The 144,179-nt window shown below is 46.8% G+C and overlaps 2 protein-coding genes across 2 annotated transcripts; one reads left to right on the top strand and one right to left on the bottom strand.

The window, feature by feature from the left end:
- The first annotated feature begins 28,528 nt into the window (after positions 1-28,528).
- Positions 28,529-32,435, top strand: LOC144146638 (uncharacterized). The gene is made up of 3 exons (XM_077678576.1): positions 28,529-28,543; positions 31,611-31,869; positions 32,187-32,435. The coding sequence occupies exons 1-3, from the start codon at positions 28,529-28,531 to the stop codon at positions 32,402-32,404; spliced, it is 492 nt and encodes a 163-aa protein (XP_077534702.1). The 3' UTR covers positions 32,405-32,435.
- Positions 32,436-52,011: 19,576 nt separating this feature from the next.
- Positions 52,012-127,293, bottom strand: LOC144146637 (luciferin 4-monooxygenase-like). Its single transcript, XM_077678575.1, has 11 exons — positions 127,210-127,293; positions 124,756-124,905; positions 115,025-115,229; positions 93,677-93,783; positions 82,647-82,858; positions 80,493-80,661; positions 74,770-74,941; positions 71,468-71,568; positions 64,178-64,322; positions 58,031-58,288; positions 52,012-52,148 (listed from the first exon to the last, which is right to left on the bottom strand). The coding sequence occupies exons 2-11, from the start codon at positions 124,885-124,887 to the stop codon at positions 52,012-52,014; spliced, it is 1,638 nt and encodes a 545-aa protein (XP_077534701.1). The 5' UTR covers positions 124,888-124,905; positions 127,210-127,293.
- Positions 127,294-144,179: the final 16,886 nt, after the last annotated feature.

Here is a 144,179-nt window from a genome sequence, read left to right as displayed (position 1 = left end):
GAAGGCTTGTTTTGCCGCTTATCGCTCGGTTCTTGCACTGGGGGACACTGCACATGCGATTGCTTCTCGCTGCATGCGACATCGCCGCCGTCGTACTGCCAGAGCGGGCCCCTACGGCGGAGCGGTCGTTCAGCGATCAACTTCTCGAGGTTTCGGAAAAAAACCGCATGGCGTCGCTAGCGTCTCCGGAAAGAGCAAATCCTCCTTGTCGATTTCTGCTACGCTGCTGCTGCTGATGATAATGATTGCTATTGGTTTCCCCTTTTAAGCGGGGTGATGACATGTCATCTTACCAAAAAGGACTAATATAACCATGTTTTACAATCTTGGTTTAATACTAACGCTGCTTAGATCAGGCACTAAAGCTTATTACGCCCGAAATACTTTTTCCCCTGTGGCAGGTGGTAACTGTCCTAGGCAATATTCCCCTCTCTGCTTTTCATCCACCAGCATTCTAATCTTTTTTTCGTCCCCTCGACAGCCTTGAAGATAACTTCCTCTCTGATACCCTTAAATCCTAGGGCTTCTGGCAGCCCAATATTCCCTTCATGTAAATTTAGATGCATACCCTCACATTCTAACACTATGTGCCGGATAGTTTCTGTTTCTTTTCCGCAGACCACGCATACCCCATCCTTCTGTGAATACTACCCCAAAAAACTCTTAGTTCACAGGCAACCTGCTCTAGCCTAAAAAGCAAAGCACTGCCCTGGGAATTATCGCAGAAATTTTCCTTTCTGACGTTCAATATCTCAGAACCCGTACATCTCTAACGACGTTTTAGCTTCCATTTTTTCCCTCCATTTATTCGTTTCAATCTACCTTGCCTCTTTTTTGGTTACCTTGGCTCTTTTGGATTCTCCACTGTTCTTTCCGTATTTTATCGTTAGCCTTCTGGTCTTTCTTAACCACTGCGTGTCCACGCTTTTCAAGTATAGGTACCTAAAAACCTTAGCAGCCCACCTTCGTTGATTCATTGCCATCAACCTCATCTCAAAGCATATTTTACTCTGTGCTTCTCTAACTTCAAACGACGCCCAGCCCACATCTCCCTTAACTGCTTCGTTATTTGTTTTTCCATGCGCGCCTAAGGCCAAACGTTCTACCGTTCTCTGGTTTACTTCAAGGCATGATAGAACGTCTGATTTTAAGCAGAGTACAGCATTCGCAAATGTGAGACCCAGAACCGTTCCTCCTTTCCACATTCCTCTTATAACTTCATATCTGTTACACCCCCACAGAGCTCTATGCTTCATTATAGCTGCGTGTCGCTTTCCCTTAACGTTAAGTTGTTCCTCGTGAGTCCTTAAGTAGTTATCCCCTTCGTTTATCCACACCCCCAAATATTTATATTCCTTCACTCTAGGTAATTCGCCTTGCTGGATAGACACTACAGCAGTGGTAGCGTCATTGAAAACCATTATTCCTGATTTTTCTGCACTGAAATCTAACCCGAGGTTGGTGGCTTCCTGGCCGCTAATATTTATTAACCGCTGCATATCGGTTTGGTTATCAGCTAAAAGAACAATATCGTCTGCATATAACATTCCCGGAATATGCTGTTGTACCACTTCGCCTTGCAGCATATGGGTTAGGCTAAACCCTACTTGACTTACTTCCACTTTTTTTTCTAACCCAGCCATGTAAATCATGAACAGTATTGGGCTCAAAGGGCATCCCTGTTTCAGTCCCCGATGGTTGATGACCTGCTGGGCGCATTTCTGTCCTTCCTAGGTAAGGTGCACTCCATTGTCTTTATAGATTGCTATAAGGAACTGTACTAACTCGTCATCTAATCCCTGGAGTTTTAGCGTTCTCCACAGCCGTTCTCTGTTTACGTTGTCATATGCCCCTTTAATGTCCAAGAACGCAATCCATAGTGGGCTATTATCTGCTTTCGCAATTTCAATGCATTGCGTTATCACGAACAAATTGTCATCCAGTCGCCTGTATTGTCTACATCCATTCTGCGGTTACCCAAGTTTTTCATTTTCTTCCACCCATGCTTGAATTTCCGATTTTATCGCCTGCATTACGAATCTATACACCACTGACGTTACTGTGAGTGGTCTTTATGAATCAATACTGGCTTTGTCTCCTATGCCTTTATATATTAAATTCATCCTACTTTCTAACCAGTCCTCTGATATTTGTTTGGTTTCTATCACCTTATCTATTGCCCTAATAAACGATTCCTTACTTTTAGGTCCAAGCAGGTTTATCAGTTGCATTGGTATTCCGTCCGGGCCCACTGCTGTCTGGGGGGAAACCTTTTGTTCTGCTTTTTTGCAATCAAGGTTGCTCAAACATATTTCCCTTTCCGCAGTCTTTTTTGGCGCTGATGTTATCAGTGCTGCTTTCCCTTCCACTATTGTCCTAAACTTCTCACTAATCACTCGATGAATATGCGCCAACGCGTTCTCTGCTTCTAAACCTTCACCCTCCTCATCAATCAGGAATTTCTGATGGTTATCGTTTTTTGAGCTTAGTAATTTTACATGGTTCCAAAACTTCTTGGATGCACTTTTGTCCTTCTTCCGTATTTCTGCCATCCATTGTTCGCTTTTCTGCTTGATCTTTGCTTGCACCATTTTCTGCACTTCTAGTTTTTTCCCACGGGAGATATCCTATTTCTCGTTCACTACCTCCGGTTCCATACCAGTTCTTTTTGCTTTTCTATGTTCTCTAGACGCCTTTCTTCGCTGGTCAATAGCTTCTTTTATTTCCTTATTCCACCAGCTTCTCGGCTTTCTCTTCCCTTTCTATCGGTTTCATTGCTTTGCTTCATTCATCTTGCCCTTTATGAACGCAATCATTTCGTCGTAATCCCAATATTTGCCTGGGTATTTATTAATTTCATCTTCCAATCTATCAGCGTTGATCTTTAACTGCTCATTATTCAAATAAGTTCCTCCTATTGTACCTATTTCTACATTTGTCCGGGTGGCGACTCCAAAGTGCAAGCTAAACCGCTTGTCGTCGCTTCCTAAGCTGTCTGTTCCATTTTCATCTATCCTCCTTTCCCGCAGCCTTCCGTATACTGTCTCGGATACTAAACTGTAGCCTATGCTGGACTGTCTGTTACCGCTTTCCCACATTATTTGTCCGTCACACTTGCTTTCCGTGTTTACTATTACAAGCTGGTTTTTCTGACATATATCTATCACTAGAGAACCGTTGTGGTCTGTGTATCCATCCAAACCTTCTATATGGGCATTCATATCTCCAACTATGATTATTTCGCCCGAACCTTTAAACTCGTTTATATATCTTCTCAAACAGTTTACCATTTCCTCATTTTTCCCCCTAGAACTACTTCCGGTCCACAGATACACTACTGCTAACCATATATTTTTCCCCACTATGGTGCCTCTAACCCATAGATGCTCTTTACAGCTTTCATGCACTCTCTGCCAGTCGGTCCTTTGTTTAATGAGCATGCCAACACCTCCCCTTTTCTTCATTCCTGTGGTCCTGTTGCAACCTTCCCAGACATAATTGTCTATGATAGGTGGGGCTTCTAGGTCCCGGAGGTGAGTCTCGGCTAAAGCGTACACGTCTATTCCTTCCCGTTCAAGTTGCTTTTGAATTTCCACCCACTGATCTGGCTTTCTGCCTCCCTGCATATTTATGTAGCTGATTAAATATTTATTGCATTTGTTTTTCGCTTTCCGCTTACGCGGTCTGTTTTTGTCTGTTACAAAATTGTTTGCTGCATTGTTTCCACCTAAATGGCTTCCGTCAATGCTCTCAGTTACGTCTGTAGGTTCTCCGTTTAGCTCTAGGCCTGGCTGCCTCCCAGCGTTGAGTGTGCATGTGTCCCTTGCTTCCCCTTTGTCTCCTAGTTTACCTTCCTTAGCTGCGCGGGGCCCCCTAAAAAAGCTACCGCTCACACCCCTAAGCGCCGCCTCACCTTGTTTCCTAACCTGGGGCTGAAGTGAATCCCGTCCCACTGAAAAACTTGCCTATGTCCGATGCTTCCCACTACCCTGTTCACGTCTATCACTTCAAGCCCAAGTTCCCTGCCGCACCTCACGATCTCGCTGTTAGCAGCGAGTACTGCCCGTTCGGTGTGTACGCCCTGCTTCATCACCTCCGGCACGGTGCAGACAGCAATGAGCACATTTGGGGCTGTCGCCCGCAGGTCGTTTACCCCCTTCGCTATCTCCTGGCCAAGTTTTCATACCTCTCCCTTTAGAACATCGTTAAGCCCCGTGGCAATCACCACAATGTTTTTTTCTTTACTAGACAAGGCCAGCTGCCCCTTTGCTGCAGTCATCACCGTCTGTATCGTTTGACCTGGGAAACACCCCACCTTCACACGCTTATCCCCCTTTACCCTTTCCACTGTGGCAGCGCCTGTCCTCTTCATGTTAGAGACACCCGCAATGATTACCACGCTATCATCTGCCACGTGCCGCTCTTTACTGGTACCCGGGTTATCGACTGGTTTTGCTGTCCTATCTTGCACCACGTGGGAGTAGCTGTTGCCTTTCGTTGCTTACACCCCCGGTGTCACCACGGTGCATGCCTCCGCTTCGCTGCATGTGCCGAGGTGTTCGTCATTTGTTGGCGAAATGACGCTCCTTTCTAGCTTCCTCTCTACTGCTTCTAACTTTCACTCAACGGCCCTCCGTTCATCTCGTTCGTTACTTAGCGCTGCCTCCAGTTCTGCAACCCGCTTAGCTAACCCCGAGTTATCCGCTTCTATGCGCTCTAGCCGCGACACCACTACGCATAACCGACACGTACCTGCCTCTTCGTCTGCCTCGCCGCCATCCCGCTGAAACTCCTCTGCGTCTACGTGCCGCGGAAAGCTACCACACTGTACCAGGTTTCAACGCGTCATCTCGGCTTAAAAACACGACACAACGAGGAAGAACCGTGCAGGTATATAGTCAGCTTCGGCTGTCCTCCGCTGTCTCTGCCGTTTCGCTGTCCTTCATTGTAGAAGCACGCTTACTGGGGATGGATTGGCTTCACTGCGCTACAGCGAGGTTCACCGACCCTCCGGCATATTCAGTGAGCGGCCGCTGGCAAGTCGTCGTCGCAATTCCTCCGCTCAGTAAAACTAAGCCACGGCACGTTTTCTGCCAGGAAGCACGTGACTTTAGTTTGTTAGTTTGTAGACTGTAGCAAGCTTAGTAAAGACCATGTAGTAAAATACCTTCGCACAAGCGTAGATGCGACGCTTCGCTGGATGTTGTATTAGAAGAAAATGTACGGCCCGTAAATTCTACAGAAGAGTCAGTGAAGTTAAAACAGGTACTAAGAAATGAAAATCTAGCTAAGCTTTCATTGTAGAGAGTAAAACCAAGGTACGGGAAGCACCTTTTTTCGCTCGGTGAACTCGCGCACCAATGAGCAGCGCGCCCACACATTCGAGATTGCACTTCGTGCCTGAGGAAGGCAGACGCTAGAGATAGGGTATTCGGTGGGGTTCTATGTCACTACAACGGGCAGTCGCATTACGGCGAAGAGTGCATTACGGCTGAGCGTCGCAACCTGGCGGAGAGTCTCAGCAGGGCGAAAAGTGCGTTACGGCTGAATGTCGCGACACTGTGGAATGGGGACACTTTCAGCCGTTCAAATTATCTGCAGGTAGTTTCATTCAGCATTGTTGCAGCTGTGCATTACGTACTCAAGCCTGCATATATATGTTGGCACCTCTTTCCTACATTTAAATTGTTTTCCGGCACTTGTTTTAGTTTTTACGGCTGAAGCTAGTGGTACACCTAAATATGCGATTAATTTTTAAATACGTAATATTTCTACAGGCATTGGAAGTAGCCAAAAATATTCCTGTGCTCAAAAAAGGTCTCACGGGGTTCATGGTTATTTGTCACCTCATATCTTTTGTTGTTTTCTCAGATAAGGTTTTAAAATAACTACTAAGGCCAGTCTTTCCCGCCATCTCAAAAAATCCGCTTGCTGCCCCTTTCTCAGTTTGGTTTTCGTGCTGTCCTATTTACCAACATTATGACTGGGTGCCTAACAGACAGAATAAATTTCTCATTGACCGCGCTGACGTTGCTGCTGCCGTTTTCATAGATTTATCGACAGCATTTGACACCAGGAACCATGAAGTTCTTTTCATTTAGCTTGAGCGTTATGGGTAACAGGTCCTGCCATTACTTCGATACGAAGCCGTCTGCTAATCAGGCAACAGACCGTTTTAATTTCTGCAGCAACATCATACCCAGTCACAGTTATTAGAAAAGATCCACAAGGCTCAACCTTGGGCCCATTGCTCTTTTTAATTTTCACAAATGATCTTCCTCTGCTTTACTTCCTCAATGCGTACTCAATGTGTGTGGCACCACCGTCTTTAACTGCCCTCAAAATACCTGCGTCGTGATCCATATGCTCTAGGATGACCTGTTTTATTTCCAACGATTGTGTTTCCTTAAAAAATTATTTCAACGTAGCTAAAACTTGCTTTTTGCATTTCAGTTCCCTCAAGAAAATTTTAGGTAGTGTCTATTATCTTGGCAACCGGTAGAATTACCGTCAGAAATTTCTCATGGCAGTCGCTTCCTATTGGCTAAGCACGGTACGCGGAGATTCAATCTGATAAATATCCCCTAAAAAGGGGTGCCTGCAGTTTCCCCTGTAGCGCTGTGGTATAGTGCTCGTTTTCGAACTTGAAGGCTTAGGTTCGAGTCCTATGTTTTTTTTTCGCTTTCGAAATTTTTCGGTCATATTGATTTTGTTTGTGCATTTTTTACTGTGGTTTTTACTATATCAAAAGATAGACGCACAGGACGTCTAGAATTGGTTGAATTATGTTTAATACAGGTTGTGTTTTGTGGCGTTGGGCTGGGTTAGATTAGGTTTGTTGCAGTTTGGCATGATTTGGGTACGTTATGACGCGTTCGGTTAGGTTACGTAAGGTTAGGTAAGGTTATGTTACCTTAGATTACGTTGGGACGTAATATTATGCAGCAAATTTTCGGCCAGTCAGATTTTATAGAAACTGCCGTGAGAATTTACCGGAGGTAATTCTCACGGCTGCCGTGAAATTAGACGCAGCCAAAATTTTATCCATGCACTACCTTTAGCTTTCAGGTGTAGTAACTTTAGGTTCGTGTGTGAAGGTGGTTGGTGTCGTCGTGGAGGGTGGTGAAGAACCCGATGATGAGACGAGGTCAGTAGGTGATGAAGAAAACAAGTCTATTTACACTTATTTACAGGGCAGACGATGAAGCATAACATAAGACAAGGAAAATTGGATGAAAATTAAAAAGCGCCGCAGCGCCCAAAAGGGGGTATCGCGGCGCAATCCCTGATGGCGGCCCGGAGGCCAAAAGGGTGCCGAACCGCCGCACGGGTGGCGAGAAATTCGTGGGGCTCTGGCGCCCAGAAACCGCAACGGGAGCAAGTCTTGGTGCGACCACTCTGGGCCGCAGTTCCGAACAAACTCGTCGAAGCATGCGCGAGCAGGGCGCGAGCAGTGCCGCCTCCCCCCACAGCAGCGCACATGCCAATAAGGATTTTGACCTCCGCTCTCCCCCTGGCCATCCCCGAAGGTCAGGATGAAAGGAAAGCCTCCCCCGACACCCGCGTAAAAAAAGCCGGCGAGGCCCAACAAAGGGTTGCGACTGGCTGGCGTCGGCGGAGGCCGCCCTAACATTCCGCCACCGGATGGGGAGACCCAACAAGGCCACGAGAAGGGAGGGGGGTCATCGTCAAGACGGGTTCATCGGCGCTGCAATCATTACAGCTCCCCTATCAAAAGCCTGTGTCAGGACTGCTTGGACTACTACAGGCTCTAAAACAAAGTGTTTACAGCGCAGATAACCCAAACAAAAACAAACAAAACGCGAAGAATATCCCTTGAGGGCTCCATGCATGCAAGCGCGATTTCCGCATGCCAGCAAAGCACAAAGTGAAAGGCTACACGAAGAGAAAAACAAATGCTGCATACCACGCCCGGGGCACATCATGCAAACCAGAAAAATACGCGCGTACGGGATACAACGACAAAGACAAAATTAAGACTGACTCGCGAAAACAAGGAAAAGAACAAGAGAAAACAAAAATGCCACGCAAAAAGAAATAAAACACGAAGGATGCATAACACTGCAGGGGAACATCATACACCCTGCAAAATACCCGCGTGTGGGATACTGTATACAACAACAAAGGCAACAGTTAGGCTCACTCGCCAGAACAAAGGGAGGAACAAGCGAACACGGCAGCCACATGACAACGCAATTGCAAAACAACACAAGGTGAAAAGTTACTCTCACACTTAAGCATAGGACGAAAAAAAACAGCAGCGGAATGAAAACCGTATAGGAGCGTTCAATCAGTCCACCGCCGTCCATTCCCTTTTTCACCTATAACACTCGACTTAATCAAGCGCAGCTTCGGGGTGAGAGTCCACACTTCGGTTGTTGCACCAACCGCGGTTTTTGGCGTTCGTCGCCGAGGCGTCAGGTGATCCGCCTCTGCAACCCGTGCGGGAGGTCCCCAATGCCAGAGCCACGTACATGACCAGTATCCGAAGCTTTAAGCCGGTTCCCTTTTCCTGTCCGCGGTTGACCCTGTTCCCTCCAGTCCAAGCCAAATTGTTCTCCGCCACATTTTCGCCGGCCCCTGTTCTTCCCTGTGACCCCTGCTGATTCGCTGCGCCCGCAAGCAGCGGGTTCTACCCGTTCGGCGCTTCGGAGCTGCACCCAAACTTGGAAGGCCCCAACAGCCCGTCGAGCGCAACGTTCGAGCCGTTGTAAGAGCCCTTTGGCGAATTGTCAACGCAAGTGAGCCCTGGCGGACACTGCTGTGGGCGCGTATCGGCCTGTGCGGACAGCGGCTCAGTTCTGTACGAGTCCATGTCGCCCGCAAAGGCCGCACCCCTTTGCGTCAGCCCTCTGCCTCCCGCCGCTGTGCCTGCCGTATTTCCGCCCCCGCAAATGTCCGCGGGAGCGTCTTCCACCAGCAAAAAGTTTTGGCCGGCCTGGTCACGGTACGGCAGAGATTTTGTTGAACCCAAGTAAGCATTGGCAATCTGACCGCCCGCCTCTACTCCTGTAGCCATGACGCTCAGCGGAGACGCCTTCCATTTGCCCGGCTCATCTGCTTTTCCTAGAAAGTAGACCACCCTTTCCACGGTGTGTGCCGTCGAGACGAGTGTACCTGTCGTACCTCTCGCCTGAAGGGCCGACTCCGCTGCCCCTAGCTGTATAGCCGCCGTGCCAACGGCCATAGGCTTTGGCGCCGGACGAATAGCGGGGTCCGCAGTCACCCCTTCATGGGAAGCTTCTGCCAGCGAATCAGGTTTAGCTGACCTACTCAGCTGATCAGGGGTGGTGACCTTTCTTAACACCGCAAATGCCTTGACGGTGTCGAGACTCAGTTTGAACGGCATAGCGGTGACTCTCGGCCCCACTAGCCCGCCGCCCACCTTGCGTGGTCGTTTTTTGGAGATGCCAGACACCGCCGCAGTGACCACACGAGGTCTTTCTCCCGGCTCCGGAACCACTACCTCAACCCACTGTTTCCTCTGCGGGGATGGATCACGTTCACGATCGAGGTAACGATAACGGCGGCAGTCGGCGAACGAATGCGTGATTTGCCCGCAATTACAGCACGGCAGTACTACGTCGTTATTTCCCGTACGCGCCCGGTATTCGGTTTCGGCCAACCTTACAAGCCGCTCGAGCTCTCGCGTTTTTGCGCGTTCCGCTTCGAGCACTTTGTCCCTAGCCATGATGGGCTCTGGCAATGAGGATATCTCACCAAAAAAAAAGAAAAGGTGCAGAGACGGACCACTCACCGTCGATGATCCAGCCGTCCCGTTGCACCACGCACGTGTGTCCCATTCATCTCCCGCGGGGATCGGCAGGTCCTGAAGTGTAGTCTTCCCGGCAGGAAAACTAATCCCTCCGTTGTCTCGTAGGCGGCACGCAGCCGCCCTGCTTCATCGTTGTCTTTACGTGTAGACGACTTTTTTTTCTACTCTCGCGGTCACCTTTGGGTCACACTTCATTCACGAGTTCGTCACTTGAAGCGACGAAGATATCCACGATCCTGTCGGCTGCGCCAGTAAAGTTTAGTTCGTTGGTGAAGGTGGTTTGGTGTCGTCGTGGAGGGTGGTGAAGGACCCGATGACGAGACGAGGCCAGCAGGTGATGAAGAAAAAGAAGTCTATTTACACATATTTACAAGAGACGACAAAACATGGCACAAGACAAAACGAAAACTGGGTTAAAATTAAAAGGCGCCGCAGCGCGCAAAGGGGGGTATTGCGGCGCGATCCCTGATGGGGCCCGGAGGCCAAAAAAAAGGTGCCGAACCGCCGCACGGTTGGCGAGAAATTCGTGGGGCTCTGGCGCCCAGAAACCGCAACGGGAGCAAGTCTTGGTGCGACCGCTCTGGGCCGCAGCTCCGAACAAACTCCTCGAAGCATGCGCGAGCAGGGCGCGAGCAGTGCCGCCTCCCCCCCACAGCAGCGCACATGCCAATAAGGATTTTGACCTCCAGTCCCCCCCTGGCCATCCCCGAAGGTCAGGATGAAAGGAAAGCCTCCCCCGACGCCGCGTAAAAGCCGTCGGCGAGGCCCAACAAAGGGTTGCGACTGGCTGGCGTCGGCGGAGGCCGCCCCAACATTCTGCCACCGGATGGGGAGACCCAACAAGGCCACGAGAAGGGAGGGGGGTCATCGTCAAGACGGGTTCATCGGCGCTGCAATCATTACAGGTGACAAGGCAGAATTTCGCCGCCGTAGTTTTGTTGTTTTTTTGGCGGAGGGGGGAAGGGAAGGGTGTTATTGTCGATTGTTCCTTAAATTATATTCGCTCGTACTTTCCATATCAAAGAAAGTTTGATGGGGCATCGTAGTTTAATTACAGTTACCCGCACTTCAACTCGTAAACACTCATCACCCTGTATTAGGTTTTTGTCTAGAATCGCATAAGTTACTGCATTTCTTCCTAGGCCGGTACCTAGGATACCCACATCGACAGTTCAGAACACTGCAGAAACAAGTGCAACGCATTAATACGTTCTCCCACCTTCAAACATAATCTGCCCATTGTGATATGAGATTCGTGTTTTTCCTCTGCATCAAAGTTCTGGCTACATCATCGGTATCCTAATTCAATGCCTAATTTGCTACTTTTATGTACACATACCAACTACGGCAAACATGTGAGTAAATTCTTTGCCATTTCGTTCGAGAATTAGACAATTCTATATTTACATCTTGTAATTCACTTGCGTTTTTAAATAAACACTGAGACCTTTCTTGGCAAACACTTCATGTTTCATTGAATTGTAAATGCAGTATTACGTGTTCGTTTCGTGAATATGGCATTCATAACCCATTTGTGAATGGATTGTCATTGTATTATTGTCCTTTTTAGTGTTTTTGCTTCTTAGTGTCATATTTATTTTTGTTTTTGTTTTATCCATTTTACTCTTTTTTCTGTTGAGTGTTTATTTACTGTTTTTAAAATTTGTGTTCTAGTGATGCAAGCTATTTTCGCATTCTTTCGCAAGTGAGTGATTAACAAATGGCGGAGAATGGGCAAAAAATGGACAGATGAAACCCTGAAGTTTAACTGCGCGAAAGACGGATACAAGAAAGGACACGGGCGAGCGCAGTCTCACAACTGAAGTTTTATTGAAAAAAACAGAACATATATAAGCGCCGTCACATGACGCTTCATATGACGTTGTGGGTAACGGATCAGCCAAGGCCACTCCAAGAACAACAAAAACAAAAAACAAAAAAGGCACGTGTTCCAAATACACTGGTCATCCGGCTTAGGCCTATTTCATTTGCATGTTCCACACAGATAGGCATACTCTTTATCACTAAGTACAACCGACGTATGGCTCGCGCATGCGCTACCAAATCTCTTAATATGAAAGGACTGTATAATCTCCCTTTTCAGCTTGCTTTTTTCCCTCACTAGTACAACAGTATCGGCAAACACAGGGTCACATGAATCGCAATCGCGGCAATCGTGGCAGTGCGTGGCTAAGGGCGTCTTTCCACCGAGGGACAACTTATGTGCACGGAGACTCTTGTTCACACAGCGTCCGCTCTGACCTATGTAATTTTTCCCACACGTAAGATGCAACATGTAGACAACCGCTACTCTATATGGTACGTAGTGCGAGTCGTGCATTACAACGCACTTGCATTACAACGCATTACAAGTCGTGCATTACAAGTCGTGCATTACAACGCACGTCCACAGTGTTACCCTCTCTTTTTCTCCGCATATATGTGTTCTGTGTTTTTAATAAAACTTCACTTGTGAGACTGCGCTCGTCCGTGTCATTTATTGTATCCGTCTTTCGCGCAGTTACATTTCGAATATGAACCCCTTCCAACTCGCCCAGCTCTCTTATTTTAAAACACTGAAGCATTCGATCTTTCAAACGGTTAGTCTTATCGCTCTTGCTAAATCTTTGACGGGCATTTGTCGGCGATTCAGGAGAATCTGCATGAGCCTTTCTTGTGCAACGACTGCTCTTTTAGATGCGGAGCATCTTATAGCGGTGGCCTGTCCCACGTCGGCGTCGTCGGTGTCCACACACACACTGCGCATGCGCAACTCTCCTCCTTCCCTCTCTCCAACAGCTGCGCGTTACTTTCTCCGCTCTCTCTTTCTCTCTACCAGCTGCGGGCGCTTCGCATGCGTTCGCTTCTCACAACGCGCATGCTCGGCGCTTGCGCATCTCTCCTCATCTAGTCTCCCCTCCTTCAAGTGTGAATATAAGCAGCGGTAGCGCGCTGCGTGCGTCAGTGCAGCGGTTGGTTAGGTTGACATCAGTTGACTCCGTTGTCTTCAGATGCAGTGGGATGGAAGCAGCAGCCCCGTCTGCGAGTGGGCTGACGCAAACTCATACTAGCATCAGTACAAATGCACACAGCAACGTTACTTCCAATCAAGACAAAGCTGCGAAGCGAAAGGCACGCGACGCTGAACGTAAACGTTTGAAGCGAGTGGCAGACCGTGAACTACGACAACGAGAAGCCGCTTCGAAACGACAACGTCGAGCAGCAGTACCTGAGCGAGCAGCAGTACTCGCTCCGGATCACCCCATGGTTCCCCTCGGGAAGATGGTGTAATTTTTTTTCCTTTGGCGGATTCTGGCGTTGGCTGCCTCTCCCACAATGTGTATATTTGACAAAAGCAATGTAAATACACTGAAGAACACAACTAGGGAATATTGCGCGCGGGGTTAGAGTTGATAACATAGTGGCTATCATTTTTAAACAAAAACGTGGAATATATATGCTTGAAAGCTATCTATTAAAAAACAAGAAATAAAACAAGAGCCCGAAAACACTGAAAATTCTTGAAAGAGACGTCAGCATATGCATGCAGGCTTTTTGCACGTAACGCACAGCTTCGACACTGCTGAAAGAAACTAGCTGCAGATCATTTGAACGGCTGAAAGTGTCCCCCTTCCGCCAAGTCGCGACATTGAGCCATAACACACTTTTCGCCGTAGTGAGACTTTCCGCGGTAATGCGACGCTCAGCCGTAATGGACTTTCCGCCGCAGTGATACTCTCCGCCGTGTTGCGACGCTCACCCGTTATGCACTCTTCGCCATAACGCGACTGTCCACCGTGGTGGGACGATGTCCCTCTACATAGTTGGTTCCATCTCACTACAGCGGACAGTCGCGTTACGGCAAAGAGTGCATTACGGCTGAGCGTCGCAACACGGCGGAGAGTATCACTACGACGGAAAGTGCGTTACGGATGAACGTCGCATCGCTGCGGAAGGGGGACAGTTTCAGCCGTTGAAATTATCTGCAGCTAGTTCCATGCAACATTGTTGCAGCTGTGCGTTACGATCAAGAGCCTGCATATTTATGTTGCCGCGTCTTTCCCGCATTTTCATTGTTTTCAGGGACTTGTTTTATTATTTTCGTGTTTCGCTTGTTTATTTTTTACAGCTGAAGTTGGTGGTATGGCTAAATGCGCTTTGCGGCTGGAAGTTGCTGTACCACATCACCAAGAGCCAACCGGAAAAGTAGAAGAACCAAGAAAAGCAACGCCAACCTGTTGTGCCCTTGTTACACAGCGGAAGTAAGCGGAGTTACGTTTAACCGCGATTACTAAACATTAACTGCGGTTACCGCAAACTGCGGTTTTGGCTGTTACACGCAAAAGTCCTGGTGTGTCCACAGCGGTGAATTGGTTGTGAGCGTAACAAAAATAAACAAAGTTTTGCCCTTGTGACAAAAAATGAGAGAGAAGCAGTGTAGACAAAATGAAATATCTTTAAGACACTTGCTTCAGACACAAACAAGGCGCACTCGAGCGTGGCAGCGGTGGGTTTCCCCAAAAGCTTCCAACCGTGTTTGTTTTCTCGGTGTTAGGAACTTCAGGCTTAGCATCGCGGTGGATATTTTACCGCCGCTATCTCTACAACTGCGAAGTACAATACATAGTACAATTTTTCACCGCACTAACATCCACTTTTTTGCGTGCCAAAGTTCTTTTCTGTGATCAGATTGACTGCAAAGAGCGGCGACAAGCTGTTGCGGCCGCCTTCTGTGCCGGTTCGAGCCGCTTTCAGTGCTGTTCGGGCAGGCGTGCCGGCGGGTTTGCAGGCACGGCCAACGTGCGCGAGGATCGTTTCCGAAGGCAGAAAACGTTTCATGATTGCCTTCTTTATCCTTTTTTTTGCGAACGACGAGCGGAGTTTGCAAATTAAGCACGGCCTTGGCCGTAGTGTGTCGGGTGCTTGGGGAAACACGCCGCTGCTCACGGGCAGTCGCGCGGAGTCCGAGAGCGACACAAAGAACGCAAGCGCATCTGGGGGGCAGCTTTGGGGCGCCCGTTTTTTTTGAGGTATTGGAGTGCACGGGCCCGGGGCAGCCCAAGCCCGTCCCGCGGGCCGGGCTCGGGCCGGATAGCACGCACTTTCTTGGGCCCGGGCTTGCACCAAATGTTTGTCTGGCCGTGCCGGTCCGATCCGGCCCGGACAGTTCCTCAGGCCAGGCTATCCTGTGCCGCAAATTCTAAATTGGTGGAAAGAGAAAGTTTTCTTGATATTTCAGGTAAAGTGAAAACAAAAAAGGGAAGTGCGAATTCGTTACTGCGCCGGTAAATGATATGATAAAATGACGATTGAACCTAGAAAGCCATCACATCAATAAAAGAAACGTCTGGGTCCCATCAGCTTAGTGGGAGAGAGCGGGCCAGAAAAAGAAAGGAAGTCCAGCCACAGACTACAAATTGATTATACGTTCTCTCTCGTTTTCAAACTAAAACAAAGAACAAACGTGACATGGATTTCGCAGTGTGGCCAGAGTCTGAAGAAGCAATTGTCTAACCAGAGCCCATTATTGTTTCGCGCCAGAATTTTTTAGAGCCATGACTAAAGGCAAGAAAGAACAGAAGCACAGATAAAATCATGCTGCCAACGAGAGAGAAAGACAAAAATCAAATTGGGAAACTGGGCGCATTGTCTGATCAAATTTCAGCAAGGAAAGGAGGAACGAAAGGTCCAATATCTGTTGAAGAATTGCAATAACAAAAAAGTCCACTTACTCGAAATCAATTAAGGTATCCTCGGGCGTCCGTTTTTTTTTTTTTTGAAGACTGGCAAATGAAGTTACACGACTACGAAAAATACAGCTTCTACGTGGGGATAACTTGTAAAAAGTTCGGTTCATGTTTAAAGGAAATTTACATCTAAAGTAGTCGCATCCGCTTTGTGCTTACGCTGTTTAGGTTAGCAGCAAACTTCTTTAAGTTCCTGTTAATGTCCTGTCGGACTAGGGATGATATTTAACAACACTCTGTCGGGCTCGGGCTCAGATTGTTAAAATTTGTCGGGCTCGGGCCGGGCTGAATTCTTATAAGTTTCTCGGGCCCGGCCGAGGCCTGGGCTTAAGTCGGGCCTAGAAATTGCGGCCCATGCACTGCTCTAATTTGAGGGCCTTCGTCTCCTTCGAACGCCAGCTGCCTTTTTTTGCCTCCGCTGAGGTGCCGCCACTTGCGTCCGAAATGACTATTGCGATTTTTAACACTGCGGGTTCGGCAACTGCGGTTAGCGTGACCGAACTGAGGTGGCCAAGCTCAGTTTCCGTTTTCCATGGTTAGCAGGCTAACCGCAGTTTTGTCTGTCGCGTAACACAGCAAACTGCGGTTTTGTCTAACCGCGGTTAACTGCGTCCGTGTAAGTAGGGTATCAGAGAAACCCGAAACCCCAGCCAAACCGAGGAGCACCTGCGGGCGCGCAGCCAGACCGCCTCTCCCTCATATCGATTGCCCGCCGCGGCAGCCGCTTTTCGGATGGAGGCAAAATGCGGAAGGCCCGTGTGGTTAAGATTTCGTTGCCCGAAAAAATCCCCAGGTGCTGATAATTATTCCGGAGCTGTAGCTAAGGCGTTCGTCATAGCCCATGTGTAGTGTCGTCACGTTACACCCCGAAATCAATCAATTCAAAGCTTGTGCGTAATACCCTGCCACACGGGCACCATCATTAGCGAATGAGCTCAACCCTGATCGGGCGCTGCTACACGGCAGTTTAAATCGCGGTGGAGCCCGATCCGGCTCGAACTCAATTCTGGTTACTCGAGCGCGATTGAAGCTTCCAAGCGCAATCGGAGGAAAGGGGTCTTACTCTCGTCCCACTGAGTAATGGCACAGAAGGGGACAGCTTCAACTAGGGCCTCCCGGCCGCGGCGGCCGCTTTTCTGGTGGAGGCGAAAAGCAAAAACGCCCGTGTGTGCGAGATTTCGGCGCACGTTAAAGATCCCCAGGTGGTCAAAATTAATCCAGAGCCCTCCACTACGGCGCGCCTCATCGCCTGCGTTGCGTCGGCGCGTTAAACCACACAATCAATCAATCAATCAATCAATCAATCAATCAATCAATCAATCAATCAATCAATCAATCAATCAATCAATCAATCAATCAATCAATCAATCAATCAATCAATAAACTAGGGCCACAAATTGTATCAAATAACTTTGCCCAAGTAAGCATGAAGTAACATTTATAATGTTCCGTATTACTACGACGTGAATTAACACGCAAAGAAATAAAACAAGTGTCCTAACACAATAAAAATGCTGGAAAGACACATCAATATTTAAATTTAGGCTCTTGCACGTAACGCACAGCTGCGACAATGTTGCATGAATGTAGCTGCAGATTATTTGAATGGCTGAACGACCTAAACTGCCCCCCTTCCGCCGTGTGGCGACGTTCAGCCATAACGCACATTTCACCGTAGTGAGACTCTCCGCCGTGTTGCGACACTCAGCCCTGATGCACTTTTCGCCGTAGGGAGACTCTCAGCCGTAATGCACTCTTCGCCGTAACACGACTATCCGCCGTAGTGGCACGATGCCTTATTTAACTCGCTTATTCAATTTCGTCATTCGATTTGGTGTACTTTTCAAAAAAGGCCTACGCTTTAAACACTACCACAAATGGAGCTTAATCATCGTAACTACAGTTGCACGGTGTAAACATCTCTCTCATGAGGAAGCTGTTTGCTAGTCCAGAAATGACAGGTCCGGGTTCGTCCCTGGTTCGTCCTGCGGCAACCCGTAGTCATCTGTGGATGTCGGGAACGCAGCCCCGCTGACCGGGTATCTGTAGTCGTCTTCATATTCGCATGAAGATTCTTCCGGCTGTTCGGCTTCATCTTCTCTTTGTGCAAGGTAAGTGTCGTCGAGCACAGAAGGCGGCGTCACTTGGACGGGTTCGCAGCATCTGCGAGGTAAAAGAAAAATTGTTATACACGGTTTGCAGAGCAGCGGCTTGGGCGCACCTTCTTGAACGATGTGACGTCACTCGAGTTTGCTGTCCTTCTCAGGCGCGTTTCTCGCCGTGGCCCTTAATGGGCCCTGTCGTGGTGCCAAGCCACGGAGTGGCTTTTAAGGGAGCATTATATAAGTTATATTGGACTGTCGCTGCGGGTGAGGACTTAGCGGGTAGATATTGTGTGTCAACGTTCAGAGACTACTTAGTCCCAACCTATGCCCCATATTGCTTGTTAAAACGCTATTATGACTGGCCCTCATCGTCATACTCGTTTTCACACGTGTCAAAGCTTTTTGACGGCAATTTTTCCTTTTTATGCTTACACAGGAACCATGTAAATTAGAAATGGCAACCGTAGGTTGCCACTCTTTATTATGCGGCTTCGGCATGACGTCAGAACCCCCATAGTTTTGTCACTTCTGAAGGCTGACAGGGCAATAATAACAAATGGGGTTATACAGAAACAAAGCAAGATCCCTTCCAGAAGGAATTGCTTCCCATGTTCACACTTAGCCAGCTAAGGTATGCACTCTCTTTTTTTGCACGGGTCAAATGGAAGCCCCACTTCTCCTACTGACCCCCCTGCACCCAGTTGCGGTTTGGCACTTGGCGGTGTCGGCTTCATGCAATTCATCCCTCCACCTCAAAACGATGATGACTCTTCAAATAAATTAAACGGCTGTGATCTGCTGGTAGTTACACTGTTACCTCATGAGTATGTACGGATTCATTTGCAACCGGAGTTGGAAATGACGTAGAAGTTGCAGCCTCCGACGCTAGGCGATTGCCGCTACAGCTTAGTTCCGGTTGCGCCAACGAGCAGAATACGCACCTGCAGTGCGAAGAAACACACGCAAACCTTGATGAAGCCAGGATTTTGCTTTCGTCACGAGTAGGAAGGATGGGTTAGCTGCAGCGCCGAGCGGCGAAGTTCCGGGGACGCTGGGGTGCGATGTGAGGCGTTTGGTGCACTTTAAGTACCGAGGGACGAGATATTCTACGCCATGGCAAAGCTGATATGCGCTTGCGAAAACTAGAAAAGAATGTGGGATTCACCGCTAAGGTCTACAGGGCTAACTCGCTTCGTCGCTAATGACGCACGCAACGCGTAACCACAACAGGATACATTCTTTAGAACCGACGCGCAGAGTCAAATTGGTCTGGAGTTAACTGCAGTTGCCAGCAGCCTTGCGTTGCGGTCTGAAAGAGTCCCTCTTCCCGAAGAGCTTTGAACAAAATTCTTCCGTTGTAAAATGGCGAACCAGCGATGCCTGGTCTCTCTGTTGCGCTAAGTGCAGAAAGCAGCGCATTGTGAAAGGCCATGTTCCCATGTACGGAAACTTTCCATGACTCATAGACTTTAGCACTTCCACGAATGTTCTGTTCCATTTCGCGACGACCAAAATAAGATCCCACTGCATCGAGAATGTGACATGATGACTCGATTGCGTGCTTCACGCATTCTGCGAACGGCGCACAGCAAGCTGACAATGGCAGTCTACGGCGAAACCGAAACTGGAAAAGGCCAGCAGCGTTGAGTGTGGCGCTAGCGAACTTTGGGTAAGGGGGGCCAACTACTCGTTCTAAACAACGGCCTCCGCGATCGGCTGCCGGCGGGGCACCGCCGGTAGCTGATCGCGGAGGCCACGTTAAAACGGTCTACACTCAAACCTTCCATTGTCTCCGAAGGCAAAGCGTTACAAGATAACCTTTTCACTCCCGGAGCATAGTGTAGATGGCTCGCCGATAGGGCGCAATTACACAGCTTTCTTCGCGCGCAGCTGCGTTCTTACGCGGGCAGCAGTGCAGCCAACTCTAGGGAAATAACCCTTGATCGAGTGGACTTTATTCGCAGTTAGGGAAAAAGGGAAATATTTCAACATCTAAGGACTTTTTCGCTTCCACTTGGTCTTGTGCCTAAATTCGTGTAGTAGTGCCATTTATTAATTTTAGCATTTATCACTTTTTAGATACCTATGCAGTTTAGTTTGTAGATGAAGCACAGATATCTATTTCAGATACATGTGCATTGACAAGAGCTATCGTCCCTACTTTTGACATTGTTGGTGCTAATTTAAAAAGAACATGATTGAGTAAATCTTGCTCTCTGGAATATCGGATGCACTGCGCATCGCCTGCGCTTGTTCCTAGAATTGTTTTTCTATATACTTGCATGCTATTGCAAGTTCATTGTTTCGTAGTGCAAATTGTTTTGTGTTTTACGTTGAACTGCGGTGTTCTTGATTATGTTATTTTTATTATTTCACATGTCTTCGTCTTATATGCAATGCGCTGTTATATATACTGTTTGTTGAAATCTTTTATTGTTGTGTGCGCGCAGTGTGATTGCTTTTCCTTTCTTGGTGATTTGCATACGTCTTCTTCAATATTGAATGTCGCCCCCTCCACTCCCCCGTAATGAACTCTATGGCCTGATGAAATAAATCGCTTAAAGCATTAAAAATTGTACGGCAACATTTTTTTCAGTTTCATCGAAGATACTCGAACCAATACTTTCAGGCGGATACATAATTATGTCTTAAAAGTATACTCTCTAGTCGTTTCTTAAAGCACAAAGACATTGTCACAGAAATACATCTAATAACCGCATTCAGCAAAAGAGAATCAAGGGAATTATTTGGTCCTAGCTAGGGGAAAAGTGGCTTCGCAGGTTAGCAGCAGCGAAGGGCGGGCGCGTTTGAGGGACGCCTTTGTCATCTTCTTCAGCGACGGTTGTTTTTGGCCTTTTCTGGCGTGCTGTGCGTCCATTGCGCACTTCCTTCGCACGGCGTGATCGACTTGTTCGACAGCAGCTCCTCGTTAACCCGGACCCAAAAGAAATAAGTGATCGCATGGCAAAGATACGTTAAGGATTGGTTTGCAGGGGGGGGGGGGGGAAACAAAACGTAGAGACCACATACAGCCACCAGCCGGCCAGAGAAACGCTACCTTTTGCGCACTGCTTGTCATGAATTGGACTCCGTTTTCTAAATTGGTGAATGCCATTTCGGTTGTGTTTTAGCAAGTATTACAAAAAGCTGAAGGAGCATCTGGATCGGAAAAATAGCGATTATAAAAGCTCCCTCAGCTTTCTCGGAATTCTCAAAGTTACTAAAGTAACTAGTTTAAACCGGTATCAGTGGGAATCCACTACGCTCACATGCCGAATTGTTTCGGTGTCCACGCTTGTGTCGCGCGATGGGGTTGCCCCTTGCTAGCACATCAAATTGGCTAAGGTCCTCTGTCTCACCCTTCGAAAGACGCTCCTCTACGTTTCATTTCCGCCGACGCACGGCCTGGCTACAGGGCTAGGGTGCTGCTACTTGAGCGGCACAGGCAGCGCCTCCTGGCAGCCGCGGCGGCATATTTTGCTCGTACGGGGCCGGCGTGGTCAGCCGCCCCCAGCGGCGGAGGTATCACAGAACGGCGCCTTTACGGGCGAAAAATAAGCAATTCTGCCTACTTTTATGTTTGCCGATGGCTCAACAGTTACAAAAACGTCTGGAACATCGCCGACGAATAAATTATGTTTGTTTTAATGCGAATGTCATTAAGGAGACTTAGGAGAGCGCAGGCTTCGCTCCGAGAAACCATCTGATCACCCCAACGACGGTGTCTAGCATTTCTTCGTCAACAGCGTCTGTCGGAGCATATGTTCGCTCTACAGTTTTGTGGCTGCCCTCGCACGCAGGAACGTCACCAAAACCGAATTTCACATCACGAATTTGTGTGGGCACCTTTTTCGGGTGACGTGTACACTAGTTTCCATGTTCGACAGCTTCAATAGCGCTCGTCGTGCTAACATTTAAATAAGCGTTTTATTTGCTGCTGTGTGTCCTGCGTTGGACGCACAGCTCCCACGCACACGGCAACTTTGTGAACAATGTCTGCTCGGCTGTCGTCGCTACTGATGTAAAATCGCCGTCGCCGTGTGTTAGCTCCAGCCGTGGCAGACAGCCTTCTAGCAGCTTTACGAAACAAAAAGCGCTTTGGGTTTGCCGACGAGCACAGAAACGAAGCAAGGGATTATGTACGGGAAATATCAATAAAATTAGAGACATGTAGCGAATTGTACGTGTGTATGGATTCCTATGCCGCTGCTGTTCAACTTGAGGCTTTTATTGCGGCCAGATTGGTGCTTGTCTGATTTTTTCGTAATTTTGTTTGCTTTTCTGGTTTGTGTTATTTTGGAATCAATAAACAGGTGAGTGAAACGGATGGGTTTTCTTTTTGTTCTCTTAGTTCATTTCTAGCTGTATTGGTATTTTTAGTTTTTCTTATACATATAACATACATTTACGTTATTAAACGACAAACGTTTTAATAATTATGCCCTTTTGTGCGAATGCAAGGCATTTGAGATTTGGTGCGTATAAATAATTTTTTGTGTTGTTTGGGTTGCATTTTCGGGTTCTTTATAATTTTGTTTTATTAATCGTGTGATTGTTGTGAATAGGCAGACTTCTCGATAAAGCATGTTCAATTTTATTCTTTTTTCCGGTATGTATTTTTAACTTCACTGGACAAATGGTCTACAGTTACACTATTAAGACGCACTAACTTCGATCTCCCATTGTGCGTTATTGTGCAAATGTCATGACATTACAAAGATTGGGCTCTGGGGTATTACCAAAAACATGCTGACGGAATAAAATTTACATCCCAGCCGCACTTGCATTTTAAACTATTCATTTGAATCACACGATGTTCGAGTGCTATATAGAGGGCCCTGTTTCTGCCTCAATTTCTGCGTTGATGCCGAAGACATGGTTGCTGGCGTCTGGTTTCTTTTTTTTTTCGCAGGTGAATTAGCCTTCATTTCTCAGTATTTCTCAGGGATTCCTATTTATTCGAAGCCGCAGAACAGTTCACGCACGGTTCGCTTCGCGTAGTCACGCTGACCCTGCACACGGGATACGCGGACCGGCGAAGCACGGTACGAGCAAAAGATGCGGCGCGGATTGACAGGGGGCGCCGCCAGTCAAATTCAGTGGCGCCACCATACCAGTTCATGAGGCCTACAGCGGCCGTGGCACCCGCCGCACTAATCCGGCCTTAGCTGACGCTCCTGCGTTCGGGAGTCCGCCCCCGCGAGTTCCAGGTTACGGCTGGCAAAATCTCTAGCTTTGCTCCTTGTAGAGCCACGTGTGTGAGTTAAAGTGACGTCGCATGGGAAATTCTTGTAGGTGTCGTGTAAAGCTTTGCTTCCCAACCACCTTCACAGCGTAGATTGGAGCCTTATTTATCTACCGTAAAATTTAGCAAACAAGATTGGAACAACCAGCGTGTCTTTGTTTCTCGCTCTTAGATTAACCGCGTCTAGGAAACGAAAGATAAACTTCAGCAGCACGCGGCTTTCTGCAGCTAGTATAAACTTTAGTAATGTACTGATTCTCATGGTGTGATGACACTTCGATTCTTATGGGGAATGAAGGATCTTTCAGTGAACAAAAAAACTCAGAAATGTATTTTATTGCTGCCATTGGTATGCAAATCCATTCATCTACTAGAATAGGAAGAATCTGAGCTAGCTGGATCATAATTGATAAAATACTCGTCAGCCTAAATTTAATTGGGGACGCAGACAATGACGAGAGACGAAGCAGAAGCGCTGACATTACCAACAGAACTTTTATTATGCCTCGCCTTGTACATTTATGCCCTGGAGTCACGTGGTCTCGGAGCAACAGTGCGCAGAAATAGTTTTTCTTTACCGGTTAGCGCAACCGACGCAGTACTGACACAATCGTCGGCGCCCTCTTCAATTTCCATAGCATCGATGATTTCGCGCGAAAGCCTATCGTTGTTGTTATGCATGGTAATGACACCGTGGAAGTCACCTTCACACTTGGGGCAATCTCGGAGGTGCATGGCCAAATGTCCTGCCGAGACGTTCTTTGTTGAGGCCTTGTGCTATCGAACTCGGTAGTTCATACAAAGGCCTGTCTGGCCAATATACGTTTTACCGCACGATAACGGTAGCTTGTACACAACCCCCTGCACACATGCTGCGTACTTGGTACGGTGGTTGGTTGTGAACTGGCTCGCTATTATTGGCTGGTAACCGCGGTGGCACATAGCATACCCTTTGTTTGGGGGTGAGCACACAACTGTCACCCCTTCTCTGGCCGCTATCTTCCTAATGTGTGTTATTCCGTGCAGATAGAGCAAAACCGCAAGCTTGCTCCTGTCAATGTCATCTCTTGAACACTAGGGGACTTTTCTTTTTGTGTGGTTTTTAAGCAATGACTCGCAGATCGACACCAGGACCTCACTTCAACAGCCTTCATTACACAGCATCGAGATTTGGTCCGTGAAGCTCCTCTCCATTTCTTGGCAGCATGACCAGCTTAAAGCCGAGTTCAGGGCACTGTTCGCCAAACTGCGCTTGACATTCTTCGAATGCGCAGAATCAACGGGCAGAAAATCCTTCCATTCCAGCGGTGCGTATCTCAAGCACGTGAGATCGGTCCTGAAGTGCAGTATTAGGTCTTGAAACCTTATTCTTTGTTCGACTGCCATCTCGTGAGTGAAAGTCAGTGCTGCGCATGCACCTTTGAATGCGTCCAAAACCCTTTCGACGGATTCTTCTTGGTCCGCTGCTTGGCTCTGCGTGCACAAAACTAAAAATTCGTCGACATTCCGTTAGATCACGAGCGCTCTCACTTCACCAAGCATATCGGTGGCCTTCCGCCCGAAGAAGACGAGAAACATATCGCCCAAATGTGGCGCAGCTAATGAGCCAATGCAAATTCCACTGCGTTGCGTGTAGTGGTTATCTTCGAACGACGCAATTGTGGCTTCAAGGTATGCAGCTAGAAGCTCAAGGAAGGTGTCGACAGACACACCTGCGGAATTGTGTAATGCCATGGCCCCGTCCTCTTCGATTGCAGTCTTCAAAACAGGTAGCAGTTCGTCGTGCGGTATGGAGTAATACATGTCCTCAATGTCTATTGAGAACCCTGATGTGAAGCTTGACCCATGATGCTCCAGAAAGTCGCATACAGGCGCTGAATTCGGTATCTTGAATAGGTCCGGCAGCTTCACTCTTGCAAGCTGTCTTCCTAGACAGCTTGCCTAGCGCTTGTATGCCAGTTTCTGGATGATCATGGGTCAGGCGTCACCTCAGGGTTCTCAATAGACATAGTAACGATGATTTGTGGTTCGTTTCCCAGAAGTCCGGTGTCGATCAGGAACCCAATCGCCCGGGCTCCGGTTGATTTTGCAGGAGTTTGGCAGGGCGAGGGTGTTCAAGTTCTTGGAGATGGCGATCGGATTGCTGAACTCGAAGCATTGAGGTTGATTAAATGAAACGAGGAGTTTATATACAGCTATTTAGAGTAGGAAAACTGGGTGCATGAGTAATAAAAGAAATACTTCAAACTTCAGCTAGACGCTAGCTTCGAGTGCGCACAAATCACTCGAGCTAATCAACTTCGTCTAACTATCCTGTCCCTGAGCGCACACAAACCGTTCGAGAAACGACGGCCGAGACTCTGTCTCGCCGCAATATCCGTCTAGTTGCCCGGTACCGCGCTGTACCCTAAACCTCCAACGCGATCTTAACTTCTAACATAGGGGGCTCACAAATTCCAACCTAGCTTTGACGGTTGAGACTCCTTATCCCGCCGGGAACTGCCCAGCTCGGCGCTCAGACAAGAACGATTTCGAACGGCCAAGTTCTATGTTCGGCCTTATAACACCTCGAGATCACACTCTCTCGGGAACGCCCCCTGTAGCGTTCGTACACGCGTAGGGGAGTGCCCGAAATCACGTAGACAGCTGTCACTAAGCACGCAACGGAATATTCAATAAGGCGCCGCCATCTTTGAGTCAACGGCAGATTCGTGGACGAGCGGTGCGCGCGACCCAGCGGGGTAAGAGCGAAAGGCGGCGACAGTGCACTGTGCCGGCCGGCCGGGGCGCGTTAACAATGGTGTCTCGTTCGGCGCGCGTTAACAATGGTGTCTCGCGCGGCGCCCGCTTCGACGCCGGTAATCCCACCACCTCCGCGCGTCACGCCAACGGTTCCCGGAATCCGGCGGCGCAGACTGCTTTCTCAATAGGGAATTATCCCTTTGGTATGCGGTGGGCCAGACAATCCGTCTCCCGTGCGCGCCGTGACGAATTGGCAACGGCTGCAGCGTAGAGTCCACCGTGCTGGGCCCCCAGACAGAGTGGCGGGTTCTCACGCGCAGCCCTGGCGCCTGGCCGCTGATCGCATAAGTGGACCTTACAGGCATTAGGACATGTATTATTCCATACCGCACGATGAACTGCTACCTGTTTTGATGACTGCAACCGAAAATGACCGGGCCGTGGCATTCCAAAATTCACCAGGTGTGTCTGTCGACACCTTACTTGAGCTTCTAGTTGCATACCTTGGAGCCACAATTGTGTCGTTCGAAGATAACCACTACACGCAACGCAGTGGAAGTTGCATTGGCTCATTAGCTGCGCCACATTTGGGCGACATTTTTCTCGTCTTCTTCGGGCGGAAGGCCACCGATATGCTTGGTGAAGTGAGAACGCTCGTGATCTAACGGAATGTCAACGAATTTTTAGTTTTGTGCACGCAGAGCCAAGCAGCGGACCAAGAAGAATCCGTCGAAAGGGTTTTGGACGCATTCAAAGGCGCATGCGCAGCACTCTTTTTCACTCACGAGATGGCAGTCAAAGAAAGAATAAGGTTTCTAGACCTAATAGTGCACTTCAGGACCGATCTCACGTGCTGGAGATACGCACCGCGGGAAGGGAATGGTTTTCTTCCCTTTGACTCTACGCATTCGAAGAATGTCAAACGCGGTTTGGCGAACCGTGCCTTGAACTCGGCTTTTACCCGGTCATGCTGCCACGAATTGGAGAGGAGCTTCACGGACGAAATCTCGAAGCTGGGCAATGCAGGCTATCCAAATGAGGTCCTGGTGTCGATCTGCGAGTCATTGCTTAAAAACAACAAAAAAAGAAAAGTCCCCTAGTGTCCGAGAGAGGACATTGACAGGAGCAAGCTTGCGGTTTTGCTCTATCTGCACGGAATAACACACATTAGGAAGATAGCGGCCAGAGAAGGGGTGACAGTTGTGTGCTCACCCCCAAACAAAGGGTATGCTATGTGCCACCGCGGTTACCAGCCAATAATAGCGAGCCAGTTCATAACCAACCACCGTACCAAGTACGCAGCATGTGTGCAGGGGGTTGTGTACAAGCTATCATCGTGTGGGAAAAGCTACATTGGCCAGACCGGCCTTTGTATGAACGACTGAGTTCGAGAGGACAAAGCCTCAACAAAGAATGTCACCTCAGGACATTTGGCCATGCACGTCCGAGATTGCCCCAAGTGTGAAGGTGACTTCCATGGTGTCATTACCATGCATAACAACAACGATAGGCTGGCGCGCGAAATCATCGACGGTATGGAAATTAAAGAGGGCGCCGACGATTGTGTCAGTACTGCGTCGGTTGCGCAAACCAATAAAGAAAAACTTTCTGCGCACTGTTTCTGCGAGACCACGTGGCTAGAGGGTATAAATGTACAAGGCGAGGCGTAATAAACATTCAGTTGGTAGTGTCAGCGCTTGCGCTTTGTCTCTCGTCGTTGCCTGCGTCCCCAATTAAATTTAGGCTGACCAGTATTTATTCAACTTTCTTCTACTCATGATCACGGCCAAAAAAAGGAAAGAATGGTTGCATAATGTTATATAATTATGTTTCAATACTGCGGGTTTTTCTGTAGTGTGCCCTGTTTTGAATGTAATTGTATAATTTGCTGCCCATACTAATAACCTAGATTGTTGTCTAGTACGCCTGATATTAGGTGTACTCTAATTTGAATGCGTTGCGTTTTGCTTCATGAGCGAGAGAAACTAGGTTGGATAATTTTTGCACTTTAAGTTGCAAAGAGAAACGTGCAAGAACTGTCACAAAGCACCCCATTAGCCTCAGGTAATGGCTGGGGAGCCGCGGGACGCCGCAGTGATGAGAACAGGCCCTCCGACGAATGCCTCATTAGCCCAGGTTAGCAAAGACACGGCAACGACCTAATAAATTCCGCCGTTGCCAGAAAGACTGAAGGCCACCTGAGCAAGTCTCCATCCGCGGCAACAAGAAAGCTTTTTTTTTTATCCGATTAGAGCAACAAACTAAGACCGGAAGAAAGCGATATGTTTGCGATGAGCTCAAGGTCATACTTTATTTCGGCTACCTCACCATCCCCAATCGCGACGCCTACCTTGCCTTATAGATTATCGATAAAACATTGTGAGCCATACCACTGTGTTCAGGTAGGTGAGAATTATCTTTCTAGCTCACGACATCGAGGTGTGTGTAAATTTTATTTCTCTGGAGCTTCAACGACGGTTGCTCATGAGAGAGAGTACTGCGCGTCGGTCATGCTTGGTACCAAGACTACAGCGCGAGTGAATGAGCAGAAGACTGCAGGGCAAGACAAAACACAGAAAAAACACAGATGCTAGTTAGAACTCTTCGAAAGTGAACAGAATTCATGGCTGAGCTTGAAATATTGCATAATGTGGTCCATGTGCAAAACCTCTAAACTCGCCAAACCGCCAAGTAAAAATTTCTACCCCGACCGAAACGAGAGCCTCCATTTGGTCTCTTTGTCGCCCTAGTTGGGAACCCTTTCGCACAGCCGCCGTGCAATCAATGGGAAGACTAAGCGCCCGGGCGCCGGTAAAGCAGCCGTTACACAGTCGCCTTGCACATGGTTCCCTTGCACTGAAGCACAAGCGGATACGGCACAACCACCGCTTTGATGCGTAAGACGCAGGTGAGTCGCCATATTACCCTCACCAAGACACGCGGTACCATGGCGGGGGTGCTCTGAGCGAGCGAAGCTATACGAAAAGAGCAGCTTACGTTCCAGCTGATGAAGGTACCTTGCGGCACCATGATGGCCTTTAAAGGTGCAGCATTGTAGAGACTTCGTTCTTATTATTCCAACATAACGGATCGCATGCTTGTATTTCAGAAAGTTTCCGAACTATTCCAAACAGCTGCAAATACAGACCGATTCATGATTTCTGCATTAGCGGCGTTTTAATTTGCTCTTTTCATTATTATGTAGCGTAGACGGTTATATTCACAGTTGACAGGTCAGACATTTATCTTCATTAGTGTTGTCGCAATCCTACCCGAATTACCAGAATTCAAATAAAACGTTCTAACCGACGTAGGTTGCTTTAAAGAAACTGATGCCACGGGTTGTGAAAAACAACGCCGGGAAAGGGTTCAAAATCGCAACCGAAAAAGCATACAGCCTAACTTCAGAAGGATCAACATTTGGGCGAGTTGGTACTGGTTATGTATCATCTTGACGAAACAGCGTAAAAAACGGGGACACTAGGAGAGAAAGACAACAGGACCTGTTGTCTTTCTGTCGTCCTGTTGTCTTTCTCTCCTAGTGTCCCCGTTTTTTACGCTGTTTCGTCAAGATGATACAGCCTAGCTTCAACTTGGAAATTTGTTACATCCAACTATGGTAATGTGTAAGTATTCTTTGCTAAGTTGTCCAAAATACCAACGGTATATTGCCTTGTATTTTGAAACATTGCTTCTTTGGCGAGGTTTGCGCGTTGATCTGGTGTGCAGGATAAAAGAATAATTATTTGCGCGAGAAAAAAACATTAGAGCTAAAATAAAGCTGCCCAGACTCCCCAAATCAAAAAGTTATATCGTACGCACCGCCCTTGCTTCATTACAGCAAATGACACATGAAAGAAACAAACAGACAAACGGAAGAAATCCCCGAACAATCGCAACAGGCTAACCGGTTACAACTTCTCAAACGAAACATTTGGAACTTCATTTACACATTTAATTATTGCACTGCTTTAAATAAACGGCATCTGCAGAACGCGTAGGAGAACATAAATAATGTACCCAATAAATACGGTATATCTTTAAGCAACCCTACCCGGTAAGGAAAATATGACCGCTCATCTGCTCCTTTCGTCACAAATGTCGACGAAAGACGTAAGTCGTCTGGCGCCCCTGCCAAGCAAATGCCTCCCTTCTCTTTGCCGCTCACCTCTCATCCTGCTCCTCTCCCGTCTCTCACACGCTAGAGGTTTGCTCGAGTAAATTTAAATTTACCTCGTCGCTCGCCGCCCGCTCAATACCATTGTTCGCTCTGATATTTTGAATATATGCAGCCAAACTACAAAAAAAAAGTGCTTTGTTGGTGCCTCTCCCCATTGTAGGTGCTGGCATGTGCCTTGCCAAATTAGTGTAAAAAAAAACGGGCAAAATATTCCTGCTGGCTCAAGGCCAATACTTGGGCTGCATGCAACTTTATGCGCCAGTCATAAGACGACACTCTGGCATCCTGATGGCGGCTTGCGCGCGATGAGCTATGTAGTAGGCCTGCTACCGCTAAGCGCATGCGCGCTGTTTCTGCGCGGCGCTGTTAGCATACTCTGGCAGTAGCTGCAGCCACGCGTTCCTGTGTTCCCGATAAGTGCGATCGCCGGAGTACTCGTGGACGCACTTTACGTCCACGCACTTTACTTCACAGCCCAAAAACAGACCAGTGACGTCAAGAAGAGGGACGATAAACAAGCTCTCACTTCAAACGAGTTTTAATAAAAAGAAAAAAAAACACTCATGAATATACATATACCTTTTATCGCAACGCCATAGAAGATACCCTAACTGCAAAACAGCCACGTGCACAAACCCGATTGAAACCCACTGTCGGCAGACATTGAAGCAAAGAAAAAAGACGAAATTATCTGTCATGGGAAAATTCCCAATTGATGGCCTAAATAAGTAATCTCATTGGTTGACAATAGGATGGACGCTACACTTATGCAATTATCCCCATTTGCTTCCTATTACACCTGCCTCGATTATCTCTCTGATAAGTGCATGACAATGACGTCTGACATCAAGATAGCTGTTCTTTAGAAGAACCTATTGTTGAGCCAGTTGGTGCATCTTGGTGAATAAACCCGGGCTTTGCGCGAGACAGACAGCACATACATGAAGGACTTTCGTTTGCGCTTGTCCAGTATTTGCCGTAAGTGTTGCATTTCTCGCGAAAAGCCCATGTTTGTTCACCAAGATGCACCAACTACGTAACAATAGGTTATTCTAAACAACACCTGTCTTCTCATGCACTTACCCGAGAGATTATCGAGGCAGCTGGAGCGGCAGCCGAAGCGCACTAAAAAATGCAAATGGAGGCTTTTGACCGCGTCGTCCTACGTGTCTTTGCAAGGGTTATCCACCGTGCACGAATAAATGTATAGAAAACGCACAGTCACAACCATTCAACTTATTACAGAAGTAAAAACCTGTAGCTCGATGCGGAACACATTTGAAAAGTATAACACTGTGTGCGAAGCTAATTTTAAACAGATGGTTTTACCACTCGCGCCAGTTATTTTTAGCAGTAGAATTCATCAGTAAATATGTGCCCCAGTGCACCCTATTTTCATTTTTTATTTATTTGTGGATTGGTGTTCAGAGGCGCTATCCCGGGCGCCGACAACTGCACGTGCGCTTGGTTGACCTTGACGGCACGAGCGTTCGCTTCAAGGTAAGAGGGCCGGTACCAGGTGTTCGCTGGGTTTGTTCCTGGAACAAGAAGCTTTGTCATAAAGGCGGGACACTTTTGTCGCCCGACTGCTTGTTTTCTAAGAAAAGGGGGGTGGGGCGATAAGCTATGCCCCACCAATCACGTTTCTCTCAGTGGAAAGGGAATGAGGTAAGGTCAAAAAGCGAAAAAGCAAGTCACTCAGTGAGTTCAGTCGTTTCTCTTCTAGCTGTCGTGTAAGCGGTGTTTGTTCGCTGCCCTGTTTGAGGTTGAGTATCCCTCTGTATCGTTCTTTTAGATGGAAGCGAATGCTGAGTCTGTTTTCTCTGCAGCCAGGGAGAAGATCCAGGTCCTGGATGGCAGCCGTCGAGACCCGGGGATTCGGCGGCGCCATCTGTTGCGGAACCTGTGGAGGGACTGGGCCCGGCCTGCCAGTAGCGGCTGCTGTGATGCGCCCACTGGGAGCGGCAACGGGGATTCCGTCAAAGTGGAAAACGTGCCTGCAGTGGAGCTGGGAAGCACTTACCCACAGAAGCGCTCTGGAGACCCCGAAAATGGTGAGTGCTGCGCCATGGCGACTTTGCTGCTTTCGCATGCACTTGCGTTCTCTCGCTAAGCGCATTGAGTAGCTTCGAGGGCTTCACGACGTAGGCTGACATTGGGCCTCTTCGATTTTCCACTTCTGGCTCCCCGCGGGCTGCCCGCGGGTAGTCCGAGGATTCTTCGAAGCCATAGGGATACACGGGGAAATCGAATGTTGGACTGCTTCTCGGGGAGTCCGCGGTGAGCCCGAGACTGTAAATCGAAGAGGCCCATTGTTCGTGGTGTGTTGCAAGTTATTTTACAAGGATTTTTTTTTGCCTTTATCTCGCAGATGCTGCGAACCCGTCCAAGCGACGCCGCCTTCTGTGCTCGACGAGCCCTTACCGTGCTGCTGAAGATAAAGCCGATGAGCCGGAAGAGCTTTCCTGCGACGATGAAGACGACGACAGCTACCCGGTCATGGGGGCACCATTCCCGACATCCACAGATGACTACGGGTTGCCGCAGGACGAACCAGTGACGGACCCGGATCTGTCATTTCTGGACTAGCGAACAGCTACCTCAGGAGAGAGATGTTACACAATGCAAGGCTGGCGAAGTTTGTTAAGCTCTACATGTAGAAGTGTACAAGAACATAACGTGTTTAGAGCGTAGGCATCTTTGCATAGTACACCAACTCGAACAGCAGATTTAATTAAATCTGTTGAGTAATCTGCCATTTTAACGTATGAATTTTTTTTCCTTTTGTGGGGTGAATGTACATAATGGGAAGAAACAATTCCAAAATATAATACGTAGAAACGAAAACTTACCTAGTTTGGCAATGAATAGGCAAATCAGACATTTATAATGCGAGTAAGTATAAATACACCACAAAAAATGAAATAACAACATGAGAATGGTGTTTGTACTGCAGTGATTTAAGCATAATAAATCTAGAAAACGAAATGTAAAACCTAAATGAATTACGAAATACTAGACCGTCTACTGTATCGATCCTCATCAATTTAAAATGAAAAAGAGCAATGCAAAAGGCATTGTTTGCATTAACAAAAATGATAAAAATTGAAAAACAATGGTACCCTGCATCTTCCCGCGAAATACAAACAGAACCAATCGAAAAATACAATGAAAGTAACAAGCAATAGTACTAACATTTCTCGAATCGAGTAACTTCCAAGCCATGAAAGTATGCAATAAATAAGAAGGGCGAAATTTGTCTGAAGGGTCCCAACGGGTGGTATTGAGCGAATGAGGTCCCATACGCGTAACTTTGTTAGAATTCAGTCGAATATAATTCATATTTAAAAGGTTTGGGATAGTTTCGATAAAACGAGACTTTCACCGGTTTTCTGTAACCATACGCATACGTACATGGCCTTGAATAGACAGCTGACAGGAATTCGGTAAAGTTTACAACTTCCCTTGGAACTATCCAGTCATGACGTAGAAATAATACCGGCGTTATGATATATCCCTGATAGCATCCAATTCATTATATCAGCTGATTTCAATACGGTATATACATTAGGTCGACAGCTCTAGAATATTTGGACACTATGTCTGAATGAGGACGGGCGATTCGTTACCGACGTGACTCTGTGCATGTAAACAGATGCCAGTAGGATAAACCGAAAGGATTTTCTGATTTCGGTGAAAACCAAAAACACCCATTTGTACGAGATTTCAGCCCATGTTCAAGATCCCCACGTGGGAAAAAAGTATCTGGGGCACTCCACTACGGCGCGCCTAATCGCCTGCGCTGCGTGGGCGTGTCAGACCTACAATACATCAATCATGATAAACTGAAAAAATTGGAGCGGGGCCGAAGAAAGGCCCCGCTGAAAATTTTTCGGTTTATCATGATTGATTGTAGGTCTGACGCAGCCACGCAGCGCATAAACCGAAACATTTGCAGCAGGGCCAGAGAAAGACCCGGCGGAATAAACTTCAAAGCAAGACATTTCCCCGTATGCAGAGTGTTGATTCAGACAGAAATTTTAGTTTTCGCGGCCTTGGGGTCAAATGTGAGGACCCGAGCCGTGTAAGCCCCGATGGTAGTTGGGGCGGCATTTTCCTGCTGAAGTATTCAGTACAAAACCCACCCCTTCTTAACGCCACAATTCCGTATCTGAGACTTGCCGCCGCCACATTTTGCCCCTGTTTTCTTGTTCATCCTGGGTTCAGTACAAACTTTCCGTCCATCCGGCCGGAAGTAGTAGCGGGCTCGTGAAAGTAGCAGTGTGCTGGAAATGAGTGCGAAGACAGAATTGTAGTATTGAAGGGTAGCGTTTCATGTTTCATTTGTGCCATTGTTTGGCGGCACGCACTTGAGAAAAGCCAAATTACGCAAACGGCCCCTCAATGAAAAAAATAAACGCTTGTCGTGGTGGGTTTTGAGAATGTGTGCCTCGCGTTTTGAAGCTGACGTCCACCAAATTGCAGCATTCCGACATCGTCAATGCAGTTCGGGTTTCGGACATCAACGTTCACTGAGGTTGCGTAGGAGAAAGGTTAGAGTTTTAACCATCAATCTTTTGACGACGTCTTGCAAAACAAATAAGAAATGAGAATTAGCTTTTTCAACAATTTAATCACCCGACTGCGAAGTTGGTAACTGCGACTGCTGCATGTCTTCTAGATATTTTTGGTCCTGTGCTGACCAAATGGCAGGTAGGGCTTGAAGACCGACTGGAAAGAAGGAAGGCCTGAGTAGCCTGGTGGGTAGGTCAACTGAAACGCATTCAATTGTGCGCCCTCAACGGCGTAATCCGGATATCCTCTCCGTTCAGCATCGGCAACATGATTTCCACAACCTGACGCATCATCTTGGGTAGATTTCTGGCCTGGAAAAATGAGATGTCGGGGCAGCTTGCACGAACCAGGATCATGTGTTTAAATAAATACAAGGAACCAAAACATTTAAAGTAGTGAATGAAACGTTATTTGTTCCGTTAGAGCAGATTGCGACCAGGCAAAATGGATTTGCTGATTCAGGGTAAAAAACTCTCTGAAGAATTTAAGTGCACGCGCGTGAAAGAAAGGGAGTACGAGGGGCGTTAAGCCATGAAAGGACAGTAAACGTCAGGTTCTCAGCAAAGGAGCCATGGTTACGTGCTGATGACGTACTTGGCCAGCCATACAACAAAGAATACTATACTCGGTTACAATTCAAAAACGGCACCAGCTCATGTAGTGTATCACTCCGCCAAAGCACCGGACCCGTGACATCAGCGCACGCGCGTTTTGAAAGGGGTTTGCTGTGAATGCGTGATATTGTCTGCCTTGTCTCACGCAGTTTGTTTATCATTACTGGAGTCGTTTATAAGCGTATTAAGTACACAAAATCATGGGAACGGCTCACGCCATGTTTAAAATATTCTTAGTAACACCCTACTTGCGCCACGCGGAGAAACATCCAGCTACGGTGATAAGGCACAGCGGCAACTTCCGGTGCCGTTCTTAAGTTGTCACCGAGTATGCCGAATTTTGGAATAGCGGCTAGCGCACGCTACGCTAGTGTCAGCGGTTGCGGGGACCCTACTACGCATGCGCTCATTCGTTCCGGTGACGGTGGCCTCCTGTTGGCGTGCCCACGCACTTCCTGTAGTTATGGGCGGCCCGCCTGCCATTGCCGGGACACACATGTGCAGGCGGGTCGGGATACCCGCCGCCGCTAGCGTAGCGTGTGTTAGCCGCTATGCTTAAATTATCTACAATCGTAGCAGGTGACGCTTTGATACGAGGAACGACGATACGTGTAAAAGCGGAAATGTGATGGTCGCCGCGGTGTCGGTGACGCAGAAGATGAAGATGGAAGAAATTGGTCGTTATGGCGGGGAAAAGGGAAGATAGCGTCCAGTAATTACCTGGCGTGAAGCCGTAACTTTGACAGGCAGAAGAGAATAAAGTAAATGAAAGGAAAAAAATACCCTAAGTGAAAGAAACTAGACACAGAGAAGCGAGCTTGCTGAAGCTAGATAATGTAAACGATCTCGGTGTGGAATATTTCTGCTGTTGTAATGATGGAGCAACGGGTGCTGCGGAAGCAGCGTATCGATGGGGGCAATTTGTTAAAAAAATTGTCTCCAATCGATGCTGTGAACGGGGTTGGAAAGAAAAGCTTGAAACGACGCCCACGGCAATTTTCCATGCGACTTCACTTGAATTTAAACGTATGGCTCTACGAAGAGTGAAATGAGAGATTCTGCCGGCCGTTACCTGGTATTTGTAGGGGCGCCGTCCCGAACGCAGCAGCGTCGGCCATGGTCGGGATGGAGCCGCGGACGCCGCCGCTGTAGCTCGGTCGTGAGTAGGCGGAAAGAAAACCGAGCCATCCTGATGTGGTAGCTCGGGGCTGAGCCACCGTGTGACACAAGCGCAGACACCGAAACAATTCGGCATGTGAGCTTAGTGATTCCCATGTGTCTTTTAAACAGGCTATTTTACAAGTTTGTGAATTTCGCAAAAGCGGAGGAAACATCATTAACTGCTATTTATCAGAACCAGCTGCTCCTTTCACCTTTTTATTACTTCTTAAAACACAACCGAAATAGAATTAACCAATTTAGAAAACGGAGTCCCCTTCGTGACATGCAGTGCGCAAAAGGTAGCGTTTCTTTACGCGCCAGATATCTCTATAAGGTCTGTACATTTCAACGCGATAGCGGTATTAGGCTTATTTTTCGATTCCCCCGAGGCTCCTAGCCGTCCGCTATCTGCCGTGCTCATCAGGCGTCTTCGGAAATACGTCAACGCTGCCTCCCGGAAGCTACAAATGAGGCAGCGAAATTCGATAGCTCCGCTGAATCTGTATTGTGGCGCTACGGCATCAGAAGTTAGGAAAGGAGGACGATGATACAACGTCAGATACAAAAGAAAGGACCCGCGTTTCACCAGGCGCCTCGTCTGTGCGACGAAGTTAGTTATATACCTAGTCGGTGGTAGCATGCACGGCAGACACGGTCTCCAGTCAAGACCGCACCTTACGCCACCACACCAAAGCGTGTTTCCACCAAGAGATCAAAAATATATTTTTCCGGTAATTCATGCACCGGTGCTACCCGTGGGCTGCGATTCATGACGTAGGAGAAGCCTCTGAAAGAATTTCGACCACTTTAGGCTCTTTAACGTGTGCCGAAATCTCGACACAATGGTGTTTTTTTTTCAGGTTAAATCAGAAAAGCGGCCGCCGCATCCGGGAATTGCGACAGCGTCCTCGGGCTCAGCAGCGCAACGCCTTTCCCACTGAGCCACCGCGCTGTGTTTTCTACTGGGACTTATGCGGGCACCAACAGCGGGTGACCTAACAAAAACAGGTGACAAAGGATTAACGCAGGTCCCTCATCAATAAAAAAAGCATAGTATATAAGCCGAGAATAGCTAAAATAAAGCTGACTATAAAGCGTCTAATCACATAAATTTTGAAAACTCTTTTCAATATCCCCACGGGCATGTCTCCGCTGGAAGCTCGGTTTCGTAAACGACAGATGGCGCCACGCGGCCAAGTTAAACATCCTCCTCAAAGTAGGTAAGAGTATCCCTCCCGGAAACCCCCACGTACGAATGCTCGGCGGGGTTCTAGACAACGGAGTTGTTTCAGACTCACAATTGCCAAAAAACAGGAAATTCTTAACCAATTATTGCCCACAAATAAACCGTTTAACCAAGAGAAGAACCGGAAAGAGAAAGAAGAATATGTAAGACGCATGCAACCAATGATCATGGCTAGAATATTGCGGAGTCTACTGAACCACAAATTTACTCGCACCAAAGAAAGCGAAAGAAACACCATCATAAAGACAGCATATAGGCTAGTTATCAACCTCGGAATTTTGACCGTGAGACGAACTAACAAAGGGCGGATCATCAGGGTAACGGAATGCCCTTGCATAAAGGGGTCTAGAAGAAAGGGACGGCCGTTTACTTGATGGAGGGATAAAATAACAATATTTGCATAAAAGAATGGACACGGGAAGTGCAGGACAACAGTATGTTGGTGATAATGACGATGAATAGGACCTCAACTTGGGTTTTCCTACGCATTTTAAGAAAATAAAAAACTACTCTCCTTGCACCCAAAATGTTGATCTAAAAAGAAAATCGGATGGGCCATCGTACCCCCTTTGAAAAGAAACCGGCACCCCCAGACAGCAAAAAAGGACAGCCCTCCCCCCCCACCCCAACGCCTTTTCAGGAAACCCACTGCGCACCCTGATAGACATGGCACTTATACAGCGACTACACATAAAAACTCACTCTACCAAAAATATGAATACAATCCTGCACAAACCCGCCGTGGTGGTTCAGTGGATAAGGTGTTGCGCTGCTCAGCACTTCGACTCGTGTTTGATACCAGACCACGGCGGCCGGTCTTTTAATGGAGGCGAAAAGCAAAAGCAAAGACGCCCGTGTGTACGAGATTTCGACGCACGTAAAGATCCCTAGGTGGTAAAAAATAATCTGGAGCTCTCCACTACGGTGGGCGTCATTACCAGCGTTGCGACCGCGCGTCAAACTCTACAATCAATCAATCAATCAATCAATCAATCAATCAATCAATCAATCAATCAATCAATCAATCAATCAATCAATCAATCAATCGATCAATCAACCTAACAATCAATCAATCAATCAATCAATCAATCAATCAATCAGCAATCCTACCCAAGAAGGTGCGGTATGGAAGGCTCAAGTTTATTCGGTTAAAGTTCCAGTATCATGAGACCAGAGTATAAACCCACACCGGGGTGTAGGAAAGCACGAGGGCCGAATTGTCTTAGTGAACTACAATGAGCAACCGTTGTGACTGCATGAGCCTACAACATGAAGGAAGAAAGAAGTTGAAGTTAGGGCCATCCTCTCGGTAATACGAATAGCGGAAGTATTAAACAGAAGTGTAAAATTATTACAGACTCACAAATGACATTATACAGTTTTCCGGAGGCAGAATACCAAGCGCTTTGGCAAGATATTCCCATAATGCAGAGAGTTAAAACATCACCTGTACAGCCGGATCCAATGGCGATAACATGGGCCCGAGAATCAGGGAGTGCCCGTGGAGTGCTGCCGAGCAGCACCGAGGCCAGGATGTTTTGTTTTGCGTCATCATCTGAAGAACTGATGGTGATGGGTCGATGGCGCTGATGATTATTCCGCAACAATTCTATTAGACGTGAATCAAGAGAGAGAGAGAGAGAGAGAGAGAGAGAGAGAGAGAACAACCTTATTTAACCAAACAAAATTGCGGCGACTACGTGCCGGATGGGGTGGTTCCCCCTTCACGGGACCCATATGCTTCCTCGGATACCTGGCCCCTGGAGATGAGGACGAGCTGGTCATCCAAGGCTGGAGTAAAGATGGTTGTGGTTTGTTTCCCCGAAGTCCGGTGTCGATCAGGAACCCAATCGCCCGCGCTCCGGTTGATTTGGCAGGAGGCTGGCAGGGCGATGGTGTTGAAGTTCTTAGAGATGGCGGTCGAATCGACGAACTCGAGTCGTTGAGGTTTAATAAGTGAAACGAAGGTTTATATACAGCTATTTACAGCAGGACAACTGGGTACATGAGAAATAAAAGAAAAAAATTCAAATTTCAGGTAAACGCCAGCTCCAAGTGCGCACAAATCACCTGAGCTTCTCAACTTCGTCTAACTCTCTTATCCTCGGAGCGTACACAAACCGCTCGAGAAACGACGGCCGAGACTGTGTCTCGCGCCGCAAGATCCGCCCAGTTGCCCGGTACGGCGCTGTACCCTAAACCTCTGACGCGATCTTAACCTCTAGCCTAGGGGGCTCTCAAATCCCAACTTAGCTTTAATGGTCGAGACTCGTTGTCCCGCCAGGAACTGCCCAGCTCGGCGCTCAGACAAGAACGATTTCTAACGGCCAAGTTCAGTCTTCCTTATAACACCTCGAGATCACACCCTCTCGGGAACGCCCCTGTAGCGTTCGCACACGCGTAAGGGAGTGCCCGCATTCACGTAGACAGCTGTCACTCAGCGCGCTGCGGAATATTCAATGAGGTGCCACCATCTTTGGGTCAACGGCACGCTCGCGGACGAGCAGGTGCGTGCGACCCCGCGGGGTGAGAGCGAAAGGCGGCGAAAGTGCAGTGTGCCGCCCGGGGCGCGTAAACAATGGTGTCTCGCGCGGCGCGCACTTCGACGCCGGTAATTTCACCACCTCCGCCCGTCACGCCGATGGTTCTCGGAATCCGACGGCGCCGTCTGCTTTCTCAATTGGGGATTATCCCTGTGGCATTCGGTGGGCCAGACAATCCGTCTCTCGGGCGCGCCGTGACGAAGTGGCGACGGCTGCGGCGTAGAGTAAACAGTGCTGAGCCCCCAGGCAGAGTGGCGGGTTCTCAAACGCAGCCCTGGCGTCTGGGCACTGATCTCATAAGTGGACCTTACAGCGTTCCTGGTTAGCAAGGTCTCCCATCGCTCCTTAAGGAGTGTGGGACTGGTGGTGGAGGGTTGGGTAAGGGGTCGGGGGATGGTCTCGGTGAACTCGCACTCTCTGATGACGTGCCTGTGCGTTCCCAATTGCCCACAGAAGCTACACTCTTTTTCGTATCTCTCGGGGTACATTCCTCTTTGGAGATAGGGGAGCGGGAGGGATCCTTCAGAGCAGTTTAAACCTTCGGGTTGCAAAGAAATGATTATTGTATACCACCTCAGCCTTTGTTAAATTAGCCGTTGGTGAAACCTGTATTTGGTGTGGAGACTCGTAAAGTGGTCCCATTGTAGTTAGCGAAGATGCCTTATTGCAAGACTAAGCTCTTTATTCCGACAAGAATGACTACAACACCGGAGTGTGCGCACACCGTCACTGATTTCCGCGGGTTGTGCGTCGTTAAAACTCCGTCGGCCTCTTTATTGTGACCTGATGCTAGGCAGAGTCCTTCAATGCTTTACTGGTCACGAAACTTCGGCGGTAGTTTCATATAGGGACCGCACGCGCCACTACAGGCGCCACCGCCGCACGAAGGTCATCCAGCCGCCGCTTTCGCGGCGTATTGGTATGTATTGGCCTGCTCTTGGCGTGCAAACGCTCGCTGCTTTTGGTGTCTGTGCGCTGATTAAGTGTGTTATTTTCGTAGTAGTTAGCAATGAATAGTCAAGTCATCACCTGCGTTCAATGGGGTTTTATTTTTCGTAGTAAATTACCGTAGACTTCGGCCGCGAACGGCAACGGCTTCTGCGTGCTCTGGCACAAGCGCTGCGCCGTCGTGTTTTCCGATTTTTATATCTCTATTTCTTCTTTTCTTAAAGCAAATGTTGTAAATACCACACATACGGTAGCTGCGCAGTCACGTACTGCTGCGGGCCTATTGATAATACAATAAAAAAAACTGAAAGAAACCAAGTACGCGTCGTTCAGACTACGCTTAATGAATCCGTTGATTGCCCTGGAATGCACAGAACACTAAAAGAGATAGACCTATAGTATTGTCGTTTCAATTGGTGGGTACATACTTGAGAACATCTAAAACCCTGCAGAAACGCGAAGGATCAAAACACGAAGAGATATATGTTGCACCATGTGTCTTTCCGCTTCCACGCTTTGCAATTTCCAAAAACAGGAAGCGAAAAAAGAACAATAAAACTGATTTTATCACACGCAACAAAAATTCAATGTTACGAAGGGAGACAAAAGAGCGTGGTCCAGCCTACAAAAATTTATTTTTTCGCGGTGCGATGTGGAGCACACGGAGGAAACAGAATATTGCCACGTAGCCAAGAACGACGCAAAGCTCCTCTGAACGCAGCGAGCTAGCGAGCTCCTGTTCTAAAGAAGACTAGAATGAAACACAAACGTCGAAGAAGCAGTCCGCAGTGTGACGTGCACAGATGAACGTCAATAAAGTGAGTGGCGCGGCGTTTGCTATGCATGCATTATTCTCGGAACGTTATTAATTTCAGATCCATGGAAATGGGATCGAGATCATTGTCGAAGAAACAAAAAATCAAGTTGGCGACAAGGTGGCACCCTTTTCATATCAAACAATACTGCCCGACGGGACGTACGACAAAGAGAGGAAACGGGCGCTCCGGTTGAAACGCCAGACAAACCGGAATCGGCCACGCGCGGTTACAAAACAAACAAGACGAACCCTATGGGATAATTCGCGGAAATATGAAAAGCAAAAGCACAAAGACGTCCCAACGCTTTTTTACACGCGAGCCTGAGCGCAAGGTAATACAAGTTTGAAAACAGGTAATGAAGCACCGCTACAACCTGACTGATATGACAAAAATCCTGCTTTAAGTTAGCCTTGTACAATTCTACGTCCACAATGCTCTCAAAAGGGTACATTGCTTTTTTCATTCTCCCACACAGTGCATTTCCACGCACTGTCACACACTTATAATCAAAGCTGAAATCTCCCGTTTCTTGCCTTGGGATGGCGCGCCTCCATTGCTCTCGCAGCTGCCCGTCGCTCGGTCAACAGAACAAGGAAACATTTTCTGTGGTATCGTTGTACAAGGAACGACATCCCGGGACGCAACACATGTTAGGCATCATCGTTGCACTACTTAAGTCGCATCACAAGAGCGCGAGATGCACGTTACATGTGTTTTCCCGCACAAAACAAACAACTCGCGCGGCTCCGCCGTTCGGGCCAGCGCAACGCCGCCCGAGGAGTGACCTCAGTGAGAGGGTAGCGCCACCGCGCGGCGGCCAAACGCAGCATATGAAGCTCTCCCATTCAGTTACGGAGCAGTTTCGTGACCAGTAAAGCATTGAAGGACTCTGGTAAAAGTAAAACACTGTATTTACGGTAGAGCGCGAGAACTCCCGGCAAAAGCCCCCCAAAACGGCCTTATAGGTCTTGTCCCAGCACTTTTGCTATGAAACGGATGTTGCAACGGTGAAACCAGCTGAAATGTATAGGTTAGGGCAGCAGCAGAAAAATACTCTTCTGGCGATATTGAACTTTCTCAGTCATCCAAAATAGAGGCAATATACGGCATAGAAGGGCAAAATTGGAGGATCTAACAGGGTTTTTATACAGTATGGTTTGATTGATTTAAAAATGAGCCAATGTGTCTATTACCGTCAACATTCGAAATCATGTGTATTTGCGACTTTTTAAACGCTAAATTTCAGGCAATATATTTAAACTATTTTCTACGCAGCTTGGTTTGTGACGTGTAATGCTTTGCTCACAAACACTGAATGAAAGAACTAAAAAAGCATGACAGTGCAGTCGTACTGTTATCACCGCTTTAATAAACAGCCCTTAAATTTCTATTGTTGGCAACAGGTGTAAGCACATAGTGCAAAATAAAACTCTTATGTGGCGTTGTCGACTTCGACTAGTTTGTGTTCGACAGCTGTTAACATGTTTTTTAGCCTGGGCCTTTATCAAGTGCCTATGTATTTTCTTCACATTCCTCGTGGCTGCAGGGCTATTGAAGGCGCGTCTAAGTTTCCCGTGGGTCGGACATATTGATTGAACAGCATTACTTGCTCTCATAAGCTGTTGCAAAACATTTTGCCAATTGTGAGTATTCCGCTACTCGAACTTTGTGTATAATTATAAACAGGCACTGAAGAAGTTGTAAGACTATTGCCTGCATTTGGGACTAGTTGGTACCTGGGTAAATTCGAAAACATTGCGCTAATTTATCTACATAAAGGACAGTACACACAACAAAGTCGCCTAAAAGCTCACTGCACGAAAGTGGGTGAAAGAATTGTAAGAACAGCTAAACTATCGAGAGCGAATAATTTTGTGGGTATGTTAGACATGTTTTAGGTTGGTCCGTAGATTTTGATGATTTTTGGCTTCAATATTTGGTTGAGTTTTATAATGCAGATTTATACTAGGAGCCATTACTATTGATTTGCTGTCGTCCGCTATGAAGACACACTAGCACGACCGCATGTGCAAACATGACAAAATGACAAAATGATTACGTTGTTTGGCATGCGTATATGCGAAAAACTGCTTGCGCAATAAAAATTAAATTTTAATCCTAGGACAGCGAGCGAATATAGTGGGATACACGGTAACGTCTTTTCGATAGCTTCGCCTTAATAATTCTATTGTGACACCAAATACACTTTGAACGCAATTTATGGATATGTAAATATTGCTTCAGAGATACTGCTGATTACGTGTTTAGAGACGCAAGAATGACAAGTTCCAAGGAATGACAAGATAAAAAGTGTGGCATCATTGTAAGCTTAGGTATCTTATGTGAGTAGCAAAATGTATGGCGTAGACGTGCTGGCATGAAGGGGTTTAGGGCGCATATAGCGCGTCACCATACACGTAAAGATGGCACTACCTGTTGAAGAAAATGGCGTTTGAACTAGATCTTCTCCAGAACTTCTATCAGGGCGAAGTGGTGAATACTAGAAGACGTCATCTGTGCACCCTTCACGTTAAATAGTTTAAAATATCTCTTTATGCAAAGCCATGAATGGGTCACGGTCCTTAAACCCTAAATCGAGCTGATTGGTTAGGACGGAGGATCGGGAGTTTGGTCTTCACCAGGTACCATAGCTCAGGCTTGGAGTCGTCATAGTATATGCGCTGAAATTTGGTAACACTGATCACATCAATAACTTCGTCAATTTACTTCACTAGGGAGCGAAGTAAATCTGCCCTCGTGTAAATACGAACATTCAAATAATAAATATGTTGCCAAGACATGCGATTTCTTTCCATTCAAGCGCGCAATGCTTCTTCCGATGGCGAGAGATAAGCCGAGCAGCTAGCTCTCGACACTTTCCGCGATGCTGTCGGCGTCAGAAGCACCAACATAAGAATGCAAGGAATCATTAGTTCTTCCGGGTCGGCACGGAGACATGGTAACCGGTAATCCTCACAGCATTGCATGGTTCGATGTTGTTTCCACATCATCGAACGGGGTCGGCGGGAAAGCTTACTCACTTGGCCTGCAGGTCAATTGTCGCACCGTTTTGAGTCAAAACGTCCATGAGTAAATACACTTCGGGAGAGCAGTGGAAGAGCATGATTACGCTGCTGGTTACGTGGCTTCATTCATGGTAACGCACGATGTGGACGTTTTACTATGGCGAAAGCCATTACCCCTTGATTCGACGGAGGAGTGTACAGTCCCAACTGGTCGCAACGTTTTTCATACCGGATGTAAAGAAAATGATCTGCTCATCACTGAGCAGTGGGCTACCATGTTTATTAACGACATTACGTGACCAGTACATAACTATATGTTAAGCTGTTGGCTTCTCATTTGGGGTGGCACTAGGCACTTTATTATCTCTGGTGCGCGTTAATGGTGCATTGCCGCTCGTCGTCTTGGTCGGCGAGCTATGAGACGTCAGGTTGGCTTTACCGCATGTGGCTATTGATGTGTTCAGGCTTCACGGAAGGAGTACGCATGGGCATCAGCCAATGAGGGTGTCATGGGTGTTGGTCTTCTGTGCGTCGTTGCATCGCTGTTTGTTTCAGTGTTTGATTTGCATAGATCAACTTGACTGCGAGAAGCTGCTGCTTTCACTCTCTGCGCATTGCTAGGAAGACCTTTCCTTTCCTATTCGTACGCGTAGGGCTATAGGTAAGGGCAGAAGCACACCCGTCGTCGACTATAATAGAACACGTATCTGTCGATCTCGCTCGGGTTATCTCCGGGCAATAGGAGGGGGGCGTCGTTAGTAAAACCTCTCATATCGTGGCTATTGCGAGTGTAGTCAATGTAGATGTAACTGGCAAATCTGCAGCAGTGTTACAGCGGACACCTATCAGAATTTCGGCACACGTTGGCCGGGCAGGCGACTCTCTTCAGGGTGCAACCAGTTTCTCGGCGGAAGAAGACCAAACAACGGGTGAATCCTCCACTAAGTCGCGCAAGGCTTGAACCATAGCGAAGCTGGGGGATTTCGTTCCATATAAGCACTGAACGATACCCCTCCACGGATTAAATAGGGTTTGAAATTTTTATTTACATGTTCTGTCGCCGCTTTTCACTATGGTAGTGGTAGTCATCGCTACGTCCTTTTATAAGGTCGTTTTCCTCATGCATGACTCGCGCACATGGATTGTTTGTCCGCAGACTTTCACATATCTGATATAGTGGGACACGTCAACTGAAACTAGATCCGTTGGCAGCCCGCTTTATGAGTAGTCTCGTGATGCACCCTTGAGGTACGCATGCGCTTGAAGTGGTTTCTTGGTATTTTATGCAAGCGCCACGAGCAAGCCTGGACGGAACGGGGCACTCCTCGTTGGGCGCATGCTCACGGGCACAGTAAACGCCTGAAGTAACTAATTTTCGATGATTTCTCTTGACGCTGCTCACGGCGGACGTACCTAAGAGCAGCCACAGTAGAAGCAGGCCGACCCCGCCACAGCGAAGCAAAATTATGAAGCAATACACCGTTGTAAGGCAGCAGATAACTCGCTATGAAAACGAAACATGGAACTGGAAGCTTCGATCAACAACTTGACCAAAAAAATCGCCGAGATAGGCAAGGTACTGCGTATATCGAAACTTGCTGCTGCGGACCCCACCCCGCAACGACGCCATCCCCGACTCAAGCGCCAACCACACAGCCAGTCACAGAGCCAAGGCCGCAAATTGTGCCCGAGGAGGAAATGATAACCACCGAACTCCACGACGAAATGGCGACCGAGCCCGCACCCAAGAAACGGGCGCTCGAGTCGCGAAAATCCTGCAAAGAAGAGGAACAGTTAGAAGTAGCGCTTGAGGCCAAGCTAGAAGACCTATTTGGCGAAAGGTTCAACAAGCTGGAGGAGCGCATCATCACGTCGTTCAAAAAATGAAAGGAAAGTTCGAGTTCGTCGAGTAGACCTTATGACATATCGTAAGCCACCAGACCTTTGCACCAATGGTTGTGAACCGCGCTAAGAGCCAAGAACAACAGCAACCTTTCATCTTAACGCAATCGTGGCCGCCAACCCAACAGCAGCAGTAAAGCCGCGGTAGCATCTGACGATCTGGCAGTGGAATTTCCACAGCTTTTATCACAAAAAGGCGGTAATGCAACAGCACATAACGACGGTAAGCAGGAAACCATCCGTGATCATGCTTTAAGAGACGGTTTTGACTGCCCTGTCTCTCCCCGTCTACAACGCACACGTTAGCCCCACCCATGGCCGTGGCGTGTGCACTTTCGTCAGCAAAGGTCTCACGTTTATGAGACGCTTTAACAAGCAAAAACACAAGACGACTCATTACACATTTGCAGATGTTATACCGAGCAAGCAACGCAAGGGCAGCCTGTTTCCACTCAACGTCTACAGCAACCCCAAGCACATACGTCAAAATGTCCGCTCGCTCCACTACCTGGCTAGTACAAGCGCCATAAGCAGCGTGCTCTTGATCGGTGGCGACTTTAACGCGCGGCACACAGCGTGGGGCTGTAAAGCACCCTGCTGTAAAGCACCATGGACAACAACTATGTACCCATCACAGATCCCGCCAATCCCACCAGGAATGGCAACCCTGTGGCAAGGGACACTACACCAGGCCTCACTTTTGTCAAACACAACCGTATGGGCAACATCGCAAGACAAACACCGGAGTGGATCTTGGCAGTGGCCACTACATTCTCGCGATTACGATACCCGGCCAAATTGGTGGTACCACCGTGCAAAACATATGGGCCGTATGGTGCGGGTTCCGACAGAACAAACAAAATGATTGTCCGGTCATCCGAGACAGGTGAATGGACCGCCGAGCTTTGCAAAGCCATAAGATCAGCCACCAAAACCTTAGAAACCAACGAAAACGTTGTAAGCCTGGATAGCGGCCTTGCCCCCCTCATCGACGCCAAACACTCCTTCGTGGAGCACTGGTAGAAACAGCGACTGAACCGTAAACTGCGGAAGACAGTGACCGAGCTTAATCGGGCCATCGAGATGCACTGCTGTACTGTCCAGACAGCAGTTGAACTAGATCTGTTGGAAGGCCGACGGACAAATAAATTGCGGCAGAACGTAGAGCCTCCTAAGTCACCTACTTGCCGAGGCTAAAACTAAGTCGCACTAACGGGACCACCTCGGCAGACTCAAGCACTAGGGGGTGCAGCAGCAAGGCAAGCAAGCCGTTCTCGAGAAGCTGGAGGACAAATACCTACCTACTACTCTCACGGACGCCACCTACCGTACGGAGGGTTACCCAACGCGTGACTAGACGGGGATGTGACGACGGCGGAGGTGCGAGCTGCGCTGCACGAGATAAACAACCTATCAGCAGACGGCCTGTACCTCTTTACAAACAAGATGCCGAAAGACCTAGACGACGCATGGATAGAGGCCCTTACTCAATTCTACAAGGAGTGCTGGTGATCTGGCAGGCTGCTTTGCCAGTGGAAATGTGCCCAGATCCCCCTGATCCGGAAACTGTGCAAGCCGCCAGGCACGAGCAACCTCCGTCCCGCCTCGCTCACGTCCTCTGTGAGCAAGGTGCTGGAGCACGTGGTCACTTGCCGATGGAAAGACTACCTCGAAAAGAAACGCTTATATCCAGACATGATAGGGTTTCGACGCAAACTGAGCACGCAAGACGCCATGCAACTGACAAGGAAGGCAGGACTGTTAAAGGGGCAATCCTTTGCCTGGACCTCCAGAGTGGGTTCGACAAGGCGGTCTCGTCAAAATTCCCCAAGTTGAACATGGGCGATACCAGCTCTAACTACGTCAAGGACTTCCTTAAAGGAGGTACGGTATAACTCTACAACTTCACGCAGGGAACCTACAGCTCAAAGAGAAGATGCTCGGCAGCACAGGCATGCCTCAAGGATTGGTCGTCTCGCCGTTCCTGTTAAATCTCGTCATGAGTGGGGTCGCGTAAGCGCTTGCGCGAACGGGGGTCCGGTATACCATATAGCCTCACGACATCACGCTGCGGGTCGCATTGGCACAGGCCTGGTCTGATAACATGATAAAGAAGGAACGTGATGTCTGGAACATGATAAAGAAGTACGACGAAAGAGAAATTAACAAGATAATTGGTATTTTCAGTGTCCCGTGGTAACTTGCGGCAAGAGAGGGGTCCAAAAAAGGTATGCCGATGCACGCAAAAGGCGAACATCTGCCCATACATATTCGTTTTAGGAATCAGAGTTACGTGTTTGAAACATGAGAGTACTATACTTGGCTTGTGTTGGTGGGAGGCAAGGGTCGCGCCCAAAAGCACCAAGACATGCAGTTGCGAGAAAACCTGAGTGTACTTTCGTATAAAAAGAGCAGAAAAAAGCCGGAAATAGGAAAAGAAGACAGAACAAAAAAGGACAGGGTCAAACAAGTCATGAAAGCACATATAACACAAGCATGTGCACGCGTATGACGCGCACCGGGCAGTACACATCTGGTCAGCACATGGTACCAGTTCAGGGAACGCCGAGGCGCTCAGCAACAAATATTAGAAAAAAACAATACAGAACAAAAAGGGGAGAGGAAAGCAATCACACACGCTCGCGTGCACAAATTGATTACTAGGTGAAAGTATCAAAGCTAACAATGGTACCGCAGTCTTCTACCCAGAACATAATGTCCAGGCTTGCTGGCCAAATTTGGTTTAGTGAAGCCACCGTGGTAAAAAACGCGGTGCTAGCAGGAAACTATAACCGTCTAGGGGGGGTAACCAACTGATGAGATAATATTATTGATGGAAAGAAATGAACAGGCATAACACTATCCTGAGAAATGCAGCTGAAATTTTATTTGTAGGAAAGACACGTCAATTTCCTACAACTTTCATTGATGCCAAACGAAGCTGACATAAACTTATAGATGAGGTAGGACCCACGACCTTCGCGACCGTGATACGTTTTAAAACCAAATTCAAAAAGTGCGGCCTTCAGTTGTTCAAAGTAATGACCAGGATTGTTAACATTCTTTGGTAGAGGCATAGAAGGGAAGATTTTTGCATGAGAGCTGTGAAAGTTCGATCTCAAACGAAAGGGTGTTTTAGTCTGGCCAGTCTATTGTTTGCCACAGAGGGTGCATTCCAGCAGGTATAAGACGCTGGCGGAATCACAGTTAAAGTTCCCTTTCACATTAACATAATAGTTTGAAGCTCTCCTGACGGCGCGCTGTGTGGTGTTTTTTTGTGGGCAAGCAGTAGTCTGTGGTCGGCTGCTGCCGGATTTGGTGAGAACGTCGCCAAAGCTTTTGCCGCGTCTATAAACTACGCGTGGCGGATCGGGAAATATTTTTTTAGGCTTTAACATTGAACAAGGATACTGTGATGTTTCTTTAGTACGGATGCAACCTTCGAAGAGGCCTAATGGGTGAAAACGAGGTTTGTTTGTGGATTGTGTTTTAAAGTTTTTTTTACGGAGAATTTCGGTGCGGTTCAATTGGTTAGCTCTGGTAATCGCGTCATCGATCACCTGCACTGGGTATTTTTGATTAAAGACAGCGGTTTTAAGTTCTCTGCAAGTAGAACCGAAACCCGCTTGTCTCCTGCAGATTCGCATAAAACAGTGAGATTGGGTATAAGGTATTGCAGTCTTGCAGTGCCTGACATGGCTGCTGTGGAATTGCAAATACTGGCGCGTGTCCGTACGTTTCCTAAAGAGGTTAGTCTGAAGCCTGCCCTGAGAAACTGTGAGTGTGACATCCCGGAAATTTATGCTGTGCCTAGAGTAGGAATCAGAGAGGGAGATAGTAGGATGCGCAAGGCTAAAAGACTCAATAAACATAAGAAGTTCCATTTCACCGTAATGCCATATTATGAATATATCTTCTATATACCTTTTGTAGTGCACGGGCTTCAAAGTTGGGTTTCTTTCCCCTCTTCCACTTCTCTTATTCTTTTGCTGAGCGCCACCATGATCCCATTGAACAAACTCCCCTTCCATTGCCCTGCCTCGCCCTTTCTACATTATCTGTATATATAACCCTGAAACCAACTTATTTTTTACTCTGAAGAAAGGAAGTCCTCTTTCGGAAACGTCAGAAAACTTTTGTGTTTATTCTTAACCTTTTCTCGTGTGTCTACCTGGGTCTCTATCTACTTACCTTATATATATATAAATATATATACATATATATAAATATATATCATATATATATTATTGTTACGTGGTGGCAAGACAAAGAACATGAACGATGCGATGGGCGAAAGATGTATTCTCACTATTTGAAGATGTCTGCCGTGAGGCAGAACCAGCTCTGGCTGCGCCCCTGCCCAGCTTCTTCGGAAGTTGCACCACGTTTTCGTGTTCGCATCCTCGTCGTCCTGTTGTTACACAACCATGCCGTCGAAGGAGACCGTCCCGGTCGAGGCCTTAGTAGGTCAACGAGTGTAGTGAGTATGAACGATGACATAATAATACACAGTGAAGATGTCATTGCCACCACGGATAAGCATGATGAGCTTGGTGAGCACTGGTCCCGGAACAGCCATGCCCGCCGACGTCATGAAGCAACGTGTAAAGCCCTTGAGAAGACGCGCCGCCAGGGGGTCGGCATCATAGTCTTGCCTGCTCGCGGCTTTTCACGTCTCGGCTGATTTAGGATCGTCGTAGGCTGGGGGCATGGGCTGGGGAACAGATGTCGTGATGGCTCTCTAGGGCTCGTGCATGCCGACGGAGGCTCAGAGCCTGGAGAAGATCTCTTCAGGAGCCAAGACGATGCGATACGGGGGAAGGGGCAGCATGAAGATGATCGTACCGCACACTGCACCAAATGTTACGTGGTAGCAGGACAAAGGACGTGAACGATGAGATGGGCGAATAATGTATTCTCACCATTTACAAGATGTCGGTGATGCGACAGAACAATCGCTGGCTGCGCGCCTGCCCAGCTTCTTTTTCGGACGTTGCACCACGTTTCGCTGTTCACATCCTTGTCGTCGTATTGTAACAACCTATATATATATATATATATATATATATATATATATATATATATATATATATATATATATATATATATATATATATATATATTGTGTGTGTGTTTCTTTGTTCTTGCTACTTGAACATTATAGTTCTTAAGCTTCCTTCAATGCACGCAGTTATTTTGGAAGAAGTGAATGAATACCTCAGTTAAAATAGCCACGCCAACACCTGGGTTCACTCAGGAGCATCTAACGCACGTAGAGGAATCAAAATGTCTTGTTTACGTAGTATATGGTTACAGTAACAGAAGCCAAAATATTGCCAAATTGTGTAGTCGCTTTATTTACTTCAACCGTACGTTTTTTCAGATGTTTGCATATAGGCGTCTCTGAGGGCCCGACGAAGGTTCTTGCCTGTTTCTGTCGTCGGAAGCCGCTGAAGGAACTCAATACCACCATGAAGCTGTCGGTGAAATGGTTGAGAACCTGCAAAAGTGTGGATTACATTTGTGCGTTCTTACACATCTTTTTTCTATCAGGTCGACGTTTTCGGTTCTCTTCTTGTTTTTGAAAAATTGTTTTGGACACTACAAAAGTATAAATATAAAACATGTGTATGAATAACAGGAGAAGTTTTAACGCAAGGTTTAAATTTGTACCTGTGTAAGCAAGCTACAATGTGTAACGCAACCTCAACCACATCTCATAATTATTAATCTGCAGTGGTCTAGGACCAGGCTAAAACAAGACCTTGTCTCTCCAAAACGCTAGCCCCCCGTCTCCAAGGCTCCTACTTTTTACTATCTTTCCCTTCAAGACCAAACTCTGCCAACCGAAGAGTGGACTTCGTGTTACCCCATCTTTTAACATCTTGTATGCAGTTCTTACTCAATGTACGAAGCCCGCCACGCCCCCAATCCCGTCTTTTTTATCGGCTCTTGGTAAAAAAGGTCTGAAGTTGTATCCGTTACTGAGGTAAAGCCACCCAGATATTTTCACGTGCAGTCTAGTTACAGTCTCTTGTCTGCACATTCGCTATGTTATTGGTGTTCAATTATTTGTTGGCCTTTCCATCAGATACTCCTGTTTCACAGTGACGTTCATTCAAAATGAAGTGCGTAAGGACTACGCTAGTTGCTAAATTTAAGACATGGTCCTTCGTTAAATTGTGGCTTTTTGAAGACGATAGTCTTTCTTGGGGTGCTATACCACAGAAATTTTGGTCTGTCTGTCTGTCTCTCTGTGACTCGATTCAGCCACCCGGCCAAACTGAAATCAAATCTGCGGAATAGTCTTGTACTATCACAGCCAAATCTTAACGTTTAATACCGGTGTCAGTGTTCATACCTGTCAACATTGTTGAACAAGAACCTAGACATTACGTACATACAAGGCACAAACTATAATACAGAAATACATAGGTGATATTTGCAGTGTTACTTTATTTAAAAAATCATGGATGATTGGTTGTTGTTATAGCAAATGAAATACTACATCAACACCAGAAAACCGTCGCCTGCTGTTGCCAGCGCTACCTCCTAGCCGCATTTGAGAAATCAACTGGCATAGCAAGAAAAGGTTCATCTAAAGGGCAACCACGTCCCTCTTGTAACGCTCGTGCAGTAGAGAATCGTGGTTCTATAAATGTTGTAATAGGTTGCCTCAATTCACACGCGTCTCCACCTTACGGCAACGCTAGCATCGAGGCACCGGGCCTGGAGAAGTTGGACGCGGTAAATGTAAATTACCTTGAGCAAAACTCTAACCCTTTATCTTGGGAGGAACGAGAGCACAGCATGAGGTAAGATGAAAAATGGAGGGAAGCATTTACTTGACAGCGGCGCTAGTCGACTATCGTTTTTCGGCGACATTTCCAACAAAAGGAGTAGATGCGCGGTCCTTTTTTTCTTCCTAGCGTTGGAACCACGGTCAGCGTTTTAGTGGAAAAACATATGTATGCTGTTTACCGCCTATTTTTTCAGCTTCTAAAAGCCAGTATCATTATCTCCACTTCATCAAAAACATGCTCAATGAATGGGACCGACGTCTTGATTACCGAGACCCTGCAACACTTTTTTCAACGTTTTTGAAGTCTGAAATGCTTGCAGAACGAAGTAAACCAACTCTTTCAGTACATAAAAAGTACCATATCCAGAAATTATGGCTATGTGGCCATCAGATAACTTTTACACTTGCTCAAAAACGTTTTTTTCCTTTTCTCGGTCTTGGCGTTCTTCGACGGCTGCAATTACGTCCTCACAGTGATGTAGAACTACTCGCCGGATTTTCCTCACTCGCAGTGAGGGTTCGATTCCCGGCGGCGGCGGCCGCTTTTCTGATGGAGGCGAAAAGCGAAAATGCCCGCGTGTACGAGATTTCGGCGTGCGGTAAAGACCCCCAGGTGGTCAAAATTATCCGGAGCCCTCCATTACGGTGCGCCTGATCGCCTGCGTTGCGTCGGCGCTTTAAATTCTAAAATCAAGAAGCAGGCTATTGTCCAGTCCATCGTACATGTCGTCCCGGATCGACCATTAGCACAAAGTTCACGTTCCATCGGGTCGCAGAAACCTGTTTCAGAATTCCTTTGTGCCCAGCACTTGTGCAAGTTGGAATCGCCTTCCTCGGTGAGTAGCTGAAATCGGCAATGAGATTGCTTTTCGCTCAGCCATAACCAACCTGTTTTCATAACAAGCTGTTATTTGTAATGTTTATTGTTGTTTTGCTGGTTTTGTCTGTATTATTTTGTAACGCCCTCGGGCCCTGAAGATAACACAAATAAAAAAATAAATAAATCAGCCAACCCTACGTTGCAGCAATAAAGGCACCCGATGGCCACTATAAAGAGAAACCCACAAAAGCAAAGAAGAAACGAAAGACGTATCTTCTGCGACGAGCAAATTACGCAGTGCCGCTCCGTCCTGGCGATGCGTATAGCTTTCGCAGAGCTTCTGGATTGGATGGAAAGGGCAAAGAAGTTTATTCGAAGTGCTTCACAGTCCCTTACGGTGCATGAACTGATGAAACACGTTAATTTACCAATAAGTCAATTTACATGTTTTCATAATGTAGGGACGCAGCCCCTACGTGCGCCCGCGGAGGGTGATTACACTCCGGTGAGTGCCGGTAGAACACCGATAGTGGCTTCAGTGTGTCATGTGCCCGTGCGCGCGTGTGCGATGAACAGTGAGCCGCAATGAACACGTGTAGTGCAACAGAACCGGGAGCAGGCGCACAACCAACAGAGTGGCTTAAAAGCGGCGCTCACAGGAGCAGCTGGACAGTGCGCACTGGGGGACACGCGAGAGCAGCTGCGGCCGCGGGCGGCGGTGAGCCACGACCATGACGCCCGGACCGCGAGGAGCAACCAGCGTCCGCGGCGGACGCTCTTCACCGGCCGTCGGCACAAGTGACTGAAGACGTCGTCGTGAGTGTACAGCACCATGCTGTAGCTTTCTGGACAAGCAGGGTGTCAACCACCGCGATGTTGTCTTTACGCGCTTTCGGCGCTTGCTTGCTGTGCTCTCTTTTTATTGCCTACCAACCTGCTTTGTTTGTTTTTTTCTGTTTTGGTTTTCCCGGAATAAACCGGAGATTTGTTCTGATGCGGATCGGCGTTACTTCGTCGGGCAGGTTCGGGCTCGCGAACATTTTACGCTCGAAGGGGGATCCTTCAATACAAACCTACATACGGATATAGGAAAGATGCGTATGAACGAGGGGCAATTTTATTTCTGTGATTGTTTACAGGTGCAATGGAGCCGGCGTGTTTACGGTATAGATGTTGAAGAACAACTTAAAAATACGTGTTCTATCTAGAGGGTCACCCGCGTGCAATGCCGACGGCAAACGCAGCAGGCTGCGATCTGGATGCTGTTGCATAGGCCGTTTTAGCAACTCCAGATGGTTTTGAATTGAAAATACTGTATTATCATTTATTAATGTACAGCGTAACATGCCTGAATGTGTGATGATAACTTGTATGTTCCTATATTTCAAACATAAAAGCCATACTGATGCATATACCCATCCGCCATAGGCAAGGATTATGTCTGCAATTTGTTTTTGATGCCTTTTTCTTTTCAAAACTTTTGTGCATATCATTTGTAAAACCGTGCTTGCTAAGCCTAGCTTTGAGAGATTGCATGCGGACATGCCAATCCGATCCACAAAGAGGAAGAAAAGGTGATGGCACTTCATAAGGCCTGATGTCACGCCTTGAGGTTTAGCGCCGTCGACCAATATCCGCAGCACGGCTCATAATAACTATGGCCGTCATTAAAATTCGCTAAGTTGGCCTGAAGGTGAACTAATGTTAAGCCTAAAATATTGACGTTCGGCCAGACCTACTGCTTCAGGGTTTAATTTCGTCAAGTTGTACATATTTGAAGCACGCACTTCTTCACTTTATTGTGTCACAATCCTTTAGTAATGCTTGACGTCCAGAGTCCAAAAGCTGTGACGTTCCGCCTAGCCCCCGTCGCATACCCTGTTGTTGTTGCAATAATTCTATTAACGTCGATGGTTGCACGGCATAACGTCTGGTGACTTAACTAAATGCATAAGCCAAAACACTGTCACTGACCAAATGAATGTTTATAAAGAGACACGCCCGAATGAATGACTGATTCACTGTTTCGTCAACACCCGGCGAAAACTGATATGCGTAGAGACTTGAAATATTTGGAGTACGTTCGTGTCATGATTTAGGGGCATAATACAGCGTGGTGTTTCAAAATTGTACTCATATGAGAAAAAAAAGCGGAAATTGTGTTTTCGAAAATTCATCATTGCCTCGCTCACCCATTCACATATCGAAGTGCGTCTTGCTTATATGTGTAGCCCTATGAAATATCTGAAAATTAGTTTTGCGGTTTTCCCTTAACCGATATTGTAGGGGTGATTCTAAATTTAGAAAAAAAATGGGTGCTGCGAAAAAATCACCCAATAAATGTTTCACTGATTGATTTATCCAATTTGTTTTTGGTAAAAAATATTCCTAATACAAATACACAAAACCAAGTTTAAGGAGTTTGTCGTGCGACGTGAGCACCTTCTTGGTACAATGCGTTTCGAAAGAGCTCCAATAAAATACAAGTTTCAGCGTTTCCCTATTACCACACGCCTCCCGTTGAAGCACATGTAATGACAGCGCATGGGAGTTTGTAAGTATGCACATTTTCACGGTGAACTACCTACCTATGCCCAGAAATAACTGAACAGTTGTAACGCACAATAGTGCCATTCGTAAAGTGGCCCACCCGGGCATTGCCGGTACTACGGAAAATAAAAAAATAAAAATGTCGTTTCGGGAGCGCGGAAGTTTGTTTGCACACTATTATTGATGAAGGAGTTGCGAACGACGAAGCCATTCATCTCCCCCAAATTAATTTTTTTTCACTACGTCACAGCTTTGTGTCTGATAATTCTTGCGAAGGGGTACCCACCTTTAATGGGGCAGAAACTGCATTGGCGTATTATATATGAATATAAGTCAAGGAAAAATGTTACGCTTGAACTTCCTCACATACAAGACAGTCATTTATTAGTCCAGCAATTTTGTACAGAGGCACTCAGCCGTGCATCACCAAAGTAGTTTATTGGCCAATGAGTTAAAGCGATTAGAAAGCGCTTTAGGTCGATATTGCGTGGTTATGCCGCAAAAGCCTCGGCGCCCATTTTGACTGACATCACTATAGGGAGCTAGTTAGTTTGGTGTCTATTGGAGGTAGAATAGCAAGCCCTGAAAATTACTGTTTTTGCTACTTATCTCAACACTTAGCTTAAATTTCAGTATCAAGGTCAGTGCCCTTGATTATCGCTACAAGACTGACAAATTTTGTATATTTATGCAAATATATTTCTACAGTTCATTGTTACTTCGCCTTTCATTGAAAACAGTCTATGAACGAATGTCAGAAGCAACTTGTTATCCGCCACTGTCGAGTGTAAGGGTTGCCTTATTAAATGCAAACCGCTACAGCTGGCATCTGATGCGGGCTGTAGTGGTGAGGTCGGATGGGATTTTGACCAACCGGAGGTCCTTAGCGCGCATCAAGATAGCGACACGCTAATTTATTTTGCTTTTCGCCACCATGGGAAAATCAGCCACCGCGGCCGAGATCCAACCCACGTCCTTGGGATCCGCAGCGCAACACCTAACCACTGAGCCACGCTGCGCGTAGAACTTTAAATTTACTCAAACTTTTCTTTGTTGTGTAGTCGGCACTTAATAATCGACCAAAAAAACTTCGCACCTCTTTTATAGCACGCTTCTTGATTGTGTCACAAAACTTCTTAAAACGAACCGTTATTTGCTTAGAGAGCAAACGCTCTCCGCAAGGCAAGAGGTGCATGCACTACTTGGTCACCTTTTACAAACTCCTTTATCCGCAGAGCCACCGCGTTGTCTGGGTGGACCCCGTCTCGTAAGACGATGAACGCACGTGCCGCCTCGCCCAGATCAGCGTGAGGCACTCCAGCAACCACGGCCTCGCACACATCCGGATGCTGAAGGATAACTTCTTCAAGCACTGAAGGCGCCACCTGCTGGTCCTTGCACTTGAACTGGTCTTTTATACGGCCGAGAACGTATATGTCGCCTCTCTCTGTGTAGCAGCCGGTGTCACCTGCGGTACATCAACGCGCTTGATCTTCCCTTCGCCGGGGTTACCAAGATAAGGTGTCGGTTCTTGAATGGCTCTACACCTTGAACTACAATGCACAAAACATTTTTGAGGTAAACAAGCAGTCTTTTTCAGTAAACCGATTCTATTCCACCATACGATGACACCGTAAGTACGCTGTGGGGTATGATAGTATTTTATTGAGAAAAATATTCTGCTGTTTATGGCGAAGGGGTGCGTATTTGGTGCAACCATGGAGAAAAAATTGTGAACGCTATTTTGCATTGACAAGATCTCCACTTCTAAAGAATTTCATTGTATTTCTTTTACTCTCCTGTGGACGGGGATGGTGCTTTCACCACCGGCGGTTATGTTAGGATCTCTTGTACCTTGGCGAAGGATCTCTACGATACATTCCAGAGTAGCCAGCTGTTAAGCCATGGCGAGCCGTTCCTCTACGGTCACCATTCACGGCGCTGATTACAAACCAGGTCAGTATACCACAGGAAGACGGGGACGCTAGGAGCTCTTCGGGGCCGCGCTGCACTCGGTATTCAGAAATACATTTGATTTTACGGTCCTGAACAGTTTCTCTGCTGCCATTTCCCAATATTACTTGCCTTCTCGGCAGAGGGCAGATACACAATTTGGCACCAGGAAAAGTTTAGAAATAATGTTTATTTCTGGAACCAGGGTGTCTGCATGAGCTTCCCTGGTTGTTTTGATTATTGAAGCGGTGTTTATTACCCTTAGGTCCCTTTCTCTCCTAAACCTACCCATACGTTACCTTGGTTGCTCCGACTATTAATATCTAACATTTGGGTGTGGGATTTAAAATACTTTTATTGAAATCTTTGGTCCCAGCCTATTATCGTAAATCTGTTACAGTAATGTGTGTCGATCAAAAGTTATCTGTTTTGTGTGCTATAATAGAAAAAATACAGCCTCAAGAAGGTTACACGTATAAAATTCCAATAAAGAAATACCTGGTGCATGCAGCTCTGTGCTTTCTAAGTACCTTTTGTAAAATGACACCAATACAACTGTTGTATTGATCTCCAAGTACCACTTAGGATGCGACAAACACTAATTGGGCCTAATTCGTGTCCCCCCAGAAGCAAGGAATATACTTGCTGTGATTCGGAGTTTCATGTCGAACTCTCGAAGATCTTTTTCTGTGTGAATATCTAGTTGTGTATGTGCACTGTTCTTTAACTTACGTGTGAGCAGCCCGACTCTCCGCAGTGTTGCCCTAAGCAGCGTCTACGCACATTGTTTTAAGTCCTGTTGCATGCAGTTCCGGTCTATGTAGGTCGGATGCAGGACGCGGTCCTTACCATGCTTCTTTTTTAACCGGCTTTACTATATGGTTTCTTTCAGTGTAGTGGAAAGTAAACATATCTTTATATCAGTAAAACCCTGCAAGAGCTAACTGCATTATGTATGAGCCGAAAAATAACGCCAGTGGAACTTTTAGCTAACATCTGTAGATTAATCACGGCAGATGCGTTAGTGCTGAACATGTTGTCGATATTCCTTCCTACGCAAGAATGAAGAGTGTTGTCGAACGGTTTCTACATTCATAATAGTTTTGGAAACGCGAATGTGGTCGTTGTTTAGGACTCTAAAATTCTGATCTGCCTATTCTCTCAATAGTGAGTCCGCAAACATGATGCGGTAAGCCCCACTAATAGCACAGCAAAATTATTTTCTCATTTTAGAGTTGTACTGGTAAATCAGACAGGGTATTAAGTTAGATTGTACTCTGCCTAGAGTAATAACTTTGAGCAACAGGAAGTGCTGAGGAAATAGCCGCCGTGGGCAGGCGAAACAGCTGACGATGAACCGATGGCGTCATTATTCTTGTCAGTTTATAGAAGCAAGAGGCTAGCATGGCGGCATCAAAATTGTGGTTTGGCGGGCTAGTGCGTATGAGCGTTCCCAAGAGTGCTCACAGTTATTTATATGAATGGTAGACACCGCCAAAGTAATGGAATCCTAAAAGAGACCATGCAGACAAAAACACAGGCTTGGTTTCTTCGAACCAAAGTTTCGTTCGAATTTTGGTTCGAGTAAGGAAGTTGGTTTGTGTGGGTTTTAAATGTGTTTCTTGTAGGCACATGATACTTGGCTGGTGTTTATGAAGGATTTTATAGACGTTATCGAGGTTCCTCACTAGGCTACTACAGTTCCATTGGACAATGTTGTGAACTGCCATAAAAGTCCACAAAAAAAACTGATGCTTCTAGTAGAGTAGTTCTATTATTGAAGTGGTCTTTTATGTGCGTATTACGTGTTATGTGTAGGTGCTGTTACCCTGCGAAGTGGCTTTTTTTGGTGCTCAACAGAGTACCGTCTCTCCTTGGACGTGTGTGATGCTGGTGAGGATGGCGTTAAATCCATTTCATCATCTGATACCTTTGGAGTTTCCATTGGGTCACGTTTCTTCGCACGGGCGCCCCGAGGGACGCTTGGTGGCCGAGGCTCATGTGCATGCCGCGGCAGCGCGGGTGACGCAGCAGCAGCCGGTGCTCCCATGTCAGTGTTCGCAGTACCTCCACAGCCACAGACGAGCTTTGGAACAGGCACAGGATAGGCGACGCCACCTCCGAGTGTGTTTGTCGCCACTGTTACTGCTGACTCCGCAGGTACTGTGGTGGCGTGGGCTGCCCAGGGCAGCACGGTGGGAGGTGCTGGCGGGAACAAGTCAGCAGTGCTGTACTGGGTTCCCACCGAAACCTCACGCCGCCCAACCTCCCGGCGAGCAGCGTCGGCGTAGCTTCCTCAAGGAAGCATTGCATGTCTTTTCCGAGCTTCGGGGTATGAGATGGTTTTAGTTACTTTGAGATTTATTATTTCCTTCTCGTCTTTGAACTTCTTACATGACCGAGAGTAAGCGGCGTGAGGCCCATCACGGTTACAACATTGGAACTGTGCGGTGCGGCAATCGCCCGTCTTGTGATCGTGCTCTGAGCATTTTGGACTTCTTTCTTGGCCTCGATAGTTGTTAATACTATGCCCGTACCATTGACACTTAAAGCTGCAGCGCGGATTTGTGATGTATGGTCTCGTCTGGCAGTGAAGGAAACCTGCTTTTACGGACTCTGGTAGGGTGCTACGGTGAAACATCAGAATTATATGTTTGGTTCTTATCTCTTTTTCATCGCGCCTCATTATGATACGTCTGACTGCCGTAACACCTTGCTCACGCTGGCCTTCGAGGATATCATCATTACTTTCATTGAGAAGTTCAACTGACAAGATAACTCCTTGGCAGCTATTCAGAATACGTTTGGGTGTCACAGTGATCGGTAGATCTTAAATGCTTGTTTGCTTTAGTATGTTACAAGACTGTTCTTTACTCTTGACTTCAATCAGCATGTCACCAGAAGTTAGCTGTTTTGCCTAGTAGTTTTTTCCAACAACACTTTCCATAAATTTTGCGATCAGGAACACGGGCTTGGTGGTGATTGGTGTTTCTTTGTCCACTGATTGCATGACCAAAAATCCTGGGAAGTTCTCCGGGTTTGCAAACACAAGGTTTGAAACTGGCTCGAAGATGGCTTCGGTGCGGGTCCTCTTCGGGCCCAGTCACGTATAGAAAAGCATTTAGAAAATACCATGCGGAGTAGTAGTTAGCAGGGAACTGGGGGGCTTTCTTCTCTAGCCTTACCCTGATAACAATAGAGGTCCCGGAGCTCTCCGCCCGCTAAACGGACATTGAGCCCATCGGCCCGAGCTTGAACAATGCTCCTACGGCCACCGTTAGAGGCTTCTATCCCTCCACCTTTCGATTCATTGCCACGGTTGGTCACAGCGTGAGTGTGGGGGCTCGGGGTCCGCAGTGTCGCCAGTACCGTCACCACGATTGTTCAAGGGGCCCCGTGCGGGGGAAGTAATATCGTCGTATCAAGTTCATTTGGGGAATGTTTCACAATCATGAGATATACGCCGGCTCCGGGATGTACGAAAGCAGGAGGCATTACACTGTAGTAGTTGACCACTCTTGCAATCTTTGTCACTGCATGTCCCTCCTACATACAAAAACAAAAAGATGGAAGTTTGAGACATCCTCTCTGCAATCCGACAAGGGCAGTATCGAAGAAAAGCGTGAACATCATTATATATCCTGAAAGGTCATTATAGTGTTTCCTGCAGACAGAATACCTAAGTGCTTCGATGGTATATTCCCAGCCACAGTGAAAAATTAACAACGTCTTCTGGATAGCCGGATACATTGGTGAGGCAGAAAACGACCCATTGACCAAGAGGCGCATAAACTCGCATACTGCGCTTCTTGCGACGACGGTTACCACACTGCCCTCGTCAAAAAACGTAAAGCAAAAATCGTTGTCCTATGCCCGGGAATGCGATCTCTCCCCTTGCTATAACAAGGTCACAACGCCAACGAAGCACAAACTCTGTGAATGAAAACTAACACAAGCATATTCGAACCTATGTGCGTGGACGTGTTGGGTGGGAACATCAGACATTAACTAAACACTCTGCATAATGCGAGGAAACACGCACCCTCTTGCACGCAACATAGCTATGTGCAAGGATATGATCAGGGGAGATCAACATGAACATTACATGTTCCACTGCTTCGAAACATCAAAGGTAGCTTTGACCAGCCCCTTGCCTTAAAAATTAGCGCGAAATAATTGAAAGGACAAGGGAAGAAGCTTCTGCATCATGTGCCCTAGCTTTCAGTTTACACCACTGTAAAGTTTGCCATCTCGTTAGCACATGTTGCTCAACCCAAACTATTTATTCTTGAACAAAGATCTTTACTCTGTCTCTCTCTCTCTCTCTCTCTCTCTCTCTCTTCGCAAAAATCACAATTGTTCAGCGCGGCCTAGAAATTACAGATTTACCATTCGCAAACGCTCACACTGACACCTCCCGCTCAAACTGACCACCATTTCGCCTCCGCAACCTTTCAGGCTCACTTTTTAAGCCACAGAAGCGCAGACAGCCTTTGTCTTTCCTGAGCCACAGTGATTTAGATGCCCTCGTCGCTAGTTTTTTTCTCTGCGATCGTGAAGCACAAGTCAGAGATGCAGCCAGTGCGGACAAAACCGCTTCGTAGTAGTTGAAGTACCGCTGCCGTGCCTTACATCCTAGGATACAAGCGTAGATGTCTGCCCACTTTTTTTCTGGCTTAGTAAGAGCGAGCCTCTTCGAGAGAATTGCTTTAGGATGCTCGCGGGACTGCCGCCACGTGGTATTTTTATACTTTGCAGGGTTTCTATATGAGTCTCAATAAATGAGTACGCAATTATTTTGTCACTGAAAATACCGCCGTTAGATGCCCCTCGTGGGTGCCTACAAGTACCTCATTGACACTAAAGATACTGCTATGACACTGTAATAGCATGTAATGTGAGACACTGTAATGTAATGAGAACGTGTCGACTTAGATAAGTAATTACAAATATTTCGATCTCATTTGCCGACAAAATACTGAACGATACTGAAACATTATGCACTAAGTATTATTCAAGCATCATCATTGCTTTTTTTCAAAATTAGAGTGCGTGATATCTGGGGCAGCTTGCTAATCTGTAGTGTGCATGTTCTGGCGCATGGCTCGTCTCTTCGCCCATTTATTGTGGTTAGCTCTAAATGGGGTAATAACGACCTCCCGAACCAGCTGGTAGTACCGGACGGGCACTGGAATCTTTTCGCCATGTGTGAACCTGTTTTAAAACAGCTTACCATTGCAGCCGTTTACGCTTAAATAGGCTGCAAAAATACACATCTTCAATGGTGGCCTTAATGCTTTCTCTCGTGGGAGCTTGTGTAGTAATCTGCCTTTAGGTCAAGGAAAAATAAATTTGTAAAAGCCTAAAACAATTTCACTCGTACCCAGAAAATGTAATGGCCCACCTGTTCTCAGAAACCCACTGTCATCATATATGGAACTAGCAGGTCGTGACATTCCGTGGTATCCCTTGAAGCACATCGGTCCGCGAATGCAAATTTCCCCGCACTCGCCAGGACCAAGATTCTTGCATGTTTCCAAGTCAACAACCTGGACGAGCAGATGACCGCAAAAATGCATCTTAGTAGACAGCATTGCATAACAGCCTGTTCGGCCTCATTACACCATGCAAAGGTGGTTAACAAGCGGCGTCTCAAAACGGGCGGCCACGCTGTTTATGGTGAGGTTTGTCACTCAGGTATATGAAAGCGTTTGTGTCGTGTGTACAAACTAAGGTGTCGCGTTATGCGCCCCTCAATGCCGATCAATGATGCTACGGACGCATTTGTAATAGGAATACCACATTGGTATTTAAATGCCACCCATGCGGCTTTCCAGTACCGTCATCAATTGACATGTGATAAGTTGCTCCAACGGTGATGCTTGCAATCGACGTCTTGGGCTCGACGTTCGGCAGTGTTAGCAGCACGGCAACGCCAGGAGCACTCTTGGCGCTGTAGCCGCGCAATTCCTCGTATCTGACGTTCGCTGTCCCCTTTTTCTCTCACACATGGCGCGTGGAACTTCTTTAGGCTGGTGCTCCGTCACACCACGATGCAAAGTACTCAGACCTTCATTTTACTTTTCTTGTCAAAAACGCTCCGCGTGGGCACTCCTCGATGACTCCGCAAGAGTGAATATACAGAAACAGGTGCTACTAGTCAGAGACCCAGATACATCCTTTGAATTTTTTTCTAGCTCCATTTTGTTCTTTTTTTCCCGTATGTGCACAGGTTTTTTCAGGCGGTCCTTCCAGGCACGTGCGACTGTTTCGCCAAGGCATATAAAACTTCACGGCAAAGCACCCGAACAAGCCATAAAATATTAAAACAAACGTCAGCGTCAATCTCTTTGTTACATGTCGCTTGTTTTGCAGCAGGACATTCACTTACCACTTCAGGAGGCAGGAGTTTTACAACGAACTGTAGATGCTGTCTGCACACGTATTGCATCAGTTGTTCGAGGTAGGGCTGACCCGGTGCACGAGAGGCGCCACAGTGCGCTAAAATAGCTTGACCTTTTGTGCGACGACATACCAACCATAGAAGAACCGACAGAACACTTCGAAATGACAGAAGAAATGACAGAACACTTCGTGCGCCAGCTAGGCAGAGCCCTTCTGACGCGACGTAGAGCCAATGCCAACAACCCCATACAATGCCAACACGTCCACGTGAGCCTTCGCTCTACAGAATGCCTCGCGCTATGGGAAGCCCCTTGCTTCAAATAGCACATGCGGCTTTGGCAGTTTTAGTCCACTTGAAGCAGGCAAGCATTGAAACAAGCATAAACCCCGACTAGTACAAACACACAAACGTCTGGGTGCGTGGACACCATCACGCTTAAAATGTACGAGGTCAAAGCAGGCTTTACCGACAGGCGTTCACTTGAGGAAATAAAGAAAACATACCGAAACCTATCTGAAAACAGAAAATAGCTCCTTACAAAAGGTAGTTTCCTTGAAACACCTTTTGTTGTTTCAAGAAGACTGACCAGTTTGGTCAGTTTTAGGCCACTTTTAGCAGACATTCTTCCGTTTCTGCTCTGTTTACTATAGAAAAGTACACGCTTGTTGCGGGAATTTCAGGAACAAAAATTCTGAGTCACCCTCTCTTACGGAAGTGGATGAACAGCTGAGGCAGTTCGGAATACAAGGATTTAATACAAATGCACGGTTTGCATACAACAGCGTTTAACAGCACAAAAGTGATTTTCAAGCGAACCCCTTGGCTTACATTGCGCATGGCTTTGAAAGATGTCCGCCGGGGCCGATGACGGTCGTTGTAACCAGACCATTCTATGGCAGGAAGCCGCCCGTTCTACGCCTTTCATCTCCAGTTCTACTTGCGAGCCTTCTATTAAATTTTCTGCTACCCCCTGCCGTAGCTTAGTGGCCAAGGCGTAGTGCTGCTGAACCTAAGTACGCGGGTTCCACCAAGCCGCGATAGTGCTTTTCCCGAGGAGGTGAAGAGGGAAAACGCCGTTGTGTCGAGATTTCGGCGCACGTTAAGGACCCATGCAGGTGGTCAAAATATTCCGGAGCCCTCCACTGCGGCGCGTCTCATACCTCAGGTGTAGCTTCCGCGCGTAAAAATATTGTGGTACCTCTGGTGCTTGGACTACAGCTGCATTGCCCAAATAACTGCCTTCTGGGTGAACAAGCAGACGTGATGACTTCTTGTAATTTTCTGGCTTCACTGCACGCACGCCAATGGAATGTGCCGCTCTTTGCCTTGACTGGCGCGTGAACCGCTGTGTTATCCTAATTTTCTTCATGGCCATTTTTAAATACAATAGTTTCTTGGGTTACTGTAATGTGTAAATTCAGGTCGGTCTGTCGGTATTTTTGCCTGTGTCTCGGTGTTGCTCCCTCGACTATGCCGTCACGCCAAAATAGCACTATTATTTCAGGGAGACGTTTATATAGGCGAAACATTTTAAGTTTAATAAGTTTCGAAATATGCCTAATATTGGTCAGCACTGTTCCCCCAACATAGTATTATGTATTTTGAGGAAAAACACCAACATATGACTCGTGTTTGCAGTGTCCAGAACAATGTCAATAGATAACTGGTGTTTGTAGTCGAGCTACAAGTGCTCAAGCCTCGTGCCCTGGGTCGAGCGCATAGTCACAGCAATGCCAACAGATGGCGCGCAGCATTGCGACCGCGACAAAATTGTCCTGCGCAAACCTCCAATCGGTGGACCGAGACAGGAGGGTAGCAGCATGAGAGGTGTGCGGATGAGGAAGAAGAGGCAGTTACTTGGCAGGGTTGGCAGAAGGCTATCCTCCTTCGATGGCATTTTCAGCCAGGCGAACAGATGCAAGGGCAATTTTTCTCTTGTTTTCTTGTATTGGTAGGAACGTGATTTACACGTCGCGTTCACTCTCTTCACTTTGTAATCGTTGCTGCCCACGAAGTTACTCAGAACAGGCGAACTAACCGGAGGTAAACAGCTTCCGTTTCAAAAGCAGTGCCAATACAAGAGTCCTGAACATGCAAGCCCACTAGAGTCCAGTGGTAAAGAACGAATGAATAAAACGATTCTTTAACAACAGGTGTTGGGCGCCCGCCCGGTTGAGTGGACCCTAAGTCCGTGATGCTCTGGCGGCGGATGGCTGCGCGGTGCCTGTTCAGCAGGTCAAGTTGGCCAACCGCACCGTCCAGTGTTGAATAGAAGGACTGGTGATTGGTCGTAGACTGATGATGATGATGATGATGATGATGATGGTTGGGTTTTTATGGCGCAAGGCCGACTAAGGGCAAAGAGCGCCAGAGAAAAGGTTATTTAATGAAGTGAAGTGGTTGCCACAAAAAGGTAGGTAAAAAAAAACGTGTCAGCCGAACATAGTAAAATCAGTTAAAGAAAATGGTGGTGGCTGGTGCATAGGGTCGGATTTGATTATGCGTGAAAAGAAATGAGGTTTAAAAACTTAATCACTGACAAATACTCAAATACACGTTTCACAGAAACCATGACATCGTGCCTAAAAACAGCGATGGATGTAGGGGGATATGTTGTCTGTAGAGTTCTCTGAAGTGTTTTTGTCGTGTTGTGTAAAATGCTTTACAGGTTATTAGTATGTGCACTACGGATAGGGCCTCTCCGCGCCTGCTGCACTGGGGTCTAGGGGATCCCGTCAGCAGATACGAGTGAGTTGCATGCGTGTGCCCTATCCGTAGCCTAGCTAAGGCAACTTCTGTGTTTCTGTTGTGTGAGTCAGCTTTGTACCGTCCCAAGTGTGGCTTTATTACATGTAGCTTGTTATCTGTCTGCTCATTCCAGTGTGTTTGCCATGTTCTACGCAAGTGTTGCCCTATGTGTGGCTTGAGGTCTGTATATGGTACGGTTGTAATATCTACAGCGTTCCTGAGTGCAGCAGCAGCGGCCCTCTCGTCTGCCAACTAGTTCCCAGCGATCCCAGCGTGTCCTGGGACCCAGCAGAGGAGCAGGTGATGCTTCTGCGCATACACCGTCATGATAGTGTTGAATACAAGATTAACTATGTGGTTTTTGGGGGGTGTATGCGATGATAGTGCGCGAACAACACTCAAAGAATCTGTGTAGATGATGGAATGGGGAATTTGATTTTCAAGAATGTGTCGTACAATCAGTAAAATTCCATACGCTTCTGCTGAAAAAATTGTCATGTGCACGCTCATGGTTCTGCCTGCATTGAAATTTGGACTATGAGCAGCGCACCACACCATAGTGGAGGTTTTAGAAGCGTCACTGCAGAATTCTGCACGTGGGTATTTAAACTGCAAAAAAAGAAAGCGCTGCAGTATTACAGGTCGCGGTACCCGATTTTTGTAAAGTTTTATAAAAGAAAGGTCACAGGAGACAGGGCGAACTTGCCAAGGCGGTAAAATGATTAATAAGGATGACCTGTACACATCTAAAAACGAAGCGCTGAGATCTGAGGCTCGCTCCCTCACTCGAAGTGAAAAGGACAGAGGAATGGAATGGCGATTTACAAACAGCACAGAGGTGGATGTATCGTTAAAGACAGGATAAAAAGGATGGTTATTCAGCGATAAAAATTTAAAAGCTAAAGTGTGTCCATGTACGTTCGCTGGTTCTCAAGGCTCCACTTATTACATTCGACATACAGACTCTCGACAGGGCTAGTGCAAAAAGCACCCGACGCAAGCCGTAACGCCAAGTGTAGCACTGGGTCAAGCATTCGCAACGCTGTTTTAGTCGCCGACCCATATACCCCACTGCCATAGTCTGAACGAGAACCAACAACAGCATTATAGAGCCGTAGTAGGAGTTCTTTGTCAGCCCCATAGGATTGGTGGGAGAGAAACTTATGGATATTCATTGTTTTCATACATTTATGATTAAGTTTCTTGATATGTGGGATGAATGTGAGTTAGCGGTCAAACACAGCACCTAAAAACTCGTGCTCCTTGTTCACAGGAAGCGACAAGCCATTAAGAGTAATGTCTGGGTCCATATAAACCCCGAGCTTCCTAGAGAACACAACGCAGGAGCTTTTTACAAGATTCAATTTAAAACCATTCTTGTCTGCCCACCTCGAAAGTTTCTTGACGCCGAGCTGGACTTGGCGTTCGCATCTTGACATATTACATGATTTAACAGATAGCTGCACGTCATCTACATACATGGAGTAAGAAATTTTAGGCGGCAATGCCTTCCCAAGGGAGTTCATTTTTACTATGAAGAGAGTGCAGCTTAGAACTCCGTCTTGCAGCACGCCATTTTCTTGCACGTGTACCTTTGACAGTGCAGAACCTACTCTGACGCGAAAGGTCCTCTCCGACAAATAACTAGCAAAGGTGTTAAATATATTACCAGAAACACCGAATGACTTCAGGTCAATAAGGATCCCATAACGCCAAGCGGTGTCATAGGCCTTTTCTAGGTCGAAAAACACAATTAAACAGAACTGTTTGTGAATAAAGGCATCCTTAATATATGACTCTAGTGCCAGAAGTTGATCGTTTGTGGATCTCCCTGCCTTGAAGCCTGCCTGACAGCTCTCGAGAAGATCGTTGTAACCCAAAAAGTACACAAGCCTCCGGTTTCTCATGTTGTCGAGAAGCTTGCACAGGTAGCTGGTCAGGGCATAGGGTCGATAGCTAACGGGAGAAGAAGGGTCCTTCACTTCTTTCAAGAATGCCACAACTATGGCATCCCTCCAAGACTTTGGAATGTGCCCCGAAAGCCATATCTTGTTGAAAAGGTGAAGAAGTGTTACAAGAGTGTCTGTGTGTAAGTTTTGTATCATTGTATATGTAATGTTGTCTGGGCCTGGAGCTGAGGGTTTACACGTGCTCAGAGAACCCCTCAGCTCATTAAGTATGAACTCAGAGTTATAAGAAGTGGCTGACCTGTCAGTGTCATGCAAAGGCTTCTTTTCGGCCACGAGTTTGTGTTTAATGAAAGTGTTTGTGTAGTGTGCTGAACTGGAAACGTGTTGGAAGTGTTGTGCGAGTGTGTCAGCCTGGTTTTCGAGTGTATCCCTGTTGTGCTGACCAGAGGCAGGCTGTGTGTTTGTTGTCCCTTGAGTTTGCGTGTTCGTTATCATACTTTCCGGGTGTCTGTGTAGCAGTAATTTAATGTTATGAATGTACGCCAACTATCGCGTTTTGCCTCACGGCGCACACGTTTTCCAAACGCATTGGCCCGTTTGAACAAGAGGAGGTTACGCGACGTGGGGTACCGACGAAGGATACCCCACGCCTTGTTCTGGGCCTCTCGCGCCCGCCTGCTGTCCTCATTCCACCACGGTCTCCGCTGGTTGCGCGGGGCAACAGAGGCGTGGGGTATGGACTTTTCGGCGGCGTCGAGGATGTGCGCCGTGAGTAGTTGGGTTGCCTTCTCAACGTGTAGTTGTTTTATGGACGTGTAGTGTAGTTTAGATGAATCTGTAAATGTATTCCAGTTTGCTTTTGCTTCATTAAACCTGTTCTGAGAAGATGGACTGCTCGGGCCCTTACCTATATATGTTAGTGAGGTGAGGAGGTGGTCACTACCGTATGGATCAGTGCCCACACCCCACAGAACACTAGAAAAAAAAATGAAATTTTGCAGCTCAGTGCAACAAAAGCGAAACCCTTTCTAATGAATTGGTGTGCGTTGTTTTTTGTTGTATGCCTAGTGCAGTTTATGCAAGTCACATGTTCAGAGAGAATACGACAATGTGCTGGAATGCAAAGCGCGACGAATGGTGAGTGAAACGCGCGAAGACCCATAAAGGCTTTATTTAGAGCGGTATTTTAGCGAATGTTTTAATAGTGTTCAGACAGGGAAGTGCGAATATTTTGACACTTTATTCAATCTATTAAAGAGCAAAAAGTGACCCGTATGAAGAACGTCACATCCTGTACGAGTTGTGTTATGCGCTCATTACTTCGATCATAGGCGTTATAGGCAAACTCAAATTAAAAAGCTCTTTTTTGCAACCTCGCTACTTATATTGAGCCTGAGAAAAAGTAACTGGAAACATATGACAAGTCTGTTTTTCAAGGTTTTAGTTTTTGGGAATTTGCATTTTCACACCGTTGCTAGCGGGCATACGCATACACAATAAATAAACAAGCACTCTGAGTGCGATAATTAGGCAATAGCCGAAATGGTATTTATGCCGGCTAGCGGTATAATATGCGCTCTGTAACATCATACATCGTACGGACCTGGGTGTTTTGAGTTCGAAACTTTACCTTTATTTCTGTCATGGGCATTGGTGCACCAACGCTCTTCACATCTTTAGTTGATTCCCTTGGGAATGTGACCAGACAGGAACTCTCAGTTAACCCGTACGCTGTAAAGTGAAAGCATTGCTTTCGAATCAACGAACCGGGCAGAGATTGAATCTCAGGACATAAACTAATAAAAATTCGGAGGAAATAAATGCTGAACTTTTTACTAGGCTCTTGAAATATAATCCTGTCGGTCTGCTTGCAACACTGATATCTGTCTTTTTCTCGGAATATGAACAATGGCATTAGTGAAATGACCTACGCCCTTTGCATACAAAAACTTTTACGCGCTTTTTTTTTACATCTTTTTCTCATGAGCAGACGTAGGATTGCCATTGATGTCGTTTACACGTGTTCCCACCTTTTTGTGAAATGGTCTCAAGCTAGGTGGTTTTTCTTAGATGCCTCGATATTGAAAAAGACAACCTGACGCGCCAAATCTTTGCTCAAAAACACGGCATCAAGGGCTCTTCCGGAGAACACGTCCAAGCCATGCTGTTCTGTTCTACATCACCCGTTTTATTGCCCTAAATTCAAGGAAACACTCAAGGCTTGATGCACTAATCCCAAAAGTCTAGATGGAAGCCCGTGGTCTACTTGCACAGACCTCTAACGAAGAACACCAAAAAGGACTTCATAACATGGTTTTCGAAATTATCAAGACACAACGCGACTTTAAGTCCCAATCCCTCCCCGTGGCTCAGGCTAGCAGGATAGATGTACAAGACATCGGCTAAGTTCGTGAAGTTATCGCGCTCAACATCCACAATTGTCTCACTGTTGCACCATTATACACCCACCCCTTACGACAAGAGCAGTAGAGAAACTTGAGTGCACCGCCTCAAAAATCCTACGAAAATCACCCGCGGGTAACATATAAAATCAAACTGCACAAAAATAACAATCAGGCAGCAATATATATAAGCACCTCTTCACGGGCACTGTCTGAAGAGCAAGTTCATTCTCTCAAAAATAATTGATTAATGTAATGTGATCTGCACAGCACCACCTGCATTTGGGTTGCAACAGCTTTACGATTGCTTGCTTTGCATTCCGATCCTGAATTGATATTTTGTACTCGTCCCTTATGCATTCTTCTGCTGTGCTATATTCTTTGATGCGCGCCAAGTTACGTATAAATTATTCTAGTACCAACTTGCACATCTTTCCGCTTTGATTGACCGCACGTTATCTACGTGAATATTGCAAAGCACCTAAGCTCATTACACACCACTGTAAGCTATGTTGGACTTGCTAGGAGATGTGGAGGAACCACTTGAAGAAACAGGTTCTTGTGACCCAAGCACTGGAATCAGTGCGTACGTGCGGCGGTTAGCACATGGGAGAGTGATCATACTTCCTTACCTCTGCCTCATGCTCCGTAAATCAGAATTACTAGTAGTAAGCCTCTAGATAAAGGAGTTCATAAGCGCGACTCGCCCTAATATTGCTATAAAACTCACTGCATAGATTTTTTGATGGAATACTCATCATTGAAATGACTCAGAAACGCGAAAAAAGGATAACAAAAACAATTAGATATGCGTGCCTCGAGCTTCAAGTACATACTTGTAATCTGGTTGGAGAAAAGACCGGATTTCAATAACGAACGGCCGCAAGCCATTGAAGCGAATCCCGCGAGACCCCGTCTGCGGCCGTGGGACTGACTGCGTGTCCTAGTTTAGCTGTACGTATGCTCTTTCCCTCGCACTAAGCAATAGGGTCTTGCTGGATCGACATACCCAACGGAACTGCTGCAGCCGGTTATTCGTAACGCCTTTTTTGAGCGCGCTTAATTACCTGTGAAATTTTTGATCAGTGTGCGTTGATCGGATGTTTTTTTGTTATTTATAATCTGAACCCAATACATTTTTAATTTAAACCAGGCCGGAGTATGTAGTGGTTAACACTCCAGTCACATATTGCGGCTATGTGTGAAAAAAAAACGTGCTTAAAAGACAACAAATAAGCACCAATACCCTGTGTGAAGGTGCATCACGAGCGGACGTGTACATAATGATACCTGGCCACTGTACGGCCGCGAAGCCGCGAGATAGCTTGCCTAATGCAGTGCATCACGTCACGAGCCATGGACATGCGAAGACAGACATTTGATTTTTCTATTTTTATGTGTATTTCATTATTTTGCTTGTACCCGGACTTGGCTATAGCGCCATCTATGGACGCCAGATCGACGGCATGGGAAGAGTCGACACCGTAGCCGTGAAGAGCGTCCCAATGACACACACGCGATGAGAGGCGATAGTGGTCAGTAGTTATGAGACGAGTGCCGACGACGCAGATATGGGGCGTGAAGAGGGTACACCTTAGCAATCTTGAGCTGTTTGGAACGTACAAGGTTTTTTGGTCTACGGTCATGCCATATGCACGCATCGTCCTCAACGACATTACCGTACAACTGCTCCGTTGTAGGAAAACAAAACCACAGCCGGTTAACGCGCTCTTAATTAGCAGAACATTCTGCAGTTAGCTCGAATTTGTCGCTCACAGTGACCGCATAAAAAGGCTTGGGACATGAGTGGCCGTACTGGCCCGGGTTGTTTGTTCTGCTTGCGAAAAGCCTACCCACTCGTGCGAGCAAAAGAAGATGCATGGAGTAAAATAGTCCGTGGAGACGGTGTCTCAGCAGCAGGTGTGCTTTTGTGCCCCTGTAAAGACTTTATGTTGGTGCTTACTTGGAATCATACTTCTAGAGACAAATTATATAGTCATGAATAGCCTAAGCTGGACAATAAATTGTGCAGCTTAGAGATATTTCAGTTTGTTTATGGACATCAGAAAATACGCGAACAAGAACAAAATACAAGCCCTCCTGTTCCACGAACGGATATATCTCGGAGTGCAATATTGGTCTTTGACTCTCTTGGCTTTTTGTCGTTTTAACTTTGGCTGTTCATCACTGTACATGCTCCCTGTACATGGCTCACCAGCAAGTGTTATGTTTACGTTACATAAAATCTTTCTGCAGAAATATAAATTCATACTTTTGTTAATATTAGGTATATTCCCACACTATGGACACAATTACCCGCTGGGGTATGCGCGAACTAACGCGAAAGTTGGCAGGGCCATCTGTAGGCTGAATCACCCTCTTTGAACGAAAAGGTCCTAATGCTGTTGCCTCCTTAGCCGGTGCGCTGCTTGCCCATAAACAGAGCTGCTGTTCCTGCAAGACTGTCTCTCGGTCACCAAAATATTGTGTAAAGCAACCACCCGTATTCATAAATTTTAATGTCACTTACTATGAAGAATGGTGGTGTACTTGAACTTAGCAGCAAGGTGCTGCAAAATGACACCAGCCGTTGAGCTGCCAGCACTGAGGATAGCGCGAAATCTTCTCAGATCGATTTCCGATAGCAAGGGATTCTCCAGCAAGGGGCCTACGTAGGTGGGATATACCGCACAAATGATGTCCTGTAAAACGAACATGCCCAGCATCACCTTACAACCACATAGTTAAGGCAGTCTTGAGGGCAGTGGACCACCTTGACATCACCACAGTCAACGCTGCGACACTCGCAGACGTACTTCAGGACCAAGCCAAGCTCCCTCGCAATGCTGGATGCCAGGTTCGTCTCCATAACCAGTCCAACTTTATTGTTCTGAGCACCCCTAATGAAAACCGAGCCCAACGCTTCCTGGAGCACCCTGCCCTAAACTGGAAAGACCCTGTGTCCATACTTGCTAACCACATCTTCCCACCAAGCGCCACAGCGTTTGGCACTCTAGTCAGAGTGCCTTCCGAGGAAGACGCCGACACCATCCTCCAAAGCATCATACAGTACAATCCCTCGCTACAGATCATCGGCGCCAGAAGACCTCATGGCTCCACGATAGTGCAGATCTTATTTGAAGGTGCCAAAGTGCCGTAACCGAGCCGCAACCAATAGATCCTGCCCGTTTAGAGGAAGCAAGAGGCCTGCTACGGCAGTCGGCGACCCGGACGCCGCAACGATGTCTGCCCGCACCCAACCACCACCGACCACTGCACCACCCACGGCTCCACATCACCACAACCCAACCATTCCTGCACCGCATCCTGCATCTAATGCAGGGCGGCCCTCCTCAACGGAGTTGGTGGTTGTCGCAATTGATTCTTGCCTTGGTGGAAGACTAGCACACCTGCCATGACTCGACAGCACCTGGATGCCATTTTGCCCCATGGGCACTCACCGATGTCGACCACTCTACCTGACCACCACCTGCACCACACTTCCGCCACAACACATGCTAACATCAGCCGTGTCGGCCCTCTTTCCTAGAGCAAATTGGCTCAAGGACGTCCCCGACGACCACACGTCTGAGCCCCCAGCTGAGCCCCCAGAGCATCCCAGTGACCCAACCCTCCCCTCTCACAAACTGGCACACCTCACCCAGCACCACCTATGATCACGTCATTCTTTAAATGAAAGTCCTGCAGGAAACAGTCATTCGCCTCCAAAGAAAACGCCCACATAGTGCAAGAAAACCAAAGGCAGCGCCAACGTCTCACCATCTCCCCCGGAATCCCCTCCACCCCCACCGCAGCGCCCTAACCTACTCAGTTATCCACTCCTCTTAATCACACCAAACTGCACCCCCCCTGAAATGCAAAGCGGTAAGCGATACTCAGCCAGCCTCTACGGACGCCCCCTTACAACGCATTAACTCCGCACTGAATGTCACTCTATGTTCGCGTCACTTCAGGGCCAATTGACGGCACTAGAACTATCCACACGCAAGAATTAGATTCGGAAATGCTAGAATGGATGCGCTCATTCGCTCAGAACCCACTGCCCTCCACAAACCTAACTCCTGTGGACGCCCCCATACCTAGAGATGCCGACAATGACCTTTAAAGACGTTATAGCCTGCCAATGAAACTGCCGCAGCTTCAAGCCGAAGCGGGCATCACTTCTAGCTTTCATCACCACTGTCTCACACGCCTACAGTTATTGCACTTCCGGAGCCTGGCCCAAGTGTTAAAGTGTTGCATTACAAAGCTTACCGACACTACGATATTCTTCTGCTGGCAACTCTATTACACCGTAATTAGAGTGTAGAGCACCGCATCCCGACTTTCGACCTTACAGAAATATTCATGACCATCATACCCAAACGTATAGGACACAGACAACTTAACGTACTTAACATTTAAAGCTCTCCCCGTAACACGAAACACACATTACATGACATCTTCGAATCGGCTCTCCAACACGCCGGCCACCAACCCCTCCTGATTATGGGTGATTTTAGTGCCCCGCATATTGCGTGGGGCAACTCGCGCACAACTCGCAAAGGGCGCCTGCTGTGGGAGACGATCCAACAACTCCACCTCACCACTCACAGCGACCCCGACCACGCTACGTGCATAGGAAACAGTATAAAGCCCGACACAGTCCCCGATATCACTTGCCCACTTCGTCTCGGTCCTGACACTTGGCACCCCCTTCCACATAACTTGGGAAGGGACCACTTCATCACCGAGTTGTAAAGCACGATACACATCTCTTCCCACGAGCACGCACAGCACACGCATATAACGGACTGGGATGCTATTCTCTTATAAAGTCAAGATATCGCTCCACCTGACCATGACAAAGACACTGACCTCGAGCAGGTGGTCGCCAACCTGTTGCAAGCTAAACAACACGCGAAACTCGTAGACCCAAAAATTGCCTCCGCCTACGTGGACTACAAAATAATGCATCAATGGGATGCTTACAGAAGCCTCGAGCGACGGTGGCGCAAACGCAAGCACCGCCGAGTCCTGCGCCGCCGACTCGAACTCATCCGCCCTAAAATTACACGACACGCAAAATACCTTACGCGAGCCAACTGACACCAATTCTGTGACGAAATGCGGGTACCCTCAACAGGCGCAACACCTGGGCTCTCTCAAGTCACCTGCTTGACCCTTCCAAATCCAAATCCATCCAGTCCTTACATACCACACAGCTTCTCCACAAGCAGGATGGCACGAAACAAGATATCATATCTCGCCTTAAAGCCCTATACATAGGGACCTCTAATTCCTCCGAGCCACTCATTACACGCTACGCCGGAGCTCCCTACTCCACCCTGGATGCTGAAATTTCTCACGAGAAAATCATACAGGCCATCCTTTCCCTGCGCCGCCAAACCGCCCCAGGCGCGTACGCCATCACTAACGAGCTTCGTCGACATCTTCACGATACGTGAATTGATCTTATCACCACTTTGTTTACTACCACTGGGAGCACGGCACTCTTCCAGCTCCTGGAAACACGCAAATATCTCTCTAATTCCGAACCCCAGCCAAGCTCTTGCTTTTGAATAACTCCACCCTATTTCGCTCACACCCTGCGTAGGCAAACTCTTAGAGCATGTTGTCAAACCCGTCTTACTGCCTACCTTGCTACTCCCAGCTACTCCCACCAACCAGCTACTCCCACCAACCAGCTACTCCCACCCACTATGATTGGTTTTCGTCCTGGCGTTCCTACCCTGGATGCTATTCGCCAGATTCATGCTGACTTCCTCGCCCAGCCATCTAAATCCGCAACGCTACCATTCTCGCACCTGATCTACATAAAGTTTTTGATCATGTCTCCCACCACGCCATCCTCGACTCCGTCAACCGCCCCAATCTTGGCAGTCACATACACCCCTACATAACAAACTTCCGTTCTAACCGCACCGCTACACTGCGCCTTCGCTCACTCCTCTCCACAACTTTCCCTATGCCCCCTCGCGGCACGCCGCAGGGCGCCGTCCTTTCCCCGCCCCTCTTTAACCGAGCTATGACGCCTCTCGCTCGCACTCATGAACACACTCCCAACTTCCGATGTGTGATCTATGCTGACGACATCGCACTATGTGTTCCCAGCGGTAGTGATGCCATGATCGAAAAGACCCTCAATCAAGGAGCCTGTATCGTACACAAGAGTTACTATATTACCTCCCCGGCAATCCCGGTCCCCCTCCTTCAAGGTGCAGCTGAATCCATACAGGTCTCGCTCGATGGCACTATTATTCCCAATTTCACACAAGTCCACATCCTTAGCTTGATCCTGCACTCAAATCGCCGCAGCACGCACACCATCGCACAGCTTCACACGTACACAACGCATATCATTGGCCTCAGTAGTTGTATCACGACAGGTAAAAATGACCTCGTTGAATCTGAGTGCCATCACCTCCTTTAGAGCTTCATCATCTCTCGCTTCTGATACCTCATAGCTTACGCCACCCTCATCCTCACTCAGCACCAGTCCTTGGACGCTCTTAAAGACGCAGCTATCGTGCAGCGCTTCTTTGGTTACACACGCCCCTACCGAACCACTTCTAGCCCTAGGTCTTCGCAACACGGTGACGGAGCCAGTCAAAGCGCACCGCACTCCCCAAATCACTCGCCTATCCCAAACGCCCACCGGCCGCTGCATTTAACAAGCGCATCTCAACCCACCCATTCTACTCGATCCTATGGCTACCATCTCTCTCTTAAACCGCTTCAGCATCCACATTAAACCCCTTCCTCGCAATAATAATATCACCTTCCACTTTGGTCGCCGTTTAGCCCGTGCCTGGGACCATCTCAAATGCTACCCGCCTTCCCGCAACGTCCTATATGTACCCGCGGCTGAGTATCCGAGCAGGCCCTCTCTTGCCATTGGGGTCATAGGAGCACATGGCGCCTACCCGCAAGCTTCAGCCACGGTGCTCACCTCGCCTTCAGTCTCCGCGGAGGATGCGGCAATTGTCCTCGCTCTTACCGAAACACCCACCCCTCCGTTATATTAACCGATTTGGAACCCGCAATTTCAAATTAACTCAGGGGCACCATTTCATCACTGGTCCTCCCAATTCTTCGCACTCGACATCCTTCCGAACCCGTGACGCTGCTGTAAACCCCGGCCCACACTGGCATAGGTGGTAATGAGGCTACGCACCACCAATACCGAGCTTTGACACACCGGGCAGGCGCTTCTTTTACTCTTAAACACGCCGTTGCCGAGATGACTCATTCGGTAGTGCTCACATACCGGGACATCATCCAATATAACCGCCTCCTTCGCAAACAACTTCCCCCTTCCCACCCCTCGCTCAGAGCTGAGGCTGCCCCCATGTGGCACCATCTTGAGACCCATTCGTTTCCTCACCGCACTCTATTAGTGCATACGTACCCTCACCTCTTTTCCTCTCCCAACTGTCCCTTGTGTGACGCGCCAGACACGCTCTATCACTCGCTCTGCGAATGTCCGCGCGACACTTTCCCCCGTCTACCCTTCCGCCCCCTCTGGGAACAGGCTCTGAGGTGCTCCGACCACGACATATATATATAGATATATATATATATATATATATATATATATATATATATATATATATATATATATATATATATATATATATATATATATATATATATATATATATCTATATATATATATGTATATATATATATATACATATTTACGGTAAAAAATGACATTTCAGATGGTCCGGAAGAAATATCAAAAAGTAGAGTCCGATGAAGACTCGACCTCCAGTCGAAACGTTAGTAAACATGTTTGTTTTTGTTTTTTGAGTCGTGCGTCGGACTCTACTTTTTACAAATTATATATATATATATATACATATATATATAGATAAATAGATAGATGGATGGCTAGATAGATAGGTATTGGCACTTAACAGTAGGTGTACTGCTAAAATGGATAGAGAAGAACCCCATCCTAAACGGCACGGCTGGTTCCACAAACAGTTACTAAGGCTATCCAAAAGTTTTTTTTCATTTGAGTTACATCGCAGTCGTCCCCTAATTAAGCATGCGGGGTTGACATAGCTCAACGTACCCGCAATAATAACTGGTTTGCACTAACTATTGCAGAATTGTTTTGGAGGGATCCCTCACACCATGGACAGAAAAAAACAACGCAGAGACGCCTAAATTGGTGTGTGCCCAGATATAGATATCACCCATATTGTGTGCCATGACTCGCACCTTGTGTCCAAATGCAGCTGTCAGTGCAACGCCGAGATCAAATGGCGCGAGTACGACTGCCTTCGCACCCAGCGACAGCATCAGGCAGAGGGTCCAGAACCCACCAATGTGCATAAATGGCGTGTAGGCAAGGAGTGTCTTGCTCTCAGTCACTGCACTGTTGCCGTGCCTGCATCAAAAACGTTTGAGACGAGTGCAGCGGAAAAGCTCCTTACGGGGACCTACAGTCTCTCGAACGCTTAGAGACATAACACTCCAGCACATGAAAAGAAGACACGCAATGTTCTTGACAGAAATCTTTGTGTTTATTTGATTTTAAAGCTTTTAAATGGGGCGCAACTTAACTAAAGCACCTGAATTTGAAGACGTAGCGAACGTAGTGCTGATATGTTGTGCCGGCCCCGGCGGGATGTCATCTCACTGTATAGTAGGGGGATGAACCTGCTTAAAATACTGACTTTCATGCTGCCCAAACAAAAGCCAGTTTCATTAGCGTGCTGCTTATGTTTTCGGAATATTTGTAACTTTTCGAGCTCGACAATGCCACCTGAGTAGCTGAACTTACATTTTTGCCATGCCATTTCTCTTGCATTTTGCCATTTCTTTTCCAATTACGCTCTTGTATTTACAATTCATAATTAATCCGGTGTTCTCTGAGTTCTCTTGCCCTCAAGAGAAACATTGTAGTTACATACGCTTCTATTCCGAAAACGAAATCGGGAGAAAGAAATCTTTCAGTTATTCAGTGTAGGAAATCGCGGTATATTTGTAATAAAAAGTGGACAAAAAACCTGACTCCCCGGATCCAAAAATTATTATTTTAAGTGCAAACACTACTTTTCTATGAGTGAAACTTAAGCGCAAAATTTTCACAGGGACGATAAAGGGAACGACACAGGTGAAAATTTTGCGCTTAAGTTTCACTCATGGAAATTGCGAACCAACTAGCTCGTCTCTCCATTTTGCTACTTTTCTGCACGAAGATTCGCTAATTAGCAATGTGGGATCAAAAAGGTCGCCCAAAAATGACCCCTTAATCAAACTCAAATGACATACGACAAAAAGTCACCGAATTTTCCCCGTTACCCTTGTTTTCTCCTCAGAAAGTGTGCGTTTGCCCTAGAAAATTTCGTGTAAACAAGGTATGAGAAGCCTCCATTCTTAGTCTGACATTTTTCTAAGGTCACATCCTAAATTACATGAAAAGAAAAGGTACGGCGTGCTTTCTTGTAATTTTTGTCTCCTTCTCTGGAAGCTTCATTTGCCCTAGCTTAAACGAAAAGGGCACTTCCAGCGCAAAGCCCAGAGCGCCTGGTAAGCTTATAAAGTTTCAAACACAAAACGCACTTGGTAGAAACATTGGGCGAAATAAGAAATCGGAATCATAAACGCTCCGCTGCAACTTCCCTGCATTTATGAAATAAAGGCATTCTGAACAATTTTTATGATTTTATTTAAACTTGGTAAATAATGAAGCGCGTGATCATCGCTTTTTACAATTGTTTGAAAATAAAATTTTTAAAAATACCGTTGACTTCTCTATTATACCTGAAGGATCGGTAATTTGGGGTCAACAAAAGAAACGTGTGTCAGGCTAATACTTTCGTATGGCTCACGGTTATGTGGAGGACAGGCAAGTGCCTTATAACACAATCATTTTCGTTATTGGTGTGGATGAAAAAGTAGCGTTAGGAAAATAACGTTAAAGGTGTTCTAGGTTACTGTCCTGATATGCTCGATAAGCACGCATTTGATTTTACTGGAATAAATGGAATGCTTAGTGTACCCTGACAGAGATGGTACTTGTGCCCGCCCTTTCGTGCTTCATTTTTGGCCGGTTTGATCATTTCATAGACTAGTTTACGTTATTAATGAGTTGCAGATTCTTCCAAACAAAACTATGGTAAGCTTGCTGTACTACGTTCGGTGGATTCTCTTCTTGCGCCAGGTTTTTGTATGACTGTTTTGTTGCCCAACTTTTAGAGGGGCATTTATCACTGAGAAAAATGGCCTCTGTATGGCACGTACATTGCCAGGCACAAGGTAAACGTTTTTTGTAGTCACAGCGGAATAAACTACCCTTGAAGGCTGACATTTGGCATAACCTAATGACCGGTTGCACTGTATTGGGTGTCTTGTTGTTCTGTTACTTACGAAAAGCATACCAGCGACGAGATGAAGTTCTTGTGCGACAGCTGTACTCCCTTGGGTTCACCTGTCGAACCACTGGTGTAGAAAATAGCCAGCAGTCTATCCTCGTTGCTCCCCACACAATCGGGAACCTCTGGATATGGTGACGGTTGAGCAATGCGCTTGAGAGTTGTAAAAGTCACCATTGTTTCGCACTCGCCGAAGGAGACCAGAACCTGCAGGATGTGCATCTACAATGTCCTATAACTGCGGTGTACAGCTTACCGTATACCAGTGAAATGACAATTTACGCCAATTGATACCAAGGACAGTATTTATTAATCTGTTGAAGGCACAGTTATACCGCGAAGCAGTTGATTGAATTGCCGCAGCGCCAAAACCTGTCAGTTCAGAGCAAAAGTGCAAAATTGCAAATTGCAGAGCAGTGTTGCAAAAGAAAAATTGCGGCAGGCTCATATTAGTGACTTGAAAACTGCCCAAACAGAGAGGCTGGCGGCCTCACATAAATTATTCTTCCCCGCACGGGGCACCTTGAGCAATCTTGGTGACGGTACTGGCGATACCGCGGACCCCGAGCCCCCAAACATACGCTGGATTCAACCGTGGCAATGTGTTTATAGGTGGAGGGTTAGAAACCATGAACGGTGGCCGTCAGAGCCAAGGTCAAGCTCCGGCAGATGGGCTCCCTGTCTGTTCACCAGGCAGGGAGCTCCGGGACCTCTTTGGCTACCAGGGTAAGGTCAAAGAAGAAAGTACCCCCGTCTCCCTGCTTTCCAATGTATCATATGGCATTTTCCATATTCCCCAAACGTGATCGGCCCCCGAAAAGGGGCTGCACCGAAGTTTCGTTCCCACCACTTCCCAACTTGAGTATTCCAAAACCGAACAACTACTCTCGCTTCTTAGTAATAAAATCAGTTGACCAGTTGAACCCTCTTGCTTCAAAGTCAGTATTTCTCGTCTCCAAATTTCTTGAAGGTGTCATCGGCGAATCATATAAAGCCAAAAAACAAAGAACCGGTGAAATCCTTGTTGAAGTCAGTAGCCAGGATCAGGCTGATAAACTACTTGCACAAACCCGCATCGCCGATCTGGCCATCCGAGTCACGCCCCACCGCAGCCTAAACAGCTCCCAGGGCGTGATTTCCGAATATGACCTACTCAATAAATCTGAAGCTGACCTGCTGGAGGGCCTTCGTAGTCAGGGCGTAACAGCGGTCAGGCGCATAACCATCCGCAGAGACGATAAACAAATACCGACAAAGCACCTCATCCTAACCTTCTACAAGGCGACCCTTCCTGAATTCATCAACGCAGGTTACATCCGTTGTTCAGTCCGGCCTTACATCCCGAACCCACGGCGCTGCTTCAAGTGCCAACGGTTCGGGCACGGCACAAACACCTGTCGCGGCCGACTTACCTGCGCAAAATGCGCCCAGCACGATCACCCGGCCGAAAACTGCAACGTGCAACAACTTCTTTGTGTAAACTGCCAGGGTCCACATGCGGCCTACTCCAGAAATTGCGAAAAGTTTCACTTAGAAAAGAAAATCATTAACATCAAGGTCACTGAAAACATCACTTTCCCAGAGGCGCGGAAGAGGTTCGCCTCTTTTCCTCTGGGGAGGTACGCCGACGCAGCTCGCCGGGGGGCGGAGCGGCGTCTGGTTTCGGCGGGGACCCAGTACCGCGAGTCGGACTTGGTCCCGCCCCCCCCCCCCTGGGTTGCCTCTGGCAGCCCAACCCGCCTCCGCACTGCTCGCTGAGCCAGCAGCGGCTGTGGTGGCATCCACGTCCGGTGGGGATGCTGCTGCACCCACTGTTTCCCCCTCTCTACCGGCCCGAAGCACACGTGAGGGCCCGGACGAGATGGAGACGGAGGCAGTCGCAGCGACCCCCTCCCCCGCCTCACTGCCTGTGCCATCTGTGGTGCTCCCCACGCCTTCGGCACTGGCAGCACAGGCAAAGAACACCCGAAAGGGTACCACGTCAAGGGGGCCCAGTCCGCTGGGCACCCCCTTGCCTTCAGATGATGACATGGACGTCGAGCCCTTCCGGCTTTCATCGCAGCGGAAGGAACGGGCTGCGACGTCCAGGTCAGTAGAGAAGGCCAGAAAACCCCTTCCAAGAGTCCAAGCCCCGAAAGACCCTACATAAATAGTCACACTCCAGTAGCTCTGAACACATAATAATGGGAAGAGAAAATATTGTTCAATGGAACTGCAGAGGCCTTCTGAATAATCTTGACGACGTTAATGAGATTCTGCATGCCAATCAGCCAAGTATAATGTGTGTCCAGGAAACACATCTGAATTCCAAACACACAAATGTCTTGAATAGTTACATGGTATACAGGAAAGACAGGGATGGCTGCACACACTCTTCTGGCGGTGTTGCCATAATCACCCGCAAATCCTTAGCATGCCACCCTGTCACCTTGAACACCGTCCTTGAGGCTGTAGCAATACGCTTAATAATATTTAATAGGTTGATAACGGTATGCTCCATATACATTCCTCCTGATGTTGCACTTACGAGCTCCGACTTTGAGGCGCTGGTTGACCAGCTGCCCGAACCATACACCCTTACAGGCGACCTTAATGCTCACAACTCTCTTTGGGGCTCTTCCAGAACGGATGCCCGAGGTCGCCTGATAGAGAAATTCCTGACATCTTCTGGAGCATGCCTTTTCAACAATAAACAGCCTACATATCATAACATAGGACACAACACATACTCATGTCTTGACTTGGCTATTGGCTCCGCAGTTCTCTTTCCTCTTCTCGAGTGGGGTGTGGGAACTGACCCATATGGTAGTGACCACTTCCCCACCTCACTTAGATATATAGGTAAAGGCCCAAGCAGTTCATCTTCCCATAATAGGTTCAATGAAGCACGAGCTAACTGGAACACATTTACAGAGTCATCGAAACTACACCACACATCTATAGCACACCTACACGTAGATGAAGCCGCACAACTCCTCACGGCACACATCCTCGACGCCGCCGAAAAGTCCATTCCCGACGGCTCTGGTGCCCCGCGCAACCAGCGGAGGCCGTGGTGGAATGAGGACTGTAGGCGGGCGCGAGAGGCCCAGAACAAGGCGTGGGGTGTCCTTCGTCGGAACCCCACGTCGGGTAACCTCATTTTGTTCAAACGGGCCAAGGCGTTAGGAAAACGTGTGCGCCGTGAGGCAAAACGAGAGAGTTGGCGCTCATTCATACCATGTATAAACTCATACACAGACACACGCAAGGTATGGACACGTATACGCAAACTAAAGGGACAACATACACACAGCCTGCCCCTGGTCAGTACAACAGGGGACACACTGGAAGACCAGGCTGACACACTCGCACAACCCTTCCAACACGTGTCCAGTTCAGCACACTACACGAACACTTTCCTGAAGTATAAAGCCTCTTGTGAAAAGAAGTCCCTACTCGACAACAACAAATCACAGACTTCTTACAACTCCCTGTTTTCACTACATGAGCTGAGGGCTGCTCTGAGCACGTGTAAACCCTCAGCTCCAGGCCCAGAAAACATTACATATACAATGATACAGAACTTACACACAGACACTCTTGTAACACTTCTTCACCTTTTCAACAAGATATGGCTTTCGGGGCACAATCCAAAGTCTTGGAGGGATGCCATAGTTGTAGCATTTTTGAAAGAAGGGAAGGACCCTTCTTCTCCCGCTAGCTATCGACCCATTGCCCTGACCAGCTGCCTGTGCAAGCTTCTCGAGAAGATGATAAACCGGAGGCTTGTGTTCTTTTTGGAGTACAACGGTCTTCTTGAGAGCTGCCAGGCAGGCTTCAGGGCAGAGAGATCCACAAACGATCAACTTGTGGCACTAGAGTCATACATTAAGGATGCCTTCATTCACAAACAATTCTGTCTTACGGTGTTTTTTGACATAGAGAAGGCCTATGACACCGCATGGCGTTATGGCATACTTACTGACCTTAAGTCGTTCGGTGTCTCTGGTAACATGTTAAATACCGTTATTAGTTTTTGTCAGAGAGAACCTTTCGCGTCAGAATTGGTTCTGCACTGTCAAAGGTACACGTGCAGGAAAATGGCGTGCCGCAAGGTGGAGTTCTAAGCTGCACTCTCTTCATAGTAAAGATGAACTCCCTTGGGAAGGCACTGCCGCCTACAATTTCTTACTCTATGTATGTAGATGACGTGCAGATATCGTTTAAATCTTGTAATATGTCAATATGCGAACGTCAAGTCCAGCTCGGCGTCAAGAAACTTGCCAGCTGGGCAGAAAAGAATGGTTTTAAATTGAATCCTGCAAAAAGCTCCTGCGTTGTGTTCTCTAGGAAGCGCGGGATCCTTCCAGACCCAGACATTACACTTAATGGCGTGTCGCTTCCTGTGAACAAGGAGCACAAGTTTTTAGGTGTTGTGTTTGACCAGAAACTCACATTCATTCCACACATCAAGAAACTTAAACACAAATGTCTTAATACAATGAATATCCTGAAGGTTCTCTCCCCCAATTCGTATGGTTCCGACAAAGAACTCCTACTACGGCTCTATACTGCTTTGGTTGGGTCTCGTTTGGACTATGGCAGTGTGGTATATGGGTCAGCGAGTAAAACAGCATTGCGAATGCGTGACCCAGTACTACACTTGGGGCTACGGCTTGCGTCGGGTGCTTTTCGCACTAGCCCTGTCGAGAGTCTATATGTTGAATGTAATAAGTGGAGCCTTGAGAACCAGCGAACGTACATGGACTTACTTTATGCTTTTAAAATTTCATCTCAGAATAACCACCCTTTTTATCCTGTCCTTAACGATACATCCAGATCTGTGCTGTTTGTAAATCGTCCTTCCGTTACTCCGCCTTTTTCACTTCGAGCGAGAGAGCGAGCCTCAGATCTGAGTGCTTCGTTTTTAGACGTGTACAGGTCATCCTCTTTAAACATTTTACCGCCTTGGCAAGTTCGCCCTGTGTCCTGTGACCTTTCTTTTATAAAGCTTGACAAAAATCGGGTACCGCGAGCTGCAATACTGCAGCACTTTCTTTCTCTGCAGTTCAAATACCCACGTGCTGAATTCTACAGTGACGCTTTTAAAACCTTCACTATGGTGTCGTGCGCTGCTCAAATTTCAATGCAGCCAGAACCATGAGCGTGCACACAACAATTTTTTCAGCAGAAGCGTACGGAATTTTACTGATTGTACGACATATTCTTGAAAATCAAATTCCCAATTCTATCATCTACACAGATTCTTTGAGTGTTGTTCGCGCATTGTCATCGCATACACCCCCCAAAAACCACATAGTTAATCTTGTATTCAACACTATCATGTCGGTGTATGCGGAGAAGCATCGGCTGCTCCTCTGCTGGGTCCCAGGACACGCTGGGATCGCTGGGAACGAGTTGGCAGACGAGAGGGTCGGTGCTGCTGCACTCAGGAACAATGTAGACATAACAAGCGTACCATATACAGACCTCAAGCCACATATAAGACAACATCTGCGCAGAACATGGCAAACACACTGGAACGAACAGACAGACAACAAACTACATGTAATAAAGCCACACTTGGGACGGTACACAGCTGACTCACACAACAGAAACACAGAAGTCGCTTTGGCTAGGCTACGGATGGGGCACACGCATGCAACTCACTCGTATCTGCTGACGGGATCTCCTAGACCCCAGTGCGGCAGGTGCGGAGAGGCCCTGTCCGTAGTGCACATACTAATAACATGCAAGGCACTTCACACCACACGACGCAAACACTTTCCAGAAATCTACAGACAACAAATCCCACTCCACCCATCGCACTTCTTATGCGATGAACCAATGTTTACTATCAAACGTGTTTTTAATTATCTATCAGAAGTTAAATTTCTGAATCTCATATCGTATCATGCATAATCACAACCTGGCCCTCTACACCAGCCATCCTCATTGTCTTTATTTGTTTTTACTTCTGGTGCTATTCACTTCTAGTATTGACTTTATTATGTGGAAGCTAACCATCTTTGTTTTGGCGCTCTTTGCCCCAGTTGGCCTTGCGCCATTAAAATGCAACCATCATCATCATCATAAATTATTCTTGGTGCCGCTCAGTTTACGCGTGGTTATACGTAGAGACTCGACCGAGTCTTCTGCATCATAATCATTACAGAATCGGCGACGTTTTTTGGGTGGCAAAGTCCTTAGTCTCTAAAGATTAATGAACACTCGGTCATTAAAGTATGTACAATGCGGCCCCCCGCATTTACGGTGAAGGTCTAAGAGCAGCCGGGGGCACAGCGGGAGTGCCGTTTGCTCAAACTTTTTGAACTCGTCCGGTGGCAACTGTTTGGCTTGTGGGGTCTGGTGTGGGGCAGGCAATTTCAGAAGTTGATTACTGGTATTGTGACTCGGCTTTTTGGCTTCTGTTATTTTTGAACTAATTCACCTCTTTGCACCATCAAAACAGAACCACTCGTCGCAACAAGCGATAAAGCGAGCCAACCCACGAAAAATTTCCAATTCCGTGCTTGTAGCAGTTGTATCGCGCGTCCCCGCGACGCATTTCTGAAGCCATTCTTATACAAGTTGTATCTCGCCTACCTCCGACAGGTGGCGATACGACTTCCGCCCCAGCACGGTGAGGCAAAGATTAAGGTAAAGCTGCTGTGTCGGCGCCCGCGATGGCATCAGTTAGGTGAGATATTTATGCGCCCGCTCTACTGTCCAGCTACCAGCTTCAACAGCATCGGATTTGAAACCTTAAAAGGTGACATTAGAAATGTTATGGGAGACAGGGACATGAATAGTTCCCCGGGACACCCTATCTGAAGTGCAGGCATGCAACTTTACATGGCATCATTTTCTGAGGCGCGAGTGCAGCTGTAAACAATAGATCATATAGCCATAAAAATACTGAAACAAGGACATTGCTTAGCCTTGGCGCACGTGAACTTTAGAATAGAAGATGTAGTGCAGAGTATACGCGAACAGATAGACAGCAATGAGCAAACGTGGCTGAAAGATTGCACTTCTGCAAAGATTTGACGGTGGCAAATGGGAATCCCTTCTAACTGAAGGAACTAGTGCGTGCAGAAATAATGAACAGTGCTCTAGGAAGGCAGGACTTGAAAATGTGGGCACTTCATTATTTGGAAGGGCAGATATCAATGTTGGACCCAGAGGACCTAATGTCTGTGCGGGCGATGATTCTGTGAAGTGATATTGTCTGTGAACCTTAACCATCAGCAACCTAACAACGTGTGGGCTTGAGCTAGGCGGTAGGTTATAGGCATAACTTTTAGGCGCGGAAAAAATGTATAACTAGAACAAGGACAGTCGCCAGTCTTTGTCTTCGCGTCCTTCATCTTATGTTTTCCTCTTGAAAGCGTTTGCCATTACCAAGACCCCTGATCCAACATCCAGCAAATGAATTTCAAAACACTAAGAGCAACTTCATATTCGCAAACTGAAACCTCGTAACCTAATTGCAGAACAGCGCAAAAGAGGTGGGTGGTTGCAACAAAACGAACGATCTGTGCGTCTTGGGTTGTCCCGGTCTTTTCGGTACCCTCTTTTGCACTGGAACCATAGTGACAAGCCCGGCTGTCGTTGGTTCCTCAAGTTCGCGACAGAGTAACAGAGTGGTGAAATGTTGCCAGCTGGCGCAATGCAGTCAAGCAGCAGATAACTGGACGAAACCATAGAATAGGCAAATCCATGGAATTAGTTATTTAAAAACAGGGGTGTGTAACCCATCAGTTGTACACGACGTTAACAATGATAAAGACGACCTAAGGGGTAAATGTTCTTTGTATATCAGGATCTGCTTACCGCATAAGATAACGCACCACATCGACAACCCTAACTTTGTTGATATCTGTACATCGGATTAGGAAAACTCGTCTTTTAAATGCAGAGCATTTATTTAACTCACAATGTCACCCGTCCGTTGGCGATCGGCGTCCGCAGCCAGCCAGCACGTGCACCCCTCCCCCGCTCCTCCGCACTCTCAAGAACAGGTGCGCGCGCGCATGCGCGTGCTCCGGCGCTGAAAGAGGCGTTGCAGCAGCAGGTGCTACCTCCTCTCCCTCTACTGCGCGCGCTACGAATATAAAGCGGGTATCGGCGCGGCTCACTCCATTCTACTCCTGCGCTCTGTTCTGCTTACTCTCGAGTTTGGTCGTCGTGGAAGGGTCCTCCATAGACCTCGTCTTTGCGTCGACGACGTCGACCTCCTTGTGCGTCCAACCCCTACTCCCGGACCCCTTGACCATCCACTTCAGCGACCACAAGGCGGTCGTCCTCCGTGTGCACTGAAGCGACTACTACTACTACTACTACTACTACTACAACGATTCCAAGGAATTCCTCCCCCGAGTGCCCACGGAGAGGGACCCGACTAAATCCAGAGGAATTCCCCACCGTCAACGCGCGGAAGCAACACGCCTCCCCGACTGCCCCCCGAGAGGGATAATAAGAAAGAAAAGAAAGAAAATAATAATAATAAAGATCCAACCGATTGCCCCGCAGAGAGGGTGGGGTGCAAACGATGGTAATAAATAACACGTTATGGACTTACGTCTCTCCTCTCTCGTCTCTCTCTCTCTCTCGTCTCGCAACCCAACTACCCAACCCCTACGACAACAACAACTACAACTAGCACCGCCAACTACCACAACCTACGCCACGTGACCACCCCCAATGTTCTGCATTTACTCGTGTCCGTCGCGCGGGGGCATGCGACGGAGGTTTTTTTTTCGTCCATTCTATCCATATCTCTAATGGACGCGAGGTCCACTACCCTGAGGACGTGAAGCATTTACTTGGGTATCTCTGAGCCTACCTTCTCTATCTACGGCATGAAAACGAACCCTTTTTTCGTATATTAGTTACCGATTACGTGGCAGAAAGAAGGGTGACTCGTTACAAGGTAACGGTTAGAGCGGACATTGAACAGCGCATTACCATTGCGTCAAAATGTAGAAGGTTGCCTGCTTCTGTGATGAAATGTCTCTAAATACATGCGTCATATTCGTTTACTCCCTGAGACAGATTGTTCTTTTAGAATTCCGTGTATACGAACATTCCAAACACCGTTTCTCGTTTAAGTCTCAGTTGCGTATTTCTATGCAGCAAAGAGACGCTTTTTCAACACATCGTAACCACTGAAGTATACAGCACTGTACTGCACAAGGAGCCTCTACCACCATGGGAATGTAAGAATATTATAACCATGCTATGTTCATGCTATATATATATCAATATTATAATAATGATTACAATATTAAAATTCTCATGAACTAGGAATCTCTGTATAGGTCACTCGAAAGGATAAACTTGTTGAATTCATTCATCTCACGTGAAACGTGCGCCCAGCTTGTTCGGTCTCTGCACAGGAGAGCAGCGTGCACCCTTGATAATTTTTGTATTGTGTGATGCAGCTGTATTGGAAATAACACTCCGAATTTGCTGTGTCGTTGACACAGTTGTGCACAGTTGCATAACCACACAGTGCCCTCCCTGTCAATCGTCTAGTTGCATGCTTTTTCATAAATTTTGTACGCCTGATCAGCCTGATAGGGAAAAAAAAGTTGTCAAGTGTGCGCGGACAAAACAACGCAGGAAGGTTCTATTGCGAATAGGTAAAATGAGACGGAGTATCATCTTGATTTACGGAGGGAGCAGGGGGAACCCGCTCTCGTTTTCAAGCAGTGGAGGTGCTGCACACAGCGTAGTGAAGCGCATTTTTGTTCTCGCCCTTAGTTTACGGGTCAAGATTGTATAGCCCATTGCTTCAAATTATGCCTTCAGCTAAATACAGTGGAATCTCCATGACACGATTCTGGGTGATACGAATTTCGGGATGATACGAATTTCTGAGAAGTTCCGGCGAAATTGCATTGTTAGCAATGGGAAAAATTTCGGCTGTTCCGAACGGACCTGCGCGGCCCGGCGGATGATACGAACGAGCCGGCGAGGGGCCCGACTGCCGAACGAGCAAGTGACAGCTCTCTCTCCCCTCTTTGTCGCTCTTTCTCTAGAAACGGCCGGGCTGTTATTTCCTGCTTGCTGGCACCGCCGCAAAACCCCGCACGCTTCTCGCGGCGTGTCCGGCTGCGGCCGCAAAGTGGCGCGGCCGCTCGAGCGACCACTCCTAACCGCTCTTTAAAATGCCGCTCAAGGCAGACGCTAAGTTGCTTGTGCGGTAAAGGAGCTGATTATGCATGCGAAAACAGTACTATAAAACATCATCCACGGCGCTAGTGAAAGCGCCCATGAAATATCTGCCGGGGTGCTAAGCCTAACCATCTCCGGCGGAGCTAAGCCGGCTGTCTCGAGCGCTTCGCAAGTCGTCAGGCTCCTCCATCCTGCCGCGCGCGTCGTGCGTCATTTTCTGGTTGAGGTAGGAGCTACCGTGGGCGCGAAATCGTCGATACAGGCGTGAAAATACAGTGCGCGCAAAGCCGAGGTTCGCGAATCGCGTGCAAAAACGCACCATGCGGTTCACGCTTGACTTGCGGCATGTAGCGAGCTTGGGCACCGCGAGTGAGGTGACGAGCGCGAAGCGTTACGTGCTCCAGAAAGGACTGCTTTGCGACACGGGGGTAAAAAAATGCAGAAGAAAATCACGATTTTCTTCAGGCGAAAGTAAAAAAAGAAATACCCGAAAACTTTTTTCAGCGCTAAATTTTTTGGTCTGTATTGGTTCATACGAATTTCGGATGATACGAATATTTTTCGCGCTCCCGCGAGATTCGTATCATCGAGATTTTATTGTAGTCAATTAGCGTACAATGGTGAATCCATGCTTTCTTTTCCTGCTAAAATAAAAACTCGTGCTTATATGTTTAGCTAGTTCGCTCGTTTAGCCGTCACGTTACAGAGCATAGAACAATAATGCTTTCAACACGTATTGCTCAGTATGCGAAATGACCGTTCCACTGAGGTATAACCCCGCAAATCAGCGCAATTGCCTCGTAAAGCTGATTTTCATCTTTATTGCTTTCTCTTATACAATGTTGGGCGTCGTTTTCTCACCTTTACACAAGTCAGTCTCGCGGAGGCTGCCTTCGCTTTTTCCGCATTTTTCAAATCACAAAAGACGACACTCGGTTGCGACTGTTGAAGAAGCTGGCGTACTTCTCCTAATTGGAAAAGAGTTCAAGAAGCAAAAAATGGGTGAAGCTTCATTGGATTAATCATAAATATGAATGAATTCTTTTTGCCTTAGAATCTTCTGGCTATGTGGGAACGCTGTTCATTCGTGGAGATAATTGGGAGAATTAGCTCTGCAATAAGAATTGACCACAAAGGGCAAAAAATTCCACACAGAACGCCGCTACCTAATCGCTACAATATTGTTTTATTTAAGCAGTTTTGTTACTGTGAGAGCCTAATGACACTTGTGTTGACGTAAATTTCACCCAATACAGCAAGTATACAACATTCAAACCAATAAATTATGTTAACAGAATAACACTTTTATAAAGTCTGGCTTGGTATGTTAGGAATGCATATTAGCTGAATTTAATAACGAGTCATCGCCCTTGATTTGTCGTGTAGCTAGCTACCTTGGTTTGCTCTATATATAAAGCTTGTTTGAGGGATATTGCAAATGCGTCTTGGTACGTGCGTTTAGTTCAAGAGGCGGTTACCAATGTGGCGTTTTATGCTTGTGAAGAATGATTTGTGAACAACTGTGACGCTTGTAGCTCGCAGTTCGTGGGCTGTGGCCGTACACATTCTTGTTTTCTTAAACTATATGTATACATGCCGAGTTAATTTTCAGGAAAATGAGGATGCGTAGTTAAAGTGCTACAGATAAACATATGTTTGGAGGTCTTAGCAACAACTCGCCGTCATGCTACTGAAAGTTCTAAATTGGCATACGAATAAAACCGTACCGAGTGTGCTAACACCATAGAATGCAAAACTGAAACACTTGTGAAACGAACAAGCGTGTTTGTATTATGCGCTTGGCCTGAACTCCAACGGAGAGTAAGAAGATTGGGCGACTAGTAAAATCACTCCTACTCAACCCATTCTAATTCGCAATTTTACTCACGTGTACTCAAACATATATGTACCCACGAGAGCTCACATTGAATGCGTGCTCCGTCAAACTCAATTCACTGGGGCTGAATTTGTACTCGTGCTTCAATTGTGGTCACTTTTATTCAAGCGTGATGTACTCATTTTCACTCAGTCAGTATGCACCGATTTGCGCTCTGCTCACACGTACTCAGTTGGAATCGTACTTCATCCCTCTTTACCTGTACTCAACATATCTTTAATCTACACACTCGTACTTGCGTTTAGTGCACAGTTATATTCGAATTCATTCCGCACTCACTTCTACTTGTACACCATATATACGTACTTCATTTGGAGTTGAATCTGTACTGATTCTTACTCCCTTTCTGTGTATTCACTTCTGCTCCTGCGCACTCTGCACTCCCTCTGCTACACTTATCTTTCGACACGTGTGCTGATACTCCGAAAGATTCCAACTCGTTTACAGCGGCGCTAATTCAATTGTACGTGATTGTTGTGCCCAGTACGTGGCTTGCCTTGAGTAAAGAACATGTAGACTGTAGAGTTCGTGTAATGCGAATAATCGGCAGAGGTTACTAAGCGTTGAACGTTTCTGCAGCTTTTTTAATGTCGATATAAATCCGGATATATTCGGGGTAACAACTTCTCTTCGGGGTAAGCGAGCTACTGGACGTAACACGATGGAATGCATTGGTTATGCGAAGGCTGTATAAAACGCCAGGTTATATCTTTAGTATCAATAGTACACATCCTACGTTTTCTTCTAACTAGTGCATCATTTCACAGCGCTGGGACCGGCCTCGCCGAAAAAACCCGGCTAAACCTCTTCCACTATTCCCTGGTTTTGTTAGAAGCTTAACTCCCTACAACAATTCTGTACTCATGTGGCAGCATTTCACTGCGCGTAATGGTATGAGCGATTATGCGGGAGGTCAAATTCAGAACGAAAACAGACAGCGGCCATGCCACTCGACACTGCAGCCGGTTATACCTGCGTTCAGTGCATATAGTTCATTACTTCTCGCATGTGGAATGTGACGGGAGTCGTTTTCATTATCTTTAAAAATCATTCTGGTTATCAATTACTGCAGTGACGACAAATGTATTACGCGAGAAAAGCAGGCGACGACACCTAATAGGCGCAATGGGCTTGCAAAGCGCGCGCCCCCGTTGAGAGCCGGGCCCGTCACTTTGGCTGATTAATACCACATATGAGCTATTGGCGTTCTCAACCTATTAGGGAGTATAGGTGTTAATTGGACAATTATGCGGAGCTAGTGTCTCAGCTTTGGTTTAATTTGAAGTAACGTGCGCCAGTTAAGAGGCTCTCTTATTGACCCGTTTTTGGTCGGGTTTCGCTTTCACACTTGGGATGTTGCGTTGTGACAAAGGAAGGGCTGACGCTCCGGCACACGCGCACCACTTGCGCATTGGAGCCAGGTTTTACAGCGCTACTCAGAGATCATCCGAATTTGCCTCTTTCTAGCAGGCCTTCTCCCAAGGCATTTCCTTGTCCTTTCTCTCCGTAGACCACAACCAGCCGTGCGAGGAGCGTCCCACTATAAAAAGTGAAGGCAATAGGTGACACAGCATGGCTGCCACTGAGATCCCCACACATGGCTCTACAAGGGGCTTCTTAACAGAGAGCGAGAGACAGAAAACAGGTCCTTATTTGGTGCCTTGAGGTGTATTTTTCACCGCAAAACGCTTTACCTCCACATTCTACATTCATTCCGCGCGAGCGTTCTCTAGGGTGTGCACCAGCTTAGCAATTGCCGTGTACAGTCAGGGACAAATGAACAGCGAACACGAAGATATGTACCAGAACACGCAAAACGAGAGAATACTGCTTGTAGACTTTAAACAACGGCAATCTATAGGTTTATTTGGAACGACACATTTTGCACCCTTCGTTCCTGTCACAAAGCGGCGCGACAAATAGACTTGTACGGAAAAAAATTGTCTATTTGTGTGTTCTGGTTCATATTTTCCTGTTCGAGTTTCATTTGGCCATGACTCTACCGCAATTGGTTTATGCAGAAAGGGTACAACCAGAAGGTTTTATAAATAAAAGCACGTATAGCGCGAGGCGTTACATCGGACCACTTTAACGGGGGAGAGGTAGTGAACGTAGGTGTCCAACTACGTATCCAGCTAACTTCGCTGCTTTTCGAGCTATCGACTTCAAAAATTTGAATTATATGTACAATAGATGTCTACCAACCACGCGCAAAATTTCATTACAAATACCTGATATCTTTGAAAATAAAAATTGCGAGTGTTGAGATTTTTTTTTCAGAGCTTCAAAAACATGTGCAGAATTGTTTTAGAGCCTCAGGGCTGAAACATTCTCTATGTGTGGCAAATGCCTCAGGCTTTCTTCGGAACCAAAATAATAATGGTGGCCATAATTTTTTTTTAATTTATAGATAGCACAAACACAAATTTTATTGATTTATGAGAAAGGTATGAATAAAAAAATAAATTTTGGTGAGAACGTGCTTATTCTGGGTCGGAATGAGTATTCAGCATTGATTAAGAACTCACACAAAACATTTGGGAAACTCGAATAGTTGAACAGAAAATGTTGATTTTCTCAGCAAAATTGGTGTTTTGAGATATCGCACTCGAACGTTGTTGTTTCATTTTTTCAAATTTTCGCTTCTTGACAGGATTCTGAGAAAAGCTTGGCTATGCTACCAGCACAGTGGACTTCAGGCTTAAAGGATGGCTCTAATATGTCAAAAAGGAAATCAATTACATGCACAAAAACAGAATATTAGGCGACAGACCTGGCGTAAACAAACGTTTCGCAATGCATACGCAAGGCTATTCCAAGTAACGCAGTGCCATGTGGCCTAAAGTGAACTACAGAAAAATTCAACTAACTATGCGCTATTTTTAAGTATTTAAAAAACTAAACGTTATCACACGTTTTTTTAAGAAAAACAACGATGTAAACACCACTGTGCATCACACGAAACTTGCAGTGACCAGGGTCACTTGGGCCATGTTTGGCACCATTTTTAAATGACTTCTGGTACGTATCTGAGGACACCACTTCGTGGAAACGTTCTCGAGAAGGGTTAGAATATTTCAGGAGCATAATAAAAAAATTCACATCTTAGTAGGTTTTGCTATCCTTTCCCCTTTAATCTGGTCAGACGAGAGCTGTGAACGTCGACGCTGGTACAACGCAGGTGGTGAGAGCGGCAGGACACATCCAAAATAAGGAGCCCAGAAGCACCGACAAGTGTCACTCTCCCGCTGCGTGGCAGCCGGAGCGAGCAACGACGCAACGCTTAGGAAGAAAGGTTCAAGCGATTCAAATCCTTCAAGGAGATCGCAAAGTTCTGCGTCTCAAAGGCAAGATTAGTATTCCCTTCAACTGTGCGAGCAGGAAGCAAGGAGTCTTTTCCCATCAGCTTGACATTCAGGTTTTCTTTTCAAGAACCCATGCAAAGGGTCGTCGAGCTTATTGTTGCGCAAATGTGTGCTACCCAGTTACAACCCAAAAAGTTTCTCTCGGAACCAACCCTTTTCCAAATCTGTCAGATTTTCAATTTTTCGCGTAACAGGGCCCATCAATAAGAATAAGCAGGATACTTTCGCAGCAGTAGCTGAAATCCTGTTGCCTTTTTCTCTTGCTTTCACGCCTGCACTCATGGAGCAGCTGGGTTATACCGTGAATAGCCAGAACACAGCGGTGGTTGGGTGGCTTTCGCTAGTGTACATTTTCTGCTCACTTCAATGGCCTGTGCACGCCAGACAGGCCCGACATCGTGGCCACGTTTCATCCTTTCTGTTTTCCGCTGGGCAAAAACCGCTCCGCAATCATACCACCTGTAGCGTGAAATTGCCCAGTATTTTCGCTCCTAGCAAAATAACGGAATCACCCTCCCCTCTTGCCTCACAATGTCAGGTGTCTTGTAAGTCCTATAAAATTGAAAAGTTGATTAGATGTCTCTGCAGCCGAGCTCTATATGTGTCGGTTTCCCTAATAAAATGTTCGTCCACCTGAGTCGCGTCAACAAAAAATCGCATGCACTGGCTTCACAGCCACGTGCTGGCTCAAATGCTAGTGCAACGCGCTCTGTAGTTGTCAATTTATGTAGACATCTTCAAAAATAAAGTCAAAAATTATAGCCGCTATGACAACTCCATCGTTACATCAAGTTTCAGTCACTTCGCATATTTAGTTAATTTCGGTGAATGAGAGTAAAGTAGTAAATCTAGACAATTTTCATCTGCTGTCAATACATAGCTGCATGCCGCTGGAGTATGGTTAGAGAAAACAGTCTCTGTTGTGAGATCACCACCCGCACACGGCCCAGGGCCTTGGTTTCTCTGGCTATCCAGTCGGCCCGGTCAAGAGGCTGCCTGGACCTAGGGATGCTTCAGCACCACCCTTTTCCCTTTTCCGTTCGCTCCTAAGAATGTTTACTACTACCACTACTACTCTTGTTTTATCGAAACTATTCCAAAACAATATTACAAAACTTCCCTCTAAGACGCTTATATCCATACGCCGAGCACTATTTGTTAACAATAGACATTTAGCAGAATATTTTTCAACGTGACATGATTCCGGTCTGCTCTGAACACACAGCTGACTACGGAGAGGTATTGTGACAGGGGTATGGTTACACTTCTTTAATCTAAACTCACCCAAGGAGAGTAAGAGAGAGAGAGAGAGAGAGATAAAACTTTGTCATCTTTGCTGAGCGTAGTTATCCGAGAGCGAGGTTCCGGGTGGGCGCTTCATCAGACGGCGGCCAGGAGCCCATGACCCCTGGCAGCGTCTTCCCCCAGCTTGACGGCCGCAACTTCAACTTCGGGAATGCAGCTGAGCAGCGCGGCCTACCACTGCTCGGAATTACTGATGCGGAATCCGGGGTTGGCGGACTGGGGTTTGAGGTTGTAGGCGCAACTCATGTGTGTGAGTGAAGCAGCTGACAGTCTACACCATTTGCATGTGTCCTGGTACCTTTCTACGTACTGTCGATAGCATAGGGAGGGGTAGGGGAAAGTGAATGTCTGCAGCCTACGCCACACCACCGATTCTCCTCTTGTGAGGGATCTGTGAGCGGCGGAAAGTTCAAGACGACTCAGCCTATAGAGCAGTGTAAATTCCTCAAATGTCCAGAGCATATCGTTTCCCCCCTGTGTCAGGCGTCACCTCTTCAGACTCGGGGTCAGCGTGGTTGCAGAATCCTCGGGATGCCTCGTGCTCTATATCGTCCGCTGGGAGGGACCAGTGCGCTGGTGTCCAAACTAGACGAACTTTTCTTGCTGCTGTCTCAGAGCGGGTCCGTAGTATTTGCGCCGCTTCCATAGAAACTCTCCCTCTTGCGTAGTTGCGCAGGGAGGTCTTATAATTCGATATGACTATGATGCACTTGTGATGACGAGTGCGATGGACACTTCTCCCGTATCCTGAAGGGACGTGTTGACTGAACTTGAGGATACCGCATTACCTTGGTGGTGAACCACCACTGCAATTAGCGCGCTTCGGCCAGGGTAGCTCGCCGTGTCTATGTAGCAGACCTCTGAGTTATAGTGGTACTGTTTGTGTCGTGTCATGGCCGTTGCTTGTCTGCGCTCCTGGTGATGTGATGGATGTATGTTACGGGGGATCAGTGCCACACTGATGTGGTCCCGGATTCCCGCTGTAAGGTGGTCTTGCGTCTTTGTTGATGGGTGTAAGGAATGCGCAAGGATTTTAGGATGGTTCTCCCGGTTATGGTCTATTGTATTCAGTGAGATCGTTCAACGTGTTATGAAGGCCCATCTCTAGCAGCCGGTCCGTGGCGGTGCTGATAGAGATGCCGACTGCTGCCGTGGTGGCTTTTCGAATAATTCGAATAATTTTTTCTGTTTCTGCTCTCGTGAACTTAACATATTGGCCGACGTACGTAATTATACTGATGATAGAGGTCTGCAGAAGGCGGAGGTGGTTGGGCTGCTTGAGGCCATGCTGTTTGTTTGCGATCTTGGTTATTAATGTGGTATTCCGGGCAGCTCCATTGTACAATGCTTGAATGGTTGCTGTGTTGGTGCCTTTCTCGTGCATGCGCAGACCCAGAATACAAATGCACTAAGTTTTGTGGAGGGCGTTTCCTTGTAGGAACACTTGAATCTCTTAAACAGATGATGGTCCCCTGCCTGGTCTTGTGGGGTTGTACAGAAGGATCTCTGATTTCTGCGGGGAACAGGCCAAACCTCTATCGTGTACATATGTATGTACATCAGCGGCTGTTTGCCGGCGTTCCTTTATCTTCGCATCAGAACAACTTACTGTCCACACCATATTGTCATAGGCGTACAAGCTATGGCAAATGTTGGGGATCTAGTCGAGCAAAGGAGCCAGTCCAAGCATGGCCGCATTGATAAGGAGGGGTGAGAGCACGAGGCCTTGTGGTGTCCTCCTGTTGCTCAGGCTTGTGGAGTCCACTTTGATACCCTGAATGTTGAGTTGAGTGGTACGTTGCGAAACGAAGTCCGCAATGTTGGTATATGTCTTGGTCCCAGCGTTGAGGTCGTTGAGATGATTAGTATGGCCGCATGGATCACGCAATCAAACGCCTTCGTAAGATCCACGCCCTTGATGACCCGCGCGTTGAGGGGGGATGCTTCAGGGTTGCAGAATATCTCATGTTGCAGCTGCCGCAACACATCCTGGGTAGATGATCCGGGACTAAATCCTAACATGGTGTGAGGAAAGAACTGTCGTTATTCTATGTGCTGGACGAGTCGACTGAGAATGACATGCTCAAATAGCTTGTCAAGGCATAATGTTAGGGAGATGGGCCTGAGATTTCCAATTTGAGCTCTTTGCCCGCCTTCGAGATGATGGTGACCGAGGCATGTTTCCAGGCAGAAGGGAGATTACCTCTATCCCACACCCTGTTCATGTGGTCGGTGAGCACGCAATGTATGAGTCGTTAACGTTTGCGATGGCATTATTAGGAATGCCATCGAACCCGGGTGCGGATCTTGTATTGAGCTAGGTGATGCCGCATACGCCTGAGCTCTACTTATAGGGCTGCCCAGCGCTGAGTTTAGCTCCCCCGTGTAGGGTAGTGAAAGTTGTTCAGAACTTTGGGGTATGTGCAGATGCTCTAGGTTTTCCAGCAGTGTTTGCGAATCAGCTTTTTGGGAATGCAGCAAGGTAAGCATATTGCCGCGTTGAACGATGCACTTTCCTTCGCGATTTCGCAGGCTGCAGATTGTGTGCCACGTGCGTGGTGTGCTCACTTGTCTCTCCATGAGATCACACACGGCATTTCAGTGCTGATTGGTTAAATAGGCGGCATGCTTTTCTATATCCTTGTTTAGTCAAGCAAGCCTTCGCCGCCGGGGGCAGTTGTGTCTGTTTCTGTGAAGGCGGTTCTGTATGCTTTACTTCGCCTCCCACACATGAACCAGGCGCGAGCCTACTTGCTCGAGATTTGCTTCTTCAGGAACGGTTTTAGTGGCGAACTTTAAGTGCTCAAGCAGGATTTTGACCCACTCCTCAACGTCTTCGTTATTAAGGAGGTCTTGCGTTTGTTAGATTTTCCTGAGGAGGTTCCAGTCAATTACTGTCTGTTTGCGCCCCACTAATTTGGTCGGCCCTGCAACGAGGAGTGCTTCCACGATATAATGATCACTGCCTATGTCGAAAATCGCATTTCTCCATTATGCGCTGTTGACTTTCCTTACTATACTCAAATCAGGCGTGGTATTGCGCTGGACGCTGTTGCACTGTCTGGTTGGGTGCGCCGGATGCGTTAATAGGCTGAGATTGAGGTGTTGCGGGGTATAAAATACTTGCTGACCTTTTTTGTGGGTCGGCGGCATCCCCCAAGCTGGGTGGGGCGCATTAAAAGCCTCAACGATAACGAAATATGGCCATGGGACACTTGGTGAGCCATCTAGAGAAGAGACCTGACATTACGGTATAGTCTTGGGGCGCTGTATACATTGAGGGCGTACAACGTTTGCTTCTTCTTGGCGGTAGCGCGCAGGATTTAAAAAACAAAGTCCGGCCCCTGGCATTCAAGCCATATTTGTTTGCTCGAATGGTTTGATGCACAAGGGCAGTGACCCCTCTTGGCGATGGTACACCGTCATCTGTACGAATGTACTGGTGACTCGTGTATCCCGAGAGTTTAGCTGGAACCTCTGTCTCTTGTAATGCTATGATATCTGGTGTAGTCTGGTGGTTTTGCCGTATGTGGTTCATATGCTGTTACTGGAGTCGCCGTTTGGACCTGTATCCTCTACAGTTCCACTGCAAGGTGCAGTAAGAGTGGCTATCGTTGTGTTTGCCCGTTCTTGTGCATTTTGATGAGAGGCTGGTTGAAAGGCAGTCAATTGTACAGCTTCGGCATAGGAAGGTGCACCGCGTCTCCTCGGGAAAAGAGGGGGGCGAATTGGTCCGATTTGCGGGGGTGGTGTTGGCGACGATGTACACGCCGAAGGGAGTGGAGGTACCTTAAATTCGAGAACGGTGACCTTGAGGTCATCAGTCTTCCTAGTATTCGCCAACGCAGTGGTTTGAGAATTCACTGTGCATTGAAGCTCCTGAAATCCCTGCCTGAAGTGCTGATTCAGTCGTTTCAGTTGACAGTTTTCTTGCGATGGGCGATCAACCGCGTCCTCATTCCGCCTTTTGCTACGGGGATGGTGTTGGTCAAAAGGGTGTGAGGCTGGTGTTCCGGCTGACGAGGTTGCCGGGGTACAGCTACGTTTGATCTGCGCGAGCTCGGCTTTGAGTTGTCTACTATCGGCTAGAACATGGTCCAGTATAACCGTAATGCTCCGTTACTCTTCCTGTTATCTTGTTTTGCACACATGTGGATACCTTGTGTTTGTGCCCCTGCTCTAGTAGTTTGTGCCCCTGCCCATCCTTCTGGCGTAGAGGGCTGTGGTGTTCCGGAATACACAACACTTCTTGGTATGTCTTCGGGTGAGTCATAAGAGAGAATGTTGTAGATGACCCCAACACCGAATCTCCTAGAGGAGTCACGTAGGCTCGGGTCGCAGAAGTTGTTTCGCCGATCTAGACTTCGTCAATGCGAGTGTATCTCACCGCTCTTCTAGAGGCGCTGTGCTCAAAGCCACAATGTTTTGAGTGTGGTTTGCTCGGAAAATGTCCGTCGAGGCCAGTTCGTGGTCTAGGCCGGCAGCCCATAACATGATGTTTCTCTGGGTAGCTTCGCTGATGCGCGCAACATTGAGACCGTCCGGCCGCCGAATCACGACTTTGATGCCGTCTTTGGGTAGGCGTGGGCATCGCGGACGTTGAGTAGGGCAATTCTGGTGCTCCGCCTTTTCCTCGTGGGTTTTTTGCGTAGCAGAGTGTGCGCTTCTTTGATCGGCGGACGGCGGCCATGGTTGCACCCGTAACATTGGAACCAGCCAGTGGTGTCTTTATATTCTTTTTGTGAGATGGATTCACCAGTCACCATGAGTACCAGTCTTAGAGCTGCTCCGATTACTTTCTGCGACGTGGAAGCATCGCCTGGCATCCTGGCCACCACGGCCGATGTGGCTTCCGTGCAACCATGGTCCCGTAGAGCTGCTGGCGCACGTGCTTGCTTCAGCATGCCGGAGCTGGCAGCGGCACCGCCTCGCTTAGGCTCAGCGAAGCGACGGTATGAAACCCACCTTGTACGGCCTGTAACAAGGTTTGATGCGGTCCAGATACTTGTTTCTGGTCTCACCGAGTTCCTTGCCACGTTGAGACAATGATTCTGTGGTTGGCGAGGTCGGGTTGAGGAGGTATTCGTCGCTAGGACATGCAAAATTTGGAGGTAGTTTTTGTTATCTACGTTTTGTTATTACGCGGTTCACAGTGAAGTAATTATTTTTCAGCTCCTGTCTGCGCTCATTACAATGGCTTTTTCTCCAGGAGGACCCACAGATACACATTTGTGCGCACAAATAAAAATTCACGTACTTTCAGGTTTCATCCTGCTAATGACTTAGAAGTGCACTTAATTGCAAATTACAAACAAGCATGTTTTGTTTCGCGCCCTCCTGAGGCTGTGTACAGCTTTGTTGGGCTTCCTTATTCACATAGGGGAAGGACAATGAAGGTTAACAGCACAGCTCTTTAGGATGTTTGTTGCACCGTCCATGAACAGAAAAAAATTATCGAGAAAATACCGAGCTCACGTGGGCGTGCGTCGTCCGTCCTTGCGCCTGGACTTGCACCAAGCGGGGGGCTCGCAAAAATACAAAACAAATATCAAGCGAAGAAAACACAGAGCGCACGTGAGCATGCGACTCGTGACGAGCGCTCGGCGTCGTCCATGCTTGCGCGTTGGCTCGCGCACGTTGGCAGTTCGCCGAAACAAAAAAAATACAAGACACACGTAAGGGTGCGCCTCGTCGCGATCGCCCGGCACCATCCAACTATACATACGAGAACAATCAGGCTAGTGTTCGTGGCGTAATTTGTTGCGTGCTCTTTTCTTCGCCAGGTCACGCGCGTTCGCGCTGAAGTCGGAAGCACAAACCAGGTCCCGGTACACACACCGAGTTTGCAAAGCCGGTTGTCTCCAATTTAGCACGTGCTAACGCGGCCGACTTTGTGAGAGATGTGAAAGCCAGCGAACAAATCCATCCGGGCATGATAGTCATAGAGACCTTTCAGCTGCAAGTTCGGAAATGCATGTTCCGTGCAACAGCTGTATCTCCGAAGAAATGAGAGGCACTGCCAGTTTCGTTGTTTCTCCAGCCGTACACCACTAGTGGAAGATGTGCCAACTTTTTTTAGGGAGGGAGGGAAAGGCAACAAATCTTAATACTGGTCAATCAGATTTTGTGTTGGAATGGCACCAGTCATGCTTTTCTTAGCGACTGAGTACTCAACGTGCCAATTTAACTATATATACACGCTGGTATGTCGACAAATGACGATGTGACCCATACATAAAATAGTGGAAGTAGAAAAGTTGCAGATGACCTTTAGGTTTAGGTCTTAAGATGTACCACGCGATAGCCACATTTCGCCGTAGATGTAGCGTGCTCGAATGAGCTGTGCCATTTGCTTTGTATGCTTTCCCATACCTTCACTGAAGAGAGAAAACTAGCTGAGACAGCTCTTATTCGGCGTGGCGCACGAAAGACAGAGGCCATCTGTAGCTGGCGTGAAAGGTTTTGGCTGCGAAGTGTTCATATAAAGGGTGTCAGTGTCAGTGTTTCTAAGTTTTTTCTCTAGCGTTCTGGCTGACGTGAACTTCGTGTTTTCTGCATAAAAGGGATAGGGACAGAGAAAAGACTTCTATTGAGTAAGATATATCGACAGGTCAAGAAAATGGCCCAACTTTATGCTAGGGAGCTGAAGGGTGGAACCCGAAGTGGCGGACCCCAGCTGCAGCTGCTCTTTGGACAAGCTCACGCTGATCTTCTGGTGATGAGGTGGTCAGGACTGCCTTCCATGTTTTAGCGGAAGTGAAGTATGTATTGTTTGAGTTGTTTTTTCTTGATAGTATCTTTAAATATGGCCAGGTTTTATGGCATAGGTTGGAGTTTTTCACATATTTAGCGGTTTCATGGCAACGTCGGGCATTTCCTTACAACAATGTTCGATCAACCAGTCTTGCGGATATATGAGTTAGATTCTATCCTGCGGGGAAATTGCAAAGTTTCGCGCTAAAATCCCCATTTCGCGGGGGCGACGGAGCATTTCCTTGGAGTAGGATAAACCGAGGTTCTGCATTAATTGGAGGGACTGGAGTGTAGTACTCCCGGTTTTAGGGTGTATGGTATGCCAGCTCGGGTGATGATTGGTCGGCTCTTGTGTAACCTTCCGGACCGTCATGTACGGCTATCAGTGTGAGGTGAACTGTGTGATGTCAGTGTGATGTCAATTTAGATTGAAGACTCTTTCTCAAGCGTTTAGGTATCCTGTCTGCAGGCAAGTATTACGGCGTTTTCATTGTGAGTAGTCATGCTTAGGCTGATATTAGCAAGTTGCGATAGGAAGATCACCAACAATTTCGGTAATGGCAACAATTTAGGTGTTTAAAGGCTTGCTTATATGCTGACTTGACGATGGTGTTTATTTCGTTTTTTTCTGTCCCAGGACATGTTTCGAAAGGAAAGCTGTACGATATTCGTCTTGTAATGAGTGACTGCGTAAATCTTGTATTTTTCCTTGTCGTTGATGCTCTTTCATTGATTAGGTCAGTGCCAATGCGGGCAAAAGGGGTAAAATATTTTTTCTCATCGATTGTGCAGAACTTAATTTGGACCCCCGCCCAGTGCAGCCTTGTAGGGAACGTGTCTGCGCACGTAGCCGCTGGAGGCTTTACCGACAGAGCGGATGGCACTTCCGGAGCGGAACTCGTCCCCATGTCAGGCAGGGGCAATCTGTTGTCGTGCAGGGACATCACCGCTGATTATCGGTTAGGCCAGGCCCGCTTCGCACCCACGCACCCATCCCTCAGTAAGCGGCATTCGGTGGTGTGGCGAATCCTACAGACCCACTCGTATCCAAACTCACTTGTGTATAGCTATTGCTACACAGGGCTCTACACCCCTGAGTGTCATAGATGTCAGGAACGAGTGGACCTGGCGCACATGTTATGGAAATGTCCGCAGGCGATCACAAATGACCAGGCAATCACTAACAGTGAGTAGTGGGAGACCGCACTGCTTAGCTCCATCCCGGAAGATCAACTCTGGGCCACCCATCTGGCTGAGCACGCTGCCAGAGCCGAAGGGCTCATGGCCGAAGACCAAGCAGCACGGCTGGCAAACTGAATAAAGTTTACTCTCTCTCTCTCTCTCTCTCACTGATTGGAAGATCGCTTCTGCCGCTCCTCTGTAGAGGCATGACGCGGGTTTTATTGTGACCACACTCGTTGGAGATATCTGGATAAATTTTTAAAAGGATTTTTGAATTTTCCGCGTGGCGTAATCCACTGTTATCTATACAGGGCTTAAACAAGTGACAGGGCAGTAAAAGTTAAAACAAATTTTATAAATTGAATAGCGACAGGCCGTATCCCCGGTTTCATTTATTATTAGGACATAATTTACTTAACTTTCATACTTTCAAAGTTACTGTAGGCCTTCGTGTGTGTTTGGGAGGGTGCCGTTAATCACATTTTTCAGTTCCGTGAAACAATGTTGCGTGCGGCATTAGATGCGGTGGCAGCGGCGCTTTGCGAGAGTGGCGCAGGTTCAGTGAGCAACTGTTCCCCGTATATTCCGGGGGATGGCACTACTGACGGGACATGAAACACACTTTACTGCGCAAACGCGTCGCCTGTGCAGTAAAGTCCCGCATCTTTTCTTTCGTCTCCGCTGCAGTATTGTTTTCCTCCTTTCACATTCCAGGTGCCGCTCGGCCCTACTCAAGGTTCGGGCGAACCCTCGTGTCTGGCTGCAGCAGAAGTGTTTGTTGGTTGGAATCGATGACTTACTTTCGGGGACGCTTGATGAGCACGACTGGTAGCGGGCGGGTGACAGACACGGGAAATAGAAAAATTGTCTCATACAACCCGAGCTTTCCCGTAATATCACAAACCCTACCAGAACTCACGTGCGAGTGCATATTGTTAGACAATCGATAAAGTTTACACATTCTTGAATCATTTCAAAACAGGCGGTTCCTCTCCATGATGAAGTTCTTTACACGCAAGAACCATGCTCCGTCTGCTTTGATAACGTTTTCGACGCGTTTATTAAATTACTCCTTGCTGCTTCATGCGCGTTGATTAAAAATCTTGCGCACTGAATTAGAACTTTCAAATTATTATCGGGTCGTTTGGTCCTCGTGTCTACGGAGCACTGCAGTTCCGACAAATGTAATGTAATACTATTTGCGGGTAGTGAACCGCATCTTGAATCAGTGTGGCTTGTTAAATCCAATCACTCTTCGCTATGGAAATAGTGCCTTCACTGCCCTTACTTGACGCACGTCGCCGTATCGCAAAAGTGAAAGGTGTCGGTTAAAACAGTAGGACATTAAACTTGAAGGCAGGGGGCTGAAAGGTCAGGAAACGTTAAATTCACGAATATTGAGCGACAAGCAGCAGGGTTAGAAAATTATCGCTCTCCGGGTTTTCTTTGATTGGTACATGATGCTACGCCGAAGACAGTATAAAGTTTCCCTGAATATGATGGAGTGAAAGCATGAATAATTCGGCACCGACTACAATAACCACGCCCGAAATGGAAGTTACGAGTGCTTGTTGCCAGAATATTCCCCTTTCAACAGAAAGGCAGAGGTAAACAATTTGCCATTACTTGCAGAAGAACGTTGAGAGAAGCGCGAAATCGTTTTCACAAAAAAAATTCGTTCAACGTACATCACAACCTTTGTTAAAACTGCGTCCACCCTTCGCTGAAAGTTCGTCCAATTGATCGTCAAACGTTCAAAAACCTAAATCTCCAAATGAAGCACGAACACATCCCACGATTTGTCAGCCACAAAGTAAACCTATTTACTAATGCTCTAAATCTATACCGATACGTGGTTTGTGGGATAAACGTATATTATTCTATTCTCTTTTCATGATCAATACGTGTATTGTCTTATCTAGAGTCGTTCTGTTTTGGCAATTTTCCGGTAACCGCTTTGACACAATTGAAGCCCGGTTTCACACGCGTCCCGTGTTTCCAGTAATCTTATCAGAGCATTGTGGTCGACCAACCGGTTTATGGGGAAATGTATTACCTTCTTTGACAGGACGCCACCGGGCCCTCTAACAAACCTTTCGCTTTATTAAATATATTAGTAGAAACTAGTCATGTGTATATGTCCCATCTCGCCAGCCTGCATTTCGTTTGGCAGTTTCCTTAATCATTGTTTACTTCAACATTTTGAATGGCATATATCACACGTTTGACCTTTTACGCTTGAAGTCACAGGTCAAACGTACGCCGCAGTTCATCGCCATCTGGCTATAACGGAGCCGCGCGAGTGCGTGCTTCCGCTCTGATGAATCGCGGCTACGTTTGACGTCTGACGTCAACACGGGCGCATCGCTCTCTGGCGCTTTGCAGCTTTCGATCTGCAGGAGTGAAGCACGCAACCAATAGTTCTGCGCGCAATTACATTTTTGCAAACAAAATGCCGTATATCAGATTGACCGATGATCCTCTGCAATTTTCACATGACAGTGTCATGCCAAACTGCAATATTTAAGAAGTAACTAACAAGTAAGAATTACTTGTTACTTTTCATAGCAATTCAAACCTGGTTTATTGCGTCCGCCATGGCCCCTGATCACTTCGCGTAAGAAAAAACAATTTTACCTATGTTTCAAAATTACATAAAGTCTTCCCAGAAACACCTTGTATGTCTTCTAGAAGTCTTATCTAGGCCTCCCCTATTCCCTTGTTTTTTAGGGTTTCTTGCACAGTTGCGGTGAGTATGGAATCAAACGATTTGTTATAGTCTATAAATGCCAAGCAAAGTGGTTCAGTGTAGTCTGCGAATTTTTCTATCACTTGATTGGCGACATGGACACGAGCCATAATTAAATGCTTTTTTTTAAACCTACCCTGCCCTCTGGGTTGTCAGGAATTCAGGCAGATAACTAAGTTTCGTAAAGAGTCTGTTAACAATTGAGAGTAGGAGGACGTGTCTGAAATTGTTTCGATGCTTGTTATCTGCCTTCTAATGAATCAGAATAATGTTCCCGTTTTTGCAGGTTATGTGCACTTTTTGAGTCTTCAAGCCTTCCCAAAATAGTACAGAAAGCTTTTCCGCAGCAATATATCCTCCGCCCTAGAAAATATCTGCGGTAATACCGTCGCCACCGGCAGCAAGAAGGTCGTATGTGTTTTTAAATTATCGTTATGGACTCATACCCCATTTTGTGAAAGTTTTTTTAGCGGCGATATTATTTTTGTCTTTTTATTTCGATTAAAGCGCAATTCAAAGTACCAGAGAGCAATGCTGTGGGACGCGAATTTAAGGACACTCGAATGCGCAAATGCCACGTCAACGCCCCTGACAATAGGGTAGCGCGGTGATATACCACGCGAAAGGCTAGGGAACGGCTGAAGCGATGTTGGAGGTCTGCTAACTCGATAGCTTTCGCCAAAAAATATCATATTGCTCTGAAGCCATCGGTATTTTTGGAGTGTTTTAGTTGAAGACTAGCCTTTGCTTACCATCATTGAACTGTAAACGATAACAATAATGCATAGAGCGCTGCCTATCCTGGCGCCGAATCCTTAGAAATGAACCAAACTTTTGGCATAAGTCTAAAGTGTGAGATAGCTCACCGAGCAAATAGACGCTTTTTGCATCGTGAGTTAATGCAATAAATCTCGAACACCTCAATACTCTGTTGTGGAATCGAAAGCTAACTTTCCAGCGCACTGCAGAATCTGTTAGATCATCGTAAAGTAAGTGATGCAACTATATCAGGAGCAGGGCGTACTGTTCGATTTACCAGCATTCTTTATTTTTTTATTTATTCATTTAGCGTCCTGCAGCGCCAAGATGGCAATATAGCAGGGGGGAAAATGAACATGTGGTAATTAACATGTGGGAGGCAAGCTAAAACACATTGCTGCACATTGTTACAAATATAAAAAAAAAACTGAACTTCAAGCCTAACAGATACTTACTTTTTAAAACGCGCCACAGTGGTACAATCAACTATAGCACTTGGCAACATATTCCCCAAACTAATGGTGTAAGGAAAGAACGAATCTCTGAAAACATTTGTACGGCAAGGTATTTCACGAATTTTTCAGCTACGGTAACGCCATCTAGTACAAAATATGGGTAAACAGAAAGATGTCAGGATAAATGCCAGTTTTTTAAATAGATATGATATAGCAAATTAGGTTGATCTGCTGCCTAGGTTCTATTACAAAAAAGTGTTACTCTGTAAGAGCACATCTGAATTTATACCCGTAATTACTTAAAAAACTACGCCTCGTTTATCGAGAATGCTCAACAAAAGATGTGTAACTTCATGTGTAACTTCATGTGTAACTTCATGTGTAACTTCTTGTTTTTCAGTTGTCATCAGCAACATGCGTTTGTTCTCGTCTGTTAAACATATACATATTCATTACGCTCAGAAATCCACTTTTGCTATTGTCACTAATTTTTGCGTTACTGTTAAGGCGCTTGAAAGCTTTCATTGGCCGTTATTACCTCGCACGAATCGTATGCAACACAGCGTATCATCATAACCTCGCCGAGAAGAGTATGGAAGTCGCGCTGCGCCACTCCTTGCCATTACCCGCCGCTCTACTAACCCTAGCCGATTTTCTTATAACTAACATCAATATTTTCTCCCGTGGCACCATCTAAAGCAGCCACTGACTGCAATGGCTTGCAGTTTTAGATATATAAAACTGTTCGCAGACATATGCGCGAAAGGGCAACGACGACGCCATTAGGTGATTAACGACGCAGCAAAGAGACTAACTGCATGAGTTTCGTCTTCCCGTTACTCCTTATAAATCGGCGGGGACGAACAGTTAGTCCGCATCTATGCACACGGCACGTGCTCTGCCGCAGATACTCCCCTTGAAGATGAACGGTCGCCCGCGAAGAATAACGGCTGTATTTTAGTCTCTATTTTAGTACTTTTTGCCTAAGAGTGTACCTTTGGTGCGTAAAACCTGTTATGTAGACTAGAAATTTAAAATAATGTTATTAGGGCACGTCAAGCATTGGCAAAACATTTATCGAGGAAAATTCAAGTGGATCAACAAAAAGGCGAGGGACTGCAATGCTGGAGTGAAAATCTTGAAGTGGTACTTCTTTTTGTAACCTAGGAGCAACTAATGGGTATTTGTGGCCTGTTGATTACACGAATTGACAATTCCTGCATAACTATTAATCAGCGAAGAAAGAGAAATTGTTCATCCACTCTCAGTGCAAGCTACTTCATGGCCATCACCATTGCCATTATTCGACCCAAAAATATCTTTATCATCTTCACAGATCACAATTGTTGCAAACGAAGTGCTATCAGAGAACTGTTTTTCTTTGCGCTATGCTCGCGTATTTTGCCTTTCCTTGAGGGTTTCGTTAAAGTGAAGGTGAAGCGGTTTTAGAAATAAAAGAAAAGTTGCTAGCAGCAAGTACACATTGAATACTTCCAGTGTACGAAATATGTTCGCAATACATGCAATAGAAGCGGCGCAATACGCAAACAAATGTGGCCCTATGCCCCACCCTCATCACAGCGCGCGATACCGGAAGACCGAAGAGTGGAGGTGAAAACCGGCTGGAATACGTCATACCTAGATTTCCAGCCGGATCGGCCGCCTCCGCCATGCTCTTTTCGCCGTATTTTCCCTAGATTCTCGCCACAGGAAGAATTACACTTGTTGTTGATAGCACTCATTTGTGCAATTTTCGTGTTCAAAAAGAATGCACGAATGGGAAACGAGGCATATTTTACAATGCCGTATTACTAAGCAGGATAACACCTCGCCGGAATGTTTTATAACATGCGGAAGCGACAGCCGCAGAGGCTGTGCTTGATGGCAGAGAATATACTGCACTACGTTAGACACTTTGTAAAACGCTCCAATGCGTTTTTCCTTTTTTTTATGCGATGGACATGAATGTTCACATTAGATGCTAGGTTTAGGAAGGATGGTGAATACTGCTGTACTGTGGCCTTGGCTGTTTAGTTCAGGTCAAGAAACAAAGTCACATTTGGTCAGGAAATACCTGTTTCGTTAAACGCGTCTGTTTTCTTTCCCCTGGTGAGCTTAGAACAGTGTTCCAAAACCTTATTTTTGTCGAAACTAAAACAGAGTGCTAATCCTGATGGAAGTTCTCTTCTGGCTAATAGGTAAGCAGTATTACAACAAAGTAAAAGAACCAAGACCACCACATTACTTATTTTGCAAGTATACATGCCATGAGAAGGCAATATTTGTCTCGAATGAAAAAATACCGCTCCGAACCACCACCGTACCATGATTTGTGAGCGACGGCGGGGGCTTAATTCTATGCCCAAGATTCTGTGTGCCTATTTATTATAACCTGGCAAGCAGCTGTTGCTGCTCAGCCTCATGTGTGCTCCAGTGATAGTCGTTTATACGTATATATAACGATGACTAAAAAAATAGGAGCGAAGAGTACATATACGGCCTTTGTGCGACTAGAGCGGCAAATGCTTAACTCTAGAAATGCTGAAACAGGCCAATGATATATTATCACAAACGTTTGGTGATTGTTACCTAAAGTAACTTTGCTACAACCTAACGGCCTTGTCCGACTGGCCTGTTATATTATAACGAGGTGGCCGTAATATTGTAGCAGAATGCGCAACGCACACGCCAAAATCGAGCCCTACTAGAGCCGATAATGCTGCGAGGCGCCAGTATGCTATAATGTTTTCAGAATAAATGCAAGTGAAGCAGTAAGACGCCACTCATCGAAGTGCAGCTAGCGATCGGGGAGGCACCCTAGCTCGCTGCCCAAATTGCGCGCGCACTCGTGTGGGTGTTTGTATATAGGGATGGGTAAGGGGGGTGGGGTGGGCGGCAACGAACAAAGGAAATTCAGAAGCAGAGTCCGCTTGTTGGTTTATGCGTGCAACGGCAACATATGTCTCGCATATACGTTTACAGCGCATGAACGCTATATTTTCGCGCGGTGCACGTACATGCTTTTCGCTTGTACGTTGTTTATAAAACCAGGCCTAATCTTGGGCATAAATGGTTTCGTATCAAGTAACAAACACTTCAGGAAGTACTTAATATTAACATAAGAAAACGAAACGCCCTATGCTCGTTGCCCAGTTCAGAAGTATTTTGACAGAACCTCTAGCCGACGCCACAGTCACTGCTTTGAGGTTCTCGGCCGTGTAAAGCAAATTCATGCTCTAAGATACATGAACCAGCATCGCCGGAAGTTGGAAAATAAACTTACAGTCATGTGCGAACACTAAACTGCGGGCTAAATTGCCGAAAAAGGAAGCGCCGCTGCCATGCGATTGTTTCCAATTCTTTCGACAACCCGCGCTGCCGAAGGGCGTGCTCCTTTGACGTCATGACGGGTGCAACCAATCAGAGGCGTTAAAGACAAAGAGCGCGCGTCTTCAAAGGGGACCGCGCGTTTTGCAAGATAAATGCCATTTGGACTCCTTTGCGACAAAATGCAATGTGGTATTCAGAGTCAGCGCGCAAGAAACTATATAACCGTTCCTGTGACTCAATGTTTTGGAAAGCGCTTCAGCTTCCCTTTAAAACAAGCAATTCTGTTTACGGTACGTGCCACAGCTAACACAAACATCAGAAGCCGAGCTTTTTCCCCAAATTATTGCGGTCTCTAAGTGGCAGAACCACGGTCGTGAGTTTAAACATTTGGGTTGTCGATCATCGTATACTCACCGTCAGTGAGGCTGGTTTTGATGAAGCTCAATGCACCCCCTGCGAAAGTCGCGCCGAATAGTGCGAACACGAGTTCGATGTTGTTGTCGGAAAAGAAGGCAGCAACATGGCCAGGACCAAAGCCAAACTTCAAGCGAAGGCCTGTAGCAACTGTCCTGCATTCGTCCTCGAGTTCCGCAAAGCTGTAGCTTACATCTCCTTCCACCTGCCGATGTTCAAAAGAGCACCAGAAAACAAACTCTGGGTTGTTTTGAAACAAACAAACAGGCGTCATGAAAAAAAGCAACAATTGCTGCTCTAAACGCACTATAGGGCATCCAGCTAGACTATAAAGAGAGGCATAAACAATCTACCGCTTTTACTCTCTCTCTCTCTCTCTCTCTCTCTCTCTCTCTCTCTTATTCTTGCTCTCTATCTCTGTCTGTCTGACCACGTTGCGTTTAAAAGCAGTTCTGGGGCGCGGTAGATGCTGTATTGTCCAGTAAAAGCAACGTGCAACTGAGGAGTGAAGACCATTTCTTAGGATAAGCTTATCGGCTGGAATAGACGAACGAAAAGGCAACTACAGAAATACATCGTACCGGCTAGTTCAATCCACGATTTATCTGCCTTGGGTAACTACATTTGTTCTAGCGGAATTGGTTCTAAGAGAAAAGGGAGGCTCTGTTGGCGCGGTGTGCAAATCTTTATTTATAATAAATGCTCAGCAAAAAATGAAGTACTTATGCTTCCACGTATCAAGTCATAATTATAGCGAAAGCTCAAGGTCCGCCATAGTGGCATACGCCCGCTAATTACGGTTGACGGAACGCGAAATTGATGCTAGATCAGCGTCCAGTCGGCGACCAGTCTGGAGGCGAGAATGATTCTACAAATATGAAGTTTGTAGTTATGAAAGCACTAAGGTCATCTCTATTTCCAAGTAAAGTTTAGTCAGTCACGATATCACCTGCTGTGTGGAGAGCTTTCTGAGACAATGTAGTAACATGCGTGTACAAGAAGGCATCTGTGCAGCCATTCCGCGCCTTTCTAAAGTTAAAATGGTGTCAAAAAACCGATTGGGCGTTGCTCTATATTTTCTGAAGAGCCAACGTAATGATCATAGGTGTCATGCTCTGGCGGTCTTACGGCCACTGCACGCAAAAGGAATTCAGGAGCAGGAAGATAAGTGAAAAGACACACTAACGTCTGAACATTTCATTTTGTTTATCTAAAAAAAGTGCGTTTTGTAGCCGCGTTAGAATGTTTTCGATAGCCAACTATGCCCTGCATGTTAAAAAAGCTAGGGTTTCTCTCTCCCTTTTTCTCTCTATTGTGGGTGATGAAGCAGTACGCCAAAAAGCTCTTGAATCTGAGCAGGGGCCACGTTTACACGAACACTGCCACTCCCTAAAATGTCTGGTCTTGTTTGGTTTACATTCGTGTCCCAGACGTGAAGCCGAAGAGAAAAAAATTGTAACGCCACCTTAGAAGAGTCTAGTAAATGTAGTTGTTTACTCGGTGCTTTTCAAGGTATAAAGATGTTGGAGCGCGGAAATGGCAGGCTCGATATGCTTCTCGACGCGTCTCCCTATTCATCACATTGCTGTCTGCGAAAATTTGTTGGCGCCATTTTAAACCTTGATAACGGCACGTATTATTCGGAAGATACCTGTAGAGCCCCCTGCAACGGAAATCCTAGGTAACATAGCGCTGATTTAACCTCCATGAACATTGACGTACTTCCCCTAGCGGATGTGAAAATTATGAGCAATCTTGCTTTGTTGCAGCTGCTCACACAGGGCGTACATTGACATTGACGTACATTGACATGCACTGACGTACTTCCTCTAGCGGATGTGAAAATTATGAGCCATTTTGCTTTGTTTCAGCTGCTCACACATCCTTGTACGGAAACAGAAATACCTTTTGTGCATGTTAAATGTAATTAGGCGTACTTTGCGGAAACAATTTTTAGGCCGGTTTGAGTTGATGTATTTGTTTGTAGTTAGCCTCAATATATTCTGCGCGGGCATACAAAAGTGACTGGAGCAGCTCGGCGTCTAGAGACTACTGCTGCTAATACCGTAAACCCACACTTCATTTAAATTTAGTTGCAGAAACGGAGTGGGATGGTACAGGTTTCCTGCGTCTGCATGTTCTCCTCATATCTTGAGGTACGCGCTTGGAGGAATTCTTTGGCAATATTTTACGGAGAAAAGCGGGGCAACTGATCAAAAGTAACTTTCAAAAATAATCTCTAGTCTGTCGTACGGCGAAATTTTCGTTGTAAACTACGTAATAGGAATGTACGTAGGCGAGCCGACAGCAAACTTCGACCATTCCGTAGCAAAACACGGCCGTACATAAGTCTTTTTGGAGCTTTTTATCCTTGAAGACAAGAAATGTCAGTTGAGCTCGAGGAACTTACTTCTCGATTGACATGGATTCAGTGCGAATAACAAGTGCAGAATCTATACAATGTGATGAAACATTCAAGTTATCTTCACTGCAATCCCTCTGTTGAGAATAAGTCTTGTGGCTTGTGTAAAAAAAAAAAGATGTTGTCTTGCGCCGAACAGAAAATACATGATACAAGGGCTAAAAAAGATAAGGAAGATCTTGAGAACGTCACACCTGCATTCATTTATGGACATCCCAATAAAGTCTGAGATACAAGATGCACTCTCTAGGCCTGCCCTACCCTAAACGCAGGACAAGAAGCAACGTGGGGACAATGGTTGCGGCACAGCTCCCAGTGGAGTACGCGGTAATGTTTCCATGTAGCACAAGATAAATCGCATCCCCTGCTCCGTGAAAAGGCGCGAAACCGGGGAAGGCACCACCTTTTTGCAAAAGTACCCCAAACCGATTGTAAACTCTAAGGTGAGATGTAAGCAACAGAACATGGCCATGAAAAGAATGCATAAAAATTGCGCGCAGAAAATAGCCCCAGCTTTCCTGCTCAAAACTCTTACCACTAAGGTGCCCAGCAAAAACATTGTATTGTTGTCGGCCTATTGTGGAAACGTACCGCCCCCACATTTAAATGCGATAATTGCTATATTTCTAGAATCTGGCAGGGCAATGTGCTAAACTTGAAACTATGCACCAAGGAGGGTCGCGTTGTCAATATTATGATGTAGACTCTCGATAAACGCAAATCACTTAAACAGAATTGCCGATTATGCGGAATAGTAGCCGGTAAGCTGGTTGGTTTTGTATTCAGATAAGGTAAAAACTAACAAAAATTTTCGCGTCCCCGTAGAAACGGAACTAGAAATGGAACTTCCTTTGAAACCCATTGTCATGAGAAATAGCTTTTCACGGTTCCGGCTGTTTCGTGTTTGTTTTGTTTTTCTTCTTTCATGTTTTGTTTAGCCTCGTTAGCTTCGTAAGCCTCGCCTTGTTAGTGGTGAGCCGTGTTCGCGCAACAAATGCAACACCACAGTTCTTGTTCCAGTCGTTCAGTCTCGATTCAAGACGCCGAGGGTACAGGGCTCAGCTTTTGCGGCCTCGTTCGTGCCATCGTGGTGCTATTTCCGCTTCATTACAGCGTTGTTCTCTTCTAAATTCGGTGGCTCCTAAGCGCTCGCGAAATTGAGGCCTCTAGCCTCCGTGAATATGCAGCGGTAAGGACTCAAACAAAAATAATTGATGCATTTTGTAGTGAACAGCGACTTTTTGCCAAATCATCTTTTTGAATGCTGTGCCTAAAACTCTTGTAGTTTTCTTGCTTTCTAGAAAACTATCAGCTAAATTCACCTTGTAGTGCTTACAGTTTCACGAAATGGTATTTACAGTGTGTGAGCACATAAATTTCCCTTTTCAGGCATATATTTCAGTAAACGGAGCTCCTGATAAACGGTAGTATTTTTTCAGTCCCTTGAAGTTTCGTTCATCGAGATTCTACTGTTGGTGAAAATTCATTGCACTGCACTGAATAACTCAGAGTATTCGCGTCTAAAAGAAATTCTGGAGCACGTAGTTTTATTTTGTTAGGTCGAAACGTCTGAGAATCATCTCTCGCCGAATTCTCTTGGGTATACCGGCAGAAGAGCACTCGACAGAAGAGCACAGCGAAAAAATGCACACGTGGCGAAAGCACACGGCACAAGATCAGAGCGCTCAAACAGTTGGGGGCATTGGCGTAGCTAGGTAGTATGGCACCCAGGACCCATAGGTCTTTACCGCGCTCCCTCTCTGGTGTAGTAAGAAAGGCGAGGCCTTCGAGCAGGCCCCCATTTCTATTTATGTTATTTGTTGTATTTTGTAGCTCTCACAAAGGGATGCGGGGATAAAGGGCCCTTTGTTAGGCGGTGGAATAGTAGCAAATATTACCCGTAGCCTTTCGTAAATATTGTAGTTTGTGTCCGGTTTGTTCAGTTCAACTTTGTGGAAACCTGCAACTGGCTGCGTAATTCCCGCAGTTCCATTTTCCCTTTCCCTTTCTCCTCGCAACGAGCATTATAGCGCGTGTATAGGAAGCATATCTGCAGATTACTTTCAGAAGCCCTTTTGCCGACAGAACCAAAGCGCTCACCAATACATTATCTAGCTTGCAGTCACAACGCATCGCAGTAAATGTCGTTCTCGCGGCACTTCTGCATTCCTGATTTGCCGCACTCCTTCATCATAGACTCCGGTCTCACCCAGTCGGAAGATAATCCCAAGAATACCGTTCGCGTCTGTCGACGGCTGCACTTGAGTGAAGATTAGCGCTGGCGTTATCGAGGCATGTTTCACCGTAAACACGAGCGCCGGGCGCGCTCGTTAAAGCGCACACAGGAACATCTTGCCTTGCGGATTTTGTTTCAACTTCACAGCGTGGACTCCACGGAAGAGACACCGAACACGTGTTATTCCTTTCAAATGTTTCAGTCTTAACTCCCAGAACGCTACACTTCGGCTATAAGGCACTCCCTAGCAAAAGGCTCCGGGTAAATATAAAAACCTGGGGTTCCTTCAGGTTTCTTTTCGCCTTGTTCAGAAAATCAGCCACGCCGGCTGGGATAAACCCCACGCACTCTAGCGCGGCGGTAGATCACCATAGCCACAACACGGCTGCTAGAAACCAACGAGCCGGTCTGTGTGTGCAGCAACACCTGCTAACACCATCAGCATGGCGCGCGTGAAACGTTCAATAAGGTGAGTTTTCTGAGAACTTATGGAAATAAATCTTTTATTACCTGGGATGTGAAATCGCAATGAAACGAAATCGCGATCTACAAATGAAACCACTAACCTATTACCCCAAGTTTAGGTAACCAGCTCGGCCCCCTCCTAAGGTGTGACAGGGGTCACGACGTAGCATCTCACTCACAAAGTCTAGCACGTACACGAGCGGGCGAGTTGGAGAAGAACGACTTATACTTCTTGCTGCTTTGTGAATACGTTCAAACTACGTAGCTGTCGTTTCCTCCAGTTGGCCACGTTTTTAACTATGGAGGTTCAACCGGTCTATTTTGCGGTGTGATTTGTCGCAGTATTGGCCGACGGCGCTACACTATTAGTGTGGTATCCGGACGTCGTTCTCATGCTGCTTGAGTTTTTCCGGTGGAGTTTTCACCCACCAATCCCCGAGGAAAAGCACTCGGCGCAACAAAATCTTGTATACTACACCGGCAATCGGTGGTTGGTCGCACACTGTGACATTTGGAAATTTCCCAATCTCGTATAATTGCTAAAGGCATGATGCACCGTGTCATCGGCTTGGTATAACAGTCAAAGTAATCTGCTGCCCTTGGTAGTGTTTTTGTGATAGCCGCAAGCCGTGTGCCGGACGTTGAAGTCGCCTGCCAATACGTGTTCATATTCTGCAGATGAGTCGTCGGGTTTGAGTAGTTCCTTTATTTCCTGTGGCTTGTTTTTTGGCGTTACATTTGTAACGTGAAGGGGGCGTTGCTGTTTAGACACAGGTATTGTGAGGCTTGCTTCTGTGCCATGTTCAATGTTTGCGGGTATACGTTTGCTGACCAGAGTGCCGATGTGGTGGTATCTCTGATACGTCATGTAGCCTGGAATTTTCGGGTTCTTGCCTGCTTTTTGTAGTAGGATCATGTCCGGAGTGAGGGGTAAGGATGTGATCAAGTAGAAGAATGCTGCCTGTTTTCCTCTGAAGCCACGGCAGGTGCACTGTAGGATCCTAATATCCTAATTGCTGTGTATCTTCATCGTAGCTGAGGATGAGAGGGGGGCGGAGAGCTGAATGTGGCATGCTATTTGTTCTACCCTGGTAAAGCGAGGCCTTATCGCCTTCAGGATACGTACCTCAAATGTTTGCCTTTGCTGAATAATCAGGTTGGTAGTACAGCTACTGAGTATGCTTGCGCTTCGAAATTTCGCTGCTAAGTCAAGCAAGTGGCTTGTGAGGTGTCGGCCAGTTTGCAAATTTTTGGGTGTTGCTTAGTAGGAGCTGTACTAGCGTCTCATTTTCGGCGATTTGCTTTTCGAGAGCCTCTATCCTTTTGCTGAGTTGGTGTGATAGGGTAAACAATGCCCTGCTTGTGGTTTGCGATCTGTTTCTGTTGGCGAGAGCCGCTTGTTCAGTATCGTGCGCATTGTTCTCACTCTCCGCGTCCAAGTCGGCACATTCTGAAGTCATGTCTTCCTGAGTATCTCCTCAGAGATTTATTGTGGGGTGTTCAGGCATGTTGTCTGGTTTAGCGTCCTGAGTGTGCTTGCGTTTCAGTGCATGTGCAAACGATGCGTACATGGCATTAGTTTCTCTACGATTTTTTACAGCAGGGAGTCGCTGACTCACCTGACCAGTTCGGTGGTCTTGAGGGGGCTTCAACACGTGAATAAGCCCGATGCTGGTGAATACTCGACGTTGGTGCGATGCCTGCTCTGTTGACACTTTGGTATTCTTGGGTTGGGGTTCTCGTGATGCCTGCTCTGTTTATGCGTTGTCATTCTTGGCCATTGGTTCTGGTCAGGTCATGGATCGTTTTGGTGACTCCGTCACCTTCCGGATGGCAAGCCTGTTTTGCTAGGCTCGAAGCCTTGTCACGGCGTCTGCTTCACGTTGGGCGTTGCATTGTTTGTCTTCGTATGGGTGCTGGCTGCCACAAAGGGAGCACTTTGTGATGCCTTCTTGTTCTTCATCTTTCATTGCTGATGCGCATTTAGGGCAAAGAGGGTGGAAACTTCCGCGGAAACGCCAGCTCGGTGCCCGATCTTAAGGCACTCAGTGCAGTATTGGGCGCTTGGTTTGTGTGGAGTACTCCTATGTAGGTTGCCGTGGTAGTCTACGTCTAAAGGCACGTATGTGCCGAAGAACGCGATCATCGCAGTATGGGTGGAGCCCATCATTCCGTCTGGAGAATTTTGTATTCAACAGCTTTAAGGTGTTTAAGCAGAAATTCGGGAGACGTGTTGGCGCCCGCACCATGAATCACTCCTGTGCATGATTCCTGGCAGGCGACTTCATAGACCCTGATGCGTTGTTGCTTTTCTTTAAGCGCGACGAAGGAACACTTTTTGAGTTTGGAGACTGCGTTTAGCTCTTGAGCAAGCAAGACAGCAATTTTATGGATAGGTAAAATGCTTATTCTGAGCTAAGCGGCTTCGTTCGTGGTGAGTAGGGGTCGAAGGCAGAGGTCGTGACAAAGGTCGCTGGGTAAGAAAGACCGACTCGGGAAACCGTTCTGGTAGCGAAGTATGAGTTTGAGATATCTCGGATCGGCCACCCTTGTTTTGGAAGTTTTGTGGAACCAGCCATCTTGTTGAGGAGTGAAACCTTTCATCTTGAAGGTTGTGAGAGTCTCGTTACTTTGCTGATTGGCGAAGCTGTACGGGTCCAGACGAGGTGGTTGCTAGGCCTAACGGTCTATGCCTACCCCAACGTGGTCCACAAAAAGAACGCCGTACCTTCACCAATTTTCGGCAGAGAACCCTAACACTTGCTGAGGAGTTTCACGTAATGTTACGAAACAGGTCGTGGAAATGATATGCGCCGATACAGCAGAAAAATCGCACTGAAACTCAATACATGCCCAGCTTCGAGCGCACACGGGAGTCTAGGCGAGACCAGTGGTGCCCTCCGAAAGCCTGGATGTACAGGAGAGCGCCAATAAAATAACCTCGCATATCTGTCGTACACCCATGACGAAGACATTATTTCCCTGTATGCGATTGAATTCGACGAAACGTCTTGACAGATTCTTCCTTGTACCAAACGCCGTTCTATAAAACAGCATTTATGTGGTGGCTGTTTATTTCGGCGCACGAATTGATTGTATACCTACTTGTTCAAGAACATCGCCATAGTTCCATGTACATGGTCGTAGATTGTACAATAGTATTTACTGTAATGAATGAATCCATCTATAGCGCATCTGATGACCAGGAGCGGAGTGGTTACACGTGGGCTTTGCATATTTTTTGTAACAGCCGAGACCGCACATCTTGATGTTCGTAAGGGAAGCACCTAATACAGTAAATGCTTTGAGAACAGCCTGAGGTTTTAGGTGTTGCAAAAATGGATCCCGAAAACATATTTGCAACTTCAAGTTAAGAAGTAAAGTCTGCAGAAAGTCAGAGAATTGTTTACTAATGCGCAGTATTTATGCCAGTTGCCTATAAAGTGAGTTGTTTACAACCATATTTATGCAATTCCCGCTTCTAGGCCCTATTTGTAAGATTGAGAATAAATAATAAACAAGCTTAACCTGTAAACTCGGACACCTGTATCTCGGTGAAAACTATTAGGTAGGTGGGGCAGTAAAAGTAGCTAAATACACGCCATCCTCTCCCTTCGGGAGATATTTCAAACGCCGCAGATGTGCGAACCCTACTAATGCGTGCAAATTTCTAAGGACTTGCATAGAAACATACGTTGCGACTTTCTGTAGTGTATAGGGGTGTACATGTCGGTATTGTATCATGAAAATTTTGAATTGTTAGTGTGTGATTGTATAAAGCGTATATGTACTATATCGTAGGTGGTAATAAAACGTTGAATATACTTGTTGGGTAGAGATACATGTGTGTTTTTTGCAAATGAATGCTCTATGAAAAGTGTGTACTATTCATAGCGAGTAGTTGACTGTGATCAGATGTAACCTCCAGCTGTTGTCCTTTCAAATGTAATTTTTCCGACTTAGAGGTTTCATAACAGCCATTGTGTCACTTCAATAATCCAAAGTTTAGAGAAGCCGGGTACGGTTTTGGTTGTAGGTAAACTCTCTAATCAATGAAACTTTCTTTTCTATGTCACTAATTCGATCTGACTTAGCCGCGCTCTGCATTCTTGCCACAGAGACACCTCGTTTTTTACTATTAGAGATCAAAATTACGACTGATATGTTAAAAATTATGTGCGAACCATAAAAATTTGTCAAAGAAGCCGAGATAGACTGCATGAGGTGTCTGTTGTGCCTGTAGAAGAGTTTAATTACGCCCCATAGTAGTACATAGATACGCAGTACTCCCTGCACGAGTTGTGACTAGATGCAGGAATAAGGGCCAAGTTGTTCGTTTTTACTGTTTTCAATTTTTTACTTGTTTTCTTCATTTGGTTTATTCCTGCCAAACATTGATGGTTGTTTTGTAAAACCGAACCACTGTTATTATCGACAATCATCTGGTTCCTAAATGCACAAAACCCCATAATAAAAGTGAAGACTATCGTAGATATATTGCACAGAAATATTACAAAAACGTCAACCGGTAATTGCAATGTATTTTCTGTGTAGGTGATTGCGATTGCAAAGTTTTTGTGAGCGGTTTAGCTACTAAGTAGTACTTACCAATGCAACATTTGCCCTGTAGCGACTGCAGGTGTTTCTCAGGAAGGTAGCGAAGTCTACATCCGGAATCTCCAAGCTCTGCACGCTGGACTTCACAATGCTATCCTCGACAATGATGCATTCTTTGTCCATGTTTAACGAGTGCTGCTTCTGCAGTGCAGTAGTCACAGTGTTCACTAAGAGAGTAATGGCCGGGTGGCTACTATTTGAACGTAACTTGCATTGAAATCACTCCACGTTTCAATCAACATAAAAATTTCTAATTTTCTCGCCTGCAGTGCCGGTCCACTTCACCTATTACCAGGCAGCATATGTGGAGATCATAAATTTTCCTCGTAGGAAGAGTATTACTAGGCGTACCTGGACACCTTCCAAAAGTTTAGCATTACGGTAGAAAATGGTATCGACTCCTCCTTTACCACAAAATCTCAGGGTAACTGAAGAAATAGAGTAGTCTTTGTAGTACGCTCCCAAAAACAGCGCGGATTGGGGCCGGTTTCTTTTTGCACTACGTATAAAATTACCCTTTCTTTTAGATGTAAACCAATAAAAATCGATAGTAAATATTCGTACGGATAGTTCGCCAAAAAAAGGCCACATGAATTGGCCTTGCCGACCACAAGAACGGATGGTTGTGTCTTCGTCAATGGGATGATTTCGCTAATGCTTTCCAATATTCGAATGATTCTTTAAGAATTTGCGTTGTTTCGGGATGTTTATAAAGATACTGTCTTGGAAGCTAGAAAATACTGACGTATCCGTGAATTCCACTTCTGAACTAAATACTTCAAGTTTCTCGGTTAAACAAAATAAACACTACTTCGGTCTTAAACTAATAGTTTATAGTAAGATTACAACATAAAAGGAGTGACATTTTCATTTAACGTAGTATTGTGGGATACCTGCGTGTTGAGATTTCAGGGTACGTTACACATCCCTGGTGGCCAAAAATATCACGGAGGCTTTCATTACGCGCATCTACGAATTTCTGGGTTACTTCAGCACTTTTAGTAGGAACTGCTGATGATTTGTACACAAAATGTCGCTTGAGAATAGACCAAGGGAATCAATTTCGCACTGTCTACTGTAGCCTTCCATGCATTATATACATTGCGAGTATTAGTAATTTCGCTGATTGAAAAAAGGCCAAGGTGAGGGCTAACGCCCGAGCCCATCACTGGGCCCACGAAGATGCTGACGCCTACGACATGGTTACGGGGGACCAAGATCCGGAACAGCCACTGGGCCCACCCACCCCACTCACAACCTACGACGGAATCTCAAAAGTAGAATCTGGAGCAATGAGCTACCCTACCACCACTTCATCATTTGCTTGACGAGGGGGAACACGACCAGTGGCGCCTGCTCCTGAGCAACACCCACCCAACATCACCCAGAGGGACCATGATCCGTCCCCAGCTCTACCACTCATCCAGCCGCCCCAGCCACCAACAGGCCCGCGGCACCATCTTCAGCGTTGTCCCGGCCTGTGCCAACCATCCGGCACCTGAAGACACCATATAACAGCGAGACCGCCCCAACCCCCGGAGAGAGCTATTATTGCCTGGGACGTGGAGTGATAGAGCTGGCTGATATGCTTAACGGATGAGACCTGTAAGACCAATGGGTCCCCGGACGCACTGACCAGCACAGGATGAACATAGCAAGCAGTCTCTTATTGCCTCAATAAGATGTATTCCTCATTCTCCCCCATCCTGGATGAATCTCTGAGCCACTATGACCTTTGTTCCTATCCGTTCTTTAATGAATCTGATCCATCTGGTTCCAAGGCGTCGTAATTTAATTTAGCCTCATTCCGGCGTTTTCGCCCCAAATCTGGCATCCTACTCCTGCCACTCGGTTATGCGAAGAGCCTCAGTTACGTAGCGAGAAGAATGGGGATGTTGAGGGAGCTCGCACATAAGATAGATTGTCTTATATGGCTGTTACCCTTTATTACGGCCAATGCTTTCGCGTTTTATTTAGTAACCTTCCTTCTGAAAATGAGGTGCGCATATATATTGTTCTCAAGTTACCGCTCCTTGGTATGACGAATAAATAAAGTACCCAGCCTTAGTTCCAAAAGCAGACCCAGTTTGAATCCCACTATGAGCCTCAGTTGCTAGCATTATGAAGTTAATTTTTAGGAGTCTTCAATGGGTCTTCAAGCAAAACTTAGTTGAAGATATGTGCAAGAATCTCCACTTGCTCGAAATTTAAAACAGCGGTAATGATGCGGCGCGTGTTGTCACATTTTGTTTCTGTTTAAACTGTGCTCAATATTCTCGAATGATCTTTCGGCAATGTAAGCGGTTGATTTGTAAAAACTAGAACTTGAGCTGGAACGACAACTTACCCAAAACACATTTTTACCCGCAGCTTTCAAGGGACGTGTTCTGTTGCTTCGACTATAAAAGAACTCAATCCACGTTGCACTAAACAAGCTTCACTCACCTGGCTGCGATGACAGAAATGTTTGTGTCACCATGAGCACCGCTCACCGAACAGACAAGTACACCGATGCCACGAATATTCGATGTTGTAGAACTCACTGCGTCAAGGGTAACAGCTGTGGTCTCGAGACCCAAAGAAAAAAGCGCATAAATACTTACGAAAAAAATAGCTTGCTGGGACATGTGGCCGCAGGTGGATTCTCACATGTTGGGTTTTCAGGCCTCAATTATGTTAGATACCTGCAGCGGGCGAATGTTCGAAACAAAAAAAAACTCTTGTCCGCATCGCATCTGTAAAGCACAAAACTCAACCAACACTGACACCTGGAGGAATGTCATTGCAAAAAAGTGTATATGCTTCCGACAAATGGTACACGCGCGTTCGGGCTTACGTTCGCGGAAATGGAGAACAAACCCGCCTATACTACAGCAGGTCCTAAATTGCCCTCCGCCAATACATGGACGTACATATAACCAAATGGAGCACTCTATTAGCAATCATGTCTTGCAAAAATATTGTGGGAGTGATGAGTATTAGCTAAATATTTGTAAATTAAAAATGGCCGTGTATCTACTCCTTTTGTTGGAAATGCCTACGAAAGACGATAGTCAACTCGCCCCCCTGTCAAGTAAATGCCTTCTTTTTGTTTCCCGCTCACCTATCATGCTGTAAATGTCCCGTCTCGTTCCGCCCAACATAACACGCTAGGGTTTTGCTCAAGTCAATTTAAAATTACCGAAGTTTCATTTTTTCAAGTCGGGTGCTTAGATGACAGCTTTGCCGTGCGGCGGAGACGTGCGTGAACCGAGACACTGTACTAAAACGTTTATAGAAAAACGTTCTTCAACTCCATGAGCGTTCAAAGCGGAGCATGTAACCCACCTAGTAGAACTTTTCGTTACGGTCACCCTTGATTTTAAGTGCGAATGCACTTTATAAGCGACCCCAAACCATCCACCGCCGGCGGCGGCGGCGGCGGCGGCGTCGGCGTCCGCAGTGCTCCTCTATATTTAAAAAAGAAACAGCATCCGGCGCCAGGTTTCGATCCGAGGACTTTGCGGCCGCAGCGCGACGCTCTACCGACCAAGCCACGGAGGCGACGCTGATATCAGTGTTAGTGACGCGCCTTATATCTTTAACGCATTCAAACTACGTCATCAGCGGCGTGCGTTGGCGACTCAGCGGCGTTATAGCGGCTTGATAACTGCGTGGTGTACACGTGATACTACAAACCCGATGGAAGAGATGGAAGAGAAGGCGGCGAGGCGGTGGGCTGCGGGGGCCTAGCGCAAGCGCCGCAAGCGGGCCGACAACCGTGCATTCGAACTTTCACATTCTCCCCCTCGGGGAAATGCGGGGGAATTTTTTTAAATACCGCTACGTAGCACGGGAAACAGCAGGCGACGGTTTTCTGCTGTGATGTGGTATTGTATGTCATGTCGCATAAAACGAAACATCTGTGTTTTTTTTAATAAAGGGACACGGTAAATATCAATCATGTATTGATTTTCCGCCTAATATTTGCTTAATGTCTTGTTCTTTTTCGACAATGTTGGCAAGTATGAACGGAAACACCTGACTAATACGTTTAGATTTGGCTGTGGGTATTTAAGACTATTGCGCAGTTTCTCTTTCGCTTTGGACGGCATCCTGAATCGAGTCACAGAGAGACAGACAGACATACCGACAGACCAAAATTTCTGCGTTTAAGCAGCTCAAGAAACACTACCGTCTTTAAAAGTGCCCGTTGTCACCACGTCACGTTTACTTCTCTTCACATCGCTGTCAGCGCTGCTGACGTCACTCAAGCGTTCCCCCCCATAATGCTTCGCTCTACAGAGGTTGCGTCTGCAGCCATTTCCAATTTTGTACTCCGTTGACTCCATGTCCGCCGTTGCTGCTACAGGCGGCAATTCGAAACGACGTTTTAAAGCGATGACGACGAATGCAGCTGCTAGGAATGCATTAACAGTCGTGCTGGGGAGGATCTATCGTGTCTTATTCTCTCTCCCACAACGCGCGCCGTGTTTATCTTAAAAGCGCCGTCTGGCTTACCGCCCCGCCGATGCGGCCCTGATTTTGTGGTGGTGGGGGAATTCCTGCCTGCGGCATATCAAAAATACATTTGAAAGCGGTAGAGCCACCATGGTCGAAACACGCTGCTTTGGAACACAGAGTTTCTTAGTAAGTATACTGAAGAGGAAACTGCTCGTGGGGATTCATGTCGCCGTGGGGGGTTACGGAAAGACCACAGCTTCTGGCTTGGGCTTGTCATGACAATTGAATTGTTAAGCGGTTTTTTTGGGGTTTGCTTTCATCACTTGCATTAACATACCTACGAGCTTGCTGTGCACGACTACGCAAGTTCGATTCCCGGCCGCGGCGGCCGCTTTTCTGATGGAGGCGAAAAGCAAAAACGCCCATGCGTACGAGATTTCGGCGTACGTTAAAGATCCCCAGGTGGTCAAAACTATTTCGGAGCCATCCACTACGACGTACCTCATCGCCTGCATTGCGTTGGCGCGTTAAACCCTACAATCAATCAATCAACGCCTACGAGCTATGAAATACCCAGTGTCCTCCTTCTTATGCGGTCATCGTGAGCCGTGGCAACCGCGTGTTTGGTGAAAGAGAAGGCAGTGCGTGATCGTAACTAGCGCTGGTCATGCCGGAGTCGAAAGATGGTATAACTAAGCGGGTAACACGGCGCCGCGAAAATTGTATCTGACGAATAAAAAAACCAAATGTACTTCGACGAAGACAAGATATGACAGATAGGGGTGCCTGTATGTCCTGTCTTCGACCACGACTGTTTAACGACACGTTTTCTTTGTTCTTAAACTAGGAATTCACTCGCTCAGAACAAAGTTTTGTTAAACTGTAGCTGGCGGTCAGTGCACCGGTTCACCACAAAAGCGACGTTTTCATAGGCAACCTAAAACATTTCCAAGCTTTTCAAACAACTTATTATTTGAAGTGATGCTACAATTCATAAAATAAGAGTCTATAAGTGTTAACTACCTCCTTGACCTGCAGAATTGTACGAACAACCGTTCCGGCCAAAAATACGCTTCACTTCCTTTTGCTTAGCTTTAAAACAGCCTCTTTTATTTTTTGCGTACACAATACCTCACCATTGTTTGCGCTTGTGTGGCACTGTGTTCGAATAAACGCGACTAAAACGTTTCAATCCAATCAAATGAACAATCTAAGGTGAGCGCACGGTACAATGGCGGCCCATGATGACATAAACGGCCTTCATATGAGCCGCAGAGACACTAGCGCAAAATTCCTCTCTAGTTTATATATTAAGAAATTTTATGGCTTGGACCGCTTAATCAGTCGCGATGAACGGTCTTTCTGGTGACGCACAGAGGCGTCACCTGCGGCGCACTCAAACATGGTGCACCCATCTATAAACCAGTTGCCCCCATGGCTTGTAACAAAAACAATGGTAGTAGTACAGTGACTAGAATATGGAAGTGTGCTTACCACCGGTCGCAGCCTAAAGCTACCGCTGTCGCCGCCTTGCATGCATCCTCGAGATGGCGATAGCGGCCGTTAACACGTCGAACTGAGCGCACGTTACATTGCCGTAAGTACATTTTGCATTCTTTTCGTTCATATTTTTGTCGCTCTTGGTCAAGGTATGGTAAATATAGGTGGTAACCTTTGGTCTGGGACGAGCCGCCGACGTTGAAATGTACACTCAAGGTAGCAGAGGGCTACGCGCATACATCCAGTCACGACGACAAGCTAGTTGATCGCTTCTACGAAGACATGTGGAAGCGGCGATGGCTAATGTAAAAACACAGTATAGCGTAGTTATGGAAGACTTCAATGCTAAAGTAGGCAAGAATGAGCCTGGAGGCAAGGCATTTGAAAAATATGGTCTAGGGTGTAGAAATAGCAGTGGGGGCCTACTAGTCGAGTTCGCAGAACGGAATCATCTAAGTAATATGAACGCCTTCTTCAGCAAACGGGGGAGCCGAAAGTGGACGCGGAGGAGCTCGAATGGGGAGCATGAAAATGAAATAGACTTCATATTATGCAATAACCCTGGCGTCGTGCAGGATGCGGAAGTGCTCGGAAGGGTAAGGTGTAGTGACCATCGTATGTTAAGATCTCAAATTAGGCTATAATTGAGGAGTGACCGTAACAAGCTTGTACGAAAGAAGCCGATCAAAGAGGTAACACTAAGACGTAAATTTGAAGAATTCAGGATCGCGCTGCAAAACAGATATTCAGCTCTTTCTGAGGCAGCAGAGTTTACGACACCAGAAGCCAGCAACAATCTTACACGCATTATCAGAGAGTGTGAAGTAGAAGTCGGGGGCAGGATGGCTAGACAGGATACTGGTAAACTTCTCCAGGAGACAAAAGATCTAATCAGGAAACTGCAAGCCATGACAATCTCCGCCTCAGCTGACAGAATAGAACTAGCGGAGATTTCGAAGATATTCAATAGCCGTAAGACAGCTGACATACGGAAGTATAATATGGAGAGGTTCGAATATGCTGTAAAGAACGTATGCAACGGGAAAGCCGTGAGGAGGTGTTTAGGCGTACGGAAAAATACGTACGGAAAAAGACAAAACAGGCCACGTCATCACAAATAGGAATAAAATATTCATAGTAGTGAGGAGTTATATAGAGATATGTACAGTAGCCGGGGCACCCAGGATAATGCCGTTCGAGAAAGTAGTTCAGAGGAGATAGACATCCCACCAGTAACGACAGAAGAAGTAAGGAATGCTTTGAAAGAAATCAACGGGAGAAAAGCCCCTGGAGAAGATCAGATAGCAGCAGACCTCTTGCAGAATGGCGGAAAAATTGTACTTGCAAAACTGGCAAGCCTGTACGCGCAATGCCTTATCACCGCGAATGTACCGGAATCTTGGAAGAACGTGAACATCATCCTCATACATAAGAAAGGTGACATGAAGGACTTGAAAAATTACAGGCCGATCAGCTTACGTCGTCTTCTACGTCGTCTTCTACAAAAAACTTTCAAGTAAAAAGATACACCAGCGAGAGCAAAAGAATCGAGTAGCTTGCTCTTTCTTTAGTTATTAGAATGGAAGTTTATTTAATGCGTTTGAATGTACGTGTCTTTCAGGGCCCTCCCAAAATTCTTTCCTGCTTCTGCCGTCCAAAGCCGCTGGAAGAACTGAATTCCGCCATGAAGCTGTTTGTAAAAAGGTACAGATCCTGCAATATTTATAGTGAATGAATCACTAACAGGTTTTTTGTCATATGAACCCAGGTTTCTATATCTTGCTCTAATTTTGGAAAAGGTCGGTCTTCGACAATCCCATAATTTACTGTAGAAAGTGTGTGTGCACACGACAATTTAAAACTCAGCACAACTTGTCCCCTAAGGGTAACCCAACTCGAGGTTACCATACCTTACGAATCCTTTACATCATGGCATTACTAGTACAACCAAGCAGTCTTCGGAGAGCAGACAAGAACAGTGGGTGTTCTCATCGCGTCGTGGGGTTACTTTATAACATTTTCAGTATTTACCCCAGAGCACCTACAAAAAATAGGATCCTCGAAATTTTAGAGCCCTTCAAGTCGCTCGCACTTTTGACGGTGATTGCCTCTCTACACTAACAGCTTTAATGCCTGTCCTTAGCAATGTTGGGTTTTGGTAGCGTTGTTGAAATGTATACCCGTAAATTTATATTCTGAATGCTGCAACATACACGACTCAGAGATTGGTTAAAACTTCTTAAAATACCACTGTTTCGAAGCAACGTTTTTTCATGGTGAAGCCACCGAAATTAAATAGCTCGTAACCGATTCGTGCTCTCGCCAGTTAGCATCCTTTCGTTTTTAGCCTTACGCCTTTTTGACAAGCCTATTACTGTTTTTCAGTCTTTTTCTGTTGCGGAGTGATCCTGACACCTGCAGAACAAGGTTAACTACATGGAACAAAGACATGGTGTACAATCGATTGATCCAAAGTTCAGCGCGCAAGAATTGCAAGCCGATAAGTTTACAATGGTTTTACGTGAAAAACATGCTCAAAAGGCCGTGCTACATCATTGTTACGTTTTAAAACTCGTTCGTTCTGAAAGACGCCACCCGCATAGTTGGCGACAGGTCTCCCGTAATGTTTAGTAATTTTTAGTGCAGCCAGAGCTTTGAACCTAACAAAAATAGATACATTGGAAACGTGTGAAGCCCGGGGGTTCGATGTGATTATATTCATGATCATTATCATCATCATCATCATCAACGCTGTTATCCTACTCAAGTTCACTGCACGAAGAAGTCTATCTCACTGACCTCCAACCGCTCCTGTCCTTCACTGCTGGAATTCGCGCGACGTAAAAAATATACCTCATCTTCGGCGAGCTAATTGTACCTACGTGGCGAATTCTGAGAAACAGTGTTAGATGAATGTCCTACGAGCAGGTGTAGTACATCACATGCAGTGCGGAAAACGCAGGATACACGCAGAGGATTAGCGGATGGTCAGGCCTGGCTTTACTAGGTGTTACTAAATTCTACAAATTTTTTCGGAGTATTCAATGCGATAGCCGCGTCTTGTATGAGTGATTATCGGGATTTTTGGGCCTGTGAAACAGAAGCGAATACTGTTGTCTTTATTTTTCTCACCTCTTGGATGCCTCGGTATTTTCAGTAACTTAGGGCGATTGCCATGTTAGTTTTCGCTATGACTATAAGTTGAGAAACCCAACTTTGGGAGATAGTTGCTTGGAAAACTCTTTCTAAAGCCTCCCACTTTCTCCGGTTAATAAGTCGGTTCCGCAAAGGCGGTTGCGAAACAGCGGCCGGGGAGATGCAGGTATACGTCCTCCTTACTTTGGCTTAACATTACGCTTCGGGGTCTCACGTCGTAAATAGCAGGTAGCCGTGGTTTAACGGCCACCGAGTGTGACCTTGCTTCGCGTGTAGTTTTTATCATCTGCGTTAGTAAGTTGTCCTAGCAATAAGCCTAATCGTGGGACGTTAGGTATAACCTCAACACTATACGGCCGAAGAATGTCGTCAACCACTCTCGAAAGACGTATCTACGAAATCGGTGTACTGCACCCAATGGGTAACGGCTGGAATATAGCAACACCTCGAAGTGTAACCTTACGTATAACCTGCATCATATCATGCGCAGTTTATGCGTTTTTTCTAAAAAGTCGCAGACCCGAAGAGTAGCACGTACCATCGGTGCTGTATAGAAAACGATAGCCTGAAAACAAACTCTTCGCCCCAAACCCAAAAGACAGCCTATAGCTGTGGCTGGTGTGTCCGTAACATTTTACGCAACTATTCAGAAGCGCCACCCTGCCCAGTTTTATTGAAGAACACCTTATTATGTTGGTATGTTGGTTGGGTTGTTGTTGTTTGTGGGTGAGGTGGTGTTATAACCCTGCCAAGGTACGTGACAAGTTGCTTCCCCGAGTGGCGCTAATGCGCGTATAGGATGTATACTTCTCCGCAAATCTGCACGCTGCTTTTCATCATATCCTGGGTTTAGCGCAATCAACTGGTTTGCATTCCTGTACGTGTTTAGAGAAGATCATGAAGTTCTTATGTAATGAAAGTAGTTACAAGCGCCAAACGTGCAGTAATTATGTTTTGCTTCTTTCTGTTCAGGACCTACACATGGCTGCGTGTTATCAGGTCCATTTCTATAGAAGAAGCTCGTTGAAAATATGGTTCACGACATCGTTTTTTTCGAAACCGTAATCGAAACGCAGCGCTCATATTTAAACACCGCTGCGTTGGTAAGGGGGCGTGAAGTACTCTTTCGTCCTATCTATTGTTATGTTCCAGGTCTAGCATACGGGAGTTCATTTCTTACGCGAGAAGCGGTTAACAAAGAAGTCTTTTTATTTCTCCAAGCACGCTTTAGGCATACTCTCTACATTAACCACTAAAATCACTTAAAACATAGAGAAAATGTTGCGAAACATTGCGAAAACTGTCCTATAACATTTCGGTTGCGTGTCACTCAAAAGCTTTTTAAAAGAATTTGGTGCATCACGTGCGACTATTAGCGTTATGAAGATGACGATAAGGGAAAGCTTACCAAGGTCCTCGAGAAAAGAAAACGCTTCCTGTTGATGGAATAAAACCTGGGTCGCCCGGTTGATGACATGGACGCCTACCCGATTTATATTTTGTATTTTGATTTTTGACTTTCACTCAGGTTGCATGAGAGACAGCTTCGCCTTTTAAACATCTTTCCCTAAAGAAATGAGCCGAGATTTTTTTAATATAGAATATTTTTATTTCAATACCTGCAGAGCAATGTTTCGAAATGCGCAAATAACAAAATTCGCACTTGACCAAACTTCGCACATGCCCAAATAAGTGTACCAATGTATCGATGCCATTATTACCGGGTGAGGTGTCTGCGATACGTATATAAACCGAGTTAATCTGTCGTAGCTGCCATCACTAACGCGGAGCAACCATTTATTTCCCAGTACGGTATAAAGAAGTCCTGTTTTAGTAAAAAATAATGCTATAAATACCGGCTTAACAATCACTAGCAAACAAACTTGTTCCACCTATATTGAAAAGATCTGTTCATCGGCACGTAGAAATTTAGGATACCTAAGGCAGAAACTTAAAAATGTGTCCTATGGTAAAAACATCTCGCATACAACAAAATTACATGGTGCACTTTGGAACACGTATCTGAGGGGCGGGATTTACAAATGAAAAAAAAAGAAAAAAAAATACACTTGAGAAAATGTCAAGGTTAACCGTTCGTTTTGTTTACAACCACATTGAAATTCTATAATGTCGAATAGAAATGGGAAGTTTAGAATTCCTTATCTATCTACTTAGCAAGGCAATTGTACCAGATTTATCAACCGTCCTTGATCTGTTATGTTCGCAAACAACAAGGGGATATCATTCTTAGGTCGTCACTCCTACCTTTGCCCATACCAACGATTTGAAAAATGCTTTTTAATCGAGGCACCCATTGGCGGTCTCATGAAACCGTCAGTGTTGCACTTGGGGTCGTGCAAGACAACTCCCATATCACCCCCTCCGCTCCATTCTCATCGGCAGCTGGCGGCCGCAAAACCCCGCTCTCAGAAGTGGCGTGTCGGATCACGCCATACTACACCCAGCAAATCCCAAGTGCTTCCTACCTTCGAACGCGGGAGGTAGGTAAGTGCGCACCAGACAATTTTCTCTTCGGTTCCAGGTCAGCTGCTCCATGAGTAGGCCGCTCTGGGGCCGCATAGTCGGGGAGCAGGCAGCCCTAAAAGAACAGCAGAGGGAACGTGAATGTGAACGTGCGCTTGTCCGGCGAGCTGGTCCTGAGTTGCGGCAATTCAAAAGTAAGGTGGCAGGGATAGGGCGGGCCGCTGAATGAGTTCGGCAAGGAGGACTTCGGCGTTTGAGGGGACCGGGATTGGGTGGCAGCATAGGATAAGCGTAGCGTCAACTGCTGTTCTCGGCAGGAAAGCGTTTCCTACGGTATTCTCGCACATTGTAGAGAACTGCCGCATGGAGCTTTTGAGTGTGTTGAAATGTACGGACATTTAAACCAAAGCGCAGTATCGGGGCCGATGGCGGACACCGGAGCAGCCTCCGCACGTGAGCCACCACTGCAGGGTAACCAACAACAACCCTTTATTGATAATTTGGGCATGTATATATACAATGGCAACATATGGTGGCGTCATCTGTCGGGGCGGAATGTAATTTTAATACAACATATTCCCTTCTTTATTTCAGGTGTATATAGTAGTGGTTTACTCAGGTTATTACTGGTAGAAACACTTCTGAGAGATATGTACAGATAGTTTCAAACATATTCTCTTAAACTTTGCACGCAACGATACAGGAAGATAATTTACACATTGTTAAAAATCACAGAAGAAAAGACTGACTATACATAGTCCAAATATCTGTTGGGCAGCCTTCTTGCTCTAGGTGGTTGCACCCGACGTGCTGGTGGCTCGGAACGCAAACTAGATGTAGCTTACACTTCCTCCTGACCTGGCACTTGTTGCGAAGTCACGGCATACCTGTGCTCACTACCCACGAGCGTTGTACGTCCTGTCACTCGTGCAGCAGTTGATCCGGAACAGTGATGAAGGGCTGATGCTTGCGCAGGTGTGCAATGGGGAGTATGTCCAGTATCAGTCGGAAATGAAGGCGTCGCGAATGCCCAGTATAGCTCCGAGCTGACGGGGGTTCTCAGCCTGAACATGTTGAGGCGGCATCTTGGCCATCTTTGATGCGTTCCATGTCTTCCCGTCATGAAGACTGAAAGTGGATCGTCTGTTGTATTCCATACCCTTTCAAGGATGGCCAAAGGAGAGGTCTCCCTCGAACCCAACAGTTGGCCTCCTGACGCGGACCCTGTCGCCCACAGCTATGGTAGTGTTCTTCGCTGCCCCACGCCATGTATGCTAGCTTCTGCTTCACTGTGTACCTCCGCTGACGAAGTTCTTTTATTGGGTAAGTGAATAATGACGGAGACGGGTGATCAACAATTTCTATGCGAGTTTGAGGCAACCTCCGATGGAGAAGCAGTGCTGGTGCAATCCCAGTGGTGGAATGCGGTGTGCAGCGGTAAGCCCCTAAGTAGTCCATCACGGCTTCCTGAAGTGATCTGTGCTCCATCAGGGCCAACTGAATGAAGTTTCTAAATACATGGTTGAAGCGTTCAACCTGTCAATGTGCATGAGGGTAATATACTGAAGAGTGTGTCGGGCGAATTCCGCGCTCTTTAAAAATTTGCAGCCTCTCGGAAAGAGAACTAAGGCTTATTGTCGGCGACCACTTCATCTGGGTACCCCTCTGCCGGGAAAACACTTGAAGGAGAATGTTGGTGACTGTCCTTTTCGTGACCTTCGTGCTGAACTTCACCTCGGGCCACTGAGAGAAGTAATTAACTAGTGTGATTGCGTATCTACAATCCTGCGGAGCTTTCTCGATCGGACCAACGATGTCGATGCCCAGCTTCTGCCACGGACGGTAAGGTAGCGAGATGAGTTGGAGGTGAGCAACTATGGTCTTCGCGCTCTTATCTGCACTTTGGCACACGCTGCAGTTCTATATGGCACCTTCTACTTGCCGATCCATACCAGGCCACCAAAAGCGTTGTGGCAAGTGTGCCTTCGTTCGAACTATCCCAGGATGCGTTTCATGAGCTAATGACCTGATTCATGAGCGTTTCATGACCTGATGCGAGAGAGATCTTGGAACAACAAGTCGTTCTAAACGCACGAGTAAGCCATTGCCGACAGAAAGTTATTCTCACACAGTGAAGTACTGCTGGAACCTTTGAAATGAACTTGTGCGGCGGCCAAGAAGCCATCACGCAGCCTTTGACGCCTTCCATTGCGGCACCGTCCCGCGTGGCCCGCTCAAATTCCTCTTTGGCAATGCATAGCGGCTACACGAGGAGCACGACCCTTTCCTCAACAGAAGTGTCTTGCTGTGGCAGCGCAGTTTGCTCATCGATGGCAGCAAAAACTGGCAGGCTCGAAAGCCCGACTGCGATCTTGTTTTGCGACCTTTTCTTGTACTACACCTTGTTGTTGTAGCGAAAAAATTGTTCCGACCACCTTGCAATCCACACAAAAACGTTTTCGTCCTGTTCCCGGGGTAGACAGCAATGCCGTTACCGCAGAATGATCAGTCTGCAGCGTGAAAAGTCGTCCCCATAAGTACATATCCCATTTTCACATGCCCCGACGCATGCTAAAGCTTCCAGCTCAGCAGTAGAGTACCTCCGTTCGGTCTCAGTCAATGTTCTAGACGAAAATGAACTTATGTGACTGCGCCTGCCATTCGTATGCTGCAAACCTGCGCCCAACCCGTGCGCAGAGGCATAAGTACTGACAATGACTAGGAGCGCTGGATCGAACATGCGCAATACGGTGGACGAGGCCAGAAGCTCTTTTACCTTTAGGACGCTGGCTTCCGAGGCTGCATCCCAGTTGAAGGGAGTGTTCTTGCGGAGCAGGTGGCGCGTCGGTTCTGCTTCGGTAGCAAGGTGTGGGACAAAACTTGCGTAGTAGTCGATGACGCCCAGAAAGAACCCAAACTTGTCTGCGTCAGTCGGTGTTGGGGCATGAATGATTGTGTGAACCTTTCTTCGAAGGGGTGCTATTCCTTCAGCACTGACGCGATGTCCGAGAAAAAACAGTTCCTTGACATTGAAGACACATTTGTCGTTTATCTTCAACCCTGGCCTCGAGATGCGCTGCAAAACGTCTTCGAGGTTTCTCATGGGCTCTCACTCAGTCGTTCCGAACACAATGATATCATCGATGTAGCAACGAACGCCTTTACAGCCTTGAAGAATTCCAGGCATTAGCTGTTGAAATGCTGCAGGGGCTGATGCGAGGCAAAAGCAGACCCTCTTCACTCTGAACAGTCCCTCATGGGTAATGAACGCTGCTAAATCTCACCTGTCGGGATGAAGAGCAACTTGGTAACATGCTCAGGCTAGATCTAACTTCGAGAATTGCTGTGGTCCCCTCATGGCTTGCAGAAGCTCTTCGGTGTGGGGCAGTGGGAAGTTGGCAACCACCACAGCCTTGTTCGGCACTCACAAAAATCGATGCAGACTCTAATGGATCCATCCCCCTTTGTTACTGCGACGGTTCGTGACACCCACTCAGATGCGTTGGCCCTCTCAGTAAAGTCGAAAGCTAGGAGACATTGCAGTTTGTCAATGACCATCTTCCTCCCGGAAAATGGCAGGTGTCGAAGTTTTTGCGCAACTGGGGCCACCTGCTCTCTCAATTCCGTCTTGTGATGGACACCTCTGGCAATTCCCAGGCCCGGCTATACCAAGTGGGAGAACTTGGCCCATAACATGGCAGGCCTGCCAAACTTCGGGGGGCCCAGCTGACTGTTCTCAGCAGTAGTTTGTGGCTGCTTGCTCTCTTGGGGGCCTGACCCAGTACGGGCTTCAAAGTCCCCGGGCGTCTCAAAAATAGGCTCGGTGGCTGTCTTCCGGCAGCAGAGTTCAGTGCCTAGAATCTGAAGTACCAGGCCTTGCACGGGGTCGAGAACAAGGGGCGACGTTCCACTGCGGGTGTTATAAAAAGCCATGGAAGCTGCTTGTGTCCTGTACGCGCCTTCGGCTTGTAACCGGCCCAGTACGGGGATCTTCTTGCGGGAGAAGTCTAACAGGGTTGCGCTGCGGCTGTGAAGCTGCACGTTATCGCCAGACAAACTTCTGAAGTGATTCTCAGCCAGTATCGAAACCACTGAACCCGTGTCAACAAGGAACCTAATAGCCTGTGTAGGTTACGGTATGAAAACGGCCCTGACCCTGACGTCCACGTTGATTCCAGTGCGCTGGCAAGTACTGACAGTCAAGCTGCTGATTCCGCTGTCTTCATCTTCATCACGCAGAACCTCTCGAACTTGCGCCGGCCATTGCCACCTACCCCACCGAAAACTCCGGCAGACATACTTGAAAAGGCCGCGGAGCCCGCACGCCAAGTAGGTCCGGCCGCAGGCGTGGCACTGAGAGCGGTCGCATCTTTCTGCCCCGCAGTTGTCGCACCCTTCGGGAGAACCGACGAATGCTGCAACGGTAACATCGGGCGTGCGGAAAAAACGGGAGTGCCATGCGTCGTCGCGGCTCTGGCTTTGGTGGCTTATCTTGTTCACGCGATACTGGCGACCGTCTTATTGGCTTTCACGTGCTTCGCTACGACCGCGCGAGTTCTGCGCACGTTGCTACCAAATGTGCTGCACTGGCTTTTCGAGATGTTGTGCCTCGCGAAATGCTCGCTCGTGCAGTTGCGAACTTTTCACTGCTCGGTCAAACGTCAGAGAGTTGTTTTCAAGCAGCAGCTTCTCTCGCAACCGTGGGCACGAAACTCCGGCGACAAATCGCTCGGCCAAGTTTTCATCAGCTACAGTGTCAAAGTTGCAACTAGCTGCTAGCTCACGCAGCGCGAGGGTGAAGTCGGCGATTGACTCACCGGGAAGCTGTTGACGCTTTCGGAAGCCGTGCCATTCGAGGCGGACGTTGACGGTGGCGGTGAAGGGATGCGCAAGGGCCTCGACAGTTGTGTCGTATACTTTGGCTGCATCGTCTGCTTTGGCAGCTTCTGCTGTCCCACTCTACTGTTTTGTCGGTACGGGGAGTGCGTCGAAAATGTTTTGACCTTCTGTGACGAGGCATTGAAGGAGGATAGCTCCACGGCGGGCCGGTGGTAGTTTGTCGGCGCCTGATGCCAGGAGGTAGTTTTGAAAAAGTCGGTACCGGCGAGGCCATGGCCCCGCTGCCGTGCCAGGTGTGGCAAGAAACAGTGGTGGGGGCGTTATTCCCGCTCCGGCGGCCATCCTCGTCGCCAATGTAGTATCGCGGCCGACAGCCGATACCGGAGCAGCCTCCGCACGTTACCCACAATGGCGGGCTAACCAACTACATCCTTTATTGATGATGTGCGCATGTATATATACAGATGACAACACATGGCAGCGTCATCTGTCGTTGTGGATTGTAATTATAATACAACAGTACCTATTAAAAATTTTTGCAAATGTGATTTTAATATTCGCGTGATGTTTTGCTACGCCTATACTAGACTGTATTTGGTCATGTTTTGTTTTATTGAGATATCCCCACTCTTGCTTGGGCCATTTTCAGGCCACCATTATTTTTAAATAAATAAATAAAGAAATATTACGACATCCTGAAATACGGGTTACCTATCTTTCATTGTAAAGTGCTTGCTCTTTTTTCGTAGTTACGTCAGTCCCACCTAAAACTTTTCTGAATACGCCTCCTTAAGGCTCATGGCAGGTCTTGGTGCCATCTAAAAAATGCCACAATTCGGCCAGCAAATACCAGTCGTTTCAAGCTGTAGCAATTCACTTTTATGCCTATTTTCTATATCCTTTTCTAAATTAAGAACAGTGACAAAATAAATTTCAGGTATATCGTAATTATTTTTATGTCAAGCAATAGTCCCACAGAGCTGCTTGTGTCTAGTGTTCCTTGATGGTACTGCCTTTTGTGGTTTTTTTCCTTCCAACAATATCCCCAATGCTGCTGCTGACTTCGAAAACGAGACTGGACGGTAAGCAGAACAGGTGAAATTCTAGCCATTCAACGCCCACTTTCTCCCATTCCCCCTACGACGTCACAGGACTCGTTTATGTGATTGACGGCCACCGACATTCGCTAGAGCCAGTAAACATGATTGTACGGCCGTTGTGGCGGCTCGAAGGCTGAAGTAGGCGTTATGCATTGTTTCTTCTCTTTGCGAAATTTAAGTATAGAATGCGTATGCCATGCCGTAAAATTTTTTAGCACATTTACAAGCCTTTTGAAATGATTGTGGCACCGAAAAGAGTTGTGAGGTACACAAATTTTTCACAGTGGATTGGAGTGCGAGCTCTGGAGGTGTCTCTGTGAAAGAGTGACGAAAGGTGAGTAGAGGAAGAGACAGTGGGCGCACCTAAGGTACGAGTTCAATTGAGAAGTTACGCTATGGACGGTGGAAACAGGAGGCTCCTAGCAAAGTCAACGAAGCCGGAAAAAACACCGGGTGGAAAGACTGGCTTAGTCGACAATTTTCTAACAGGACCAGAAGACAAGGTGCAAAACGAAACAACGAAAATAAATTCCATGAAAAGGCGCGGGGGACGGCGTAATATTATGTACCAGTAAAAATGGTGGTGATGGTTTATTACGAGAGCTAAAAACATATTCCCTAAATGCTGCACGATATACAGAACCGCATTTCTAAAAATAAGAAGTTTGATAAACTTAGCGGCGTCAAAGAGCGTAACAGTCACTGGACATCCGCCTATACTTTAATGCTACCGGTTTCTTACCAAACTCAGTTTAACGCTAAGTGTTATCCTACGTTTGAAACAAGCGAGAGAGCAGGCTGGATATAAACGCCTGTATATACTGCAACTGCGTACGTAGCGCTTACATTTTCGGGAAAAGCACTCGATTTAGCAGATACTGACGCAGGGATCGAGCAGTTCAGGCAAAACGGGGTACACAAGGTGGACGTAGGGATTTTGTAGTACACATGCCGTGCATGTACAGGCCCGTTTGCCATGTACAGGTAAGTCGATACTTTTCTAGCATGAACAGCGCCACAGACAAGGGTGGAATTTAAATAAATATATTTTCAGCACTAATAGGGAATTTTGGAAGATACTTATACATGTCAGAACTCAAACGAAATGAAAACTAGTTGAGCCACTATAGATTTTAAAACAAGATTTCCTGAGTAAATCAGCCTGCGAAAACATCTTCAAAAATGCTTCGTGTACTCTGGTAAGAAGAAATAATCGCACGTTTTGCGGAAACGTGCAGACACTAATGGAAATGTGAAACATGCAAGTGGGAAGTCTCTTTTTTTAACCCACACAACAGACCACTTTAAGATGTGGATTGCTGTCTACATTTATATTTTCTTAGTCGCGATAAAAATTGCGCTGAAAAATTGTGTAAAACGAGAATGTATGCAGGAATTTGAACCGTATATAAAACCATACCACTAAAAGCAGGAGTATACTATCAATTCATATGCAGGGTACTGGCTTGCGGGGCGCACACATCGGGACTTAGTAAACAGCTTCAAAGAAAATGGAGTCAGGAATGCGTGCGCCATGAAAACAAAAGTATTGTATAAGCAAGAAAACTTAGTTGAAAGTTCTTGTAGCTCAAATATTTAGTCTGAAGAGATATTGGAATCGACATGCAGTTTAGAGAACAAACGCGTAGGTAACCACAATGAAAAAGCACGTACCCAGAGTGGGTAGTACATGTACCAGACTCAGAGAACTAGGCGAAGTATATTATTTGGAAATGGGGTGACAGAGGATAGATTTTAAAAGGAATGAATAGGGCTGGTTATGACTTTATCAATAGGGCCTTCTTCTTGCGTTTGGGAGAAAAGTTGGTGGGGATGATGACCATATTGTAAAATGTGCATGCATACGTGCTTGTGTGTCTCTCCGGGGACACT

This window comes from Haemaphysalis longicornis, unplaced genomic scaffold (genome assembly GCF_048455015.1).
Source record: "Haemaphysalis longicornis isolate Haplotype H1 unplaced genomic scaffold, Haemaphysalis longicornis Haplotype H1 scaffold_7, whole genome shotgun sequence".
Lineage (NCBI taxonomy): Eukaryota > Metazoa > Arthropoda > Arachnida > Ixodida > Ixodidae > Haemaphysalis > Haemaphysalis longicornis.
The sequence above is the reverse complement of the archived record's forward strand: the minus strand, read 5'-3'. Positions and strand labels throughout refer to the sequence as shown.

Excerpts from the sequence above, each read along its gene's own strand:
- LOC144146638 (XM_077678576.1), top strand. Across the intron at positions 31,870-32,186 it reads CTCTGGAGACCCCGAAAATG|ATGCTGCGAACCCGTCCAAG; the intron begins GTGAGTGCTGCG and ends TTTATCTCGCAG.
- LOC144146637 (XM_077678575.1), bottom strand. The coding sequence starts at position 124,887 with ATGGACAAAGAATGCATCATTGTCGAGGATAGCATTGTGAAGTCCAGC. Across the intron at positions 71,569-74,769 it reads GTACACCACCATTCTTCATA|CGTACGGGTTAACTGAGAGT; the intron begins GTAAGTGACATT and ends TTCACTTTACAG. Across the intron at positions 58,289-64,177 it reads CAGTGGGTTTCTGAGAACAG|GTGACACCGGCTGCTACACA; the intron begins GTGGGCCATTAC and ends GATGTACCGCAG.